This window comes from Xyrauchen texanus, chromosome 12 (genome assembly GCF_025860055.1).
Source record: "Xyrauchen texanus isolate HMW12.3.18 chromosome 12, RBS_HiC_50CHRs, whole genome shotgun sequence".
In the NCBI taxonomy this organism is placed as follows: domain Eukaryota; kingdom Metazoa; phylum Chordata; class Actinopteri; order Cypriniformes; family Catostomidae; genus Xyrauchen; species Xyrauchen texanus.
The window spans coordinates 19,487,763-19,609,658 of record NC_068287.1 but is presented as its reverse complement, the minus strand read 5'-3'; the positions used below and the strand labels follow the sequence as shown (position 1 = coordinate 19,609,658).

Sequence of the window (121,896 nt, the reverse complement as noted above, 5' to 3'; positions counted from 1 at the left end):
CAGCACAGGTGCCAAAGGACATTACGTCCTAAGCCATATATTAGACAAGCGACCTGTTCCTTTTGAATAAAGAAATAAAACCTGGAACAATGCATAGTTATGCTTATAATATCAAAGTAAGCAGTTGGTTTATTTTTGGTTCAAGAAATAAAAAAATAAAACCTTACTTTAAACTATCGGAACTATGTAACCCAAGACAAAAAAAGAAAGAGACAATTTGCAATTTAGTTTCTTTAATATAATCTTATTTACACTGATTTTTTTTCAGAAATGTTTAGTACATAGTAAGTTACATTACTCTTGCATCGAATAAACCATGACATTCAGGACCTAATAATTGTACAATGTGATGAGACTGGTCACATTACTTGGAAAACATTATTCTTAGAGAAATATGAAAACAATTGTAACTTCAGGCAAAGCCCATACTCATCTTCAAGCTCACTAACCATTCCCACAATTACACGACATTTAACATCACCTCTTGAGTTAAAACGGTTCACCACTCTAGGCATTCACAGTCTTTTTGGAAAACAAGTCAAAAAGACAAATTCTGACCAATCTGATCCAAGTGAGAAAAAGTGACGTTTTAAGACTGAACCAAGAATATAAAGGTGATGGATTTTATTGCATATATCACAAATATGAACATGACCACCAGGGCCCAGCCTACATCACTCGCTAACTCCATCCAGGTCAAAGGTCAGGTTTCCCATCCCCATAACCTCTTTAAGAATTAGCAGCAGGTTTAAATACTTTATTTCATACATATCATAAAAGAGATTAGTGTACAGCTTTCACAAGAACTCTGTCTTCTTTGAAAACTAGGGAATAATGGTAATAGCAGCAATAATTAAAAGGACATTACATGGTAATAAATAATTGGTAAAAAAAAAAAAAAAAAAAAAAAAGGATTAAGATAAAAAGTGGTTGAAGAAACACTGAGGTTGGCTCATTCTTTACGTTTACAAAGAATAATCTGATGCCATGCACATCAAGCACTACATAATGAAATCCGAAAAGCCTCCCTGTACTTTAACTAGAAAAACCCTGAACCTAACCTGGAATTAACCTGCCATACTTCAGAGTTTGAAGACAATCACAAAGGACAAGATGTAGTGGAGCCATCAGCACGTCTTTATGGGAAACAAACACCACATGGCTGTCTGTGGAATAGAAATGAGGGGTGATTGTACATGTGCCGGTGAAAGTGCTTGATTGTGTTACTCCAAGCAGTGGTTTCAACGGTTACAGAGATATGCGAATAACAGTCTAGAGGTGAATTTCATAAGAAACCATTGCGAGACAAGATAAAATAGTTAATGCTAAGTCACCGTCAGATAACGGCAATATTAATTTGGGGAAAATTAAGGACAAAAAGTCACTCGCCTTAAACAGTTCTCTTCGCATTTCTTCACTAGTATGACACAAAAACTAATATTATGAGTCCAGTTTAGGTCTATGAGATCCCAATGCAACAGAAAGTTGTTCAAGAAATTGTCAGAAAAGTTGCTTTAAAATCTGCATTTTAAAACACTATTCATTTAACATTTCTTTTAAAATGTAGTTCTTTTGTTGATAATGGAGGAATGCTCACGGGATAAAACAAAGTAAAAAAATGAAATATGGACAATCTCGGGATAATGCGGACACTGCTGACAGGGCTTTCTGACCTTCTCTACACTGCACATCATCTTTGAGCATCAGGTGAGGAACTCACAGGCACTGTTACATTCCCAGCTCCCAAAGTAGGTCTAAGTCTTGCCATTAAGCTAACAAACAAACATTTTACTACTACATTTCAAGCAATCAAGTTAAAAAACTGCAACATGGAGAATGATGATGGTACAAGAGCCACTTAATGCAACCACTGAAATGCAATCAAGAAAACAACAAAAATAAGTGGAGACACTGCGTACATACTGAGCATGACAATGAAGACCACCTGTCCTCCAGTTCCTTCAAGACACATTTGCTTTAGGTAAACTGGTTTAATGATCACAGGCTTTGTGTATGTTAAACAGATAGTGCACCCAAAAATGTTGCTCCAAAACATATGACTTTCTTCTGTGGAACACAAAAGGAGACGTTAGGAAGAATAACAACCTCAGTCACCATTCACTAACAGTCTAACATTCAGCCTTTCAACTCTGTTTGTGCCCCACAGAAGATGGAAAATCATACAGGTTTGCAACTGCATTAGGTTGGGTAAATGATGACAGAATTTTCATTTTTGTGTGATCCATCCCTTTAAATTATTCCTTATTTTAGCTCTACTTCATGTAGATCACAGGCTCCGTAAGGCTCTGCATACTGCAGCCGAGCAGCACAAACCTGTATTGAGACTCTAACTATCAACCCACCGTTTCAGTGACAAAGAAAATTGTCAATTTTGTTTTGCAAAAACAAACAAGGAGAAACGTTGATCAGAGTTCTCTGGAACTTTATAGTAATGAGAAAACAATTCCTGAATCACGCCATGAGGGATTAGTCTTTGAAGAGTTCCTGTCCTTGGGTGTTTGCTCCCCTCCATTACAGTCCAGGGTTTCAGGGTGGCGGGTGATGCTAAAGTCTGTCAGTAGACACCAGTCTATCTGTCCTGGAAAAGGGGAGGGGGTGAGGGGGATGTGTGGGGCTGTTTGGTGGGTTTGCTGCCATTGCTGGCTGGCTGGACAGGGCACTTGCTCACTCCACTGCAAAGCCACATGTCTCCTCCACAGCAGTCAAGAGCTTCTCATAGAGCTTCTCATATGACTCATAAGGCGGGATGTCAATCCGGTTGAAGCTGGGAAAATAAGAGGAAATCAGGGTTCAGTTTTTACACCACACCAACTTCTAAGGTATTACTTATAAGGGAAGGTTCTGGGTTAAATACACATCCAGCTCAATCAACAGAATCCATGGAATGCTGTTGATTACAACGGAAAAGATTTTTGACTCCTTCCCATGTTTTGTAAAAACAAACACTTATTAGAAGATATACTGGAGGGTGTAAAAGCAGAAATGTGCAGTATGTTTAAGTGTTTATATAATTTTTTCAAATGAATATTAATTATATAATTTCAAATTAAAGTTGTCAAAATCATCCTTTTGACAGCAAGAGTATTTGGTTTAACTTCTGGTTATATGTTGCTGTCATTTCTGTGAGCTGAACTATGTAAACAGTCCCTTCCTGATATCCTTGCACACATCATGTGAAAGTTACCCTATTTATTGGTATTTAGATATATATGGCTGTGGCAGGAGTTGAAAAATGTATAGAACATTGCAACGACAAGGTAAGTAAAGGATCATGTAAAGTCAGCCATTTGTAATTGCAGAATAAACCTCGACAGGGTGATAAGGACCCAACGCCAAGCGGAGGACTCCATCCCCCTGAACAGGTTTATTTTATGATAACAATCACCTGACTGTACATCCTCTCACTTATTACATGGCTACTAAATAAATAAATGGACATGAAATGCATTGAAATTCTGTTTATATGTGAAAGAAAAAAGAAATTGCTGAATAACTGATTTACACATCTGATTTGCGTTGCCGTTCTGTTGGTTTATTATGTGAAAATTACCATCTAATTGCTCATTATCCAGTTTATTATAAAACTAATACCAAATAAATAAATCAACATAAAATATTGATTTGCGTTGGAACTATGCTATTATGTGAGGAGGAAAAAACCTCTGGTTTGTGTCAGAGGTCTGACTGCTTATTATCCAGCTTATTACAAGACCAATTGGCAAATAAATAAGTAAATTAACATAAAATATTTATTTGCATTAGAATTATGCTATTATGCAAGAACAAAAAAAAAAAATTATTAGCTAAAAGCTGGTTTGTGTCAGTTCTGTTGGTATTTATTTTGTGAAAATGGTTCTCAGACTGCTCATTATACAGCTTATAACAAGACCACTTGGCAAAAAGTAAATGGAAATAAAATACTGATTTGCATTGAAATTATGCTATTAGAACAAGTGAGTTTATTTTGTGAAAATGGTAGTCTGACTGCTCATTATCCATCTTATTATAAGACTAATTGCCAAATAAACAACTAAATGCAGATGAAATCTTGAATTTATTTGAAATTATTTTCATTAGCTTACTTGGAAAGATCACAAAGTGATACAATAAGAAAAGATGACGTCTGTCTCAATCCCCAGATGTACAGTTGTTATAATAATTTGACTGCTAGATGGCGCCATTGCCCAATCATAATAGAGTATTCCAGAGGTCAGTGTAATAAGTGATTTCAACATGTTTCTCATGTTAAAACCAGTTAAAGCTCATGCCACCCCACCACAGGCCTGACGTCACTTTGCTTTCGTTCACATTTACTATACAGTCTACTGTCCAAAAAATTCAATAATGTTGACAAATTATACATCTGTATGATTTGTCAACATTAACATTTTTGGGCAGTAGACTATGAGCTTCAACAGGTTAACGCTAGAGGTCGGCTGATATTGGATTTTTGCAGATACCGATAACTAGGGTGTAGGAACAAAGCCAATAACTGATTAACCAGAGTTTTAAATGAACGTGCTAAAACATAATTCCTTAATGAGACTGGGCAGCAAAATCAAACAGAGACTAACATGAGCTAACAGGATTTAAAATTTTTAAATATTTTTTTATTGTGGTTTATTGGCACAGATTAAATCAGCAAAAACACTAACCCCTAGTAAACACACATCTTGTGGCTACACTTCTTTTTAAATATTTTATTGTTTATTCCAGTGCAATGCCTTGCCCAACTGAATTCCACTGTAAGAGCATCTCTGTAACAGAATATTTTAATTTTGATAAACAAGTCAAAATTATATTCTGTGGTAATTGTCAGCATGCTATAGATCTGTTGATGGTGCTTAATTTTTTAACCCAGAATTTGCTTTTAATAAATAAATAAATTTATATTAGGTAAGCGCAACACAACTTCAACACAATATCTAGTAGTTTTAAGTGTTAAAAAGCCACATCTTACCAAGTGTGGGCTTTGGGCAGGTTCTCTGTGTTGGCATCAATTAAATGAATAGTGAAGAGTCTTGGTCCTGCAGAACCTGTAGAACCTTACAAAGATACATTATAGTTATCACTGTTCTCCAAATCGCCATGCTGAAACAAAACCGAGCATTATTAATGCTACACAAATTTAGTAAATTTTACAAGGTACTCTAGGGAATTTATAACTTAATGTAAACAAAAAAATGGCAGACTAGGAAGTAAAGATTTCAACAAGTTCTATGCATCATATATCAAGTGTACTGAGAGTGCACATGGCTTATCCATTAGCCACCTTGCAGTGCTTTGAAGCCTTGTAGAGGAACACGTGTGGAGCCTGTGACGAACTGTAGCAGTCTGCCTCTCCTTTCCTCATCAAACGATTCAACTGCCTGCCAGAACCACTTCACTATGTTACTGTCAGCCACACAATGCTTCAGTCGTGTATTGGCTTTCCAGTCGTTCAGATCGATCTTCCCCAAACCACCGATGATCAGCTACAATGCATAGATGCACATAAAAACACTTTTATAAGCCAGTCATTTTCTTTTATTGATATTCAAAGTGGATGACAGAAGACGATGAGGAGAACAAGGGCGAACAGGATTGGGACACGACTTTGTGTCGGATTCAAACAATTTGAGCATAAGGATTCAATGAGTCAGTAGTGTGTGCGCTAAATGCTAAGTCGCATCTCTGACAAACACACATTTACAATCTAATATTATTTATATCAGGAAGAATCCAGATACTAGTGCAAACTCACTGTAGGCACAAAATAGAATTGGAACTTGTAGCCACTATGGGTCAGACATTTTGATGAAAAGCTTTGGCTCTAGAATTTCTAAATGACTAGAGCAACATTTGAGATGCTATGTGATCATATTAATCTACTGGTTAGTTCAGTTCTGAACAAATTATTCAGTAACATGACTTTGATGCACATCTAAGGTTTATTTGCTAAATGTGTTTCCATCAAAGTTTATGCAAGTGTCTTCTTACTGAACAATGTTATGCACATTTTGGAAATATTATTCACATTTTGATGTTGCAATATCCTGAAATTTGCATAAAAATATGTGGATGTTGTTGCGTGACATAACAAGATAAAAAAAAAAAGTTAAAGAAATGGGAAATTGGAAACAAATTTTAAAAATAAATTGAACTAAAATAATAATAAATATCCTGACTGGAGTACCTCAAGTTCCTTGTTGTCAAAAGGCTTGAGCAGATGCTGTGGGATGAGTTCAGTGAAGCCCTTCTGCAGGGCAAGGAACTGGGCCTCAATACCTCGCATGAATCTCCAGTTGACATACAACCTGAAAGAGACCCAATCAATCATTAGAGAACCGCAATGAAACCTGAAGAACACCATCGGTCAACTGTGCTCCTATGGTGCCAAGCTCCTGTAACCAGGATGACTGCTGCCCTCTGGTGGCAGATTTACTCTGAGACAGGGTTAAAAATTAGTTATGCCTTGTTAGTCCACAATGGTTGCATCTCATACCTGACATATTCTTTCTTGTTCTCCTCTGTGACTGGGATGTTCTTGCCATTTGGTTTTAGCTCATGTTGAAGGAATTTGCCGAAAGCATTATGTTCTACGCAGAATGTATGGTCCAGAACAGATGTGATGTCATTCTCTCTGCAAAGCATAGGTAAAATAAATAATTTTACCTATTTTAATAATTGTTTTACATCAACAGCACAGAACTTAGAAGTCACCTATGTAGACAGACAACAAGGAATATAGCTTGTCAGTCTAAGATAGCATACAATCCAAAATGGGACCTCATAAGTGACTGATTTGAAATGTTCTACTTTGGCAACAACTCCAATAACGCTCACTTAGGTGTGTCACACAAACATGAGAGACCCAACTATTTCTCATAGTTGATTCCAATAGAGTCTGACATTAACTGTTGCCAAGCTAATGACTCTATACTCCGATAACCACAAAAATAACCACTTGCTGCCAACGTAGGCGGCTCATTTGGTATTTGAACAGATATAGAATGTCTCTGACATTATTTAATATGGTTAAATAATCTGTGGACTCACAGGATCCAGACGAGGCTCTTGTGCAGCTCTGGGTCCACCGTCTCAAGGTCACAAAGCTGGATGGGCTTCCCCAGGAGTTGCTTATAGAAGGGCAGCGTGAAACCTCCATTTATGTAGTGCCCGTGGAAAACAGCCAGACCCATAATTCGCCCAACAAAGTGGAAGTAAGACAAGTGGTCCTAAAAAAAAAAAAAAAAAAAAAAAAAAAACACACAACAGCAGAGGGCACGTGAGAAGAAGCACAGGAACCCTTAGGACAACCTAAAAACACATGAAGGCCATTTGCAATCAGGGCTAGGAAGCAGACCACAGGGCTCAACAATAAGGATCGCTCGAGGCCAGTGCTGCACTGTCACTACATTTCATTTTCCGTCACATATTAAGCTGATTAAAATTTTAATAAGGTAACATTATTTAGCTCGCTAACATAGATGAGGTTTTGTTAAAATTGAAAGAATGACATGGTGCCATTCGTGCTATCAGAATTATCCTATGAGAATTTCACTCATGTTCAAGTGTTTTGTTGTCAGATAGAAAACATGGAGGACGGCACTGTCATTCTTGTACAATTCATGTGGATCTCTTGAAACCAACACAGAAAGCGTTTTCTCTTCCACCACGCCCTGAGCATGTTTGATTACCCTGTCTGTCACGACACACAGTGATAGGCAATAATGCTGAAGCTGTTATTTTAACTCATTTCTCAGGTATAGTTAAGGAATTATGGAGTGAGAGACAATTCTGGATGACTTCAAAGAAATTTGCGCTCTGAATGACAACACAGTTCAGCTGAACTTGTTCCTAGCACACACAACACAGTCTTTTGTCGCCACCTACTGGCTCAAATCTTTAATGTCACTGGGATGAATGAAAATTCACAAACACAAGCAGAGTGATACAAACAATAAAGCGTCCCAGTGCTGATGGTTGTGTAAGCTATCAGCACTCTTGGAATGCCTCTTGTCAAATCAGATCCGAGGGCCGGAAATAACTGTTGTATAATAAAAAATCTAAATGAATTTTTATTGACACATATAAAATATGTTGCGAAAAATAAAATTGTATACTTTGTGTGTGCAAGACAAGTACATATTTTAACGACTGGCCCAAAAATGCTAACAGAAAAATTATTTACAATTGAGACCTATAACCTTTTATTGTAATTTCTTCATCATCTAATGATTTCTAGAGAGGGTCTTGTTTAGGAGTGAAGTTGCTGCATGACTTACAGGGTTGATAGATGAGTCCGGATTGATCTGTAATGTGTAGATATTATCAGTGGAGTACTGAAACAGACCATAGTATGGATTCAGCATTTCATGGCAGAGGAGATATAACCATTCCCTAGAAAAAAAGATAGGAAAATCATACATAGAAGTCATATTTTTGATAAGATGCTCATATCTGGGCCACACTGGCTGTAGTTCAACGTAAAGGCAATATAATGAACATGACTCGGGTAAATTGTTGACATTTTAAAGTCACGTCTATTCTAGACGGGCAATTAATTAATGAGAACCTTTTGCATGAAACAGACATGTTACCTAGCAACTCCACCATAGTCCAGCCCCTCCTCTCCTCTGAACTTTACCATCAGACGTTTCTTCAGGTCTTTAGGTCTCATCTTCATGATCTGCCTATAAGACTCCTATATAACAGATATAAAGCCCTGCACTTAGAGCAGTGACACCAACTGTAAATAAATAGTATATTACATTGGACAAAGTATACAGTGTTGTGTATTTGATGCTGGTAAAAGTGGAATTAGATAATAAAGTCAACATGAAACCATATTCACAGCCCATTTAAAATCCATAGTTCCAAGTGAAACATGTAGGGTGGTACTTACTTTTATCCAATGGGAAATGATAGGACAGTGAAAAGATAGCTTTCCATACCAGAGTAAAGACCTGAATGCATGTTTGCAGTTGATAGTGGAAATACTCCCCTCTGAAACAAGGCTAGCTGACACTTTTAGGAGACTTCATGGTAAAGCTTCTTTTTCAAATCTATACTTATTTGCTATTATTTCTTTAACCTTTACATTAGCATTACCTGTTGGCAAGATATTATAAAAGCTCCATTGTTAACAACAGTAGCCTAAAACAATGCCTATATAGCTATTTGACTATTGGGGAAGGTTAACCAATGGCAAGTATGGCCGATGTGATGTCAGCCGAAAAGGAAAGTAATTTTAGTGAGTAAGTTATTACCCTTTAATGAAACATTATGAAGACTAAACTTTTATCCTTTGGAATAAGGTGCAACAATGAATCATGCACATTAAGAGCAAGAACGTGTATTATGAGAGTGTGGCAGGCCAGACGGGGCGGAGCGAGGATGGCGAGTAGCAAGTCCGAGGTGTGCACCTGGGGAGAATGATCTTGCCCAGCTGTGAGTGATGATGGTGTGAGTAGGTGGGGGAAAAAGCTGAGAGCAGAGCTGCAGTCGAGAAAGAGATGCTGAGAGAGACATCTTGAAGCTGCATCCGGCTCCAGTTTCCTCCTTTCTTGGGTTTCGGCACCAGTGTGAAAGATCTCTGTTCGGTCAGGAAAGGAGGAAGCTGGAGCCGGATGAACATTCAACAAACTTTAATCCAAACGCCACATCAAACGAAACACAGCAAAACAAACACACAGAGCTTCAAGATGTCTCTCTCTCTCTCGACTACAGCTCTGCTCCCGGCTTTATCCCGCCTACTCATGCCGTCATCTCTCACAGCTGGGCAAGATCATTCGCCCCAGATGCACACCTTGGCCTCACTCCTCTCCGTTATTGCTCCGCCCCGCCTGGCCTGCCACACTGAGCAAATAAGGTCAGTTTTGTTTTTCATGATGACTTTCTTGAAAATAATAAACACACTTACCTAAAGTGATACAGAAAATAAACATATATAAATTGACGGGTATTATCCAGATTTTTGACTGCAGTTACCTCAAAGATCTCCTCGCGGGACACTTCTATACGGCAGTGTCCCGCCTGAGGCTGCTGCAGGGAGAGCTCATGGCGGAGAACCTTGAGCTTCTGGACCAGATCTCTTTCATAACGCACCGGTAACTCCCCATCACCCTCCTCCACACCAACCTCCATCTGCAAGGGCAAAGCCTGGCTCGACTCCTTAACCTGAGAGTGTTGGCTGCTCACCATGAGCACACACAAACAACACACAATAAATCTCTGTCAAATATGACGTTTTAGTAAAAGGAATAATTCACTCAAAAATAAAAATTCTGTCATGATTTACTAACCCTCATTTCCTTCCAAACCATATGACTTTCCACAAAAGGAGATCGTAGGCAAAATGTTAGCCTTCGTCAACATTCACTTTTATGTGACTGTGGAAGCATTATGCCTTACATCTCCTTTTATGTTTCACAAAAGAAATAAAGTTGGAATAACATGAAGGTGAGTAAGCTATCGCTTTAAAGCACTGGACCATGAAATTTTCATGCATTATTTGGGTTACAATCTCATTAGGGACAATTAAGCATTAAATAAATGTTGAGAATTAAATTAATAAACACATATGAGCAAGCAATTACTCTTTAATTACAATAGCTGATTTAATTACTAGCAACTTTAATTACACAAGTCTGATTTGTTCATTGTGGTGAAAAAAATAACATGATCTAATGAAAGATAATTTAAGAGGGTGTGAGCTGGGGTGAGTAATCAGATGTCATGAGCGGAGCTGCAGTAAAGTGTGGGGTTTTACCTTATGATGTGGTGTAACCTGGGGTCAGTGAATTGCGTGGTTCGATTATTGTGATCGACAAAATAAATTCTTCCTGACACAGTGCTCCTGATCTCCCAACCGGGCGGCAAAGGGCCCAGCTCCTCACAGCTCACACTGTTCAGATCCCTGAAGGAGCAAGCGCACCCATCACCCTGCTGCTCAACACCATCACTGGTCACTAGGGGTGCAACGGTATAAGATTTTCACGGTATGATAACCGTCACAAAAAATACCACGGTATTACGGTATCACGATACTAAGGTGCATAGTTAATTATTTCGTTATTGCTAAATCTAGACTAAAAAAAAAGACGTTCCCTACTGCCATTTAATTTTATACCATACACCATTTCTTTTCTATTATTATTTTAAGATTTATGAAATTTAATTTAGCAAAAACAAAAACGAATAATTTGTAATGATTAATGGCCAGGTTAACAGTTCAGTTGCTGATTTGATTCAGTAATTGGTTGCTTTTGTAATTTAGTTTGATTCTAAAATATACCTATTGAAAATTATTCATTTGCGGTTATTGGTGTTTTTTTCCAGTGCAATCAATTGTTTGCTACAGTATCACAGTTTATTTACTGTATGCCTAAAGCATTCTGTAAACCTTATTTAGTACTGTATACATTTTTTTATTATTATTATTAGTAGCATTAAACATATTGGCCCACTGTTGTGCTGCAATTAAAGGGATAGTTCACCCAAAAATAAAACTCAGCTCTGTAGGTCCATAAGATACAAGTGTATGGTTAGTAAAACATTGAAGCTCAAAATATCACATAAAGGCCACATAAAAGTAATCCATAAAAAGCAGTTGTTTAATCCATGTCTTATGAAGCGATATGATATAGGTGTGGGTGAGAACCAGATCAATATTTCAAGTCCTTTTTTACCATAAATCTCAACTTTCAAAATATGAAAGAATGCAAAAGTGGAGATTTACAGTAAAAAGGACTTGTCACCGAAAAAATTAAACTGGAGTTTTATGGATTACTTTCATGCAGCCTTTATGTGCTTTTTGAGCTTGAAAGGTCTGGTCACCATTCACTTGCATTGTATGGACCTACAGAGTGGAGAAAATGTTCTTCTAAAAATCTTTGCGTTCTGCGGAAGAAAGAAAGTCATACACATTTGGGATGGCATGAAGGTGAGTAAATGATGAGAATATTTTTGGGGGAACTATAACCAAATATAGTTATGAAAAAACAGATGCCGCATCATAACGTTGCATTTATAAATGCTTAAATCCGTTTATATTACAAATAATGTAAAACTGTATTGTATCTGGTGTATTTTATGAAAGGGGGTCTATAATTTATTATCATATATACTGTATTTTCACTTACATTCATCTCCGTAAATTTCGTGGGATGATGCTTGCGGAGATGGTGCTTCAGGTTTGAAGTGTTTCCTGCCTGAGCCGACACATTTTGACAAACCTTACAAACTGGTAATTGAGAAACATAGGTGGTACCACCTGGGTCTTTAACATATTCAAAGTGTTCCCACACTATGGACTTTGGTGGGGGGAAATAAAGATTCAGGCTTCGACGTGTCTGTGTGCTACGCTGTGCAATGCTGCGTTACGCTACACTCACAAAACGTGTGTCATCTTAACAATGGAATGATGGTTGAATGTAAAGTGAGGAAGTCGCAAAATAGAGATTTATATTATCACGTCAAGTATATATGATGCGGTGTAAATGTAGCAAATTCTGTGTCATTTGAACTGATTTTGATTTTAGAAAAGTTCCGAAAAAATTAAAAGACTATATTAATGCAACACCGCGAATGAGATGTCATCAACGGTACGAAAACCGTCTGTTTTAAAACCGAGGTAAATCATGAAACCGTTACATCCCTACTGGTCACACATATTATGGAGCCCCAAATCACTGCCTCTTTACCCTCTTCCAGAATGGGAAATTCTTTTTTTTGCCCAATTTTACAAGCAACTTTTACTAACCACTTCTATTTATTACAATTGAAATATCAAATAACTCACTATAAAGTGGCCCCAAAAAGTTTTTGACACTTTTGAACACCTAAAGGCGGGTGCACACTGTACGATTTATAATAGTCCTTCACGATTGTTGCTTGTCAGACTGCACGATATGAACGCATTGATATCGCCATGGCACACTGAGCGACATTATGTCAGACTGAATGATATAAATCGTAGCCAACTGTGATCCCAATTGTCCCGATCAGTGAATGTGACTCACGTTATGGGAGTGTTTGCGGTGACTTGCGTTACGGGAGTGTTTACGGAATAGAAGCTAAACACAGAGGAGCATCTTTTCCTCTCTCTCTGAAAGTCGGGACATCAGCATTTTCATTGCTCCAATAGCACTCCATCATGAGGATAGGCTAACATTTATAAGAAAGATGGATTTTGTCAAATAGGCCTATAATAAGACGGATCACAAATACAGAAAATGACAGATGTTGAGAATGAACGCGAGTGCGGGAGGCAGCCTACAGTAATAATGAGCTACCACAAGCAAATATTCATTGTGGAAATAAAAAGACTTGTGGCACGAAAAATTACAAACTTCTCCGTTCACATTGGAGAAAACAAATAGGTGGGTTATAGCACATCTTTCTCCTCTTTTAGCTTAGTAAACTTTAGGCCACGCAAAAAAAAAAAATTATTCATAAAGGCTGATAATATATTGCCCTTGCAAATTTCCTATGGCTGATGCATAAACAAGACATAGATTTCTATAATTTTATCCAACTGTATTTGCTTTATTTTGATTAAAATGTCCCATAAATACTTACCAGTATAAATTGTTCAATCTATCTATTTTCTTTATTTATAAATAAAATTGGAGTGGTGTGAATCTTAACTAAAGGCGTTTAAAGTAAATTTATTAATATATTTCTTAAATAGTAATTAAAATAACCTTGTAATGAAAATGTATGATAAATGTAAAGAAATAAAATGCAATAATTTATTTCCATTTTGTAGCCTAAGCTCTGTATTTATTTAATTTGGAGAATAAATCTTTCATATTGCTGACGTGTTACACTTTTCTCCAAGTATTTTCTGCTTATTTATTTATTAAAACTTTTTATATAAAATGAAAACATCGAAAGTGAATGAGTAGAGTGATAACTGGGCAAAAATGTTGCTATGGTGCAAATGCGGGGAAGGTTTCTTTCGGGTGCGAGAGAGAAGCGGAATATCTCATGTGCTGTCGTAATGGCAGTCACACTATACGGCTGCGATGCTAAATTTCAGACACTGCCAGAACTTTGTCGGAGGCTGAAGATCATTGCAAAGGCTTTTTAATTGGCCATCTGTGAACATGTAACACTGAACGTTGTAAGATTGCCGATTTTGCCCTGCGACGAGATCAATTAAATTAGTCTCAGATGGCAGAATCGTGGCCAAAATCGTACAGTGTGCACCCGCCTTAAGCCACACTTAGATAACAACCAAAGAAAGTGAAATCTGTAAACAAATGATGCTAGAGCTTTTCTCAAAACTAACTGCCATTTTTGCAATGTCTTTTGAGCAACTGGTGACAAGTTCATTTTTAGTGGATGTATGATGTCAGTTCCCTTGAAGTTCACACAGGTGTCCTAGCAGATTAACCACAGGCGTAGTTCATCACATTAACTATCTCCAAATACACATTGGGGCCACAGTAAATTAATAAATCACACAAAGCATAACTGATATCTGAAATACTCTGAGTTCATTCGTACCATCTAACATATACGACAAAATTCCAGCGAAATTTTTTGGGACCCCAATAGTGAACCAAATATGAACAACATTCCCACTGTACTCAAAGCAGAATATCCAAAACAAATAGCCAATAAGATGTGACTCACCAGGTTTATTCTGTTCTTAAAGATTTACTCAAATGCATGTGTTGAAAAAACAAGCATGTAATTATTTTTGAGCATTTTGTCTAAGGCCAATCCAAGAAGTTTTTGTTCACCCACCACAGTTGCCGATAGGGTGTTAATTTCCCACCCTGCTCACCTCACAAACAGGCGGCTCCTCAAGTATCATTCCTCACTCTCATGAGGTCATTATTATGATGTGAAGCGAATTATTAATCTTCAAATGTCAACAGCAGCAGCTATTAAGTGAGTTTGTTTATAATCAAGTTAGCTGATTGTAGAAATTAAAGAGCTACGATTAGGGTGGCAACACAATAGCAGTGTGGAGGAATCAAATAAGGCTGATCATTATTTCAGCAAAGGCCAATGGTGATTGAACCTACCGGGGTATTCTGGGATCATGCCAGGTGCTCACGCCAGTCTGTGTGTGCAGAAAATAGACTTGGCCCTGTACGGTAGTCCTTTGCTCTGTATTAAAAAAAAGAGAAGAGAGAGATATCAAGAGTAGGGTTGTCATCATTCCAATTTTCAGTAATCGATACCAAAACTATTAATTTACACTGGTATTATTTACTCACCCTCATGTTGTTCCAAACCTGACTTTCTGTCTGTGGAACACAAAAGGAGATGTTAAGCAGAATATTAGGGACTGATAGCCTCAAATCACCATACACCTTTATTGCAATAATCATACATTCATTCAAAAGAAAGTGAATGGTGACTGAGACTGAAAATTCTGCCTAACATCTCATTTTGTGTTCCATGCAAGAAAGAAAGTCATACGACATGAGAGAGAGTACTTGATGACAGAACAATAATTTTTGAGTGAACCATCACTTTAAAAGGAGTAAGTAGTTCTCTCATTTTCTTGTCAATATTGTTGCATGTGTAGTATTAATAACAACAGGTCTATTAGGCTGAATTTTCACTGCAAGGTCTAATGTACAAATCCAATATTTTGAAACAAGTCAAGAGTGAATGCCAGGTCTACTACAAACGGAACGCTGAGCTTCCGGTTCTCAGGCTGCAAACGGCCAGAGTGGCATGTCTTTCCTGAGGTATAATTACATTGGTGTCATAGTCTGGTCACGTCAGAAGACTCTACTACAACACCAGTAGGGTCAGGCACAGTTCCACTGAAATGAGAAGCTTTACAGCCAATCCAACTGTACAATGCAGGCAGTAGAGCCAGAGTGAATAGACTCCTTTGAGAGATCAGCCTCTCCAGTTCACTGCACTTCAGTAGCCTCTACCCCTGAGCTCTAAGCTGTATTAATCTCAAGGGAAAGACTCTAGCAGTACCCGTGGGTAAGAGATCAGGCATGCGCACTAGGGAGGTGCAAAACTACATATTTTCAAAATCAATCAGTTGGTGTTTTGTCTTAAAGAAGCCCTGTACAATTAGGCTAGTTTGGGGTTAGCAAGTTTTTAGTGATATATGAACTCTGCACAGCCCTTCAATAGGATAACTGACAGACATTCAACAAATAAATAAGTTAATTAAGGGAAAATGAAAACCAGCTAGTCATTAATGCAAAACAGTCCCTGAGAGAGTGATCAGGACCATATCTTGGATCTTGTATAATCCCGAAGAGTGCTATTGAGTTTGAAAGGGATGATTCACATGAACCCTGTCGAGGAAATCCCCTGGTCATATTTAATCCCAAATTAATGCAAACAAATGACATTACATTTTGCATAAAGGAAATGAAGCACTAAGAATATTTTGCATTGTGACAATATTTTCAGGACACTAAAAGTTAATTTTACCCTCAATTTGCATTACAGTAATTTTACTTTTAATACATTTTCCAATGATCCTTTTCATTACCGTAATCGTAAAATTACTGTTGTGAAATAATTTTTTTTCTAATTAATAACAGCAAAAATGAAAGGCAGTAACAGATGAGTACTGAATATGCTGCATTCCAAATGCCTCGGAAGTCAGAGCTCAGGACTCAGATCGACGACATATCAGAGAAAAAGAAAAAAAGAAATCAGAGTTTGATGCGTTCCATTTACACAACACGACAAGTCGGGAAAAAAATATGGACACCTCCAGGAAAGTCATTGCACTAGCACTTTCGGATTACAGAGAGCTACAAAATAAGTATGCCCTTCACCTAAGAGACCTCGAGGAAGATGACAAAGCCGAGAAGGTATGATAATATTTCTGTGTATTTGATTGAATCAAATGATGTTAACCACATTTTAATCGAGCGGTCGATGCTCTTCACAGTCGATACTCTTCGCTGCCATCTTGCTTTCTGAACACGGGATCTTCCGAGTTCGTCAGAGTAGTAATTCTGACATTGGGGGTGTTACATTTGTCCGTTCCGGTCTCGGTACTCAGAAAATAACTAGGAGCTCCGACTTCCGAGACAAATGGAACGCATGACTACTATGGTGTATAAATACTTCACAATTTAGACAACATAAAAAAAATTCACATTGCGGTAAAGAGACTTTCATAATGAACATAGATGCATCCCCACATCACAGTACTCTACATCATTTTGTAGTAAAAGTAATTTGTTTACATCTAAAAAACAGTGTGGAATGTTGGACATTTCATGCACTCAACGGTTGCTGCCTGCCATACGAAGCAGAAGAGGCGGAGTTACCTGTAGTGATGCATCGATCATGATTTTTACAGCCGATAACGATCACCGATCTTCTTGTCAACTGATCGGCCGATACCCATCCCAATACCGATCATTTCACCTTTTATCAAGATCTGTCATAACTGACCATATGTAAGCTTTCTGCACACTGTCACTATTATTTTTTTTATTTTTATTAAAAAGCTTTTTTTTTAATAAGACTTAAACAAGTATAGGCCAACAAAAATGATCTATATTAAGATTTCATATAATTATTAATATTCCTTATCTTATTTCTATTTTATTTTTGCATTATATTTAATATATTATATTGTGGTATCTTAATATTGAATAAAGAATGATTATATTTATAAATACATTTTCATTTAGTTGGATGATTATAATAATAGTTAATTTTTCACTTGATGCTGCTTGAACTTTAATGAGGGGAATGTGCGCTCTCTCATGAGGGCAAGAGATGAAAGGAAAACGGAGAAAGAGCTTATGTTTCTGGATGGGTGCTACTATTGTTAATGCCATTTAATCAGGAGAAATTTAATAAAGATTTTTGAATTACACCACGTCTTGTAGCTCGCATTATTACGGAGATAAGAGGCAGATTTAGGCATGGGCGACATGGGCAGCCGCACCGGTCAGCATCTTGCTGGGGGTGGCACGGGGCGCTTTACCCCCATTAGTCAAGCTAGAACTGCTACTGACTGAGATGCCTATGACCGGCGGAGACCGAGAAGCTGCCGTCATGAACGATAATAGGGACAGTTTCATAGCTCGCGCTGTTTTCCCATTGCTTGTCACGTGTGAAATGCCAGGTTAACAGTACAGAGTGCATAATGTATAGTGTAAGCACACGGTGTATAGTGTCATTTGGGACACATCTCATCTTTTTCGCATTGTGATAATTGGGGGTACATACTCTCTTGGGACTGCCTTTCATTTATGCTGATATTAATACAAAACAAAAAAAATTGCACAACAGCATCATTTTACACTAATACAGTAAAAAAAAAAAATGACAATGTTACGGTCATGAAAATCATAATTGAAAACACTAGTAAAAGTAAAATGCCCAGACATGTTAAGGTAATGACAAATGGGGGGTAAAATGTGTACAAGTTTCATCAAAATATTTTTGTCACAATATTAAAAAATCTTAATGGCCCTAAAAAAGACTTCATATTCTATATGCAAAATGTATCGTCAAATGTTTTGCTTTGAGTAAAATAGGACCAGGACATTTTCTTGACAGATTTCGTGACAATCACCTAATGAGCCATTATCCCACTTAGCCATGGCTTCTTGTCACTTGGACATGAAATATTATGGATTTGCTTTGAGATTAAATAAATATCTAACCACAGAATGCCATTAATTACTTACAGTAGCAGTGCTTTAAAGGGGTCATGACATGCCTTGTTCCTTAAGGTTCACTTATAATATTAGTAAAGTCATATATTTGTGAAACAATCATTTTCCACCCTCATTCTGACCCTCTGTCAGAAACGCTGGGGGGTGGGGGGCAGGTATGGAAGTGATGAGATAAAGTAGGCGATGTGTTGTGGAGAAAGTTGAGAACAAGTTTTCAACAAATTCTCTTTTTGCAGAGAGGAGGAAGTTTTGAGTTATGAAAATTACAGTATGTATTTTTTAAACAATGATGTCTTATATGTGAAAAGAACAAGGAACATTTTATTCCTCATGTCATGACCTCTTTAAAAGGGGATGAATTTAGAGACGCCACTTCATGGAAAGGGTTAACTATTAGATTGTCAGCACATTAAAACTCCCACTAAGTCGTGTCACTAAAATCCTCCCCCTTTAAAGCTAAAAGATAACTAGTCAATTTCGATTATAAACTAGTCGTGTTAGATGACTAATTCACCATCCTGACCCATGCCTAATGTGGATACACTTACCATAGCCCTCAGGGAGGTCGGGGGACTGGGGTCCATGTGGTCGATTTTGGGGGGTGTGTGCATGCCCTCGGGAATCCTGGTTTCTGATTCGTTGTGCTTGAAGCCTCTGCTCCTGATTGGGTGACTCGAGTGCTTGGCAGTTGCCCCCTCCAGCTGCCCCTGTGGGATCTGTGTAGGGCATGGGCTCCTCCATGAAGCAGCTGAGAGGCCGTCCGGGCCCAGAGTCATCAAAGATGGGTCTGAAACATGCATACAGAGCATGTGTGAAAACAACATAGCCACATACCCAGCACACACAAACACTACTAAAGGGAACATTACATCAAATCTGACCCTATTTACCATCTTAATATATGTAATTTCTCCAATAAAAAGTCATAAATAAAAATAATTGAATACCCTTCACTGAAACAACTTGGGTGGGGGAAAAAAACCTACATTAACCTCTAATATCATAGTCCACTTGTGAAAATCATATAAAATATGATAGATTAAATAAAGTTCAGACCTCTATTGTTTCCTGCTGTTTCGATCAGAAATACGTAATATCACAGAAATGTGTTGCGAATGCCTTATTATTTCATGTTGTACAGACAGAGCCTAAACTCTAGTATTTAGAATCAAAACAGAAACTGAATCAGACCATCAGAAACTTTAAGGAAGCTGACAAAGTGTTATCTATTTTCATGTGACCTGAAGCCAGTTTGAGCCAGTACTAAACATGCAATCCAAGTACAGAGGTTGACTCACCCATCATTCTCTACCAGTCCTCTACAGTCAACCACTGGCCCTCCACTGCCAATTCTGTCTCTAGTCTGCAGACTCACTACAAATGAAGAAAAAATGTAAAGGAGAAACTTCACATTGTAACATTCTGCAGTTCAAATAATCTTCACAAAGCAGAAAATACATATTTACCAACTCATATTAAGTTTTATATTTAGGTTCTACCTCTACTTTTCAGTACATACCAACAATTTGTCCACGGACAGCATCACTGTCAGATGGGTTCAACTTGCATAAGTCTAAACGCTGGTCTGTTGGTGAGAATGGAGAGACCTTACATAAGTGTGATGTATGAGATGATCAAATCTTTATAGAGTACAGAGAAGCAGTCCTTCAAGTATTTAATGAAGACCATAATGATTGTGGTATGGTACAGTGAAGAGATTAGGGCAGCCATAAAGATCTTATACTCACAGCCTGTGTCTTTGAATCTGCTGATGGCATTGGAAAGGAGCCGCACACAGCCTAAGAAACCTGCACCTTGCTTTTTATGGATTTTCTTATGGTTCCAGATGCTAATGGTGATGGAATCTGTCTTCCCAATATATCTGCAGAGAAACTCTATTTAGCAAGTTTCACACTGTGAAATACTGTCTTAACCAGTGTCAGTAAGTAAGGCACAATATTTGTCCCCAGGAATTGATTTTCAATTGATTTCTATCTATAAGAACATATTTTCCTAATATGTTACACACAGAATGTTGTCCGTTACTATCAAATACTTAAATTTAATAAGTTAATTGAAATGGTCATTATGGTGTCTAAAACAGAATACTATGAAATATCTAAAATCTAAGAAAACAGGAAAAAAAAAAAACAGGAAGCATTTTTTGCCCCAACATTTAAATAACTGGTGCATTTTTGAGGCATTTTGTCCCGTGCGTTGATTTATTTCTGACCCTGGTTTTAACTAACCAACTCATATTGTTTCCTTATATAAAGATTAACCAAATAATTGAAACTGCACAACATTATGAATACCACGGAGAACATAAAGGAAATAAGTCATTAGTAACTCCAAAGAGGGACAAAACATTGCAGGAATTTGCTCACAGGTCATAATGCTGATTCCACTTGGGGTCCAATGTGTTTTTGACTGTGTCTGTAGAATGGCATTGACCCGAGCCGTCCACCACCACTTTGGCGAAAGGATCAGGCAACCCTGAAGTAGAAAGACAAAGTGTCTAAATAAACAATAGAGGAAGAAACTCAGCTGTCACAGCAAACAAAGATGGACACTGTCCTCACATTGCCCTCTAAAAGACTGGGTACTATCTGAACAGCTAAGCAGCTTCCACAATGACTGCTCCAAAAATTTAGATAGACAGAAAATATTTGGCAATGCATTTTGCTCAATGTTATTGAAAGGACAGATTCATGCCCTGTGGACTGTTTACTCAGTTGTGAAAAGCTGTGATAAACTGTGGGGGGTGCATACAGTATTGTGGCTGTGTGATATATTGTATATTTGTGAATTTTTTTATATTTTTTTGGTGACATTATACATGGATTAAACTTAAATGTATCAACATCAAGAACACTGCAGTGATAACATGCTTTTCAATTGGCTTTCAAGTTCCTTAAGACAATGACAGTAAACTACTTTCATGCCCAAGAGTCAGATATGGTCTCTGATTTAAACCTCCGTAGCAGAAATGCTGAAAGCAGGGAATTTAAATTCATTTTCTTTTAAACTGTCCACTTCAATAAACCAGATCAAAACAGTCTGTTTCATCTCTCAAAATTGTTCATGGAAGTCCCCACGTGGCATTTCACAAGCTTTAAACTGTTTTAGCAAAAAAATATGTAGGTTAATATCAGTTTTTTTAATGGTTTATTACTCAAGAGTAAAAATAATCTGTATTGTTATAGTGGTGTAAATAAAGGAAATTAATTGCATTACGCCTTGATTTTATTTAGGGGAAAACTTACCTTAAAATTTTAACTAAAGTTTTACAGCATTATACTTCTTGCTCTAAACATTTTAATTTGCGATATAATTGCTAAGCTAGGCCATATCACCCAGCCATATTCTGTAACAATGGAAATATGTTGTGGCTCATAAGTATTGATAATTTACAGTATAATTATCAGGGACAATTGGTCTTGTTTTGCCTGTATTTGAAACAAATTCTCATTTAGCCTTTTGTTATGTGGGAGGCATTATGGTCATGACACAGAAAAAGGATCTATGAATGACGCACATCAGTCATTTGAATAATATGTGGGCCATGCACTGATGAGGCTAGCAGGTCAAACAAGCCTGTCAGTCAGAGCAGCTGGGATAGAAAGCCCAAACGTATACGGATTTCACAACAGTATAGTGTACTCTCAGCGTTGTTGGTGGAATCTGATTTGGAGTCACTGAATGAGGATGTGAATTCCCCCACTGATAAATGCAGCAAGCAGTGGGAGACTATTAAGAACACAAGGGGAGAGGCTCTAATGTTCCACAGCTAATGAATCAACTAACTGTTTCATTAAATGTTCCAATGTATAAATTACTGAAAATTTTAAGGACTATATTAAAGAATGGTTCACCCAAAAATTACAATTCTGTAACAATTTATTCACCGTCATTCCAACCCCACGTTTTTCTTTCTTCAGTGGGATGCAAAAGACTTGATGTGTAGAGGCACTTTGTGTAAGGCTTGATGCCAATGGTTCCTACGCATGTTGTTAGTCAATATAATATGCCAAGTTTATATGTAAACAATAGGGCTGATCAGTGTGATTATTAAGTGATAATCATGCCCCCATACCTTAATAAGGAACATTCCTACTACTGTAGCAATTCAAGCTCAAAGTACCGCTTGTTTTCAGGAGGTGGAAGTAAGCAAAACTCCAGCTGTATAGGCAACACACAGCTGTAAAGACAACAATTTACATTCAGGCTTGCTGACACTAGTGACTGCTCAAGATGAGAATGCGTTCTTGCATTCAAACACAGCTGGACAGAGTGCAATTCCAATGCAGGGACCTCTGGTATGTTTTATTAGTTTCAATCTACGCATTACTTGACACAGCGATGCAATGCAACCAAAGTGAGATGCTCCAAAAGCATAAATCTGATTCATGTGTACAATGAAGCATCCTTAGAAATGTCCTTATAATAAATCTATCTCGGACAGATTGATAATTTAACTGCAAAATGGATTGCTGTGGACTGTATGCCAATGAAAGGCTTATGTTTATTCATATGTAAATAAACAATATATTGCAGTCTAAAGACACTTTTTGTATTGTGTGTGTGTGTGTGTGTGTATATATATATATATATATATATATATATATATATATATATATATATACATACAGTGGATATGAAAGTATTCAGACCACCTTAAATTTTTCACTCTTTGTTAAATTTCAGCCATTTGCTAAAATCATTTAAGTTAATTTTTTTCCTCATTATTGTACACACAGCACCCCATATTGACAGAAAATCACATGGACAATTCTGTGTTTTTCTGTCAATATGGGGTGCTGTGTGTACAATAATGAGGAAAAAAATGAACTTAAATGATTTTAGCAAATGGCTGCAATATAACAAAGAGTGAAAAATTTAAGGGGTCTGAATACTTCCGCACTCCACTGTGTATGTGTGTGTGTGTGTGTGTATGTATATATATAGTACAGTTTATGTGTTTTTATATTTAATTATTGTTATTTGGGGAGCTTTCTCATCAATTATATATATATATATATATATATATATATATATATATATATATATATATATATATATATATATATATATATATATATATATATATATATATATATATATATATATTAATTAGTGCTGTGAGCCGATTAAATTTTTTAAATCGCGTTTAATCACTTTTTTTGTGATCGTAGATTTTAAAAGTTATTTTATTGTCAAAATTAATTTATTTCCATCTTAGGAAAGAACAAAACAATATGTAGCAAAATAATGCTTCATTAACACTTTCCAAACAAAGCCTTCCAAATAAAAGATAGAATATAGAATGCACAAAAATATATAAACATTAAACGCAGGGCCTGAAATAAATCTGAAAATGGGGGGAATTCCCCCCTTACATGGCTCATATGGGGGGGACTCGTAACACTAAAATGTCAAAATTTTTACAACAAACTGTCCTAAATCTCATTGGGGGCTACTTTTCTCAATTCCTGTATAGGTCAGATGAAACCTGCAGAAATAAACCTTTCTATTTTAGGGAAATATTTGATTTCCAGAATCTAATTCTCTGAAAGCAAGTCTAAAAGCAAGTCTAAATATCTTACGATGCTTCTGGTAAATGTATCTTGTTTAAAGGATTTTTAGATATTTTTAATATCATATTCAACATTCTCAGATAACTATTTTTTCTTCTGCAGTATAGCTGCTAAAGAAAATGTGCGTTGTTTTAAAATGAATTTTATATACTTATTTTGGAAAACAAGCCAAAAAAAATAAAACAAATCAAAACCTTATTCTGTTGCACTATATTATGGGTGAAGACAACCCTCTCTTTTCTTCACTTCGATCAATATAAAAAAAAATATTATGATTCAATAAATTACGACCGATTTCCTTCATAATAAGATACACACCGCAACACATATATATTTTGATTCGAAGGACAAGCGTCACCCGTGACAGCGTGTGCATCAGCCAGGTGGATTTTCAGTCTCTCCTCATTAGATCGGGTCACTTCACGCGACTCATAGAAGAGGCTCTAACTGCACAGAGAAAAGCCAGTTTCTGAGTTTGTACTTATTTACATGACCTGCTTCCTTATTATTTGAACTTTAATAAAGGATACACTAAAGATATAACGCTAAGGTGTTTCCTTTTAAGAAAGCACTCTTTAGAGAGTTTTGTACTTTTGTATAATTCCTCATATTTTGCAATCAAAATCACCTCAAGCTGTTTGGAAAGTTTGGAGTGCATCTGTGAGCTGTTTTCTTCCTCTCCTCAATCAGATGCAAGCTGCAGTGCTCCTCTCACACACCATCATTAGAGATAAATGTGATCTCATTTTATGTTAAATAAGTTCAAAAGACTATTCGAAAATGAAAATGTTTGTAGACAATTTTTTATTGTTGACTAATCGTTTCAGCCCAAATTAGGAGCTTAAAGGGATAGTTCACCCAAAAATGTAAATTGTCTTTATCATTTACTCACCCTCATGCCATCCCAGATGTGTAACACAAATTACAATTTTTAGAATAATATCTCAGCTTTGTAGTGATCAGACATTTGTAGCTCCAAAAATCTAATAAAGGAAACATAAACGTAATCCATATGAATCCAGTTGTTAAATCTATATCTTAAGCAATATAATATGTGTGGGGGAGACAGACAAAATGTAAGTGCTTTTTCACTTCTGGAAGTGAAAGTGGTGATTTAGAGTAACAAATTACTCAAATATTGATTATATTGCTTCTGATGATATGAATTTAACCACTGTAGACTTATGGATTACTTTTATTCTTCCTTCATGTGATGTTTGGAGCTACAAATGTTTGATCACCATTCACTTTCATAGTTTGGACCGGCAAAGCTGAGATTTTCTGTGTGTTCTGCTTGAGGGTGAGAAAATGAGATAATTTGCATTTTTGGGTCAGCTATCCTTTTAAAAAGGATAAAACTTAGCAACTCCTTCATGCTAACTGAATAAAACAATGTAAAAATAAACATTTCACAATGAAGATTAGTCAGAGATTTGATTCATACACTAAAAGTGATTAATGTACAATTATTACTGTATCATTAATAAAGATTAATTTCTCAACAAGGCTATTTATCCAGATATTAATTGTGTTAATATTATTATTAACTACATTGTGGCATTTGGTTACAATAGATTTTGTGTTCTCTTAGACCTGAGTAAATTAATAAATATATAACATCCTGCACATTCTGCTACTAGCTGGTGAGGCTTTTCAAACAGACAGATCTGTGAGATGAGCTTATGGCAGGGAAGTAGCACAGGGAGCGACACGGTCACATATTTTAGCGCGTGAGCACGACACTGAACTGCTGCAGAGCATGAGAAGCGGAGTGCTCGCTGTGCTCATTTATAGTGCAAGTATCCACCACTAACTTGGCAACATCTGCACACTGGACGTCACTAAACAAATCATTTTCAGCGAAAGTTCAAATTAAGATCACGATGTGTGTATTTGGATTAGGCCTATTATCAGATGTTATTAATACAACAACAGGAACAACAACTCTTTGTGGGTGCATTATTTGCCCCCATATTTTGAATTTAGGGAACATTTTTGTCCAGAGCCTCAATATATTTCTGATCCTGGATGGAACACTAGAAAGATGGAGATGAATCATTTAATAGGTGATTAAGTGTCTCTCTTCACCATGCAGCTGGCATACAAAGCCTTTTCAATATTCCTGTCTTTCTTGTCAAATGTGCTGCATTATGACTAATGATGGAGCGGCAAAATATGAAAGACGTCAAAACTATAGATCACTCCAACATCACGTGCTTGCAATGTTAACAGCTTTGTTGATTATGAACAGGAGCAAAAGTTTTATCTCGTCGTTCGCTAACGGAGACGCAGTATAATACCATTTGAGCATTGAATTAACAGATTAAGAAATGTTTCTACATGTCTGTAACATCTTAAATTCAGTAACTATGCGCATTAAACTCAAGCGTTCAATGTGCTGCTTCGAGCTGCACGAGGGAAAGAGCAGATTTACTTGCTTCTTCTGGAAATGCAACTTAATACAATAACAAGTTTATTGATTTGATCATCTGTATCTATTGGTTTAATAATTCACAGCTGCACTGTAAAGTGAATAAAAGTGTGCAGGAATTTCCCACGCTATGTACGTGGAGCTTGTGGGAATTATTAAAATTGTGCGCAATACCTGCAATCCCATGCCGAATTTCAGGCCCTGAAACATTTCCCAAAGTCTAAATGTGAGGAAGACTAATTGAAAAAACTAGTCCTCACATATGTTGAATATTCATTACAATGGGCATTAAATCCCTTAAACTGTCATCCTCCACAATATTAATTTGCCAGTAGGCTGCAGCTATCTGCTTTGATACAGCAATCGTGAAGCTGCATTCATGATTCACATCAGGTTGGCAACACCAATGTCGTGTGCCGCTTTGAACACACCAAGAAAAGCGAACAAAATGTCTCATTCTGCATTTTGGTGATAGCTAAGATTTGGTGTGTTTCTGTGGTAAACAAAACGTGCCTTACATAGGCTGAAAAATACCTGATTTCTATCACAAGTCCCATCTGGTCTTTTTTTTTTTGTACATGAAACAGTGTTATGAGGTTCTTTTCTCCAACATTTTATAGCTGACAGGGAAGTACTGTCAGAGATTTTTTTATTTATTAAGAACAACCGCCGTGGCACTATCATAGGAGAGATTGTCAGTTTGAAACAGTCTGGCCTTTCTCTGTTGACCTCTCATCAACAAGACATTTCCATCTGCAGAACTGCTGTTTTGTTTTTGGCACCATTTGGAGAAAAGTCTAGAGACACCTAACGAGTTGTGTGTGAAAATTCCAAGAGATCAGCAGTTACAGAAATACTCAAACCAGCCCATCTGGTGCCAACAATCATCCATGCAATTATCTAATCATGTGGCAGTGGTGCAGTGCATAAAATCATGCAGATATGGTTCAGGAGCTTCAGTTAATGTTCACAATCATCAGAATAGGGAAACATTTTGATCTCTGTGATTTGGACCGTGGCATGATTCTTGGTGCCAGACTGTCATGCCACAATCGAAATCATTGAGATAATTCTGATGGTTGATGGGACCATTAACGGAAACATTATCGGAAACTCCTGACCCATATCTGCTTGATTTTATGCATTGCACTGCTGCCACATGATTGGGTCTTTAGATAATTGCATGAATAAATAGGTGTACAGGTGTTCCTAATAAAGTGCTCAGTGAGTCTATATGCATTTATTGTTTGAAAAAGATAATCATGAACATCCTCCAAATATCTCCTTCTGTGTTCCATGGAAGAAAGAAGGTTTTGAACAACATATGGGTGAGTTAACGACAGTTTTTTTTTGTTGTTGTTTTTTTGGATGAACTATTCCTTTAAGGTACACAAAAAAAGGAAAAAGACAGTTAAGAGGTAAAAACAACAAATACTTACTGAAGAAGTCTTTCTTTGCCAGATTCTTGGCACATAATACTGAAAGAAAAGAAACAAAAAAATCCATCATTATCATCACAAATCAGTTCAACACAAGTGCCACTCATGTTGGAAATGATGAATATGTAAAACTAATAGGGCCCTTGCATTTTATGCATTTGCAGTGATGCATCTGAAATGTACACCAGGGTTGCTGCTGAAGTGTGTGAAATAAAAGCAGCATTTATCTGCAGAGACAGGTCTAAAGAGAGGGCTGAGCTTCATTCCACTAACTGACTAAAATAATCAAGATCCCCTTTCCTCAAGTCCCTCCTAAGAGGGGCCTCTAGGGCCGTCCCAGCACAGCCTGTACAAAATAAATCAGACATGCTTCCTCTCAACGCTGTTAGCCAGCACCTCAAATCCACAGCTTTCCCCTGGATATTTAAGGCATAAACAGTCTACCTGAATGTCTTGTTTTCTTTACTAGCCTTCACCTAATGTGAAAATATCAAAGGTCATTCTGTGTTAGGCTGCAATGTAATTGTATGCTTTTCAATGGGATTTGGCACTCTTAAAATAAGCAGCATTTGTGAAGGTTGATGTCATCTTGTGTTTGGCATGCTGTGGTGTGAGACGGAGCAGGTGTGGTCAGCAATATTCAGCTTTTAAAAAATTCACCACATGTTCCACTATAAACCCCCCTGACTCCAATGTCCCAAGAGATCAGCAAGTATTTTTTTGCTTTATTGATTTTGATTTAAATATTACATTTTATTGATAAATGAAAAAAAAAAAAATATATATATATATATTTTTACATTTAAATTGCAATTTTATCGAAAAGAAAAAGCAATTAAAATACCAAAGTGGTCAAAAAATCATTTATTACCACCTCCCAAAAACTAAACATTTACAGTCTCATATTTCGGCCCCATTTGCCATCACGCAAGCATCCGTCTACGAGAACCGGTGGAAAATTTCCAATACAAATGAAGATCTAAAGACAATTATAAATGTAAACAGTATATTAATACTAATAATAATAATAATAATAATATTAATTTAAATATAACCTCTAGAATGTTTAACACAATCCATATAATTTCTACTCATAAAACGGCTACAACAGTTTGTTAACTTCACTTAGTCTTTGCTTAAACAAATAAAAAAACAGCAGTTTTCAATTAATGCTGCCTAATAAATTCCAGTGTTCTTTTTGCATTTTTATTGTGTTTTGTTATTACAGTTAATCGCTGCGAAAAGAAAACGAAATAGAACTAAATTTTAGGTTCAAGGAGCATGTCTTTTTGTATTATTTTACAATTTAATTACCTTCACCTTTTCTTCTTAAACAGCGCTTTATAAGAAAACGTAAAGGTCGTTTAACTCTGGTCGTGCTGACTCTTATAAGCCATGTCTTTTGAATCTACTGCGCAACCAGTATACATCTGAGACTTAAATCTCAAAAAGGCAGTGCAGTTACTGACTGGTTGTTCATATGACAATGTGTAATATAGGATTACAAAAGATATGCCAACACATTGAGTTTTTTAATAAATGTAATTTAAATTTGTTTTAAATAAAAACCGATGAAATATGTTCTTCCGAACCGATTCGGATATCAGAAATCTCAGTATTGGCCAATACCGATCCAATATCAGTGATGATTTTGCATAATCAGTTTAGAATATCTTTACATTATTGTGTGGAACTAATTGGGTGTGCTCTTTAATATGTAAAGAAACACAAACCTCTAACACATTTCATATAAATGTATAGCTTATTAAGAAAAACTTTGATTAACTAGTATACTGGATAACGTAGCAGCAAAATTAACAGTAATTCCAGTATAAGTCATCAGTAGAAAAGAAGCCATTTTTTTTGGCAAAAAAAAAAAAAAAATCGGTGCATCCCTAATGAAAATTATTTACAAAGAATTTCATTATTGTTTAGTTATTAAGGGTGTGACGAGATCTCGTGTTACGGGATCTCAGGAGATTAAAACGCGACGAGATGTCTCGTCGAGGTGAAAAGTTGTCTCGAGAGTTGTTGTGATGGCAGCGTGATGAAGCGTGAGGGTGAACTTAGTATTGAAGATGCCCCTGCCACTTTTAAATCATTTGTGTGGCAACATTTCGGTTTTCCTGCGGAAATAAGAAACGGCGAAAGAGTGACAGACAAGACGAACACAATATGTAAACATTGTAAGAAAATAATGCCGTACACATGGCTAACATGAGCACTATGCAAAATCACATACAGAACCACCACAGCTCTCTACTAAAACTAGCTGACCATATCTTAGGCTGTTCTGTGTAGTTAATTTATCTCTTTTTCATGCTTGAAGAAAAAATTGTTTCTGTTTGCACTTGTAGTTTTGAAAGAGCAGTACTTTGATTATGGATACACTTACTGTTTGCATTTAAAGTGTTATTTCTGTTATTTATATATTTATTTTATTTATACTGTTATATTTTTTTTATGTTCGATTTGTGGAAAGGAGTTAGATTTCTCATGTGAAATCGTACAGGGAGAAGCCAGTCGGTAGAGTTTATAGCAAAACATTTTGCATGTCCTTTACTGCATAGAATTCATTAAAATAGAAGTAAAATAACATTCATTACAAGTTGATTTCAAAATGCACCTAAATTGTTTTGCATTTTGTGATTTTCAGTTGAATAAAAGACTATTTTCCATTCATATATTTCATCATTGAGGATTTCTTAAAAATTGTGTAAAAATCCTCGTCTTGTCTCGTTCTCGTGAACCCAATCTCGTGTCGTGTCTCGTCTCGTCTCGTGGAGTAAGCGTCTCGTCACACCCCTATTAGTTATGTAGGATATGTGTGGTGTAAATGGAGAAGCTTCGTCAGTGACATCACTTCACATTAGTGAAAGAGGAGTTAACTTGAAAACAGGTTTGAAAAATGACAGACAAGTTAAAGCAGAAAAAACATGACCCAAGCGCACAGGAGCACTTTATAAACACTTCACAGAAAATCATGAGCATACAGTTTAATGTGGACCGGTTGCTGCATCAGGTGGGTTGACAGAGAAGTTATGCTGTGTGAAGAGCTTGAGTGGTTTCTATCCAGTGCATCTCTAACATTTTACTGTCATTTTCTAAGTAATCATACAACATCATTCTGTGATTTCAGTTTCAATGCAGGAGCAAATATTAGATAGTATATATGCCACTAAAAAGTCTTTGAAGTCATAAAATATTTTTTATTTGTTTATTAAGATGTTATATGTGCTCTGTTGAAACTGAAATTATCTCATCATTTTGCAACAGACTGTTGAGGGCTATAAATGCAATAAAAATTGCATTTGTAAATTTCTAAATATTTCTTCCTCAAAAGCACTGAAAGAAAAAAATGGAAGCGTTAATGGAATCAGAATTGTCTAAAAAGTAATTAGAAACCAGAATGGTTACATTCCTTTTGATTCTCATCCCAAATCTAAAGGCATTACACCCTGCTCATTATATATTGCATCAATCATTAAAGAAAACAAAAAGCAAAACACATAACTACTAAAACAGATGCGTACAAAGGTATAATTCCAATGTTGAAAATGAGACTCCAGAATAATAAAAGGCCATGGCATGTTGTTCATACATTTAAATCCACCTGATTATCCATCAAATCATGTCAGTGAAGATAATGGAAGCACAAAGTAAAAAATAAGGGAAGCCAGCTTGTGTGTTTCAGTGTATCATGAATCATGCAACAACAGCCTGTGCTAATTAGTTTTTGCAGAGGTTTCATGCTACCTCTAAGCTTGGTATGGTTTATGCCCTAATAATGAGCTGCAAGGACAAGATCTTCAAAAAGGTCAGGGCGCTGGAAATTTAGCGCTGTGGTCAGAAGACCCAAAAGGCATACCTCTGTTGCCACCCACTCACAGCTCCATACCTCAAGGAGAGCACTGCCTCATTAGCCCTGAGATTCAACTCCTTTTCAAGGAAGAGACTTAGAGCGGGGGTGGGGTGGTTCCCTAGACCATCACCTTCTCTAGCCTCCAGGCTGTCCATCACTTCCCAATAACGGTTACTGTGACAACAATAACCCTAGAGGTTTTTTGCAATAGTGACGTGATGCATAAGAGCCTCAGATCAAAGTCTGCAGGTATGACGATGTCGAGGCAGATCCCTCAGGAGTAGCTGAGCTTCAGCTACAGCAGTCACAGAGTAATCAAATATACATGCAGCCAATATTTCAAATCTTTACCACCGTTGCTTCGCTTTAGGAGCTTTCCACCTCTGTAGCCATGGAAACAAAGGAGGCAGGAACTTTGCTGTCAGACAGAACTTTCATCACAGGCAGTAAGGCTGCAAGGTTCCCATTATTTTAAGTACCAATTAATGTATATGAGGGGAAGGTTTGTTATTTTTCAATGACAGGTGGATATTTTCCCATTAGTGAAGTGCAACCAATGGACCTTAGTCAGGGTTAGGGGTGAACGATTTATTGATCTGGATCAATGCATCAATCAAATCATCAACAATGCGATGTCAATGATTCAGCGTGTAAATACTAATATATATTTTTTTATTTTGACATACTTATGCCAGCCACATCCATACGCATTTTCGTCAAGCATAGCAGCAACCATATGACATTAATTTCGCTTTATAACCGCTAAATATGCCTCTCATGTGGGACACGAATGAGCGTGGACTGATTAATTTGTTTGAAGTTGCACTCTGCTCTATCAGTGATTGGGCATCAACAGGGCTGCGAGCTCCGGTGACAGAATAGCGCAGAATGGCTCAAATGCGCGATTAAATCAGGTATCCCTTTATACAGTGGCCACATGCAACCCATTTGAATTCTTCATGAGAAATTTTTATTTTAAAGCACTAATGCATAATGACAATTAAATCAATTCAAACGGCTAAATAACCGTGATATTCTGAAGTGTGCTGACAAGAGAAAGAGAAACCCCTGCCCTACACTATCAATTACAAGACTTTTCCCATCTTCACATCAACCCCCTTACTAACATTTATCACAGTAAACTGTAACAGTATTCTTCAATACAACTGTGGAAGTAGCGAAGAAAAAACACATTCAAGAAAGCACATACTCTCCTGTCGGAAAAGAGTTGTGTGTATGTTTACTAGGGATGTGCAGAATGACTAATTTCACTAACATTTAAAAGAAAACTTTAGTTGACTAGTCTAAAAAGAAGCCCTCAGAAAACAATCAAAAAAACATTGTGTTTATGCAACCCATTTAAAATACTCCCAACAGCCAAATCCAATGCTAAATTCTGATGAAAAATGGGCCTTTATCTGTGACGTGCTTGACTTGCATTATCATTATTGTAGGCTACATTAAATTTAGAACATGACACACATTCACTAAATCAACGTTAGCGAATGCAGGCATAATTATTGTAAATAACTGAATTAATAGTGCAGGACCAATAGACCAACCCTAATAGCCTGTTCTAAACGTAAATCACCAAGAAACTTAACATATTAAAACAGTCAGGACATTGCTGAAAATAAATCACAGGTAAGCCAAATCTAAAAGAGAAAAAATGTGCTGAAAAGTTGTGTATTTCACGACGTCACGACGTTGCAACTGGGCTTTCTGATGAGCTGCACAGATATGAAAGTAAAGTGTACACCGCTTATCCAGTACATATAAACAGGAACCCAGCTTTCTCACAGTAAGCCACATTCTCACAATAAACCTCTTTTCTAGTGTCCATCTGAACGTACTGACAGAAACGTTCGCTCAACAAATGTGATCAACTTGTCCACGTACAACAGCGCCACCCAGTGCATTCTGTAATAACTGCCAGTTTTAGTTTATGTGTTCAGGATTTAACATGCATCTTACTGTATATATGGCCAGCAAAGCAAAACTTTGCGAAATTCAAATAGTATTTTTACTATTCTAATAATTATTGCAAACAAATATTCAACTACTCGTGCACATCCCTAGTCTTCACCATTTCATTGCAGAGAATTAGGTGTCCGATATATTCATGGTGGTCTCTGTCACTTTAACTTTGTATAAGAAAATACGATGTTCTAAAGTTTTACTACATTTCCTTAAGCTTTCTACAGCTTTGCATCTGCAGTACGAGGGTATGTTTGTATTAGTGCTGCTATGTATTGCCAACAACCTCAAGACAGGATACACATATACAATAAGTCAGTGTTTCCTAAACTAGAATACGCATACCCATGGGTGTACGTGAGGAGAAGATACTTGAATAGAATCCGGAAATATACCGTTCTTTTAATTTCAGAGTTTAAGTATTTCTAATGTAATATTGTGTACCCTCTTCTATCTGTCCTAAAGGTCAAATAAATAACATACAATGAAATAACCCTATATTTTGCAGTTAAAAAAAATGCATCTATAGGTGCACAATACTAGAAGCCGGCCGGCATTGCAGTACCTGCAATGATGCGAAATTATGACACGGTACCGGCAGCTATTCTTGCATACTGGAAAATTCTATTAAGTGCCATCTTGTGCAGTTTGTTTCACTTTCGTTCCTTTCTTTCAAATTGCTGCCTTATAAGCAGCTCTGACCTCTCTCAGTACGTTAATATGCACTTTCAAAGTTTGATTTCAGTCAGACTTAAACAATATTTCCTCTTATTTAAAAATAAATACTTTAGTCTGACATTGCAAAAATTGGACTTGTACAATTTCAGTCAAACTAAGTGTTTAACAGACCTAGATTATGCAACTGCTGCTTGTCTTCATCCAGCATGTATACACGCTAATTGGACAACAACTGGCTTTGCTGTTGTGCACATTCATGCTCTGAAAGACAAGCTGATGTCCTTCAAATATTCAATTATGCATTGTCATGTATACTAGGACAGACAAATGAAAACTGTTACTCTTCTACACAAAAACATACTGAAGCTCAATTATAAATTTGCATGTCAACATACTGAATGAGAAGTGCCATTTTCAGAGTTTGTGACAGGCTTCTTCATTAATTGCACTTCAGAAAACAAAATTATTGCATACAAACCAATATTACTGATCCAAGGACAAAGTATTGATGCAATATCGCAATAAAAAGAAATGTGATATGATAGTATCGGCACATTCCTTATTTTTATGTTGTATTATATTATAATTTTTGCATTACAATAAAAATATCACTGAATAAAATGTTGACAAATTGTAAGAGTAAAAAACAATCCAAAACTGTGCCCTAAAACCTGGCAGAACATCATCTTTGCTAGTGAGTGCACAGTGTCTTCAGTACTTTGTATCAGGACAGTTGGTATGGTGACTGATGAGGGTGGGTGCAAGAGAGACTCTTGGTTTCCCACCCACTTATTCCCTGACTTTAATATAAAGCAGATCTTCATCTGAGGAAACGGCGGAGGGCTGATCCATACGCAGAGACAGTTCACAAACAATATTAACAATATAACATGTGTAACCAAAAGGAACTTTTCTCAGTAGGCCTGTCACATTTATTAAATAATTGAAGGATTGTGATTACTTGAGATAACTGTGATTATTGTGCACTTTAAATTGCATTCACATTTAACAGTCCAAATTAGGGAATTTTAAGCATGTATATAAATGGCATAAAAATGTGTTTCATTTTCCAGCGTTATTGCATTACGTGACCACTCCATATCATTGGCTGGGTTCCAAAAACAACAGTGTAAATGAAAATGGACCAAGACTAAAGTTGACCACAAGAGACAGACATATTTTTAGTATTTGAAAATATTTTAATATTTATTAAGTCTTTGTAGAAAGAGTGGTGGTGGCGTAGTGGCTAAAGCACAGGGCTGTTAATCAGAGGGTCCCTGGTTCAAACCCCACTGCCACCACCATTGTGTCCTTGAGCAAGGCACTTAACTCCAGGTTGCTCCGGGGGGATTGTCCCTGTAATAATTGCACTGTAAGTCGCTTTGGATAAAAGCGTCTGCCAAATGCATAAATGTAAATGTAGCCTTAAATGAAATCATTTATTCCTATTTTACTAAATGACTCCAAGTTTAATATAAGTAAATTAGTTCTTCAGATGTATGAAGCACACATACACATTAAGTATGACAATTTGTGTGACAATCTTCATAATTTGTGAAAGCCCTAATACAGACAATTAATCGTCAAATTTCATAAATCGCGAGATCCCAATTACTTAGTATTTCACAGCAATGGGTCTCTGGTGAGTTCTGTAGCTTTTTACAAGGCAAGTAGATTGCTAATATATGAGGTTAAAGCTTGAGGGCACTGTAAAGCTGACACACAACAGTGTAACTCACTAGGGTATGAGCCAACAATTATTTACTTCTGTACTTTATCAATAAGAGCCAATTATTCGATGAGGAGAGCCTTAGCAGGGTTGGAGGATATAAAGCAGGTGTACAGTGTGGAAAGCAGGAGTGTTTTCTCCCTGACTGTGTAACACTGTGTCCCAACCAGGCGTGATGCTATAACAGGGGTGCCCAATACGTCGATCGCGATCTACCAGTCGATTGCAAAGGCAATGCTGGTAGATCGCACAAAATTGAAATGTACTTTCGTAAAATTTTTATAAAAATAAATATAATGTCTTTCCTTCTTTTAATTTCTGTTTGACTTGCACTTGACGAGTAAATATTGACCAAGCGAAGTTTTGTTTATTCAGTTGCCATGACAAATAGGTTTGCGCATACGCGCCTGCCAAGGACTTCTGATTATATATTTTTTTTATTAATTAGAAGATGAATTCCATGTAGTGATACATGCAGTAGTCCCAACAAGCATTTTCTTATTTTAAATGAAACCGTGTTTTTTTATTTGGTAGATCTCATTGAGTTGATCATTTAAAAGTAGATCATCACACAAAAAAGTGTGGGCACCCCTGTGCTACAAGATTCCAGCGACAAGGAATTTTTCTGTCCACACAAAACGTGATAATGCTGGATGATGCAACATATCACAGCCAATCAGAACAATGTGTCAATGAGTTCTCCCTGTTTGCTGCATAGTGTTTCAATGTTTCTCAACTTTGACAATAGAGATGTGCCGGAATTCAGTAATACAGTATACCTTAATAGTTAAAATGCTTAATGCTTCTATCATGGGCACGTCCAAATAATGTGATATATTCTAAATAACCTTTTAGCCAAATTGTTTAGATTTTTCTGAATGCCCCATAGCATAATTTCCAACAATGAATCAAGATTCCCAACCCCTTTAATGCAGGGATCGGCCACCATTAGCATGTGGACGGGTAATCACTGGCACACAAGCAATAGCGAGTAAATTCTAGAGACTGCTGCGTCTCTAGAAAATCACAGGAGATCAGCAGTTACAGAAATACTCAAACCAGCCCATCTGGCAAAATCATGGAGATATGGGTCAGGAACTTCTGTTAATGTTCACATCAACCATCAGAACGGGGAAAGAATGTGATAATTTGGACCATGGCAATGACTGAGGTGATGATTGAGATGTTTGAGTATTTCTGTAACTGCTGATCTCCTGTGATTATCTAGAGACGCAGCAGTCTCTAGAATTTACTCGGAATGGTGCCAAAAACAAAAAACCTCCATTGAGCAGCAGTTCTGCAGATGAAAACGCCTTGTTGATGAGCGAGGTGAACAGAGAATGGCCAGACTAGTTTGAACTGACAAAGTCTAAAGTAACTCTGTACAATTGTGGTGAGAAGAATAACATCTCAGAATACTAGGCAGGTGGTTTTAATGTTGTGGCTGATAAGTATGTATATAGAGTTTTTTTCTCCCAAAATGTCGAAGACCCTCGCACCTGCAAATTGATCTTTCATTTGATGAAATCCTTCCTCATATTCAAGCAGTCTGTTTCATATATAGATACGAGTTGAATGGGAAGCTTAACACTATTAAAGGGTGATAAAACTACATTAGTCAACAGGAAAAAACTTTTAACGCAACCACGACCCACAGAATCTGATTCTTGTATTTTCAACATTCTCTGAAAAAGATTTGGATACCTGAATGAATAGTTTCCAAACAATAAAAAAATAAATAAAATAAAAGTCAACCTAGCCTCTGAATAAAACAAATGATGGATCATCACAGTACAATCCTTTGGACTTCACAGAGATGCAGTTCTTTACAAAGATAATTCAGACATGATATGAACAGGGCTTCATTCGAATTGACGGATGAACTAGACTTATCAACTGATTAACAGATAAAGTACTAGCCAAAGGCTAGAAAACGTAGCCTATTCGACTAGGTCTTGGCTACTCCACTCATTTCCTGCCAAAGTCAGAGACTCTTAAAGTCACTCCTCCCATTCACAGCTTTGGTTCGAGTTACAGCAGTGTGAGCAATGGAGGGATATAAGAAAGGCTGTATTGCACACACTCGTGCTAATCCCCATCATACACAGGGCTGAAACACAAGACGCCAGTCCGCCAGAACAAATTAAATATCCATGAGCTTTTCTGGAGTTATCCTCATCGCTCCTTCCTGGCTCTTTGTTTCTACTTTTCCCACTCACCATGGCCAAATCCTTGCACAGAGCTGAAGATTTTTTTTAAATACATCCCTATCCAACCTTGTTACCTTGCAAGTCAGGAGGGTATGGAGGAATGCCAAACATCCCTGTGTGCATGAAAAGACATTTCCTTGAGCAGAAATACAGTAGGTCAGCCAGTCCCACTTCCATGTGGGATCTGCTAAGCTCCCCTAGGAAGAAAAACAAAGACATGGAGACAGACTTCCTATCACTAAGTCATGGATGTGAAAATTAAGGGAAACCTGAGCCATAACTTGGGGACGAGTGATTAAAAGCACAATATGGAGGAAATGAGAATCTGTTCCATTTCAGAACTGATATAATAAATATAAATAAAATTGCTATTCAGGGGTAAAGCTACTGTAGGGATGCACGGATACCACTTTTTCTCTTCCGATTGGATTCTGATATCGGAAATTTTAGTATAGGCAGATACAGATCCCGATTCGATACTTTTTTTGCATAATCAGTTTAGAATATCTTTACATTATTGTGTGGAACTAATTGGGTGGGCTCTTTAATATGTAAAGATACACAAACCTCTAACACATTATTTCATATACACTCACCTAAAGGATTATTAGGAACACCTGTTCAATTTCTCATTAATGCAATTATCTAATCAACCAATCACATGGCAGTTGCTTTAATGCATTTAGGTGTGTGGTCCTGGTCAAGACAATCTCCTGAACTCCAAACTGAATGTCAGAATGGGAAAGAAAGGTGACTTAAGCCATTCTGAGCGTGGCATGCTTGTTGGTGCCAGACGGGCCGGTCTGAGTATTTCACAATCTGCTCAGTTACTGGGATTTTCACGCACAACCATTTCTAGGGTTTACAAAGAATGGTTTGAAAAGGGAAAAACATCCAGTATGTGGCAGTCCTGTGGGCGAAAATGCCTTGTTGATGCTAGAGGTCAGAGGAGAATGGGCCAACTGATTCAAGCTGATAGAAGAGCAACTTTGCCTGAAATAACCACTCGTTACAACCGAGGTATGCAGCAAAGCATTTGTGAAGCCACAACACGCACAACCTTGAGGCGGATGGGCTACAACAGCAGAAGACCCCACCGGGTACCACTCATCTCCACTACAAATAGGAAAAAGAGGCTACAATTTGCAAGAGCTCACCAAAATTGGACAGTTGAAGACTGGAAAAATGTTGCCTGGTCTGATGAGTCTCGATTTCTGTTGAGACATTCAGATGGTAGAGTCAGAATTTGGCGTAAACCGAATGAGAACATGGATCCATCATGCCTTGTTACCACTGTGCAGGCTGGTGGTGGTGGTGTAATGGTGTGGGGGATGTTTTCTTGGTACACTTTAGGCCACTTAGTGCCAATTGGGCATCGTTTAAATGCCACGGCCTACCTGAGCATTGTTTCTGACCATGTCCATCCCTTTATGGCCACCATGTACCCATCCTCTAATGGCTACTTCCAGCAGGATAATGCACCATGTCACAAAGCTCGAATCATTTCAAATTGGTTTCTTGAACATGACAATGAGTTCACTGTACTAAAATGGCCCCCACAGTCACCAGATCTCAACCCAGTAGAGCATCTTTGGGATGTGGTGGAACTGGAGCTTCGTGCCCTGGATGTGCATCCCACAAATCTCCATCAACTGCAAGATGCTATCCTATGAATATGGGCCAACATTTCTAAAGAATGCTTTCAGCACCTTGTTGAATCAATGCCACGTAGAATTAAGGCAGTTCTGAAGGCGAAAGGGGGTCAAACACAGTATTAGTATGGTGTTCCTAATAATCCTTTAGGTGAGTGTAAATGCTATTAAGAAAAACTTTAATATTAAATAGTATAATGGATAACGTAGCAGCAAAATGAACAGTAATTCCAGTATAAGTCATCAGTAGAAAAGAAACAATTTTCAACTTGTCTCTGGACTTTAAGTATTCAGATCTCTTCTTTTGTTCAATTTAGTTATAAGATATCAGCTCACTTTTCATTCACACATTTATTTTTTGGAACCCATTCAACATAAATATTATTATAATTTGTAAACAAATAATAATATAGTATAATAGTAAAATATAGTAATATATCTCAATCGTGCACCTTTAACTTTCTAAACCCTCTATGCTTTTATTTTGACATTCTGAACTCTCCAAGAAGTCCTGTATGTGTCTATTTGTAGGCAAGTTCACAGTAGTTTAATTTGCTTCTTATTCAAATTCAGGTAAAAAAGCACCTCAAGTGCCGTTCTAAATGCATATTATAAGTGAACCAAAGAATTGAGTATCTACATCTGAGATGTTGTTCGTTAGTAGCGCTCAAATATTGCGCACGATGTGAAGGCTAAAAATAGCCGCGATTGTGTGTGTGTAAATAGAGCAGCTGAACCATTAGAACCATTCACTGACACAAATGCATTTTTTAAATTTACTTATAAAACAGCCTTTTATGATTCACAGAGCTATTGCACATTTTCAAGTGGCTTTGAATTAGGGCTGTCAAAATTGCTCAAAAATGACATTCGAATATTCCCTCTAAAAAAAACACATATATTCGAACTATTCGAATATCTGGTTGCGCATTTGGTCAATGACGCGCATTACGTCAATAACAGGACAAATTAATACAAAGAGACATAACTATTTGTATAGGTAGTTTATTTAAGTTTAAACATATTTGACAACGTATTACCTACACAAAAACAAGTAAATCAACTAATGGCCAAGACCTCACTCTCGCTCGCACGCGCAGGCACTCTTTCTCTCTCTCTCGCCCTCACGCTCTCTGCGCATAACGGTTTAAAAGAACAACAACAATAAACAAATGTTGAGTGCTGATCAAGAGTTTTGTGCAAGCAATATAAGGTCGCGACTCTTGTCCCAAATATAGCAGGCTTCATTCAGTGATTAAAACAAATTATTAACATTAATTGAAGTTTTACAGTATATAGAACCGACATTGAACGCTCCGAGCGAGCAGTGCTGTGGTAAACATGGAACTTTTCCTTGACATGAAACGGTAAATAATCAAACCAGTGGAAGCCTGCAGTGCATGAAACTGCTGTATCTAACCTACCTTATTCATGCAACATCTATTCAGTCAGTACAGTAGCCTTACATTTTAGTCATGTTTCTGTTTAACGTTAAATAAAATGAGGCACACAATTCGAGAAATGTGACAACAAAGACCCCTCAGGCAGCACGCCCACTCGCAAAGCAGACAGCCGCACATCTGCTACAGCGAGCGGCGTTTTTTTCCACATTCGAATATTAATTTTCACCTTCGAATTTCTGTTTTTTAAAACTATTCGAATATATATTCGAATTTAGAATATTCGTTGACAGCCCTACTTTGAATAAAATGCACAAGTCATATGAACTGCTTTTATTGTGTTTTAATGGCTCATTATTAATTTTTTTTAGCTTGACAGTAACGAACATGAATAACACACAGTATCGGATTTGGATCGGGCTCTTTGGACCGATACCAAATCCATCTAAAAGCTTCAGTATCGGATCGGTGCATCTCTACTTGATTCCAGAAGTCTTTTTTTCCCCCTTTAATTTTTTTCCATAGGGTTTCATAAAATCCATCATGAAGAGTTCTAATCCATTAAACATAATACCGTTCTGAGGTGAATCACAAAATTACAAACATTCATTTGAAGGAAAAAATTTGATTTCGGTTTCTAAATAATACAATTCTTTGCAAAACATATGCAAATGTAGGCTAAGTAGTTTAAGAGTGACTCTTCTTGCATCTTACTCCTGCATCATTCACAGTATGCCATGGAGGTGGGCTATTGCTGCAGAGCTTGTTTGGTGCACTTTGTTGCTGCAATTCTCTAATTGGTGGATCATTTACCCGCAGAATTATGGGTAAATAATTCTGCTATTAAACACAATTTGAAATAAAGCAGACTGATGGCAGAAGCACATTCCATTAATTAACTTCTCTGTTTATGATAGGTCTTTCTTGAAGGTTTATAAGTTAACTGAATAAATCTACTCACCTATGGAGAAAATAAGATTTTTTACTTCCAGAACCTGACTGTTACTACTACTACTGGAACAAGAATCACAATTTCTTACAATTCCCATTCCAGCAATGGAAGCAGGCTGTAAACATTTGCCACTGCAATACCTTCATTTGGGCAGTGACATGAGGAAGACATCCTGAATCACATCCTGATGTGTGGTGCATTAATCATAGCAATGAACCAACTCCAAAGAGCCTTGAACCTTATGGCGACAATGACGACAGATGTCTGCCTGTCTGTGCTCTTGACAGCTTGTCTGACACCATCAAAATATGTTCTATCACTAGTACTACTCATACACAACATGCAGTCTGGTCTGTTGAGTGCTCTGAGAAAACTAATTGGTTGCAGAATGCACACTGCTCACACAAAGAAAACATGCAGGAACTAGCCAAAAACAATCTTGAAAAGAAACAGGCCATTTATGTTGGTCAGTTCAGAGAATGCCTTTTGGTCAATTGTCATCCCTGCAAAGACATGAGCAATGCTTATTACGGCATGTGCTGCCTGCCATGGACAACTCTGATGAGTGTCTCCTGCAGAGACGAGAGCTGAGAGGATTGCTCACACAAAAGAGAAATCCTAATATCACACTGGCCTACTTCAGTGCGTGGGAAACATTATGATAAAAAGTACAGTCTCAAAGCCTGATGGGCTGAAATAATCCATGTGTTTAGCATTTTTTTATTTTTTGCAACAGCTGAAGAAACGTGTCTTACAGCAGTATCTGTATCTAGCAGTGACCTGGGGGGTGGCTGTGTGACCCCTGGGTGCAGTGCAGTAAAGTAAATCCAGATGAGGTGTGTGGGAGCCGGCCGGGCTGCTGAGAGACTAAAACCACCACATGAGCTCTTAATTTCATCAGGAGGCCCCACAGACTTACAGCACTGTACAACACAATACTGTCTGCAGCTGACCAAAATGCAGTTTCATTCACACTAACAAATGCTTAACATGTCAAAAATTTTAATTAGGGCTACAGATTGCATGACATCAAATCTTTTTAATATTTGTGGGAATTAAGTGAATTTGTCTGGAAACTAAAGAAAAGAGGAAAGTAGCAGATCTGCTTTCAGATTCGCATCACTTGCAAAAATTATGCATGCCTTTCCTCTGCTATACTACTAGCTGTAATCAAAAATATACTGGGATTTCATAGAGCACTTTGTGAGTGAGTAATTGCCAGCCTAAGGCGACTGAGTGTGAAGCGTGAGATTTATAGACTGATGCAGGCTCTAGGTAACTGGCTGGTTTGGGTATGATGGTATGAATATATTAATAAACACTGAATGTGGCTATCCAATAACACGATAGAGCTAAAACATCAATACATGGTTCAGAATAGGTAGGGAAGTTGAACTAACAATTGTTTAATCAAAGAAGGCAACTTCTCATCCCAGAAGATATTCTTAGAGCAAGGTCGGAAATTTACGTGGGGCTAGGAGCAAATATGCCAGTGAAGTTGACAAAAGTGCCAGCAAAATTCAAAACGCTGGTGCAAAAAATGCCCCCACACAAGTTTCCGTTTTTTTATTAATAACATCTGATATAGTTACAAGTACATACATAGCAATCTTGATTTGAATTTTGCTTAACATTCCTTGAAGCACTGTCCTTCATGCAGATGCTGACGAGTCATCGAATAAATTGCCACCCAAATAATGGCCATCCGCTTCTCTCGCTCTGCACCAGTTATGTCAAGTCAAGTCAATTTTATTTGAATAGCGCCTTTCACAACACACATCGTTTCAAAGCAGCTTTACAAAATATCAGGCATTAACAGACTATAAAACTAATGTCTATAATGTCGATGAAACATCATTGTGTAATTAGATAAAATACAATTGTTTATCGTGTTTAAAAATAAGTAATTAAATAGTAATTGTATTAATAACCCCAGTGAGGAAGCTGAAAGCGACTGTGGCAAGGAACACAAAACTCCATAAGATGTTGATTAATGGAGGAAAAATAACCTTGGAAGAAACCAGACTCACTGTGGAGGCCAGTTCCTACCAGTTATGTGACATGCTACCTCGCTAAATTCCATGACCGTTCGCTCCTCTCGTTAGTAAACTGTCCTAGTGAGTAACACTATCGCTTCCTGTACTGTACTTCCCTGTCCATCCTCCAATCTCCCTTTTCTGACTGTCTGAAAAGCCTCTTCAGCCTCTTGCTATAGGCCAAAAGTGCAGAAGGAATGGATATAATATATTTAGTAAAATATTCAGTTATGAGAAATGAAATATTTTTGTATGATTTTAAATAAAACTGAATAATAATACTTTTACTGTGTGAATCATATCTGTGTGAAATGTTTACCTTGTTTTATTTAATTGGCATGAAGGACAGTTTTGTTTAACAAGCTCCTCATTCCGAATCTGGAGAAATGCTGTCATCTTCTGTGTCGTTGAATCATATTTATTTTGTAGGCTATTTTAATTTAATAGCCAAAATATATAGAAATGCGTTGTGCAGTGTAGAGATCAGGCAATATGTCATTTCTGAAACATGCCTGTTGACATTGTAACTCCCAAATGAATTAATATTGAATAGAATCTATATTGGAATCTAACCTAATCAATTTAAATTGGGAAATCAGTGCTAGTGTCAGTGCAGCCATACAAATATTAGTTGATGTTGATTTAATTTTATTGGTAATAGGCTACAGTATCTCATTATTAAAATGTAATTAATAGAGTCATTTGATCCACCTTTTTGCTGAACGCAAAATTCGCCTGTTTTCAATTTCCAGTGTTTTTTTTTTCCTTCCCTTTTCTCCCCAATTTGGAATGCCCAAATCCCAATGCGCTCTAAGTCCTCGTGGGACACCGCAATCTGGGTGGCGGAGGACGAATTTCAGATGCCTCTGCGTCTGAGACCATCAATACACACATCTTTTCACGTGGCTTGTTGATTGCATTACCGCGGAGATAAAGCACGTATGGAGGCTTCACGCTATTCCCGGCGGCATCCACCATTCTCACCACGCGCCCCACCGAGAGCGAGAACTACGAGGAGGTTACACTACCCTCCCTAGCAACCGGGCCAATTTGGTTGCTTAGGAGACCTGGCTGTTAGATAAATTTCATTATGGAATAAGCAGAGCCGGAGATGCCAGTCTGCTTAAGAAAAACTTGCATGTCGAGCGTCTTTAAAGGAAACACCCTGGCTTGACATCATTAATGAAGTTATATTTAATGCATTATAGCTTCATTAAAGTTCAAATAATAAGGAAGCAGGTCATATAAATAACTACAAACAGAACAGAAACTGGCATTTCTCTGTGCAGTCAGCACCTCTTCTATGAGTTTAAGGGGGAGAGGGTTGATGCACAATCTGTCGTGGGGACGCTCGTCCCTCGAGAGTGCACTTGCTGCAGCTAGATTAAAACGTGATGGTTTGTGACGTATTGACTTATATATGTGTCACTGTGCATTTCTTATCATGAAGAAAATTGGCAATTAGGGCTGAAGCTAACTGTTATTTTGATAATTTACTAAATCTAATGATTATTAGGACGCTTATTTGACTATACAGCTTGTGCCTTGACATAAAAGATTGTATTAAATGTGCTTTCTAACAATAAAGAGGAAACAACGAATCTTATAAAAAATACCTCTAAATGGCATTCACTGAATTGAAGGGGAAAAATTTTTTTTTTTATTGTTTAATTCAGTAAAAAAAATATTTTGTCTTGTTTTCTTTTTAAAATTTTCAAAAAATCCTTAAAACAAGACGCATTTACTTGAGAAGCAACATAAAAGATATTTAGGCTTGCTTTAAGAGAATGTATCTTAAATGTGTATTTTATATACAGTGAGGAAAATAAGTATTTGAACACCCTGCTATTTTGCAAGTTCTCCCACTTAGAAATCATGGAGGGGTCTGAAATTGTCATCGTAGGTGCATGTCCAGAAATCACAATGTATGATTTTTTAACTAATTATTTGTATGATACAGCTGCAAATAAGTATTTGAACACCTGAGAAAATCAATGTTAATATTTGGTACAGTAGCCTTTGTTTGCAATTACCTGAGGTCAAACGTTTCCTGTAGTTTTTCACCAGGTTTGCACACACTGCAGGAGGGATTTTGGCCCACTCCTCCACACAGATCTTCTCTAGATCAGTCAGGTTTCTGGGCTGTCGCTGAGAAACACGGAGTTTGAGCTCCCTCCAAAGATTCTCTATTGGGTTTAGGTCTGGAGACTGGCTAGGCCACGCCAGAACCTTGATATGCTACTTACAGAGCCACTCCTTGGTTATCCTGGCTGTGTGCTTCGGGTCATTGTCATGTTGGAAGACCCAGCCTCGACCCATCTTCAATGCTCTAACTGAGGGTAGGAGGTTGTTCCCCAAAATCTCGCAATACATGGCCCCGGTCATCCTCTCCTTAATGCAGTGCAGTCGCCCTGTCCCATGTGCAGAAAAACACCCCCAAAGCATGATGCTACCACCCCCATGCTTCACAGTAGGGATGGTGTTCTTGGGATAGTACTCATCATTCTTCTTCCTCCAAACACGGTTAGTGGAATTATGACCAAAAAGTTCTATTTTGGTCTCATCTGACCACGTGACTTTCTCCCATGACTCCTCTGGATCATCCAAATGGTCATTGGCAAACTTAAGACGGGCCTTGACATGTGCTGGTTTAAGCAGGGGAACCTTCCGTGCCATGCATGATTTCAAACCATGACGTCTTAGTGTATTACCAACAGTAACCTTGGAAACGGTGGTCCCAGCTCTTTTCAGGTCATTGACCATCTCCTCCCATGTAGTTCTGGGCTGATTTCTCACCTTTCTTAGGATCATTGAGACCCCAACGAGGTGAGATCTTGCATGGAGCCCCAGTCCGAGGGAGATTGACAGTCATGTTTAGCTTCTTCCATTTTCTAACGATTGCTCCAACAATGGACCTTTTTTCACCAAGCTGCTTGGCAATTTCCCCGTAGAGGTGTACAATTTTGTCTCTAGTGTCTTTGGACAGCTCTTTGGTCTTGGCCATGTTAGTAGTTGGATTCTTACTGATTGTATGGGGTGGACAGGTGTCTTTATGCAGCTAACGACCTCAAACAGGTGCATCTAATTTAGGATAATAAATGGAGTGGAGGTGGACATTTTAAAGGCAGACTAACAGGTCTTTGAGGGTCAGAATTCTACCTGATAGACAGGTGTTCAAATACTTATTTGCAGCTGTATCATACAAATAAATAGTTAAAAAGTCACACATTGTGATTTCTGGATTAATTTTTTTAGATTATGTCTCTCACAGTGGACATGCACCTACGATGACAATTTCAGACCCCTCCATGATTTCTAAGTGGGAAAACTTGCAAAATAGCAGGGTGTTCAAATACTTATTTTCCTCACTGTAAGTGTATTTTTTTTCACTTCTCATTTTGTCATATTATTCTTCTGCGAGTGCAGTAAAGACTAAATATACATATATTTAAGATATATTCTCTAAAAGCAAGTCTAAATATCTTTTATGTTGCTTCTCATGTGAATGCATCTTTTTTAAAAGATTTTTAGGTATTTTAAAATATTTATAAAATATATAAAATATATATAAAAAAAAATATTATATTAAACATTCTCAGATAAAAAAAAAATGTATTCTGCAGTATAGCTGCTAAAGAAAATGTAAGTTATTTTAAAAGGAGTTTTACATATTTATATTGGAAAACAAGCTAAAACAAAAACAAATTAAAAAAGTATTTTGATGCAGTGTATAACAGCACTACCTCTCTCACCTTTCTATTCACTTCAATCCATCTTTAACTCACAAAAAAATTACTGCACTTGCAGAATAACCACCAAGTGAAAAATACATAAATACAAAATACACTTATACAGTATTTAAGATAAATTCTCCTAAAGCAAGTCTAATAATCTAACATGTTTCTTCTCAAGTAAATGTATCTTGTACATTTAGAGGTATTTTTAAAAAATGATTTTATCCTCTCTATTGTAGTAAGCATGTTTAATACAACCTAATACAAGTCAGGGCACAAGCTGAATAGTCTGTAAAGAGCGAATGATTGTTGCAATAATCACCCAAATAGTCGAATAATCGTTCTAATAATTGTTAGATTAGTCGATTATCAAAATAATCGCGAGTTGCAGCCCTAGTTCGGACCAAGCAATCGAACTAACAATTTATTTTGAGGCTCTGCAAGTTTTTGTGTTCAGTTGTTTTTGCACAGTCTATTTTTTTAACAGCTGCAGATGGAAACTTTGAAATCCATGTTATGACATCATGGGAAGTTTGAAAACACATCTCAAGACCACGGCGTTCTGCTCCATTTCGCTGCTCTCAGTCAAGCTATTATTTTTTTTTTTAGCCCCTTTTTTCCCATTTTGGAATGCCTAAATTCCACTACTTAGTAGGTCCTCGTGGTGTCGCAGTTACTCGCCTCAATCTGGGTGGCGGAGGACAAGTCTCAGATTCCTCCACTTCTGAGACCATCAATCCGTGCATCTTATCACGTGGCTTGCTGTGTATGACACTGCGGAGACTCGCAGCATGTGGAGGCTCATGCTACTCTCCGCGATGCACGCACAATTTACCACGCGCCCCATAGAGAGCGACGGGCCAATTTGGTTGAGACCTGGCTGTAGTCACTCAGCACACCCTGGATTTGAACTTACAACTCCAGGGGTGGTAGTCAGCATCAATACTTGCTGAGTTACCCAGGCCCCAGTCAAGCTGTTTATGAACATATCCTGTGTGAACACTCTCTTAGATATGTGTCTGATCAATGTATGGCAGACATAAACCAGCCTAATTAAATAGAACTGAATAGTCATTCAAACAACCCACAGACCAGTCAGTTTTGAAGAAACATGGTTTTGCATATCCCTGGTCTTGAACAGGGTGAGCCACAAATAAGTTCACTGTCCTACATTTGAAACATGCAAGTCACAGCTATGGTTTATATTTAACCCAGTAATAAAGATCACATAATAGAGGTTAACGGATACAGTCACGGTTGATACGGAGTAACTTCAAATACAAAGTCTCAACTAATTAGCCTCAGCTATGCAGAACTTTCAGTTTAAGGTATAGTGTTTGAGTCACATATGCAGTATGGACAGTATTTCCATGAAAAAGCACTCCGACATTGCAACTGAGTATGCACCGATGTATCGGCTGCTAATATTTATCAGCCAATTATTGACAAAATTAAAACCACTGGCATTTTGATTAAAAGCATGAAGGCTAATTTAATTATTAACAAACTAGTAAAAACTAAGGGTGTTACGAGATCTCGCGAGATTAAAACGCGACGACATTTCTCGTCAAGGTGAAAAGTTGTCTCGAGAGTTGTTGTGATGGCAGCGTGATGAAGCGTGAGGGTGAACTTAGTATTGAAGATGCCCCTGCCACTTTTAAATCATTTGTGTGGCAACATTTCGGTTTTCCTGCGGAAATAAGAAACGGCGAAAGAGTGACAGACAAGACGAACACAATATGTAAACATTGTCAGAAAATAATGCCGTACACCGCGGCTAACATGAGCACTATGCAAAATCACATACAGAACCACCACAGCTCTCTACTAAAACTAGCTGACCATATCTTAGGCTGTTCTGTGTAGTTAATTTATCTCTTTTTCATGCTTGAAGAAAAAAATTGTTTCTGTTTGCACTTGTAGTTTTGAAAGAGCAGTACTTTGATTATGGATACACTTACTGTTTGCATTTAAAGTGTTATTTCTGTTATTTATATATTTATTTTATTTATACTGTTATATTTTTTTTATGTTCGATTTGTGGAAAGGAGTTAGATTTCTCATGTGAAATCGTACAGGGGAGAAGCCAGTCGGTAGAGTTTATAGCAAAACATTTTGCATGTCCTTTACTGCATAGAATTCATTAAAATAGAAGTAAAATAACATTCATTACAAGTTGATTTCAAAATGCACCTAAATTGTTTTGCATTTTGTGATTTTCAGTTGAATAAAAGACTATTTTCCATTCATATATTTCATCATTGAGGATTTCTTAAAAATTGTGTAAAAATCCTCGTCTTGTCTCGTTCGCGTGAACCCAATCTCGTGTCGTGGAGTAAGCATCTCGTCACACCCCTAGTAAAAACTCTGTCAATTCAAATGCACAATCCAGAAATAATAATAGCCAAATTATGTATTAATAGCACTCCTAAGAACGTGTAATATTTCAATTGTATTCTCTCTCTTGCTTACGTTAATGCTGAAAAATCACCATAAATGGACATGACAGTTGTGAAAGAGGCACTTGCCTATAGGCAATATGTTGAGGGAAACATCCAAAATGCTTAAAAAGAGTTTGACTTGGGAGACATAGGCATGACATACAATTTCCACAGTTTCAACCGAACTCATTGTAAAAATACCTGTGGCTGATAGTGTCCAGTTGCATTGCCCCTTGTGTGCAATGAAGTGATTACCATCTGTTTGGCAGTGTTACATAGGATTGGAATGTCGGGCTTATTGGACAGAAAAGACACTAAAATTAAATATAATTAATTAATTAATTATAATTATTATAATTATGAAAAACATAACCCATCTCCATGATGTGCATCATCACATCTTTTGTAAATGTTTTTAGTTGCTGTGACTGGTCACCTTTCTTTCCATTTTTTAAAATGTTAAAATCACCTTTTTGATTGCTTTTCAATTTAAATAGTCCAATGGTGGGACTAATGCATTTAAAAAGAGCAAAAATCACACAAAGTCTCTCAATTAAAAGAAACATTCTGGATTCAATACAAGTTCAAACTCGTTTCACTAAAACGTCCAAAAGTTTACAAAAAACACCCCTAAATCTCACAGGAGGCTACTTTTTCAATTCCTGTATAGGTTAGATGGAACCAGGTTCAGAAATCAACTTTTTCATTTATGTTAGAATTCAAACAATTAATTCAATTTGAAAAATGGCATGTTTCAATAACTACAAAACTGCATGAACTACATTGCATAATATGAATGCATATGAATCTACACATTCTTTATGTTTATCCTGCCTTTTGGCTGTAGTTTGTTTTATAGATTTTCTTCTGTTATGTAATTCTGTCTCGCACATTTTTTTTTATAGAAACACCAGACTTGAGCAATCCAACAGCAAAGTTGTTGCGGGGGCTCTTGCAGGCGTACATGGATTGTTTGAGTTTAGAGGGATGGACGCCGGTTGGCGCTGTAGTGCACAGGGTTATCTTTTTTCTGTTTGTTTGGTTCTGGGGGAAGTTCGGGGTTTGATTGCTGCACTAATGTTGGAATGTGTTTAACACACAACCTATTTTTTCTAATATGTCAAAAGGTCAAATGCTAATACGAGTGGATTGTCTCTCTCCATGTGGAATGTGAATGGGTTGGGGCACCCTATAAAAAAAAGAAAGTATTTTTCAACCATTCCCTAAGTGAAATCTGTTGGTGGTGAAATGCTTTTAAATAATTCTATCTTTGTCTACTGATGAAGTAATTGTAAACTTTGTGGAACCATTAGAACTCCCTAAAATGACAACGGAGAAAAAAAAAATTATCTTATTTCTGAGATAATCTTGGAGGAGCTTGGTGAGGTAATTAAGGCCTTGCCTACAGGCAAGGCTCTGGGGCCAGACGGCTTTGCCACTGAGTTTTTTTTTAGATCTAATGTTACAGAACTGGCTCCACTTTTGCTAGAAGTTTATACGGAATCATTAAAGAATGGAAAGCTTCCACCAACCATGACGCAAGCCTGAATCAGTCTGATTCTTAAAAAGGGGCGCGAGTAGGCTACGATGGAAGGGGAAAAAAACTGGAAAAAAAAAGTTTGGGGCACATTTTTTTTTTAATCACTAAACTACTGTCATAAAAAGTTATAGTTTTGCATATACATAACTCCTGAATAAAAATTAAAATGTGTTTGGACTGATTTAAAAAAAAAAGTTTTGAACAAATTTGATTGGTTTGTCGATAGTGAGCGCAAATGCAGGTGATAAGGATAAGCGGTTTCATTAAGAGAGTCATTGAGTCGTTCATTCAAACGATTCGTTCAAACAGCCGATTCATCAAGAATGAGACAGATGTTTGTGAATGGGTCATTGAATCATTGACTCAACCGATTCGTTCACAACACTGAATCATTCAAAACACGATTGAGTATTGCAGTGAGATGCGCTATGGCTATGCTGTGATCTTTGTTTGGATTCATCGGATCTAATTTCGCTGCTAAAATAGACCAAAACAGTCATTATTTCGTCTAAAACGTAAGTGACTTAATATTATTAACTTGTTTGTTGAACTGTCATATGAAATCAGTGTCACATTTTCAATCGTGAGGTGATGGTAAATTAAGTGATGGTCAATTGTCAGCTCTCTTGGTCGTCAGGTCGTGTGATGTATGTTACTGAACTGTATTCAAATGTTATAAATATAAAAACACCACATTTTGAAATTTAACTGCAGTATGTCAATTTAGTTTATTTGTGTGTGCTGCGCTCATAGACTTTAGAAAACGGCGCTCATTTGTTTGATTTCAACCTGTCTTTGCAAGGCCGCGAAACTCATATTATCACTCTTCTGCGTGGGTTCGAGATCCGTTTGTGTGCACAGCAAACGAGCTATCAATTGATATGCAGGAACAGCTTATTGAGCTGAAGAGTGACAGTAGACTGAAGGAACTCTTTAGCTCCTGCCCTCTTTCGTCATTCTGGGCAGCATTGATGCAGGAATACCCTGAACTCTGTGACGTCGCCTTGAAGATTCTCCTTCCTTTCGCGTCGACATATTTGTGTGAGGCAGGATTCTCAAAAATGACTGCACTCATAACGAAATACCGCAATCGTGCACAAATCGAGGATGATTTGAGACTATGTTTATCAAACATTGAGCCAAGAATTGAGGATCTTTGCAAGGCAAAGCAGGCTCAGGTCTCACATTAACATCACCTACCAGCAAGCTTCTGTAAAAAATGCAGATGATGCCTACTATTAGGCCTAGTAATAATAACAATAATAAAGCATAAATTAATATCAGAGGTCTGGTGCCAATTCCTAATTATAGCAATAGCCTAGTAATGATAATAGGCCTACTACTACTAATAATAATAATAATGCCTGCAAGCTCACATTAGATGTCTGGTGCTACTGCCAATTACAACAATAATAATAATAATAATAATAACAACAATAAAGCATGGGGCGGGGCGGGGGGCACTGGGGCCCCAACTGCAATGAACCAGCTTTGGGGGGGCCCAGATTGCAAAAGGTTGAGAACCCCTGCTCTATAGAATGTACAGAGTTAATTGGTCTAAAGCTTTGTCTCTGACAGCATACTGCACGATAAGGGCTTTTCAGCCAGGCGCCTTTCAGTGGTCCAAAAAGGGCATTAAGTATTTGGGTATTTTATTCCCAGCAAATCTGTGTTAAGTTAATTTTGTCTCTTTAAAAAAAAAAGTTTGAGCGATGTGAGCAGGTGGGCTTCATTACATTTATCAATGAATGGGAAGATTAATGTTATTAAAATGAATTGTATTCCAAGATTTCACTACCTGCTACAGCCTCTCCCTATAGATGTCTCGGTCTCTAATTTCAAGCAATTTGATAGCATAGTGAATTCTTACATTTGGAATGGGGAAATGTCCCAGATTACATTTCAGTAAGCTGCATAGGCCGATTGACAAAGGTGGGCTAGGCCTACCCAAGATTTTGTTATATTATTATGCACTCGGTCTCAGACATCTGGCTCATTGGTCGCTTCCAACTGAGAGAGACACTCCTTGGTTTTGTATTGAACAGGAAGTTCTTGCCACTATTTTGCTATTGCAAAGTCTTTCTATCAGACTAACCGGAAAAGTTAAATTACACCCAGTTATCTCACATTTGCACTCGGTTTGGACAAAAGTGTCCAGAGTGTTTAATTCAGACATTTATATAAATGTTGCCTTGAACTTATGGCTGAACCCCAAATTATGTATCAAGTCCCTTTTCTGCTGGTCAGAGTGGATTATGAGGGGGGTTACTACACTCTGAGACATATATGAGAGTGGAGTATTGAGATCCTTTGAAAATTTGGTTCAGCATTGTGGGATACCCAGATCTCAGTTCTTTAGGTATACACAGCTGTGCCACCTGCTCTGTACTATTTTTGGGAGTAGCATTTGGAAAAGGTCATGAGGCATCAGTGTATTTATTCAAGAGATTATGGGAGAAAGATTTAAACTTGGTATTAGAGGAGGGAGAGTGGGCTAGGATAAAAAAAAAAAAAAAAGTCAAGTCTGCATCTAGAGACGCAAGGGTGCGCCTTATGCGGTTCAAGATTTTACATCGATTATATTGGACCCCCTCTAGATTGTATAGGCTTGGTCTTAAAGACAACCCCCCCCCCCCCGGCTGGCAATGCCAATCAGAGTATGGAGACATAACCCATGTCTTTTGGGTTATTGGGGGGTGTTAAGATCTAGGAGTTTTAGTTGAAGGTTCCGAGTTTTGTGTGTGATTTATTGGTAACTCAGGTTTAATTTTGCCCCAGGAGCGTGAGAACCATTGACTCTGACTGCACCATCTGCACAACAGACTACACAAAACAAATAATATTCTGAAAAACTTCCAATGAAGATCGCGATGTAGGTATTTGGAAGTAGGCCTATAGGCTATCTAATCTCTTTTCGGGGGCCTTTTTTGCCCCCATATTTTGAATTTAGGGGCATTTTTGTCCAGAGCCCTAGTTAATTTCCGACCCTGAATGGAACACTAAAAAGATGGAGATGAGAGATGTAATAGATGATTAAGTGTCTCTCTTCACCATGCAGCTGGTACATAAATGTTTTTTGCTATTTCTGCCTTACTTGTCAAATGTGCTGCATTACGACTAATGATGGAGGGCCAAGATATGAAAGGCGTCAAAACTATAGATCGCTCCAATGTCATGCTTGCAATGTTAACAGCTTTGTTAATTATTAACAGGAGCGAAATTTTTATCGAGTCACTCGCTAATGCAGTCGCAGTATAATACATTTGCATGTCGAACAGGTTTAAAAATGTTTATACTTCTGTAATATCTTAAGTTCATTAACTATCCGACAGAGCGCTCCCTCACTGCTCATGAACACACTAAACCCAAAGCGGTCCGGAACAGTGTCCGTCACATCCGATTCCGGAAAATAAATAAAATAGACTAGTCGGTGACACATCAGAACCGGTTCTGCTATATTTGCCTAGAACAGCAGTTTTAAATACTGCCCGTTTAAAGCAGTTCAGACAGTGGGAATTAATGTGTGAACCACGAAGTAATTGTGTTCGCATAATCTGCAAAGAGCCTGATTCTGCGGTTGCCTTCTCCCCTCTAACATTCAATTTTTACTCCATCGATGGTTAGGTTAAGGTTTAGGGTTTGGGTTGGTACAGTTTATAAATATGCATTCCTCTTAACTGTATTACAACCTGTACAGCTGAAACCAACTTGCTTCACAACTCGATTTTGCCACTCCTCTGTATACACCCAGAAAATGGAGCAAATATGTGGCCATATGTCCAAAAACACCTACCACTTTGGCCACTGAGGGCAGTGTTTCAAACTTTGGTAAGCACAGACCAATTTTAGTAAAAGATAAGTCAACCTACTTTTTCCAATTTCACGAAAATCTCTCTTCCATAGAGAGATTTACTTACACAGGACAGGTAATGGTCTGGCTCTGACCAATAGTGTCAGTTTACAGTGTTGTAGATGGTCAAAATAAACAAATCCCCAGCTTGACTCCACATCAACATCATGCACATGAATGTCTGAGAGGCCACAAGCTCCACATACCTATAAAGCCATGAAACACTCATGTGTGAGTGTGCAGGAGGAGGGTGAAAAAAGATAAAGACCGGGGAAGAAGAAAGAGGGAGAGGAAACAAGCAAGCAGGCTGCACATGACACAGTAAGAATAACAACAGCGGAGCAAGTGCTCCTTAATGAATAAGCAGGATTCCTCAGTGCCCAACCCTCTGGCTTTAGCACAGGCTCACAGGAGCAGGAGCATAAGCCTCTTTCAGCAGTACATCTCATGCCGGACACCTGGCACATTATCTGATCATGCCATTCTACAGCTTCTTACACAGAAGCACAATGCAAGCTTGAACTAGACTGCAGCCCAACAAAAAAATCTGCGGGAGAAAAAGCACAAAAATACAAGAATGTGGAGTCGTGCTTTTGGGCATTCAATAATGGTGAGCCCTGTGCACTCAGAGGTTGCATGTGCAGGGTAGGGATGTCCCGATACCACTTTTTCCACTTCCAATCCGATTCCGATATCGGAAATCTCAGTATTGGCCGATACGATCCCGATCCGATACAGTGTTGTTTTTTTTACATAATCAGTTTATAATAACTTTACAGTATTGTGTGGAAATAATTGGGTGTACTCTTTAATAGGCTATGTAAAGAAAAACAAACTGTTAACTACACATTATTTCAATATAAATGTATAGCTTAAGAAACACTTTATTATTAACTAGCATACTGGCACTCCCTGAGTTCTGATTACACGCACCTGCATATCATTAGTGGCTAATCAATGACTGCATAAATAAATACCCCGCTTTCGCTTTCGCTTTCTCTCTCTCTCTCTCTCTCTCACACACACACACACACACTTTCTCACTCTGTGCCTGTTCTCATCGATAGTATTTCTGAGACTCCAGAACTTTCTACTATGTCAATCATGTGTCTTCATTATTGCCTGCATGTATCATAAAATTGTTTTGAGTTATCTCTTTCATCATATCTATACACTGTCTGGATATTACTTACCTGATGTTTGCCACTCTGCTTAACTGAATTTACTCACAATATTTACATCACTGTTTCAATCCTCTGCTCAATAAACCCTGCTACTGAGTTCATATCTCTGCCTCTCCGTGAGTCTCCCGTGACAGCTTTAACTTTTAAACCCTCACCCTTTTTATTCACAGTTTAATTCGCTTCTTAATTAAATTCTGGTTAAATGCACCTCCAGTGCCTTTCTAAGTCCATATTATAAGTGAACCGAACTGCTGAGCATCTACATCTGAGATGTTCGTTTGTAGCGCACAAATATTGTGCACGGGTGAAGGCTATAAATAGTCGTGCGCGTGTGTGTAAAAGCACCATTCACTACCGCGCTGAAGCTGCGCGTGCAAGAACATATATGTTTACTTATTAAACACAGCCTATTGCAAATCACAGAGCTATCACGTGGCTTCAAGTGGCTTTGAATAAAATGCACTAGTCATATAAACCGCTTTAAATGGTGTTTTAACAGTTCTTTTATGTCATTTTTTAAGCTTGACAGTAACGAACATGACTAACACAGAGTATCGGATTTGGGTCGGGCTCGTCGGACCGATACCCGATCCGTCTAAAAACATCAGTATCGATGCGATACCGATCTAGGTATCGGATCGGGACATCCCTAGTGCAGGGAATATGGGATGTTACATAAATCATTCATAGCATCTCCTCAGAATTCATACCTGCATGTCAACAGGTAAAAATGTGAACACAAGGTCTGAAAGATATATCGAAAATTCATGACATGGCCTCATGATGTTTTCTGCTATCTCAGAGTGGTTTACATGTATAGCGACAGCAAAGTACTGTAGGTTTACACATTCATGCAATTCCAAATATTTGAAACTGCTTTAAGATATAATACAAATGTTAAAATGCCACACAGTACACAGAAACGTAGTCAGTGACAGCGTTCTGCCAGAATTTGTAATAAGGAACACTGTAAACGGTCAAATACACTCAGACACTGTGGTGCACTTAATATTTTCCACCAAAATAAAAGCTCCAGGTGAAGGTGAAGCAAATACAACAGAAATATCTGCACCGGGTCTCCATTATTTGTTTCAATAATTCAATGGGCCAGAGTCAATTATTGTACTTATACCACAGTTACTAGACATTTTTCATGTTTTCGGTTTAAAGACATTTTTAGGTTTTTGTCCCGCAAAAATTGTTGTGAGTAGAACTACCTTCTAAAGATGTGAAAAACTAACAATTTTCATAAACGACTAGTTGATTAGTAGTTTGAATGACTAGTCAGTGTTAAGATAATAATGCTTGACCCAGAACAGACGCCTTTTAGAGAGACATTAATTGCAGCATTTCAACATGGTGACTAACGCATATTCAACAAATAAACAGGCTAAATAACTAACATCTTACTGCACAAAACTATCAAAGTAAATAATAAGAAAAGCTCCAATACAGAGCAGCACAAAACCGCTTATGTGCATTCTGAATGCAGAATGACTCGCTTCAAATGTAACCGGAGTGCTACAGGGCAAATACGGGAATATTACTCACAGCAAAGGATTTAATCTCCAACAGGGATCATCTTGAATAGTATTGTTGAAGCAGTGTTTTGCTGTAACGACAGCGCATAAAAAGACTAAAATCTAAAGCATTGAAGAGATCAAAATTTTTTCCAAGATTTTATACTGACTGTTATTCACTGTAATCTATCAGAATCCAAAAACATTCTCCAAGAAGTCTCAATTAATTTGAGAATTGCATCTCCCATTAAAACCACCACAAATCAAAAATATTAATGTTAGTAGTTAAAACCACTATTTGACTAGTCAGTAATTAGACGACTAGTCGACCACCCTGGCTCACTTTCTTATGCCACAGATTCAGCATCTTGCTTTGATACAGCCCAAGCATTCATTGCTAGTTCAAAAGCATTTCTTTAGAACTAGTAACAGAGGCTTGGGCTGCTTTTGAGATTTTTGAGAGTAACAGGGTAGTGTGTGCATGTTTGTGTGAGAGAGAGAGAAAGAGAGAGAGAGCTCAGGGTGTGTGAGGTTACCGGTGTCCACTGAAGCTTCAGCTGTGTTTGTCTGTAAAATATCTTCAAATCGCAAAGCTGTTAGTTTAACTACACTTCTCAGTAGCAGGGTGGTAGCGTCACCATTCTTGTATGTAGCTTTTGAGTTACTAAACCGCTTAATTAAGACTCAGGGGTGCAATAACATCAAGGCAATAAAATGTGTATGCAATAAAAACCTAGATCTAGATTGTAGATAAATTAGCCTATACAAGATGTATAATAAAATGTCTATGCTAGAAGAAAGCAAAAAAAAAATCAAACACCATGCTTATTTCTGAGCAAGAAATTAACTTTTAGGCTGAACAACTTGTCAAAAACTAAATGGTAAAATCCGTTAAAAACTTAAACGGGCCTTAACAAAAGAAATGATTTGATCAGGAGTAATAATTTAATTACACGTGTTTAGATTGTTTTCACAATAGCACACCTGGAGCTAGTTAAATAAATGCAAATTGTGAATACACAAACACATTATTAACTCACTATTCTCAGTTTTTGATGTCAAAACATACAGTCATGAACTTACAAGTTGTCAGCTTATTAAGCATAGGCAAAATGGCTTAAAGTGCAGGTAAACACTGTCAATGACCTTATTGAGATCCGGGACTTTTCCCAAGTTATGCGAATGGGCTGCAACTGGCTGAAGAGGGCCACAAAACGGCATTGCGATATGCTGAAGGAGACAGCGATATGTAGTAAAGGACCCTGCCTTTCACTGATAAGGTCACATGAAGCAATGCCATAATGGCCTCCCACACCAAATCTACACCAAACGTGAAGGTGTTGATTGTAAACACTTATCGTATGGAATAAAGTCATAACACAGCAAAATTAACTACCAGGAATCAGAGAGTAAAAAAATAAATAAAAAAAAGATACCGGTTGACTAAAAACAGCAGTCACAACAGGGATGGCATGTCAAAATACTATTACATTTCTTAACCATCATTAACAAAAGAGTATGTCTTATATAGGTTTCGATAGATTCTTGCTATGAACAAGATCAAATGCTGTGCTGTTATTGCTTTAATTTGGGCTAGCAAAAAGCTGCCTTCCTGACTAGTTTAGGCAAATTAATTTGGGGACACACTTCAACACCTATTAAAAAGTTTGGATAACATGACATTAGTTTGAAACTGGACATAAATTGTGTAAACAAAAAGTGGATACTGTCCAACAAGGTAAATGCCAAAAAGGACCACTGCTGTATCTACCATAACAGATAAAATATGTTTGGAAGCTCCTGAAAATGTTTGAGAGCACACGCGCATGCTCCTGAACACAAAATTTTTCTCTTATTTTTGATCTCCCCCATTCATTTTCAATGGCTGGTCATTTTTGACCGGGAACAGCACAAGTGAGACTTCATGCCACTTTGTACAAAATAAAAGCATTTCAAAACAAACTTCCTGGTTAAACATTAAAGCACACTAGTGTGATAAATAGTACAGAATGTTTTCATATTTTATTAAACATTGCCAAAATTATCCACAAATAATGCTTTTTTTCACTCAAAAACGGAGGTGCATAAGCTCAGGTCAATGAGGCCTATGATCAATAAGTTCAAAAAATAAAACAAGTTGGCAAGTTGGAGGGGGGTTTACAGCTACCTTTGTGAGCGAAGTCAGTAAGTTTTAGTCCAATAGGATAACATTAACTAGCATTTTCAGGCAAAAGAAAATCCTCTTTGGGTCAAAATGACCAGAACACAACATGAGGGTTAAACAATATCTGAGACTCAACACTCAATTGTTTCATGTACAGACATTCCTTGTCCAATTACAATTCCTTTCATGGGCCTAGGGGGAGAAGAGCAGCACAGCTGGAGACACAGGGATTGTCTATATGCCTGAGAGCTTTCCACCTCTGTTGTGGACATCTCTTCCACAAACAAACTATCAATTGGCCACAGACAACAGGAGATGATGTGAGACACAAGACACAATCTCATTTAAACCGCTCTTTTTTGTGTGTGAGAACAGAGAACATAATGTCTTTATAAGGTGCTGTCATTGCCTCCATCAAAACAATTCAGAGTACAGTGCCTTGTTGGACAGCAAAATAATTATGTAACACAAAAAGGGGGGTGAGGGTGTGGTGTAAAAGCCATTATATTCAACAAAAAGCATGTCACTATCTCACCCACAAAAAGAGAGATCTTCCTTGTTCTAGACGCACACATCTCATTAAACGTTTTCAGTAAATTGGGAATAAACCATATTATTCTGGAAACACTGACCCCATGTTAAGTCTATGATATACAACAAATAATATTTCAGCATTTGGAGATCTTTACACTATTCCATTAAAACTTTAAAAGGGCACTATAAATGGCATTAACCCTGTTTATTGTCAATCATTGTAAAGATAGTAAATCCTGTCCTCCAATATACAGTCTATGTCAGAGATTATTTAATTGAGATCAGTATGCATCAGTCACATCCTGTTAATTTCCAAGTAAGGAAAGATTTCAAAAGGGAAGGAAAAAAAATATTCCACCCAGCAAACCCAATCACACAACACAGTGGATTGTGAAAACCAAAACCACTCTAATCCTGTTAACTTGTTTCATTCATATTTTAGTGACTAAATAGGCTACCACAAACATTACTGAATAGCTTTGCAATTAATCAGCCATACATGGCAGTCTTGGTATCTTAATACATTACGGAGTGTACACACTCATCCAGATGAGAAATGGAGAAAAAAACACAGCTGCCTCGGTTTCATCCGGTTATACTCATTTAATTTATGACTAATCCAGCACAACAAACCATGTGTGGAGAGCAGCTATCGGCTACTAGTATTTAGATATGTGAAAATAAAGCAATTCAACAGAACAATGTACTGTCTCTAAACACGTTGAACGAATTAAAGACTGTTTTGTGTTTGAGTGTATTCGGGTTTAGCATGAAGAACAGAGCTGCTGCAACTCGCCTCATCAGAAGCTAGCCGGATATTTAGCTTACCAGACACACATTAGCGACAAATACACACCGATATAAATGTAATTACAGATATAAAATAATCTTAAACTGCATCATGTTTATATTGGAGCGATAAAAGGTTTTATTTGCTGGTCTTTTTACCTGTCAGTCGGATTTTAATGCTTGACCCGTTCCTTCGAGTCCCAGGATTCGACATCACTCCCACAAAATAACCAACGAACTTTCTCTCAGGATAAACCCAAGACGCTCGATTCAAGCGGATATAAAAACGTAAAAAAGCACGCTACGATAATATGTGGCTCGTGCATGTGTTTCCTGTCGATAAAACGGTATTATTTCCGTCTAACAAATCCCCTGTATCTTCCAGACCCGACAACACAGGCTAACATTTTTTTTTCTTAGCTCAACGGCGTTCTGACGTCAGGTTAGTACAGCTGTACGTGCACGTACTCGCGACGGTTCTGCGCGCTTCAACCTGGCATTTGTGACTAGTGGCAGTGTAGTATCAGAATCAGCTTTATTGCAATTTGCCAGGTATGCTTTCACATACAAGCTGGGTTGGGAGGGTTACTTTTGAAATGTATTCCACTACAGATTACAGAATACATGCTGAAAAATGTCATTTGTAACGTATTCCGTTAGATTACTCAAGGTCAGTAATGTAATGTATTCTAAATACTTTGGATTACTTCTTCAGCACTGGTAGATTTTTTCACTTGTTTTGACTGTAAACAATCTGCCAGTACAGTAAGAAAAAATACACATGCTAAAAATACATTCTCTGAAAAACCAAAATATCTTATGCAGTGTTATTTCTAAAACAACATAAATTAAATTGATCTTGTTTTAAGGATTTTTAGATATTTCTACAGGAAAACAATACAAAAATTATTATCAAGAATAATTTATGCACTAATATCAAAGATCTTACTAGATAAAAATAAATTATGATCCAACGTGAATTTTCTTGTTAGAAAAATACAATTGTGTCTGGTAACAAGTGCATGTACTGTAAAATGGCTAGAAATAACTTTTTAACTTAGCATAAAAATGACAATATACACAAGGTTTATTTATATATATATATATATATATATATATATATATATATATATATATATATATATATATATATATATATATATAAATACACACACACACATACAGTACTGAGCAAAAGTTGTAGGCACACAAAATGTTGCATAGTGAGTATGTCATTCATTTATTACTTAAATGTCATACACAATCCAGTAAACATAAAAAACCTCAATTAATATTCTGTGTCACCACCTTTGCCTTCAAAACAGCACCAATTCTCCTAGGTACACCTGGACAGTTTTTCTTGGTTGTTGGCAGATAGGATGTTCCAAGTTTCTTGGAGAATTCACCAGAGTTCTTCTATTAAAATCTATTTAGGCTGTCTCAATTGCTTCTGTCTCTTTATGTAATCTCAGACAGACACGATGTTCAGTGGGGGGGCTTTGTGGGGGCCATGACATCTGTTGCAGGGCTCCCTGTTCTTCTATTCTAATCTTTTCTATTTGCAAATTCATATTTGGGAGTCTAACATTCATATTTCCTATTGACACACTAAAGCTGAAGATATAAATAACCATCTACATTTGTGATGTTAAAGGATGTTAGTCATCAAGGTTTTGAAAATGGCCAAAGCTAGTTTACTCTATGGGAAAATTGTATGTAGGCTGCTATTTCTTGTCATATGTATTTAGCCTAATTTTTAAATCAACAAACATACAAAAAAATAAAAAAAATCAATACAGTTATTCAGTTTTACACATTAGGCATGCAAATTACAGTGGTGTCTAAGCAACATGAACTGAACAAAAACAAAGAGTAATCTTGACATTTGGCAGTACCTTTGTAAGTGAACAAATTGACTTTTGGTAGAAGCTTTTATTTTGGACTGTTATAAATAAGCAAATTAAGTCATTGATGGATGCAGATGATTGAAATTAAATTTGTATTGATTCTGATTGCATTAATTGTGGCTCTGGAATTGTGTGGCAGGAACAAAAAACCTCTTAGCAAGAGGGGAAGGGTTTGGATTTTAAAACTTTAGCAACTGGAAACAATAGAGCCTTTAATAGTGTTGTGCAGAGAAAAGCCAATCCACATAAACAGCAGGCTAATGAGGGAGGCAGGCAAAGCATTGGCCTTTTTCAAACCATCACCGCTTTAATGAGAACAAAAGCATTGTTCTATTGGCATTATAATGAAATGTATTTGATCTTAATAGTCATTAAAATGGAAACCAATGCAATTCATTAAATCATTTTATTGTATGGGATTAAAATCAGTTTATTGAATGGAGCTTAAATTGATCAATTTAATAAATTAAAACATGGGGGCCTGGGTAACTCAGGGAGAATTGATGCTGACTACCACCCCTGGAGTCGCAAGTTCGAATCCGGGACGTCCTGAATGACTCCAGGTCTCCCAAGCAACCAAATTGTCCCGGTTGCTAGGGAGGGCAGAGTCACATGGGGTAACATCCTCGTGGTCATGATTAGGGGTTCTTGCTCTCAGTGTGGTGCATGGTAAACTGAGTCTCCACATGTTGTGAGTCTCCGCAGTGTCATGCACAGCGAGCCACATGATAAAATGCACAGATTGACGGTCTCATAAGTAGAGGCAACTGAGACTTGTCCTCCGCCACCTGGATTGGGGTGAGTAACCATGCCACCACGAGGACCTACTAAGTAGGGGAGAAAAGGGAATTAAAAAATAAATAAATAATAAAAAAATAAAAACTTTCCAGTGTTTTGATTGATTATTGATTTGAACATACAGTATGTACTTATCCTATGCATGGATAAATTAGAAAACATGCAGATATTGATCATATCAGATATTGTTCAATATGAAAATTCAGTTTGACAACAGGCCAATTAAAACTAAAGCTTTAAATATACTTACTGCATCAAAGTGTTTTTCAATAATTCTATTTTAAAGTTACAGAAACACATTTGTTTTCACCTGAGTACATTTACAACATTTAGATTTATGAATTGAAAACAGTCATTGAAGCTTTTTACTTTCTTGGCTATAGTACATTCACAACAAATGACACGTATGAATGATTTCTGTTATTTGTAGTTATTTTAGTGAAGTCACACACATACACACACATACTTTTCTTTCACCTAACATATTGCATAAGCATAACATATGCGTTGAAGGAAAACAATGGCAGTACCTCTTCACAACAATGTATATGAAGGAAATTACATATTATGTTATTCAGCATGGATAATGCACTCAATAGTGATAAAGTTTATAAATATTTATAAAATATTTGGGATTTTTGTCATTAGAAAAGAACCCTGTCTCATCATTTTTAGGACTTATACAGTATAAACAGGCCTTATTTGAAATCTTAAAAATAAAGATTATGTACTTACCATATAATGTTACAATGTACTTTGTGAACAACATAATTAATGTACTATGTGATGCTCATTTAATGGAGAAGGTAATCGTATTGAGCATTCTTAATAAACTGTTATATAATGTGGTTAATAAAAGGTGTACACCAAATAGCAATTTATTACATCATTTATATAGGTAAACAGATTATAGACATTTTTATTACTCAATATATGTTTTTACTTATATGCAGGTGAAACTCGTAAAATTAGAATATCGTGCAAAAGTTCATTAATTTCAGTAATTCAACTTAAAAGGTGAAACTAATATATTATATAGACTCATTACAAGCAAAGTAAGATATTTCAAGCCTTTATTTGATATAATTTTGATGATTATGGCTTACAGCTTATGAAAACCCCAAATTCAGAATCTCAGAAAATTAGAATATTGTGAAAAGGTTCAGTATTGTAGGCTCAAAGTGTCACACTCTAATCAGCTAATTAATCCAAAACATCTGCAAAGGGTTCCTGAGCCTTTAAATAGTCTCTCAGTCTGGTTCAGTTGAATTCACAATCATGGGGAAGACTGCTGACCAGACAGTTGTGCAGAAAACCATCATTGACACCCTCCACAAGGAGGGAAAGCCTCAAAAGGTAATTGCAAAAGAAGTTGGATGTTCTCAAAGTGCTGTATCAAAGCACATTAATAGAAAGTTAAGTGGAAGGGAAAAGTGTGGAAGAAAAAGGTGCACAAGCAGCAGGGATGACCGTAGCCTGGAGAGGATTGTCAGGAAAAGGCCATTCAAATGTGTGGGGGAGCTTCACAAGGAGTGGACTGAGGCTGGAGTTACTGCATCAAGAGCCACCACGCACAGACGGGTCCTGGACATGGGCTTCAAATGTCAAACGTCTTACCTGGGCTAAAGAAAAAAAGAACTGGTCTGTTGCTCAGTGGTCCAAAGTCCTCTTTTCTGATGAGAGCAAATTTTGCATCTCATTTGGAAACCAAGGTCCCAGAGTCTGGAGGAAGAATGTAGAGGCACACAATCCAAGATGCTTGAAGTCCAGTGTGAAGTTTCCACAGTCTGTGTTGGTTTGGGGAGCCATGTCATCGGCTGGTGTTGGTCCACTGTGCTTTATTAAGTCCAGAGTCAACGCAGCCGTCTACCGGGACATTTTAGAGCACTTCATGCTTCCTTCAGCAGACAAGCTTTATGGAGATGCTGACTTCATTTTCCAGCAGGACTTGGCACCTGCCCACACTGCCAAAAGTACCAAAACCTGGTTCAGTGACCATGGTATTACTGTGCTTGATTGGCCAGCAAACTCGCCTGACCTGAACCCCATAGAGAATCTATGGGGCATTGCCAAGAGAAAGATGAGAGACATGAGACCAAACAATGCAGAAGAGCTGAAGGCCGCTATTGAAGCATCTTGGTCTTCCATAACACCTCAGCAGTGCCACAGGCTGATAGCATCCATGCCACGTCGCACTGAGGCAGTAATTAATGCAAAAGGGGCCCAAACCAAGTACTGAGTACATATTCATGATTATACTTTTCAGAGGGCCTACATTTCTGTATTTAAAATCCTTTTTTTTTATTGATTTCATGTAATATTCTAATTTTCTGAGATGCTGAATTTGGGGTTTTCATAAGCTGTAAGCCATAATCATCAAAATTATATCAAATAAAGGCTTGAAATATCTTACTTTGCTTGTAATGAGTCTATATAATATATTAGTTTCACCTTTTAAGTTGAATTACTGAAATTAATGAACTTTTGCACGATATTCTAATTTTTCGAGTTTCACCTGTAGACAGGATTAATTCAGATTGTTGAAATCTTGATGTTGCTCACTTCTGCCATCTTTTGGTCATAAAATGGTCATGCTATCTAGTATTTGATTACTATTGATTGCATTGCAACAGACAGAGCCCTGATAGTAAAATGATAGGTCCAAATAACTGACAGGATAAATGGATGAAATAAAAATGTAACTGAATAAAAGTGAGTTGAAGAATCCTTTATCATCACATGGCTAATACAAAATGTTAAGATACTCCCCCAAACGAGGGGGCCTGGGTAGCTCAGCAAGTAAAGACTTTGACTACCACAGCTGGAGTTGCAAGTTCGAATCCAGGGTGTGCTGAGTGACTCCAGTCACGCTTCCTAAGCAACTAAATTGGCCCGGATGCTAGGGTGGGTAGAATCACATTGGGTTTACATCGTGGTCGCTAAAATGTGGTTCTAGCCCTTGGTGGGATAGTGAGTTGTGCGTGGATGTCGCAGTGAATAGCGTGAGCCTCCACATGCACTAGTTCTCCGTGGTAACACCCTAAACAAGCCATGTGATAAGATGTGCAGACTGACAGTCTCAGATGCAGAGGCAACAGAGATTCATCCTCCGCCACTCGGATTGAGGCAAGTCACTACACCACCACGAGGAATTTGGCAGGCCAAAATTGAGGAGAAAAGGTGAACCCCCACCCAAATATGGAAACTCCCAATATGTTTTGGCATAGGCCTTCCTAAGGGTCTGACTCTCTATCCCCTTGGTCTATCACTCACAGTCTCATTTTGATTCCTGTCAAAGATTAAATATGGCTCTACTCTGATTAAGGTTCATCTCTTTTATCTTTGGCATGCCAAATTGGACAGAAAAGGGGAGAGAGAAAAAAAAGTGGAAACAGGATGTGAAAAATTGGGACAAAAGGCAGATTGGAACCCAGGTCATCTGCACACAAAAAAAAGCACACCCATACTGTTGTTACCCACTGCATTATAACAACACAAGTGTGCATGTGCAGTTTGTGTTTAAGTTCTGAATTTCTACCAACCTTTGGAGTGCAAAAACTGGAGCTCTGTGGCAGGTGCTATTTACATCTGAAATAAAATTAAATACAGTCGTGTTTTCTGTCTGGTCAATTTTTTGGTCAAACCGACAAGTTAGCCTTTTAACATAATGTATACCTAAAATTCTCATATAACCAATGTATCCATAACTGTCCCCTAACTCATTCTGACTTGAATATAAGTTATGCAATGAATATGTGTAATGTATATAATTCATTTGTACAATGAATTGTATTTGTACCATCAGTTGTTCTTTAATAAAGGATTATACCACTAAAACTGGTGTGCTGAAACTGGTAATAACATTTTCTTGAGTGTATCTCGGAGTTGTTGAATAACATGTTTGAACAGGTTAAATCAGTAGAGCTGGGTATAGCAAAATACTTCCAAATGTACATCACCAGACACTAAAGTGCATAAATAATGATTTGGGAGCTTGAGGGTGGATGGAATGATCATATTAAAATGTTTTATGGTATTTAACTATAAATTGTGAATTAAATTCTCATTACAGCAACTTGTTTATCATTTCCAAAACATGCAACAATACCTTAGAGATTTACAGAGCCAAGAAACTGTAAAAAATTATTTAATGCCAATTATCCCAAGACCAACCATTAGACATAAACCTTTTTAAAACGGTGTGGGTACATCTGAGGAAAAGAAAAGAAAACAAGGTGAGAAATGCATTTACGTAATGAGATAAACTGATGATTTTTCAATTACATTTGGTGAATAAGGAATATTTGTTGAGCGCATCTTTTAAATGTTGACATAAAGTTCAAATAAATGTGCATTCTTTTTCAAACAAATCAACTTCTTTGATTTGTTTCTTCAAGTTTTGTGTTACGAATCTGGAAATGCTCCAGAAAATGTCGTAATTTTTTTTTAAATATTTTGAAATGTGTATGAATTTTTATGTTTAGTATTATTTCAAACTTCAGAAACAAAGGTAAGAGAAGAGCAGGCAGATCATTGGATGTTGAATGAGTAGCTAATAAAGTTGCTCATCTCATGTATGTGTACCAGAGGTCAGGACCAAAAAGCCGTTTATGACAGAATGTTTAAGTGGGTTTGCTGCATAAAGAAAACACTGTACACAAAGATGTATTGCCACTTTTTTTATTTGTGTGCTGGGCATTACTGGATTTGAAACTTTTGAGGTAAAATGTCACAGTGCTTGGTTGAATTCATAAGAATTTGGCATTTTTGTAGAGTTTTTCAAACACCTTGGAATGAGAAGGGATAGAAAGAGTCTTTACAGACTTTGAAATAGACTTTGTACTGAGCTTCTGGAAAAGGTTAGCAAACTCCAAGGAAAATGGTAACAAAACTGCTACAAGATATTTGTTTACAATGCAGTTTAGTATTATCATATTCAAGTCAAGTCATTTTTATTTGTATAGCGCTTCTCACAACACATATATTCCATCCTTGAAGAACAATGTGTGCAATTTCCAATGTGGGCATTTTCACATTCTCAGGAACAATATATGGTTACAAATGTTGAGAAACGCTGTAATCAGCTGAAACAGAAGATCAGCATGGAAGAACATATTTAGAATATCAAAGGGGGCTTAGTGGAGGAGGAAAGTGCAACCAGTGCTTTATGGTGCTTTGCAGGATAGATACAGAGCTTATGAACCCGAGAAGAGACTTGGAATAACTGTAGTCTACACTGGCAAAGTCGGAGATGGAAAACAGGTGAAAGCAATTCACTAAAATATGGTGGTAAATTCCCTGGACATCTGTTATCATGTGTGAATTCAAGCAAACACATTATGATTTACACATTAAAAATAAAAGTATAATGATCTGAAATAATTCTGTCTATTAGCTCTAAAATTCCTGCTGTGGATCTTTAGGGCCTGGAAGTCAAAGTGCACAATCTGACAGGAGACCTTGGCTAAAGGGATGAAAGCATCGCCAAGCCCCAAAAGGAAAAGAAAGCCCTTGAGGACCTTGAGCAGGCAAAGTAGGGACAGTCTGCCAAAGTACTATCCATTAGTAATCTATCATTGCAACAGTTATTGCTATCTAAAACATTCTATAAAACATTATCCAAGACAAGCTCATAGCTCAATTGCTCGAGGTGTGTTTTGGAGCTACGAATTGGGCTGTTTATTGTTATAAGAGGTATAAATGGCTGCTTAGGGCCCCTCAGCCACCAGGGGGCCCCTAGTTTAGGAACCCAGTATTTTTCACTTTTCTGTCTCTGAGTAAAAAAAAAGAAAGATACTGTCTCTGATAATCTGCTTATCTTCAGACAAAGAGAAAACATGTCAGCTCACTTATACCAGTGTCTCTGAATCAGTGGACTGCAGAGCGGTCTGTGGCATAACTGCAAGGCACATCCATTTTTTTTAATGTTTGAAATATCTGATAATTATATTATAAGTATAATACATACTTAAGTATTTTGTCATATGTTTTACATAAAAGTAGAGAGCTACAAACATAATAGCAAACAATTATTCAGATAGTTTGGTCTTTGGAAGTATTTGATTAGAAATGTTTGAGTTCATTCAGGAATCTCAGACTTTTGATTGTGAGCTTTTGTATCTCTGCAAATCTGAGTATTGTTTGTAACATTTATTTCAAATAGGACACATGGGAGATTACTAGGGTCTTTTATTCTCAGGAACAAAATCTGAGAAGCAGGTGACCCTCATACCATCCCAGATGTGTATGACTTTCTTCTGCTGAACACAAACAAAGATTTTTAGAAGAATATTTCAGCTATACAATGCAAGTAAAAAATGGTGACCAGAACTTTGAAGTTCTGAAAAGCATATAAAAGGCAGCATAAAATGTATCCATACAACTCCAGTGGTTTAATCCATGTCTTCAGAAGTGATATGGGAGGTGTGATTGAGAAACAGATTAATATTTAAGTCCTTTTTTACTATAAAGCTCCACTTTCACTTTCTTCTTTTGTTTTTGGTGATTTACATTATTCGTGCATAACAACACCTACTTACATCTTAGAGCTGGAGTTGGCACAGAAGATATTTCTTTAAAGGGAATAAACTGTTACTTTTAGAATTTAAATTGTGTCAAATTACATCGTGTTGTTAAAAAAGTGAAAAAGAGCAACCTGCACCTCACAGTGAGACACCACCAGAAAGGGAGAAATTATCTTGTGAACAAGAACTAGTTATTTTTTTGTTTGTTTGTTTTTGCTAAGATACCTAAAGATTAGTGGTATTCGAAGACAAAAAAAAAAAAAAAAAAAGACTGAATCAATAAACAGAATTAACCTCGATATGACTAATATGTAATTGACCTCCTCTTGTCTAAACGTTTCTACTGAATGACTTCGCATTGTGCACACGGTCACGCCCACAGTTCTGCCGTGCGTACGCATGCGCGCTGTGCAGTGTGCCATTTCCTGGATTCTTTGACAGGACGAAATCAGAAAGCAAGAGAGCGCGAGCGAGCAGCCGGAGTGGATTCGTGTCGACTGTCCAGAGTCCGCGAATTCAAGTCCGTCCACCAGGTGAAAGCCCGAGAGAGAACATCCTTCACCAACATTTCCACGAGAAGCGGAGCATCAGTTCAGGTAAACGAGGCCTCTGTCATGCCCTTTTCCAACAGCAGGGAGCGGAGTAAACCGGCATCTTGGACAAGGCCTTCCTGATCATGAAATGCAGAAAACCACGAGAATTTATGTAACTTTACTCGCAGGAAAAAGGTGTTTGTGGTCTTACAAGGTGCTGCAGTTATCTATTGTTTGGCCTGCAGTTTATTTTTCTGATTTCGAAATCATTTTATCTGAACTGGTACTGTTTTACGGATTAGCTGTAGGCTAATGTAGCAGGCATACAGCTCGCTAGCCAGAGATCAGATATTGATCTACTGCCTCATCCACGCCCTGAAACCGGCAAACTGACAGCCATGATCTGGTTTTGCCAGTTGAACGAGCCGTGTTGACTTCATTAAATGGTCCCGAATATAGCTCTTCTAATACCAGATCTAGTCGCAGGAATAGACTGATGTTTGAGATTTAGCCCCGGGTTGCCAGTTTGTCATTGGTGTCTTATAATGTCATTTATATCTGTAAGGAGAGGGCAGATGCTTGGTTCATCGTTATCTTGTTATTCTAAACATATTTATGAGTTTCTTGCTGTAACGAGAGTCTGGTGAACTTGTTTAGACGCAAAAGTGGCTTTGCAATCACATGAGTGTGTTTCTTTTCAGACAGAGTTGAAAATTACTTGAAGATAATGTCACTCCACCAGTTTCTGTTGGAACCCATCACATGCCACGCATGGAACCGGGACAGGACTCGTAAGAAAGCTTTTGACTGACTTTTTCTTCGTTGTTATCTATATCAGTCTCAATGCCTTCAATGTATCTTTAAACTATTGTTCTAACTAGTTTTGTTTTTTCCAATGACAGAAATTGCTATCAGTCCAAACAATCACGAAGTTCACATATACAAGAAAAGTGGAAACCAGTGGGTTAAAGCTCACGAATTAAAAGAACACAATGGACACATCACAGGTGTGAATTTGTTGTATTTTAATTTATCAGTTTATAATTGGTTAAATGTGACATAATTAGTGCTGTCAGTCGATTGAACTCTTTTAATTGTGATTAAACTCTGATTTTCAAATTCATGATTCACATCAGTGTGTCCGCATCAAGCGCCACTTTGAACTTCACATGAAAACGCTTGCAGACAAAACGTCTCATTCTGCGTTTTTGTGATAGTTAAGATTTCACATGCTTCTGTTGTAATTAAAATGCGCCTTACAGAGGCTGAAAAGTAGATGCTTTCTGTCACAAGTCCCATCTGGGCTTGTTTTGTACATCAAATAGCATTAAGAGATCCTTTTTTCACTGACAGGGAAGTGGTATTGTGTGTGTTTGTGGTGTGCACATCAGTGTAATGACTCCGGGCGGACACATCACAAACTGCCCTTACAATTAGTGTTTATGTTGGTTTGTGCTGTATTAAGAGTAAATGTGTTCATTGCAAAAAATTAACACATTAAACTTTTTTTAATTAATCACATGCATTGATGCATTCATTTTGACAGCTCTAGACATAATACATTAAATTAAACACAAGACATCTAATATATGCCCTGATGTTTTAACTTCTCTAAAGGCATTGACTGGGCACCTAAAAGTGATCGTATTGTGACCTGTGGAGCGGACCGGAATGCGTATGTGTGGAGTCAGAAGGATGGTGTGTGGAAACCCACCCTTGTTATTCTCAGGATCAACCGTGCTGCCACATTTGTGAAATGGTCTCCACTGGAGAACAAGTTTGCAGTGGGGAGTGGGGCACGGCTCATATCCGTTTGTTACTTTGAGTCTGAAAATGATTGGTAGGTAACAGTTGTGGTTATGGATTCTTCACATATTTGACCATGTTGGATTTTTGTAATATAGGTCATGTGGACATTTTAATTGTAATTCTTGTGGTGCTTAGGTGGGTTAGTAAACACATCAAGAAGCCCATCCGTTCGACTGTCCTCAGTTTAGACTGGCATCCAAACAATGTGCTTTTGGCAGCTGGGTCATGTGACTTCAAATGCAGGTAAGGCTTTGTAAATATTAATTTAGTAAATTGTAAATCTGTGTAAAATATTAGGGTTGGGAGATGCATTGCAATTCTTTCTCCAATGATTCTGAATTGATTCTCAAGAATTCAAAATCGATTCTGAGTTCGGTTTAAACCACGGCAGTGGCAGTGTACAGAACTGATTGCAGACTGGATGTATCAACTACTCGACCATCATCCCCGACTGAAACTACAATCCTGAAATTAATTCACAAACTCTAGCACACCGCAATTGGAGAGTTTATTTGTGATAACACGTCAACAAACAGCATGAAGGGGGCCTGGTAGCTCTGTGAGAAAAGACACTGACTACCACCCCTGGAGTTCGCAAGTTTGAATCTCAGGGCTTGCTGAGTGACTCCAGTCAGGTCTCCTAAGCAACCAAATTGGCCCGGTTGCTAGGGTGGGTAGAGTCACATGGGGTAACCTCCTCATGGTCACTATAATGTGGTTTGCTCTCGGTGGAGCGAGTGGTGAGTTTTGCATGGATGCCGCGATGGATGCTGTGAAGCCTCCACATGTGCTATGTCGCCGCAGTAATGCGCTCAGCAAGCCACGTGATAAGATGCGTGGGTTGATGGCCTCAGATGTGGAGGCAACTGAGATTTGTCCTCCGCCACCCTAATTGAGGCGAATCACTACGCCACCACAAGGACTTAGAGCAAATTGGGAATTGTGCATTCCAAAATGAGGGAGAAAAGTGGGTGGGTGACCAGCATGAAAGGCGGTCTCGCAACAATTATTGTACTGATTTGTTCAGAAAGGGAAAAGCAGCTCTTGCACTCTCTTTCTTTGGCTGTTGCTCATTGTCGGTCCCTTGCTTGTGCACCTACAAGATGCTTTATTGTGTCACTTTTCTATCACCTGTGGTGTGCAAAGGAGAAGCTGACATCTCTCACAGAAGCAGATATCTCAAGCAGCCATCCTGGACCAGCAACCGATTATTAATAATTAATAGTTTAATACTGATAGTGTGTATTGATTAAAATAATTGGAGGACAAGATGCATATAGAATCATTCTGTAAACCCTTTTGAATCATAATCAAATCATCAGGCCAGTGAAGATTCACACCTCTATTACAAATACACTTTTGTATTACCTTTCTTGATGGATCCGAATGTATTGCACTCTAAGTGAATCATATTTTTGTTTGCATTCCTTAGGGTATTTTCTGCATACATCAAGGAGGTGGATGAGAAACCAGCTCCAACCCCATGGGGGTCCAAGATGCCCTTCGGGCAGGTGATGGCAGAGTTCGGTGGGGCAGGAAGTGGAGGGTGGGTTCACAGTGTGTGTTTCTCATCCAGTGGGAACCGACTGGCTTGGGTCAGCCATGACAGCACTGTCACTGTTGTGGACCCCACAAAAAGCTCAACGTGAGTATCAATCACGACTGGTTGACCTGTTTTCTATTTGCTTTGGGAGACCTTTTAAACCTTTTGTCGTCTATGTTCTGTAGCAAGACTAATAGCATTCCTCTGTGTTTTGCAGGCCAAGTCAGTTGAAGACAGAATTTCTTGCCCTTCTGAGTGTGACTTTTGTTTCGGAGAACAACATTGTGGCAGCAGTAAGAACTTTTTGGATTTTATTTATTGGTTGTAAAATTTCAGTTGATGTACATTAGAGGTGACTGCCTCCTTCAAGATGTAATGTAAATTATTTTCTATTAGGGTCACGACTGCTGCCCTATGCTGTTCAGTTTTGATGATGGTGGAACCTTGACCTTCATATCCAAGTTGGACATTCCAAAGCAGAGCATCCAGCGCAACATTTCTGCCATGGAGCGCTTCCGCAACATGGACAAGAGGGCCACCACTGAGGACCGCAATAGCACCCTAGAAACCCTGCATCAGAACAGCATCACGTAAGTCTTATTTTCTGATTTCTTTGTGCATAAATAACAAAAATATAAACATTTTAAGATTTTGACAATGTCATTTCCCTTTAGCCAAGTGTCTATATATGAAGGAGACAAAAGAGATTGTCGCAAATTCTGCACTACAGGAATTGACGGAGCAATGACCATATGGGACTTCAAGGTTTATATTAGTCATTTTGAAATCATGCTAAACATACTTGTTTAACTATCATATACTTTTATGGCAATAATTTGCATAGAGTTTGAATCTTTCAGTGGCAGTTAAACAGACCTCTAACTTTTTTTATTCCCCACAGACTTTAGAGTCTTCAATCCAAGGCCTACGGATCATGTAAAACTCAAGCTGAACTAGCATGACGCAGCACAAGCAATGTGGCTTGAAGACTAACAAGGAGATTTCCGATAACACTTCTGAAAGTTTTTAAATGAAAATAAAAAAAAAGCACTGAGCAGTGGCGTTAACTGATGTGTGACACTCTTAAAATGGAAAAACACTAATGGGATAAAGGGTTTAGGATTTTTAGGAAGGGTTTGTTTGTTTTGTTTTTTTTATGAAAAAAAATGTATGCCAAAGCTGGGACCCCAGCAGTGTGCGACGGTTGATCAAGATGTTCTGGCTCTCCAGAGAAACCGGAGAGGAATTAAATAATGAGAATTTTATGTAAACGGTCTGCTAGAAATAAATGACATATACTACACACCATTTGGGTATGCAGTCTCATTCTGTTTGAAATCATGTCTGTGTGATTGTTTGATTGCCTTTTAAGCATGTTGGCTTCCAAGTTCTCTGCCAAATGAATTAGTGCTACTAAAAATAAACAGCTTTACACTCAATTGTAGACTGTATAACTGTCTTAAAGTTAGGCTGTACCATTATTTTTAGTGTTTTCTCCATTAAATTGCAGAAATGTTCAAAAGAGGTTCCACAAAGCTTCAATGACCACTGACCCAGCTGCACAGATGTAGGATTTTAAAAAGGACATATGTTAAACATGCCGCAGATGAGAATGTGAAGTTGAGCTGAGCTGAAAACCCTCCTCACCAGTAGACAGCCGCCCACACAAGGAAGTGGTTATATGTTTCTTGCAGAGAAGGGGAAGTAGTGCATTTTTTGAGAGAAAAACGACTTGTTAAATACTTAAGTTCATTCAGAGCAAAGCAAGCGTTTGTGTTGACTGCTCAGAGTCCACGAACTCAGGCTTCTGTTGCAGGCTTCGTCAAGGTTTCTTGGGTAAGTAGAAGAATGTATGGTTTTGTTTATCTGAATTTGGAAACATTTTTCGTAAGCTTTGGAACAGGCTTGTGTATTGGAATGCTGGTGTTGGTGCAACCCATAACATGCACTAACATGAACGCATGCAGAATGACATCTAGAAAGTATTTTCTGTGTATCTGAAGAGTTTTGGCTGAATGTTTAAAAAGTCTTTCACACTCTTTATGAGACATACTTTCCAATATACTTGCTCCAATGTCTCTCTGCTGAGATGACCGTTTAATGGAAAGTATGAGATGAGAGAAGTGTTTCATGTGTTTTTCTTGTAAAGTGGTCTGCAGAACATCTGGCTTTGTCACATACTTTCTTGTCTGGTCTGGTTTTAATTTTCTACAAACAATGTGAAAATAAACAGATAGTTTGCCATTGCTTATGAATGTACTGTATATTATTGGCTTTAATGTGATATAGCCAAAAATGTGAAAGAATATGATCAAGAATTAGGAAGTTCTAAAACTTCTCCTTTTTGATACATCTCTGCGGAAGTGAATAAGCAGCATGACTTCATATTGCAGTAGTTTTAGGTTGATGTTTAGCATAACATTTGCAATTTCATAAACCTCATATTTCTTTTCAGAATTCTATGTTATAGAAGAAACACCCATGGCTTATCACAGTTTCTTGCTTGAACCTATCAGCTGCCATTCCTGGAACAATGACCGAACTCGTAAGTTCTCGTAGTTACAATGTAACTTGGTCTTTGGATCAGTTCCTAGTCTGTGGGGCTAAAGATATCCCTCACCATCTGAACTGTGTGATTACGTGAGCATAATTTCTGAATATACAAAAGATAACAGAAAACTATTCTTTCACAAAACTAACTGGATCATGAGTCCTCTAAGGAATTTTCTGAAAAGAGCCTGTTGAGTTGTGAAGTGTTAACTGATTTTGCATTAAACATCAGTATTGAAAAAATCTATTAAAATGATTGTTAGATTTTGACAGAGATGATGGCATGGATTTATTACTTCCAGCAATAACAGGATACATTATGCAATAGCCTATATCCAATACTCTGAACATAGTTTCTCACAAAGATTGTGTTAGGCAGTGTCTTATCAGCCATTCACCTTGAACTGAAACTTGTAAAACTTGTCATTGTTTTAGATTTTTTTTTTAATTTAATTTTTTTTTTTTATCATCATTATAATTTACGAACCACCATTTTACCCCTGAGAGCCAGTCAGGCCACTGCTGACTATTTAGATTACTCTGCTGAACTTTTGAAGAAATTTCAAAACCTACCCATTTAGACATAAATAAATACATGGACATGCATACAGCATGCACAACTTTTGACAGAGTTAGAAACCAGCATCAAAGTGAGCAAAACTGCTCTGGAAAATCAAAATCAGTTTAGGAACAGAGATGCTTTTGTTTAAAGTATATTTTCAAAACAGTTTTAATAGCAGAAGAAAATAAAGGTCAAAGCTGTATCTTTACTCGGCTACCACCCTGCTTTTCTTTCCATGCTGATGAGTGAAGCAGTAATGACTAATTCCCCCCAGACTTCCTGTTTTACCATGAATGGTGCTTTGTTGCTGATTTCATACATCTTCTGCAAACCGCAGAGGAACAGAGGGGAAGCGAGACGGCTGAGAGTAACTTTTAGGTTTAACTGCCGCTATAAAAAAAATGTAAACGTTTTTTAGCTCATTTAAAAAGCTCACACAAAAAGTATAGGAGCACATCTGTGGTAGCAGAAAGTCGGTGGTGTGTCAGAATTAAGTCAGACATTTTTTTTATTGCTATTCTTCAGAAACTTACTGAAAACGATTCTAAGATTTTGACAGGCCCTTTGAATATTGCAAAAGCAATTTGCCTTCATTTCATTTGCAACTATATTTTTACACGTTCTGAAGATAATAAGAGTGGTGCTTGCCCTTGCAACACTTGCCGCTACAATATTAGGGCGTTGTAAGTGGTTTTTAGCTCTTTGCTCTGCGGTTACAAGGATGATCTTGGTAGTTGCTAGCATGCTAGGTGGTTGCTTACTTGGGCCCATTTTAAATGTAGGTCTATGGGATTTTTTGCAAATAAAAAAAAAAATTAAGTCTCATTGCTTCGTAAAGTAATAGCACATTTCTCCCCAACAACTGAGGACATACGCTCACCGAACACTTTATTAGATACACATGTACACCTACTTATTCATGCGATTATCTAATCAGCCAATTGTGTGGCAGCAGTGCAATGCATAAAATCATGCAGATATGGGTCAGGAGCTTCAGTTAATCATCATTTCATCAACCATCAGAATGGGGAAAAAAGAGGGCACAGGGCTGGGAAAGAATGTAATCAGTAACATTGATAACACAGTTCTACATTACAGAGAAATACTAAACCATAATAATATACATTTTACAAGCGCACGCATTAAGCGAGCCGCAGCGACACCGGGAAAAGTGGTAATGATTCTGAATGTGTCGGAAAAAACAGCAAGAGACTGTCTGAACATTTTGTTAATTTATAGAGAAATGCACATTAGGGTTGTGCCGACAGATGATGATCTCGGGGATCGATGATGGTCAGAGTGATCACAAATAGCTGATGCCTTTGACCATGTCATGACAATATTTGGCTCGTTTTCCCATTAATCTATTAAATTATTATTAGTATAATTATTATTAGGCTGTTATTATTATCAAATTTATATTGCAAATAATTTGCCCGTAGACATAAAGACACTTGTTTGAAGAAACAATCTTTATTATATTATTAAGTACAGATGACAGAAAAGCTGTATATGGGCATATATGACGCGCTGATACAGAGTCGTGCAGTCTCGTGGAACACGCGCATCTAAGGATCTCACACTTTGTTTCTGCCTTCCGATTTTTATTTTTATGAGTACTGCAAATGACCTCAGACATCTCAGCTCAGGAGGTGCTTTGAGTTCAGTTCGCTTTATTTCCACTGAGCAGTTTATTGTGAACGCAACTCTGCAGCCTGTAAAATAATACAAACTATATAAAATAATACAAAATGTATAAAATAATACAAAAACACGTTTACCTCGAACCATGATTTATATTTCAGTGATTATTATCATCATTATAATTATTATTTTTACATTTATAATTGTTTTTATGTCTTCATTTGTGAAAGTAATTTTCCACCTGCATGTTTAGACGGATTCTTGCCTGACGGTAAATGGAAAGGTGGTTACTTATATATATATATATATATATATATATATTATTTTTATCATTTTATTAATTATTTATTAGCTTTTTCATTTCGTTTGGAGTGCAATTTAAAGTTTTTCGTTTTTTAAATAAATTATTCAGTTTTTGATGCAAAATCAATAAAGCAAGAATATTCACTAATCCCTCAGCCCAGAGATTTCCGATGTACAGTGAGGAAAATAAGTATTTGAACACCCTGCTATTTTGCAAGTTCTCCCACTTAGAAATCATGGAGGGTCTGAAATTGTCATCGTAGGTGCATGTCCACTGTGAGAGACATAATCTAAAAAAAAATCCAGAAATCACAATGTATGATTTTTTAACTATTTATTTGTATGATACAGCTGCAAATAAGTATTTGAACACCTGTCTATCAGCTAGAATTCTGACCCTCAAAGACCTGTTAGTCTGCCTTTAAAATGTCCACCTCCACTCCATTTATTATCCTAAATTAGATGCACCTGTTTGAGGTCGTTAGCTGCATAAAGACACCTGTCCACCCCATACAATCAGTAAGAATCCAACTACTAACATGGCCAAGACCAAAGAGCTGTCCAAAGACACTAGAGACAAAATTGTACACCTCCACAAGGCTGGAAAGGGCTCACGGGAAATTGCCAAGCAGCTTGGTAAAAAAGGTCCACTGTTGGAGCAATCATTAGAAAATGGAAGACGCTAAACATGACTGTCAATCTCCCTCAGACTGGGGCTCCATGCAAGATCTCACCTCGTGGGGTCTCAATGATCCTAAGAAAGGTGAGAAATCAGCCCAGAACTACACGGGAGGAGCTGGTCAATGACCTGAAAAGAGCTGGGACCACCGTTTCCAAGGTTACTGTTGGTATTACACCAAGGCGTCATGGTTTGAAATCATGCATGGCACGGAAGGTTCCCCTGCGTAAACCAGCACATGTCAAGGCCCGTCTTAAGTTTGCCAATGACCATTTGGATGATCCAGAGGAGTCATGGGAGAAAGTCATGTGGTCAGATGAGACCAAAATAGAACTTTTTGGTCATAATTCCACTAACCGTGTTTGGAGGAAGAAGAATGATGAGTACCATCCCAAGAACACCATCCCTACTGTGAAGCATGGGGGTGGTAGCATCATGCTTTGGGGGTGTTTTTCTGCACATGGGACAGGGCTGACTGCACTGTATTAAGGAGAGGATGACGGGGCCATGTATTGCGAGATTTTGGGGAACAACCTCCTTCCCTCAGTTAGAGCATTGAAGATGGGTCGAGGCTGGGTCTTCCAACATGACAATGACCGAAGCACACAGCCAGGATAACCAAGGAGTGGCTCTGTAAGAAGCATATCAAGGTTCTGGCGTGGCCTAGCCATTCTCCAGACCTAAACCCAATAGAGAATCTTTGGAGGGAGCTCAAACTCCGTGTTTCTCAGCGACAGCCCAGAAACCTGACTGATCTAGAGAAGATCTGTGTGGAGGAGTGGGCCAAAATCCCTCCTGCAGTGTGTGGAAACCTGGTGAAAAACTACAGGAAACGTTTGACCTCTGTAATTGCAATATTAACATTGATTTTCTCAGGTGTTCAAATACTTATTTGCAGCTGTATCATACCAATAAATATTTAAAAAATCATACATTGTGATTTCTGGATTAATTTTTTTAGATTATGTCTCTCACAGTGGACATGCACCTACGATGACAATTTCAGACCCCTCCATGATTTCTAAGTGGGAGAACTTGCAAAATAGCAGGGTGTTCAAATACTTATTTTCCTCACTGTAATTGGATATATATATCGTGAACGAGGGAACAAAACAAATTTTTTCACACACATGAAATATTTTCCTGGATAACTAAATACCCGACAGGTAGAGAATGCACGGATGAAGCTTCTTTGCCAGAGAGATGTTCTCAACTGTTGTAAAGACATCTTTCAAAAAGTTGAACAACATATTTTAAATGCACTTATTTTTTTTGCTTTCATTTGAACTTTTAATTAAATTAAATAAAAAAAGTTTGAAATTTTGAAATCAAGGTGTCTTGCTTTATTGCGTAAGCTTAACCCTAACCACATTTACCGAAAAGTATCCAATAGTGCCACCTAGCTTCCAACCAGCGGTAATATCGTAATTATCCTGCAGAGTTTATTTTTATATTTGTTTCGACCAAAGTATCTGTATTGATATTGAACATTTTTGAACAATACCCAGCCCTAATTCTGAGTAAACTAGAGACTGTTGTGTGTGAAAATCCCAGGAGATCAGCAGTTACAGATATACTCAAACCAGCCCGTCTGGCACCAACAATCATGCCACGGTCCAAATCACTGAGATCAGTTTTTCACCATTCTGATGGTTGATGTGAACATTTACTGAAGGTCCTGACCCCTATCTTAATTATTTTATGCACTGCACTGCCGCACGATTGGCTGATTGTATAATCGCTTGAATAAGTAGGTGTACATGTGTACCTAATAAAGTGCTCAGTAAGTGTAATTCATTCTGAAGTGCAAACGCAATACTAATAGAGAAGCTTGGCCATATGCTTGTGTTGAATATTTTATACTCTGGCTTCTTGTCTCCTTTAGAAATTGCACTGTGTCCAAATAACCATGAAGTCCATATCTATAAAAAAGATGGAAACAACTGGAACAAAATCCACGTGCTAAAGGAGCACAATGGGCAGGTAACAGGTACGTTTAGTTGGTTAATCTGACCTGCACAGTCACAGAGCATTAATATGCACAACACCATCTTATCCAAGCCATTTCCTCATCAAACAGGCATCGACTGGGCCCCAGAGAGCAATCGCATCGTCACCTGTGGCACAGACCGTAACGCCTATGTCTGGACTTTAAAGGGAGACGTATGGAAGCCTACCCTGGTCATTCTCAGGATCAACCGTGCCGCCCGCTGTGTGAAGTGGTCTCCCAAGGAAAACAAGTTTGCTGTGGGCAGCGGCTCACGTTTGATCTCCGTGTGCTATTTTGAGCAGGAAAATGACTGGTGAGTTTCAAGCAGGATAAATGGTTATTGAGGTTCTTCTGGCAGAGCAGGGCTGATGTTGGTTAATCTACTTAAATGGCAGATGGGCTCTCTCTAAATTTTAAATGACACAGTTTAAAGCAGTGTTTTGGATGATAGGGCTTTAACAGTGCATAATATAGGATGCTGTCTGTGATCATGGGGGACATGCTCACCAACATGTATCTACTAACCCAAACACATTCATCATGTTCATAAACACCAGTGTGTTAGGATGCAGGATTACAGATTACACATGAAATTATATGATGTGATGTCACTGCATCAGTAGTTCTCAATTGATGGGCCACGGCCTGCAAATAGTGCTTATTGCAACTTGTAAAATGCTATAAACCATATTAACATGTATTGTTCGGATAAAAAAATAAATCGTCTTATCAACTTTTAAAAGGAAAGAAAAACTGCATCCCAAATCTCATATATTTAACTCTTGATGGTCACAGGTCTTGCTTCCAATCACACTTTACAGTATTTTGGCACAAATTAAACCTGTTATTTGCTAGCTAAATTAGGCCTAGTAAACCATGAACAAAATTAGGAAAATTAGCCAGATAAATAAAAAATATGATCCAGACTTCATTAAAGGGATAGTTCACCCAAAAAGGAACACTCTCTCATCGTTTACTCACAATCATGCCATCACAGATTTCCTTTCTTCTGCTGATCGCGAACAAAGATTTTTAGAAGAATATCTCAGTTCTGTAGGCCCATTCAATATATGTGAATGATGATCAGGCCTTTGAAGTTCCAAAAGCAGATAAAGGCAGAAAAAAGTAATCTATATGACTCCAGTGATTAAGTGAATTTCTTCAGAAGCAATCCAGTTGATTTGGGGTGAGAACAGACCAAAATGTAACTACTTTTTCACTGTACATCTTGTCATTGCAGTCTCTAGTCACAATCAGGATTTCAAGCTCGATTACGCTTCCTAGTGCTTGAAGCATGCAAAGAGCGCTAGATGGCGCTAGGAATTGTAATCAAACTTGAAATCATGATCACCAAGGAGACTGCTTTCAAGATTTACATTGAAAAGGGAGTTACAATTTGGTCTGTTCTCACCTAAAACCAACTGTATCTCTTCAGAAGGCATTTATTTAACAACTGGAGGGTAATGAATTACTTTTATGTTGACTTTATCTCCTTATTGGAGCTTCAAAGGCCTGATGAGGGTATGTAAATGGTTAAAGAATGGTAATTTTAGGTAAACTAACCCTTTAAATATGGGTTAACTTGCAAAAAGGATATACATGGTTTATGCCGACCATAAGGTGTTTTTTGTTCTTAATTATTGGCTGACAAAAGCATGAAACCATTGAAATTCAAGTAAAATTTAGAAACCAAACACTCAAACTATAAAGACAAGCCTGTGTTATGTTAGTTATTTTACAAATTGTTGGGTTTGCGCAGTTTATGTTTGATTTCAAGGGCGTTTTGGTTTACTGTCTGTTTGATAAACTATTGTGGTACTGAGTTATGTCACCACTTGATGTCTAATGTAGTCCTCAAGTAAAACCATTTGAGAAACACTAACGGCACATACATAAAATTAATTTGAATATATCATGTTGTATTCTCTAATGTGGTATAATGATTACAAAAGACATTATCTCTTCCGTTGGCTGGACGGATCGTAATTTAAACACAGACTAATCGATTATTTCTGAGACAAAGATTTCTGTGTATCTAAGATGCTTAAGACTCATCTGTTTCACGTTCCCATAGGTGGGTGTGCAAGCATATCAAGAAGCCCATCCGCTCCACCATTCTTTGCTTGGACTGGCACCCCAATAACGTCCTGCTGGCAGCGGGATCATGTGACTTTAAATGCAGGTTAGGCTGAATCTGAACACATTTTATTGTACATTTTGTGATTTTGGACATTCTGTAAAGATCCTTTCTGCTCAAATCCCTACAGGATATTTTCTGCTTATATAAAGGAGGTAGAGGAGAAGCCTGCTCCAACTGCATGGGGCTCTAAAATGCCATTTGGAGAGGTCATGTTTGAATCGACTGGAAGTTCTGGCTGGGTACATGGGGTCTGTTTCTCGGACAGCGGGAATCGTGTTGCCTGGGCTAGCCATGACAGCACTGTATCTGTGGCCCAAGGCGGAAAGACTGCTGTGTGAGTTGTGCAGTCACGCACAGCATAATCACGTTTTCAAATCATAAGCAATTTTTTTATGAAATGACAAGCAGAAAATGTCCCTATTACCTGAAAAATATAAATTAAACTGTTCAATAAAATATTACACCTGTCTCTGTGACAGCACTAGTCTCTGTACATTGGCAGCAGTCAGTTTGACAGTTGTCAGTACAGGTACCCGCTAAGTTTGAGAACACTATTTTGTTACCGTTGCTTTTTGCTACGTGAAGTTCTAGAACTGTTAAAATCGCTTACAGCAACTTTAAGGCACTTTTCCACCATATAGTTTTTTGTGGAACCATTCTACACTGATCCACTGGTGCACCAAAATCAGGGTACGAATGGACTGAGAGGAAGTGACCACTCATGAATCATCACGTCCCTACACCACCAGAACTGAGTCCTAAGTTTATGGCTGGTGGTTTGTAATCAACCCGTACCAAACCATGTTCAGCCATCTGGCCCGATGGTGGAAAAGCACTGTTAGAGTGTGCTAGAGTAACATAATAACATAACCTAAAATAAAAATGTAAACATCAAGATTTTTGGTATACTGATATAACTGGAGTCTTCATTTTAATGTGATTTTTTATGATTTCCTACATATATTGCAAAATTACAATTCATGTCTTTAGGAGTTACACTTTTTAATGAGGAAAAAATTAATGAGTGCACCTTTAAAGGAATATTCCGGATTCAGTACATGTTAAGCTCAATCGACAGCATTTGTGACATAAGGTTGATTACTACAAAAAATTATTTAGATTCACCCATCCTTTTCTTTCGAGGTTACAGTGAAGCACTTACAATGGAAGTGAATGGGGCAATTGAGGGTTTAAAGGCACAAATGTGAAGCTTATAATTTTATAAAAGCACTTACATAAATTCTTCTATTAAAATTCATATATTATTTGAGCTGTAAAGTTGTTTAAGTCATTTTAGGGTTTGTTGACATTACATCGTCATGGCAATTAAGTTGTAAAATTGGCTAACTTTGCACAGAAAATGTTACTAAGCAAATGTATAACACTGAAATCATATTACACACATATTGTTTATGTCTTGTGGCTATACTTTTGAAATAGATCATGGATCATCCAAAAAAGGACAAGTCAACATTTATTTTTGTGGTAATCAGTATTACGCCACAAATGCTGGCGATTGAGCTTAAGTTGACTTAAATCGTTCTACGATGTAACACATGAATGTTTTTAAAGCGAAATATTAAGTTAATTGCTGCTGTTTATCACTATAAGTCAACTAAAATGTTGTTTTCTGGTTTTATTGGTTTATTTTCATTTTAAATTTAAATGTTCAATTTGATGTTATCAGTTGTCACCTAATTATCATCCTAATGAAATAAGGTCTTCAGAACTTTGATTGCAGAGTGAATTAATGTCATCTGATTGTTTAGTATACACCAATCTGCCACAACATTAAAACCACCTCCCGAAAATCCCAGGAGATCAGCAGTTATAGAAATAAACAAACAAGCCCATCTGGCACCAACAATTATGCCACGGTCCAAATCACTGAGATACATTTTTTTCCACATTCTGATGGTTGATGTGAACATTAACTGAAGTTCCTGACCCATATCTACATGATTTTATGCACAGCTGCCACATGATAGACTGATTAGATAATTGCATGGATGATTGTTGGTACCAGATGGGCTGGTTTGAGTATTTCTGTAACTGCTGATCTCCTGGGATTTTCACACACAACAGTCTCTAGAAGTTAATCAGAATGGTGCCAGAAACAAAAACATCCAGTGAGTGGCAGTTCTGTAGATGGAAACACCTTGCTGATGAGAGAGGTCATCAGAGAATAGCCAGCCTGATTTGAACAGACAAAGTCTACGGTAACTCAGATAACCGCTCTGTACAATTGTGGTGAGAAGAATATCATTTGAGAATGCTATTCTGAGATGCGGGTTGGTGCTGGTTTGGTGGCACAAGGGGGACCTACACGATATTAGGCAGGTGATTTTAATGTTGTGGCTGATCGGTGTATTGCAGGCACATGCCTGCACAATTGATACAAATGACAAATAATTTGTAAATATATTTTTATTAATTTATTCTCTCATCATTCCAGCTGTGCCAGTGTCACTTCGGAAACCTTGCCTCTTTTGTGTGTTACTTTCATTACTGAGAACAGCCTAGTGGCAGCTGTAAGTATCATTAGATGCTATATTTTGCATTCATACTAAAAACATTAACATTGTCACTGTGTCCCGTTTTTCTCAAATCTGATACTCTCACATCTTTTTCAGGGCCACGACTGCTACCCTGTGCTGTTTGTCTATGATTCAAATAAAGCAGCCCTGGCATTTGGAGGGAAATTGGATGTGCCCAAGCAGAGTGCTCAGAAGGGTTTGACAGCCAGAGAGCGCTTTCAAAACCTAGACAAGAAAGCCTCAGTTGACAGCAAGGAAGCAGTCCTGGAATCTGTGCACAAGAACAGCATCAGGTATGGTTGTTCTCATTGTCTGTTATCTAGCCTTATTCATCAAATGAGCATACAGATGTATTAATGCCTTTGTTTGTACTCCTTTTAGTCAAATCTCAATTCTTGGTGGGGGAAAAGCCAAGTGTACCAAATTCTGCACAACTGGTATGGATGGAGGCATGGCTATTTGGGATGTAAAGGTAAAACTTGTCGAACAGTTGTTTTTCCCTTAATTATTAAGTTCATTTGCAGTTGTCACAAAATGTAAATTAAAAAGTGTTGCAGTGCATAAAGATGATACTTTCTGTTTCAGACCCTCGAATCTGCAATGAAGGACCTCAAGATTGTTTAGTGCAAGACATCACAGTGTATCCAGAACCAAAAATCTGTGCAGACTGCTTGCTTTTTAATAATCTTTTCTTTTTTTTTTTTTTTTAAATCAATTGTCTATACATTTCTATAAGAATGTATGTTTTAAGTGATATAAGGATGCTGATAAGGGTTTGGAAGCAGGTTCTGGATGAACCAAGAGCTGTTTTATGCATTTTCTGAATGTATATGCTGGTCATAGAATGCTTTTCTTCTTTAATAACTGTAGGTACCTTGCCTTAAAGTTTAATACTGCAAATTGAAATGAATAAATATGATTACCTAATGAGGTGCAGCTTTCTGAATGTGTTTCTGTTTTATATATTTATGAGATCCAGGATATAACAATGAAGATTCTCTACCTGTTAAATTAAAGGAATATTCTGGGTTCAATACAAGTTTAGCTTAATCAACAGTATTTGTGCCATTATCTTGATAATCACAAACATTTATTTTCACTCATCCCTCCTTCTTTAAAAGAAAAAGCAAAAGTTACAAGATTACAGTGAGGCACTTCCAATGCAAGTGAATGGGGTCCAATCAGTAAACATTAAAATACCGACTGTTTCATAAGTATAACCACTAAACAAAATGCATGTTAACATGATTCTAATGTGATAAAATCACTTACTAACCGTTTCTGTGTAAAGTTAGACAATTTAGCAACATTTTGCATAACGTCGTATTGTCAACGAACCTTAAAACAAAATTATAATTTAAACAACAGCTTAAATAATGCATATGTTTTAACAGAAGTAGTAATGTGTTTTTATAAAATAATAAGCTTCACATTTCTGCCTTTAAACCCTCCAAAAATTTGCCCCATTCACTTTCATTATAAGTGCCTCACTGTAAACTCAAATTTTGCATTATTCAAAGAAAATGAGGGATGAGTTGATATTTGTGGTAATCAGCATAATGCAACAAACTGAGCTTCACGTACTGAACCAAGAACATTCCTTTAACATGAAAGATCAAGTACATCACACTACATAAAAATAAATACTTGCTCTGTTACGCAAAATGATTTATATGCAAAGGCGATTAAACGTGTCCAACAGAGGATTTATTTAATCTTTATATATGGAACAATTTGCATTTTATACAAAAATCATTAGAAAACATTAAAGAGGCCTTGGGGCATTAGAGTTCATCGGCTGATGAAAACACAAGTCGATTGAGTAATGATGCTGACAAGCAACATCAAAACGTGCTGAAGAAACAATCATGCTTAAAAAAAAAAAAAAAAAGTGTGCTTAGTTGGGCACGCTGGCTAGCGGTACTGTGAATAATTGGTAATCACGTTCTTAAGCCCTGGTCCTCTATTTTCTCACAAGAACTCAGGAACCCTGGATATCACACTTTATATTTGACCTGTTCTGATTAAACAGCCAGACCATGTGACCTGGGCTCCAGCCATGTTTGTTTAACAGACTGTGGTCCACAGGGATGTCTGTGGGAACATATGCCTTTTGTAAGCTCACGCCATCTTGCTTACAACATTTTACATTTCACTGTCACAAGACAGAGAATGCAGATGTCTTTTAGAAATATATATTGTGGTTTTCCCTTTTTCAAAACATTAGACTTTCAATGTTTTTTTGACCTCAAGATAGAACTCACCTAAAACGATGCCCCGTTATTTCATGAGCTATCATCGCTGTTGGTTTAGAGAGCAAAAGCGAAGAGACAGGACATGACTTGAGCTAAATAAAATGTATCTAGAAACAAGATGGCAACTGATTGCCCATTGAAACCTCAGACTAATTATTTTCCAAATCAGTACATTAATTGCCTTCTTTAAGCCATTCCTTCTGCTGAGGTTACAGAAGTGTTTGGAACTTGAAATAATAAAATTATCCAATTATCAACTCAGGCCACAGGAAGACACTGAGGGTAATTCAAAAGCCAAAAATGTGCGCTAAATAGGTCAACCAAATAGTCCAGAACGTGGCTTGGGATTCTTTAAAAGAGAGTATTCTAAAGCATCTGTGCTTACAGATGCACTAACTCAGGAAAAACTAAAAACAAACATCCAGGTAATGTTATAAGCCTCTTATAAACACTGTTTATGCCATTAATGTCATTTTAAACAGTAATTATAACCAGGCTGCCATATAAACATGTCATATACATTGTTATTACAGGACACAATTCACAGCTTGGTGTCACGGCACAGCCACAAATGTTGATTATTTAAATGGGACTCCACAATGCAGACATTGCAGTCATGTGATGTAGCAGGCAACGCAAGCCAGCTAGCTTTCAATCACATTGGAAAAAGAGAAATGGCCAGCAAACACTTCAGAACCAACAACACGAAAGCAAAGGTTTTCTAGAATGTCTATTCTTGGCACATGTACATGCAAAGCTAAAAGACGTGACACCTGCAGCTCGGATATTTTGGTCTGATTAAGGACATGTCTGGGCATTAAAAAAAAATTCACCAGATTCTATAAAGCCACAAGGGTGGGTGGGGGTAGGAAAACATCTATACGCAACAAGACAGAGTAAGGCTACAGCTAGGCTTGCTTTAAAATTCTCTCTCTTTTAATCCCTTCTGTATCAGGTCACACATGTCCATAGCAGCGCTCAAGAGGAGGATAGCCCCCCCTTGGCAATGTCACTCAGTCGACTCCATCTTCTGGCCAGGGCGTGACTAGCAGAGGCTCATTCTGTTTCCAGGATTAAGGGAGGCTGCTCATTCTCGTCGTCCAGGTGCAGAGTGTTCATGTCATCCTCCACGCCAGCACCCCCTACCGCCCCCTGATCCTCACTGTAACCTGTGCCAAGGAAAACCATGGAATCATTTAGAAGAAGGCCTTGAGCTACATCTGAGAATTCTTGATTTTAGGTTATTTTTGCCTTCCAACATTTCATATATATATATATATATATATATATATATATATAATATAATAATGTGAACCTGACAACTTACCTTTGGCAACACCAGCACTGTGGGTCTGTGCCACAAATGGCCGGTCATGTGCTGTCTGTTCAAGTATTTCATTTGCTGGCTCTGTACTTCCATCTAACCTAAAGTAGGGAGCATGTTAATTTTATCAAAATAAAAATCATACATAGTGACAAAGGAATAAAGCTAGAAAATATAACAGATTTTATTTATTATGTCTTTTTAAGTCACAAAACCTTGTCCTAACAAGATACGTTTTGAGTGTCATAATTTTCTGTCCTCATGCAAAGCGATAAAACCAGACTATATTTCATGTTTCAGGGTTCCCACCCTTTTTGACCAGTGAACATTCCATGACCTTTTCAGGCATTTTGGAATTACTGGATATAGATTTTTAAAAATAATGTTGATTCAGACTGAACTGCACATGAATACTTTTGACCGATTTGTAAACTGTTGCGATTACTGCATTGATAAAACGGTCCTTTGGAGGTTGGAAATCATTATGGCTTGCTTGAGAGTAGAGCAGAGAATAACTAGAAAAATATTTATTCACTATAGATTTTTCCATGAATTTTCTGATTTTGTTCGTTTCCAGGCACGGAAATCACAATCTAAAAATCACCTGATATTGACCGTGGGACACCTGATGTTTAAAATACATATTTATGGAGTAGAATTTTTGACCAAAATATTTCACAGTAGGTGGGACTGACCAGCATGAAGCACCAAGATTAGAAACCAAGTCACTGTTGACATTTGCGTCAGGTAAGGCAAAAACATGATGCTTTATCGTGTTGTGCCAAGTTTGGACACAGTATGCAAATCTTGAACTTTGGTTCTTTCTGATAAATTTTTTTTATTGATTCATAGAGATAACAAAGACAAGAAAAACATATAAACACACAGAATCAACATTTAACCCCCACTATTACCCCACCCCTCAACAAACATCCCTGTGGTCATTTGGGTATAAAGTATTCACACACACACAATTATTTATTTTTTTTATAATAAATCACACACATTTAAAACTATGCTTCTCTCTCCACTGCCCCTCACCAAGAGCCTTCCAAAAATGGCAAATAGCTGCCCCATTTCCCATCAAACGAATCCCAGATCCCCAGCCTTATACAAGACTCTTCCTCGAAAGCCGCCACCCTCCAAATCTCAATGCACCACTCTTGAAATGAGGGCGCTCCAGCCAACTTCCATCCCCTTAAAACAATTTGTCTGCTGATCCGAACACTGGTTAGAATCCAATTTTTTAATGTGTTAATCCACTATATATTGATGACCAAACCATCGCCTAAAATACAGAGTTTGGGGCGAAATGAAATTTGAGTGCCCAATACATCACACATAAAACTCTTCAACCAAAATTCTTGGATCTTAACACACCACAAAAAGACATGGGTTGTGTCCCCATCTTCTGATTGGCATCACCAGTAGGTGGGTGTGTCTTTAAGACCAAGCCTATACAATCTACAGGTCATCCAATAGAATCTATGTGAAATCTTGAATTGCATAAGGCGCACCCTTTCATCTCTAGGTGTACACTTGATGTTTTTTAGAATCCTAACCCACACTCCCTCCTCCAATACCAAGTTTAAATCTTTCTCCCATAATCTCTTGAGAAGTTAAAGCTCCATCCCCCAGACTCTGAATTAGCAGGGAGTAATACACTGATGCCTAATGACCTCCTCCAAAAGCAGTAATCACACCTCCCAGACTATCTGCCTCTTTAGAGCTGCGCACGTCCTCACGTAGTCTGAGATCAACTGGTCAGAGATTTTTAATTGTTCCCCATACACATTTTAAAACTAGAGGGGACCGTTCTTTTCAATCAGTGGCACCTAGACTGTGGAATGCTTTGCCTCCTTCCTTGCGCTCCCCTTGGATTCGGTGGAAAATTTTAAAACACAGTTGAAAACTCTTATTTAAAGAGGCTTTTAGCTAGACCGTAGGGTGGTTAGGCCTGTCTGATGTGTATTTCTGTTTGTTTATGTTTTTGATTCAGTTATTTATTTGGATCATATAGTGTCATGTATTTATTAATGTTGTGCATTCCTCTTTTCTTGTGAAGCACTTTGTGATTTTTATCTGAGAAATGTGCTATATAAATACATTTTACTTACTTACTAGAGGGGTGTATGTATAGAATATTTTTCAATATTCTAGTATGTTTTTATATTAAAGTACTTATATGAGTTCCCTGGCCTTTGTGTGACCCAGGAGAAAGCATATGAGGCTACTAAAAGTGTTGATGCTGCAGAGGCCACAAAGAGCACCCAGATGTAACAAAATAATGAGGCTATGAACCTCGAAAACACAGTTGAAGATAATGAGTAAAAACAACCAGTGGCATGTATTTATTTTAATTAGTATATAATGACGTATATCTTTGATGTATTTCTTTTAATCAGTTATATGCTGAATATATATGGTGTGTTTCATTAAAATACATGATGTATTTCTTACAAAAATACCTTTAATAAGTTAGGTATCTCTTATATGATATATTTTTGACATGGTGTCTTGCTTTAATGAGCTGGATGTATGATGAATATCTTTAGAGCGTGTATTTTCTTTCATTAATCAAATGATATTGTGTATGAGCAAACAAAGCCGCCTCATTATGAGGGTACACTGGAATGTAGGTAAAAGGTATGTGATGAGGAAAGGCCGTTTGTCTCTTACACAGGTGATTCTAACTGAATGTGCTCTTTGCACAAACTGCCCAATATCTAATTAACCAAGGTCATAAAACATATTGGTGGCGAAGGAAAATGACAAGGGCAGTGACCCCATTGGTCAGAGATAATGGCTAAAAAGATAACAAAAAAGTATATAACTGAGAACTTAGGATGATGTAGTCGGAACAGACAGCTGACTGGTCTCAAGTTTGTTGGTGTTCAATAAACTACAACTTTGCCGTTTGGAAGACTCCGAGAGTTTTCTTGCATCTTAGAGAAGATCTTTGCGATTTTCCACGATATATGCTACTCCCAAAAATAGCACAGAACAGGTGGCACAGCTGTAAATACCTAAAGAACTGAGATCTGGGAATCTCAAAGTGTTGAACCAAATTTTCAAAGGATCTCAACACTCCGCTCTCATATAGGTCACAGAATGAAGCAACCCACCTCACAATCCACAGCAGAAAGGGGACTTATTAATAGGGATTCACCGACGAGCCCGATCCAAATTCAAAACTGTGTTTTAGTCACGTTCGTTACGGTCAAGCACAAAATATGACATAAAAGAACCATTAAAACACAATTAAAGTAGTCCATATGACTCGTGCATTTTATTAAAAGCCACTTGAAGACGTGCAATAGCTCTGTGACTCACCACAGGCTGTGTTTAATAAGTAAATATATAAAATGCACACGCAGCTCCGGCGCGTCAGTCAAGGTGCTACTCTGACACACGTGCACCTATTTTTAGCCTTCACAGTGGTGCGCAATATTTGAGCACTACTCACGAACATCATCTCAGATGTAGATGCTCAATAGTTCGGTTCACTTATAACATGCATTTAGAATGGCACTGGAGGTTTTTTTTTTTATACCAAAATTTGAATAAGAAGCTAATTAAACTACTGTGATCTTGCCTACAAACGGACACACAAAGGACTTCCTGGGGAGTTCACGTGCCCCTCCCCGCTCGGCAGTCTCAGACCCCGCTGCGTTTCAGTGGCTGGTAGGGGAATCCTCCTCCCCTGGCAGCGGCCCTGACCACTCCAGGTGGTCGGTTAGGAGCCCCTTCTCCCCTCGCGGTCGGCGGCCATTCCTCCGCTTCCAGGCGTCCTACTACATCGTATCCCTCCTCCTTCCCTGGTCTTCGGCACCAGTGTAAAGAGATTTCAATGGAAAGGAGGCGGCGAGAACCGTCTTGACAATATAAATAATAAACAAACACACACACGACAGTCAGCTGACCGTAAATGATCTCTCTCTCAGTCGCACCACCATTCGCAGTCGGCCTTTATCCCTCTTAGATGCTTAATTAGCCTGATAAGGGACCGGGTGTGTATAATCACGACCGGACCCCGCCCTCCGCCCTGTCACACGGATGATCTTACAAATTTGGGCAGAATTGATTGGGGCCTGTCTCCCTCAGTGGATCACCAAGCTGGATCCCTGTGAGCTCGCTCAATTTCCAGCTTATGGCCCGTTAAGTCTAGCAGATTCGGAAAGAGCCCGTCCAGGAATTTCACCATATACTGACCATCTTCGACTTCAGGAATTCCAACGATTCGGACGTTATTCTGCCGGCCACGGTTCTCCATGTCCTCCAATTTCACCCAAACATGCTCCAAATCCACCTTGGTCACTAGCTGATTAGCAGCTAATTCCCTCTCCGATGACTACAGATAATTGATCCGTTTCTTGACACCCCCCGCTCTTGTAACCACCTCAGAGAACTTTGTCTCCATGGCTGTGATTGATCGAAGCATTACAGCTTCGTCAGCATTGCCGACATGTTCAGAATTTCCCTCAATTCTCCAACCACATCGGCTCCCGGGCCTTCTCAGGGGTATCAGATTGAGCACAAATCTTTTAATGTCTTCAGAGCCTGAGGTTTTTTAATGCTTTGACATATTGTCCTCCTAGAACAGTTATGGAACAGGGTGCATAGAATCTCACTGGTTTATGTCATTAATAGTGTTAAAACAAGCAAAGTACACAGTGCTCGCCGTTCACACATCTGAACCTTGCATGGCATCACATGACTCCTTGAACTTTGGTTCTTAATGAACTGTTCAGGGCAAACAGTAACTAACTCACATTATTTGACACATTAATTTCCACTGACTTTTCCTGTTATTCGTGATTACTGGATAAGGATTTTAAAAATAGTAATTTTTAAAAGATTCCGCTACTAATAGTATACATGGAACACTATGATCCTAAAAAAGAGCCCGATGTGGCCTTCTGCTGTTGTAGCCCATGTGCCTCAAGGTTTGATATGTTGTACATTCTGATGCTATTTTGCTCTCTTCCAAATGTACAGAGTGTTCATCTGAGTTACCGTAGCCTTTCTGTCAGCTCGAACCAGTCTGGCCATTCTCTGTTGACCTCTCTCATCAACAAGGCGTTTCCGTCCGCAGAACTGCCTCTCACTGGATGTTTTCTGTTTTTGGCACCATTCTGAGTAAACTCTACAGACTGTTGTGCATGAAAATCCCAGGAGATCAGCAGATACAGAAATACTCAAACCAGCCTGTCTGGCACGAACAATCATGCCACGATCAAAATCACTGAGATCACAGTTTTTCACCATTCTGATGGCTGATGTGAACATTATCTGAAGCTCCTGACCAGTATCTGCATGATTTTATGCATTGCACTTCTGCCACACAATTGACTGATTAGATAATCATATAAATAAGTAGATGCACAGGTGTTCCTTTTAAAGTGCTCAGTGAGTGTATTTTTAACACATTAAATATTTAAGATGTATATTCACATTGTGTATTTTATGAAGAAAGAGGCTCAGGCAAACAGCAAAATGGATTTCAACATAGCAACAATGGATCTCACTTATGTTGTTTCATTAGCGTGCACTCTCCTCCTTCCTGTGGGTCCAGATTGTACAGGTAAAGATAACCATCTGCTGCAGCCACAAGAAGGCGTGGGATCTTTTGGATTCTAGAAACCAAAGAGCAATCACAAGCAAGATAATCAGACATACATCTACTCTGAAAGAAACTCTAGGACACAGAAACCATATCTAGCTTTGAAAAAACATGCAGTGTGATCATTCAGAATGGTTTGCTCACACAGCCAAAGAGCAGATGTTCTTGTGACCTGAAAAGGGCAATCGGACTGTGGCGAATGCCCTTCCTTGAGTGAACATCTCCGTCACATGAGCAGGCAGATATGTTGTGGAGGCCATCAATACTTTCCCAAAGTATCCCGTCCAAGTAGTGGGTTCCTCTTGAGGCCTATGATGGAAAAGGTGAATTTAAAATCCTGATAAGATTCCAAAAAATAAATACAAAAAAGAAAGTTGTGCCCAGAATGTTTTGGCTTGTTAGTGTAGCTTAAAGGTGTTGTAAGCGATTTCAGCTGTTCTACTTCCACGAAACTGAACCATTGGATTAGCCATGCCCCCTCTTTAAAAGAAAATCCAAAGACACCAAATTAGCTTCACTGAGAGCAGAAACAGTTGTTTAAAAATAAGTTGCAAAATAGCATTATGAACAACATGGCATAAAAATGCATTATGCCTCAATTTGCTGCAACTATACTATGAAAACGTGCAAAGTGATTGACAGATGAAAAGAGTCATCATCCTCGAACTGCAGACACATTTTTATTTGCTGTTTACAGAGTCTAGAGCTTTCACAGAGACTGGTGAGATATCTCAGAAACATTTATTTCATTAATATCTTCCAGGGAGCAGGTAAATGTTTTTGCATACCTTCCATGAATAAAATCGCTTACAGCATCTTTAAAGATCTCTTATCAGAAGAGGCATTGTTGAAAAAAAAAAACCTTATCATGAAAAAGTAAAATGCATGAGTCCAAAATAATTAGGCAAACAAAGTTTGAGATCTTGATCATGTTTTGATGGAGACTCATTACACTGACTTCTCTCGCTGCGTCTCCAGCTTAAAAATATGAACCGTCTCAGTGTTGCTTGAGGCAGAAAGATAGAGTCCCTCCATACTGAAGGCGAGGGAACAGATGCTTACACATCTGTTAAGTAAAAAAAGAAAGCAGTATTGTTTACATTCTGTCTGATTATTAATGCACATTTATAATTCTGATTATTTTAATCAACACAAAACAGACAGAATCTATTGTAATATAATTAACTACCTTTTTACTCCCCTCCTAAACTCAAACAGCTTTTGGCCCTCTGGAATAGAGAACACCCGGATTACAGTGCCCTAAATAATAGCAAGAAAACATGGTTTCAAATTGTTTTCCTAAATCAATAATTAACCCATAATTCAGCACCTTAAAATCACAAAAATGCACAAGGTCTTGTTTATATAGACAGTGAAACATTTAAATCTCAATATTTAAGGTTAAAGTGTGTAATTTTTGCACCATTAGCGACAAACAGAATTGCAAAAATAAGTACTGTTTTCAAAGAAGCTTTATATATGGACTAAATTCATTATTTTCCTAAAAATTCTACAAATACCCCATAATGACAACATGACAGAAGTTTGTTTGAAATCTTTGCAAATGTATTAAAATGAATACAAATGGAATACATAGACTATCAATTACCAACAAAACCCTTCATCAGTCAATTAACAAGGACAATTGCATCTATGTGAACTTCTGCAGTTAACATAGGATGGACTTCAAAGACATTAGTCATTAATCTTACAGTTCATACAAAATCTATGTTTAAACACTGACCCTTAACACTTAGTTTAATTATTTTAAACCATGACTTTAACTATGCATAAGTAATATTTCCATTATATTCATGCTGTTAGCCAGAGGGGAACTGCCCCCACAGTGAGTCTGGTTTCTCCTAAGGTTATTTTTCTCCATTAACCTACATCTTATGGAGTTTTGTTTTCCTTGCCACAGACACCTTCAGCTTGCTCACTGGGGTTATAAATACAATTATTAATTTTTAAACACAATTCAAAATCGTATTTTATCTAATTACACAATGGTGACTCATCAACATTAGGGTTAGGTTTTAGGTTTTATCTTCTGTTAATGCCAGATGAAAAATGTTGCATAGTGAGGATGTCTTCAAAATAATGACATGAATAGTTTTCATTTATCACTTAAATGTCATACACAATCCAGTAAACATAAAAAGCTAAATCAATATTTGGTGCGACCACCTTTGCCTTTAAAACAGCACCAATTCCCCTAGAACACCAGTTTTTCTTGGTTGTTGGCAGATAGGATGTTCCAAGTTTCTTGGAGAATTCACCAGAGTTCTTCTATTTAAATCTATTTAGGCTGTCTCAATTGCTTCTGTCTCTTTATGTCAAGTCAAGTCAAGTCAAGTGGTTTTTATTGTCGTTTCAACCATATACAGTTAGTACAGTACACAGCAAAACGAGACAACGTTCCTCCAGGACCATGGTGCTACATAAAAACAACAAAGGACCAACATAGGACCACATGAGACTACACAACGAAATAAAATACCTATATAAAAAAACCTATATATATCTATATAAAGTGCACGTGCAAACATGTGCAAAAAGTACAGGACAGTACAACAAATTACTGACAATGAACAGGACAATAGACAGTGCAGCGCCGACCAGTAATCAGTAGTGCAAAAAGATGACAGTTTCTAAAATGTAAACATAACATACTATGAGATAATGTTCTATGCACATAGCAGTTATTGAGGTAGCAGACAGTTAGCAGACAGTTATAAAGTGACAGTTATTAAAGTGCAACTCAGGACACGTGTGTGTGTCAAACCAGTCTCTGAGTATTGAGAAGCCTGATGGCTTGGGGAAGAAGTTAGTTACACAGTCTGGCCGTGAGGGCCCGAATGCTTCGGTACCTCTTGCCAGACGGGAGGAGGGTAAAGAGTTTGTGTGAGGGGTGTGGGGTCAGCCCACAATGCTGGTTGCTTTATGGATACAGTGTTTTTTGAAAATGTCTTTGATGGAGGGAAGAGAGACCCCAATGATCTTCTCAGCTGTCCTCACTATCCTCTGCAGGGCTTTGCGGTCCGAAACGGTGCAAGTCCCAAACCAGGCAGTGATGCAGCTGCTCAGGATGCTCTCAATAGTCCCTCTATAGAATGTAGTGAGGATGGGGGTTGGGAGATGTGCTTTCCTCAGCCTTCGAAGAAAGTAGAGACGCTGCTGGGCTTTCTTGGTGATAGAGCTGGTGTTGAGGGACCAGGTGAGGTTCTCCGCCAGGTGAACACCAAGAAATTTGGTGCTCTTGACGATCTCCACAGAGGAGCCGCCGATGTTCAGCTGGAGTGTGTTCACCTTGTGCTCTCCTAAAGTCAACAACCATCTCTTTTGTTTTGTCGACATTCAGGGACAGGTTGTTGGCTCTACACCAGTTCGTTAGCCGCTGCACCTCCTCTCTGTATGCTGACTCGTTGTTCTTGCTGATGAGACCCACCACGGTCGTGGTCATCGGGCGAACTTGATGATGTGATTCGAGCTGTGCATTGCTGCACAGTCGCGGAGTCAGCAGAGTGAACAGCAGTGGACTGAGCACACAGCCCTGGGGGCCCCAGTGCTCAGTGTGGTGGTGGTGGAGATGCTGTTCCCGATCCGACTGACTGAGGTCTCCCAGTCAGGAAGTCCAGGATCCAGTTGCAGAGGGAGGTGTCCAGGCCCAGCAGGTTCAGCTTTCCAATCAGGTGCTGGGGAATGATTGTGTTGAATGCTGAGCTGAAATCTATGAACAGCATTCGAACGTATGAGTCCTTATTGTCTAGGTGGGTGAGGGCCAGATGGAGGGTTGTGGTGATGGCATCGTCCGTTGAACGGTTTGAACGATACGCAAACTGCAGTGGGTCTAGTGAGGGGGCAGCTGGGTCTTAATCTGCCTCATGACCGAGCCTCTCGAAGCACTTCATGATGATGGGTGTAAGTCGCGACGGGACGGTAGTCGTTGAGGCAGGACACTGAAGACTTCTTTGGCATGGGGATGATGGTGGTGGCCTTGAAGCACGTTGGAACAACGGCGCTGCTCAGAGAGATGTTGAAGATGTCGGTAAGAACATCTGCTAGCTGGTCTGCACATCCTCTGAGCACTCTGCCAGGAATGTTGTCTGGTCCAGCAGCCTTCCGTGGGTTGACTCTACGTAGAGTTTTCCTCACATCTGCCGTGGTAAGACAGAGCACCTGGTCGTTGGGAGGAGGGGTGGACTTCCTCGCCATCACGTCGTTCTGCACTTCAAACCGAGCGTAGAAGTCGTTATCTCAGACAGACACGATGTTCAGTGGGGGGTTTGTGGGGGGCATGACATCTGTTTGCAAGGCTTCCTGTTCTTCTGTTCTAACCTTTTCTATTTGCAAAAGTAATTTTTGGGAGTCTAACATTTATATTTCCTATTGACACACTAAAGCTGAAGATATAAATAACCATCTTAAGACAAAAGCTTTGTGAAACACCTTATGTGCCTAAGATTTTGCACAGTAATGTATATAAATATATATATTGTGTGGCAGAACGACCCGGCCCTTCCTCTCATTGTTGTAGCCCCGCCTCTTAGGGTCGTCCTTCAGCCAGGTTCACAATGGGAGTTGGGCAGCAGAGCGAGAAGAGGTGCATAATTAATAAGCCTCATTCTGACAGTGGTGGGTGAAGCAAACCGGATGTGAATAATGCTTTATCACCTTTGGCTTTAAAACGCAGAGCACACCTCTTCTCAGGGAGCTGGTGTTATGCACCAACTGGGGATCATGTTAACTGGGGATGTGCGTGCGTGCATGTGAATAATTGTACTTGCCTTTTCAGCAGATTCGTTCAATGTGAATTGTCAATGAATAAAGAAAAGATGTTTTGCACATTATAAAAAAAGTTGTATCATTATTGAACAGAGTTGTTTCATTGATGTCTGTTCTAATAACTTTTACAGTTTAAGAGCGATTTTAATGGTTTCACCGGGTAACATCTGGTTTACAATGTTAACGAGGGACATTGGTTTGAATGGGAACTAGCAATTACACTGGTCATGAGCAGTAAATTGCAAGTGGAATTCTTTTATATACAACACTAAAGCATCACGGGCTGATGTGTGTCAATAATAGGCATATACACTCAAATTACTTCATTTATTAAAAAATAAGTTACGAAAATTATTGTTTGTGCATAATAGAAAGCCGGTTGGTCTAGTGCAGGGGTGGCAACTATTTTGGCAAAGGGGCCACATCGGGCTTTAAATAGAACATGGGGAGGCCACATTGTATTCCTTTTGAGATACAATTTTCTGCATTGATTTAGTTTTTGTAACTTTTAAGCCCAGAAATAGTTGTGTACTCAATTTTCTGAAATGTATCTGTGACTAGTGAGACTATTCTGCAATTGCCTAAAGTATTATATTGCTATACAAAAGGTAGATACTTTTCTAACAGGCATTTTTTAAACATTACCCGTTTACATGCTAAAAGGGTCATTATGCGGGTCTCCTCGATGGTTTGACTTTCAGCACACAACAGACTAACACCGGCTGCATGACTATGATAAATGATTACTGCAAGAGTTAGATTAACATACAGGTGTGAAGGGACTTCAACATTTCTAAATTGCACAAATAAAAAATACATAAACATATTCGTCTCTGGCTTGCTTTTGCTCACATGTCAATGATGCCGAGATCTACTTTTATATTTAATTGAATCACTGAGAAGGTTTACCTGCAAAGTAGCACCAAACATCACAAGCAGCCTGACGAATGGACACAGAGTAGCCGTATAACACTTTTCCTTGAGTATTGCACTACAGATCGCTAAATTTGTTCAAAGGGGAAAGCGAGAGACAGAAAAAGCGCACTCGCGTGCATAGTTGCCAGATTTCACAAAATAAGTATAACATTAGGCAGAATATTTCCAATTTGCACAAGTATAACTCTCCAACTGGGGTGTTGTGTCTCTTATCTGGCAACCCTGAGCATGTTAAACGATTATGGAGACGCGTTAGGTCCCAATGCAAGAAAAATTAAATGCCGTTACGATAAATGACCCGCGGGCCACATTAAACCATGTGGAGGGCCTGATATGGCCCGTGGGCCATAGATTGCCCATGTCTGGTCTAGCGGTAGTGTGATCGTAACCATACAAACAGACCTGGGTTCAATTCCTCAGCAAAAATTTAATTAAATTGATATAATAATATCCTTTAACTTTCAAAGGTTCTGTGCATGACAATGTCATATACTTATGATTACTCAAGACACTGCCTAAAGATTAACTTTCTGAAGAGCAATTTTGTTTTTGTGTGGAGACTGGAGAGCATGTACAAATGCCAAACTGACCAAAGATAAATGATACTCTGAGGGAGTTCTTCAGAATCAATGATTGTCTTTGTTTACCAAATCTTAAGATTTTAACCTTAAATAAATTTTGACAATTTAAAAAAGCCTGTAATCTATAGACAGCATAGTTGAACATTTTCTTCACAGTAATTCAACCATTCTCAGAAAATTCAGAAGGTTATGCTGTGATTACTGGCATTTCAGATGCAGTTGAAATTTTGATAGAATTGTTTAAAACAATATAATAAATTGTGTCTGTGTTTTACAATATAATTTCCAATAGACCTATTAAAAGTACATAATAACCTGTAGCAAAGACACAATTGCACTTGATGAACCAGGATTTGAACTCGGGGGCTGAGTGATGACTCAGTGTGACTTACCACTGATCTTAAGATCTAGTTCTAACTAGCAGGTCACTTTGTTCATTTTCAGTTATAGGAGAAAGTTACACAAACTATCATGGTTAATTAAGCCATTATTCATTAGAAAGCAAGTGAAAGTATATTATTGACACACATCAGCCCGTGATGCTTTAGTGTTGTGTATATAAGAATTCCACTTGCAATTTACTGCTCTTGACAAGTGTAATTGCCAGTTCCCATTCAAACCAATGTTCCTCATTAACACGGTAAACCAGATGTTACCCCGTGAAAACGTTAAAGTCGCTTTACTCACTGACAATTCACATTGAACGAATCTGCTGAAAAGGCAAGTAAAATTATTCACATGCACATCCCCAGTTAAGATTATCCCCAGTTGATCCATAACACCAGCTTAAAATCTCCATGTGCACACACTGGCATCCTTGCACACCCAGGACCAGAGCGGGGAGTGTTCGGCCAAATTAGACGCGTCGCCGTACCTGCTCCTCGGACCTTCTGCGCGAGTTAGATGTGTCACTGAGGATAACAGCACACGTCGGAGGTGAACAGCACAAGTCGGAGTTGTGCACTCTTTGGCCGCCCACACGGGAATGCTACTTCCTCAACCAGGCCCTACGTTCAAAGTGGGCATATGTGGATACCTCTCCGGCAGGGGCGTTTCAAGAGGGGGACAGAAGCCTGGCCCCTCCATGTGCAATTCTAATTGGATGCATTAAAAACACACACACACACACACACACACCCACCCACCCAAACACACCCACACACACACACACACACCCACCCAAACGCACCCACACAGACCCATACACACACAGCTCTACCTTCTCAGAGGCGGTTGCCAATTTAGTTCCACTTGCATCAAATGCCAGAGCTGCTAGTGGACTATCGTGGGCAGGGATCATGTTTGCTGCCCTCTGGGGAGGAATATTACACACACACATTAACTCCCTTTAACATAATTCCTTAAAACCATAATTATGGCAAAAAAGTAAAGTTAAACAGCACCTACCAGGTTGACCGTGTCAAAAACTTGTACCTCCCCAATTGTTGCACTTCCTGGATAGGCCAAGTAGCAGTTATCATTACTGATTGACAGGGCACAGAGTCCTATAAAAGTTATATGACATATTAATGATCAAAAATAAAACATCTGCATGTATCTGTGAGACCAGTTACATGCCCCGTTAGTAATAATAACAGGGTCATTACTAATGAGTTGCCACATCACTTCTAAAACTATGCTTTCAGTTCTCAAAACATAAATAAACCACTACAACAGTTGAAAATAGAAACTATGGCATCTCTACATTCTACATGGAAAGTCTGGCAAGAAAACCAACCTGAAGGATTAGGAGGAGTCTCCCGAATGGTATGTAGTACTTTCATATCCCTAATATTGTGGATATAGAGTGACTCTTCTAAACACACTATCAATCTCTGTGAAAATAAAATTGTTGATTGTTTGATTATGCTTAATAAATAATAAGTACAACAAAGTAACCAGAAGTCACAGGTCACACACTCACCGCTCACATGAACACACACACATATATCACTGACTCACCTGTCTGTTTAGTTTCACAGCCAGTATAGTGTTTGAGTAACTGTAGTTGCATATCTCTGTCCCCTTCTTGAAATGACAGACCTTCAGCTTCCTAGGTGCCTTAAGGCTGACAATTGCGACAAGGCTGCTGGAGAACAGTCTCTCCACGATGCACACATCTTCTGTGTCAGCTGAAACGGAATGCATGGAGAAAATGTTTTTACATTCTAGAAAGATAAAGGTACCAACTTGTGTCATGCAAGCATTTAAAATGGATTCCATGGACATTGCAAATGACAGAACGAACAAATTCCACAACAATTTCTTCACCTGTTCCACCAACCTTTTTGTGCCTTCCTCTGGGCCAAAGGACAAGCACCTTTGGCCTGCCGATTACCCTTGGGCCAAAGAAGCCCAAATGGGGAATGATGCAGGGTCAATGTCAAAGGCAGAGTTTCACCGAGTTAGGTCTTGCTTTCCACCAATGTTTATTTAGAGGTTTCCCTCTTGCCTGTGAAATGGGTGGGGCATGTGACATTTGGTGTTGGCACCAGGGCGGCGAATTAAAGGAATATTCCGGGTTCAATACAAGTTAGACGCAATCGACAGAATGCGTGTCATTATGTTTACCACCAAAATTTATTTTGACTCGTCCCTCATTTTCAAAGCAAAAATCGAGGTAACAGTGAGGCACTTACAATGGAAATGAATGGAGACTAATTTTGGAGGGTTTAAATGCAGAAATGCTTTGTATTTTATAAAAGCACTTACATAAATTCTTCTGTTAAAATTAATGTATTATTTGAGCTGTAAAGTTGTTTAAATCATTTTTAGTCGCTTTAGTGTTTCTTGACATTACATCGTCATGGCAACAAAATTTTAAAATTGGCTATAACTTTACACAGAAAAGGTTAGCAAGTGATTTTATCATACTAAAATCATGTTAACATGCATATTATTTACGTATTTTGCCTATAATTTTGAAATGGTCAGTATTTCAATGTTTACAGATGAGCCTCCATTCACTTCCATTGTAAGTGCCTCACTGTAACCCGGATTTTTACTGATAGCCCTGGCCCAATAGTGGAATAGCTGCTAATGTGCCTGCAACTCCTTGATTAGTTACTATACTGACAATAAACAGAAGCAATATACTGTTTACAAAGCAAATTCATACAAAGCCAAATGCATAAATGAAGTGCCATCTTTTCGCTATAGTCCCTCACGTGTAAACAATACGGTTTAGAACGTGTGTTATCTGTGGATGCAGGGCAGTGATATACAAAATAGCTGGCTAAATAGGTGTTTTCCATCATATCTGTTACTATATTGTGTATTTTAACATGGCTGGAAAGCTGCATAGCCCAATTAGCATCCAAGAAATAGTCAGCACACCATAGCTCCAAAAATAGAAATGTAATATATTCCTACCTTGGGTGAAATTTCGAGCCACCCGGCTCTCCGTCAGACCATTAGCATCCAAAGAAAATAACTTAAACACTTAGTTTGCACCTCCCCCAAAGCCCCCACTCTTTTCAAATCATTCCTATGCCCCGATTATCTCTGTGTTCCAGAGAGAGCAGAAGAAATTATCAACCCCTTCCATGAACTGAAACCAGACCAAATTTGCATGTACTCACATTAGATGTGAAGTGCATGATTACATATGGTTTAGAATAGTTTTTAAGATGGTTCAACATTAATACAAAAATAATAACTTACTACATTCATATATCTGTTCCAATTTGTCCACGGATGACAAGGAGAAAAACTTGTACCCAGACTTCGTACCAACTGCCAAGGATCTGTGAGGAAAAGAGATCAAAATAATTTAAAGCTTAAATCTGCTGCTTTTTGGTCTACTGGTATGCATAGTTACCCCAATGGGTTGTTGACGTGATGGTGAATTGTGTTAAAGGGGTATTTTACAATCCTACTGGTGTAATGTGTCATGCTTAAATTTGTAAGGCCAGATGAACAGGAGACATCAAACTATTGAGAATGAACTATATTCAAACTGTCTGCAGAGTTTAAATGTAGCAGCTGTTATTGCTTACACACTGGCAGTTTTGTCAGTGTGGCATCAGAAATGCTTGCAATGGAGTCCAAACAATATACTCTTGCTAACTCGACATGTCGCTGGTTACTAGAAAATAAAACATTGACTTTTGAAAATTGCCTTAAACAGCCTGTATCATATAAACAGATAAATTACACAAGTTTAAATCTCAATTTGAAGTCAGTCTACTTCGGTGTTTGGCTAGCAATTGAGGTACTTTTTTGTGTTGAGCTACTTCAACAATTTAGTAGACACACGGTTAACAAACCCATTTAACACCTGTTAACGCAGATATCCAACCGAATGTGCTAAACATTGAAGTTTTTCAAATTCACTACAGATAGATATGAAAAAAGTGGAAATAAATTAACATGGGTGCTAGTGCTAATTGGCTCGTGTGCTTGTTGTTGTTTCACATGGTCAGAATTAGGACTGATTTAAATAAGACAACAACTGTTTTAAAACAGAGCAGTAAAAACTTACAATGACTTGTCTGAAATGCGAATGCCGAATACATAAAACAGTATAAACAATGAGTGAGTGTATTAGCTGGTTAGCACGTTTTAACATCCCACCACACTGAAACTGAAAAACGCAGCCATTCTAGAGCGACTCCACTATAATCCGCGAAGCGCAAGACTGCAGTGTACAACACAGATGTGTTAATTATTATGGGAGCGCACTGTGGCGCATTTACAGCGCAGGTGGGTTGTTAGGTCAGCAGCAGAGGTATGATTGTTCCCGCGGCGCTCTCTTACGTGTTATCCTGATTAAAGTTGGCGAAGAGCAGCTGGCTACAGCCGGCCTCTCCGCTATGACTGGCCAGGTTCATGGGCTCGACACCATTTACAGATCAAGCGGAATTGAATAAAGGCTCAGAAGTGAACTAAATCAGTCAGATCTGGGGTCGCCTCGCGCTGCCATAAGTTCCACCCTTCTTCCAATGAATGTTGTTGCTTTCCTCCTGCCACTGTTGCACCTTTTTCTGCGCATGCCCAGTGGCAGCGGCACGCACCAGTTTCGTACTAATTAAAGGGAAAGGAACACCTTTTGCCCACTTCAATGGAAGAGTTTAATATGGCTTTGTATTACGTATATCAATAATCGATAAGATAATACTTAGGGGTCTTAGATCACATAACATTTTTGCAACTCATGTTTCCTGGAGTTTAAAAAAAAATATTTGTATTTAAATGTCGCAGTGTGCGAGTGAGGGGAGACGCTACTGTTTGCCAATAAAGCTCATTCAGATTATAAAAACTGTTTTATTGTACATGGCATCTCATGACAAGCTGAATTATCTCGCTTAATTTCAGCAAACCGCTTTGTTATTTTATACTCTCTCTCATGATTAAATGAATCACGCTATGGCATCTGTGACTGAAAACCATTGTGTTTGAATGATGCTGCATCCACACCGCTGGGGGTCAGTGTAAATCCAAGCTGACATAATTTACTCACCCTCATGCCATCCCAGATGTGTGTGAATTTCTTTTCTGCTGAAGACAAATTAAGATTTGTAGAATATTGTTAAGAAGAATATCTCAGTTCTGTTGGTTTATACAATGCAAGTGAATGGTGGCCCGAACTTTGAAGCTCAAAAAAGCACATAAAGGCAGCATAAAAGTAATCCCTAAGACTCCAGTGTTTTAGTCCATCTTTTGAAGCAATATGATCAGTGTAGGTGAAAAACAGATCTATATTTAAGCTAAAAATTACAAATTTCTCATTCATAGAATTTTGTTTAGTTCTCACTGGCTTAAGAAATATTTTTTATTGGTATCAGCCCATGAGGGTTATGCTATTGTGTAAACACTTCAGTTTCCCCAGTACCCTGCTGCTTGTTCTGACTGCTTCATTTTCCACATGGGACTTTGTAGACAGTGTACATGAACTGACTTGCCATTGATCAGAAGTCTCCTCTTCTTTAAACACTGAGACGCAGATTGCCATGTAGTGAATTTGTTTAACCAACAGAGGGCTTCGCATACTTTCTCTCTGGCATAACAATATTATTCTGCCGTGCACTCGCTCACTATTAATGCAAACCTTGATTATTAAGTACTGAAATATGCCGGCCAGGTCAAAAATGTGTCTGCGTTACTGCGTTTTTTTTTTTTTGTTACACAAATAATTATCAGTTTTAACGTGGAACAAAAGGGAGTTTATGAGTTCAAGAGTTCCATCCCCCAGATTCTAGAAGTTGAGACCGTTCACTTATAATAACATTATACATTTAAGCAAACTAAACATGATCGTACAAGAGAGAGAGAGAGAGAGAGAGAGAGAGAGAGAGAGAGAGAGAGAGAGAGAGAGAGAGAGAGAGAGAGAGAGAGAGAGAGACTGTCTTATGTGCTTCTAAATGTTAGCAAAACAATGTCCGCTAAAAAAACAAATGATGGGAAAATGCTTAAAAGTTTACTCGTTCCGAAAGGGGCGGGATGAAATTCAGCGCACAGCGTTATGTACTAACACACACACACACACACACACACACGCACACACACGCACACACACGCACACACACACACACACACACACACACACACACACACACACACACACACACACACACACACACACACACACACACACACACACACACACACACACACACACACAGAGAGAGAGAGAGAGAGAGAGAGAGAGAGAGAGAGAGAGGTCGCGACTCGCGAGACGGTGAATACGATATTTCCAAAAATCCAATTTCACTGTGTCTCAGCGAAAGTCTTCACGTGCACACTGAAACATCCGGAGTTTGTTATTCGTGGGTGTCGTGAGTAGTCGATATACTCAGGAGCAAGTTCCGAAGCGAACATGTACAAATATGTACAGTATGGATTTTAGGAGTACGAAGTTTGGCAGGTAAATTACATCGCATGCATGGACAAGTTTTGTCAATGTCAGATTGCATATCTGGCAAACAGTAAGTGCATTATATGTCTTTTGATAACTTTCCTCCCAGTGCAAGGGATATTTACTAGGTGGGGTGACATGCACTCATTTTATTTTTGTCTTTAAAACTATGTTTCCTCTTCATTCCATGTTAGCATTTTCACCTATATTGTTTTGTTATGTAATACTGTATATGTTCCTCTTTTATACTTCCACTTGTAACTTTATGTAAAAGTTATAGACTTCTTTGTTTGCATAAGGAAATATACACATACAACCAAAGAACATTAGTTAAAAATGTATTTAGTTGAGAGGGGTTAAACTTCAGATGTTTGGTTTTTAGCTGTACTACTACTACTGCAGTAGATCCTGTGTTTCATCTCAGTTTTATATAACTCTCAGTCATATTCCCAACCAGTCATCACCTGATCACTTTCATTTAATCTTCAGCGTCTTCTCAGAATGGCCAAGCAGAGGGTGCCCTTTAATCTTCTCTTATACAATATACTACAATGATTAGCACAATCAACAGTAAATCACTCAATTAATTGTCCCTGCTTATCGAAAGACTGAGATCGAATTTGAAGGGATTTTGGACATATTTCTATCTGAAGCCCATGTGCTCATTTTTGTCTAGCCAGTTATATTGTAATAGCTGCATCAGTTATTACAGTGTAATGCCTTTTAATTAACTTACCTGCAAACGACTTAATCAGACTGAGAATGATGAAATTAAAGATTTGACTGCTTGACTGAATCATTTTTGAGAAGACAGTTGGATCAAACTCAAGCCCAGCGCTGTGTGTTATCTTTCTGTAGAGGCAGTCTGAAGTGCAAACATCCAGATCAGTGAATCCTGTCACTGGTGAAGGGCCATTGGATGAGTCTCACAGCTGGGCATTTTCTAATTCTCACATATAGGCGTATCAGCCTGGCAGTGACATACTCAGAATCAATGTATCACATCATATATAAAAATGTATTTTATTTGTATGCCCATTACACTTTAATATCTTTAGTTTCTCCTACACTGAAAGCCCTAATCATTTCATTGTATCAAGTAGAGTGAACTTACCGATTTAAGTTGAGTTAACTAGATGCAAGTATAGAATGAACTCAGATTGTCTATAATATTGTTGTTTATACTTTTGTTAATAATTTATTTAAATTGATTCAATTTTAGATCAACCAATAGCACAGCTCAAATAAAGATGATAACTGATTCTAGGTCTGTCATTATATAAACCTAATTCTCCACAGAAATGCAAATATACCTGCACTTTAGCTGCACATGCAATGAGACTAAATGGATATCAAATAGATACTTTTTAGTGTCTCCAGCCTGTCAGAGTTTTCCCCTGAGAAAAAAAGACCCAAGTAATTTAACAACTTTCTCTACTATCAGACAAGATCTCAAATATATGCCTAGATATGTGTGCAATCAAAGGTCAGAGATTTCAATATAAATGCAAACATAAAATGTTATTTTAGATTCTCTCAAAATAACATTCTCTAGAGTCTAGTCTATGCTATCCTCGTTAATTTTAAAGCTCTATATTTTTACTGTACGCCAGTTTGAACTATTGTCTAACTTGTTTCTGCTTTTGAGAAACATATGCTAAAATGTTGTTTCTTAAATGATGATTGAGAGTCTGTATTGAATTATCAGAGAGTGTAGAGTCTAATCAGTCTAATTGTACAGTTCCATAAGAAGCAGGAATCTATTTTTTTTAAGATAAAGTAAACCCATGAATTGAAGTTGATTGTTCGGACCCATGAATTGAAGTTGATTGTTTGGATTTTATTAATTGTATTGAGTATAAAGACAGTAGGCCTATTATAAAAAAATTATTGATAAATGGATCTGCCTTTGATAAAATGGAAATATATGTGATTAAAAGCATTGTTATAATGATGTTCAGCTACACAGGTCTGGCCCAGATAATGCCATATACAGTATGAAAGTAATTTTTTTATGAAGGCCAACCAGAGACACAGTGGGTGCTAAACCCTGGAGAAATGCCAAACATTTATTTAATGAACTCATCCATGTTAATGAACAGAAAACCCTGCAGTGCTCTGACATCTAAGTACATATTTTCTCTCAGTATAGTAAAAGAAGATTATGGTACTTCAAGGCAAATTTCTGCATGAACTAGCATCTCAGGTTCATTCGGGTATTATAATTAAATTATGTGTACATAGTTCACACATCACACCTGAATCACACTTTTTATAGTCTCATTAAATTACATATGAAAGTGAAAGAACATTTTCTTCTACCTACATTAAACATTTACATTAAACAATGTGAAGAAAAAGGAAACATTTTATGGAAAAGAAAAGACATGACAACATTCTTTGATAAGGCTGCAGCTGAAGACAAACAATCTGGTAACAGCTAGTATAATCAAGCAATATAATCAAGAGGCATAGTAAGATGGTTTGCAGAGCTTTGCTGTGGCTCATTTATTCTGGTTAGCAGTCTACCCCACTTCCCTGTGTCCTCATGCACATTAATTAAATCACACAGATAAAGAGTGTTTGGGGGAAAATAACAAATAAAATCCCAAGCCTTAGGTTGGCATGGAGACAATGACATAATCACTCAATACATTAGCGGCTCAATGTAAGTGGCATAAAAGACCTCATTCCGAACAGGATTAGCTTTTTTCAAGAGGTACTGAGTTACTGATGCTAGGCAACCACTTAATGCAAGAAAATTCAAAAAAGGTTATCTGAATGCATATTATGCCCTTCTGATGCCTCAAAAAGAGGGTTACCTAACACTCTTGAACCAGAGTATTGCATGGTCTTTATGCGTTTCCTCAGCAGGAAACCGATGGAGTGCGTACTCCAGGTAGGGAATGAGGTTTTGCCCCAAGTGAAGGAGTTCAAGTACCTCGGGGTCTTGTTCACGAGTGAGGGGACAATGGAGCGGGAGGTTGGCCGGAGAATCGGGGCAGCGGGGGCAGTATTGCACTCGCTCTATCGCACCGTTGTCACGAAAAGAGAGCTTAGCCGAAAGGCAAAGCTCTCGATCTACCGGTCAATCTTTGTTCCTACCCCCACCTATGGTCATGAAGGCTGGGTCATGACCGAAAGAACTAGGTCACGAGTACAAGCGGCCGAAATGGGCTTCCTCAGAAGGGTGGCGGGCTTCTCCCTTAGAGATAGGGTGAGGAGCTCAGTCATCCGTGAGGAGCTCGAGTAGAGCCGCTGCTCCTTTAGCGTCGAAAGGAGTCAGTTGAGGTGGTTTGGGCATCTGGTAAGGATGCCCCTGGCCGCCTCCCTAGGGAGGTGTTTCAGGCACGTCCAGCTGGGAGGAGGCCTCGGGGAAGACCCAGGACTAGGTGGAGAGATTACATCTCCACACTGGCCTGGGAACGCCTCGGGGTCCCCCAGTCAGAGCTGGTTAATGTGGCTCGGGATAGGGAAGTTTGGGGCCCCCTGCTGGAGCAGCTGCCCCCGCGACCCGACTTTGGATAAGCGGTTGAAGATGGATAGATGGATGGGTTTCCTCTAGTCTGAATGAACCTCTTACATAGGAAAGGACTTTAACTCTTAAGATTGCATTGCTTTCTTTGACATCAGTTCTGGCAATTAAATAAGACTTTTGAGGAACAGAACTGATGACAGTGGGATACATGGTCAAGCATGGGTCCATTTATAAGAGTCACAGCCACATTGAGTTGATGGATTCACATTTGCATTGGGAAAGATATTTCATTTTGTGAATGTAAAACTATACCTACTGCTATTGCCATTTTTTCAGATTATAATCTTATTTTTGGATTTTTACATAACTGAGGATTTTACCTTCTTTACCATTGTAAATAGCTACAAGAGTAACTGTCAATGAGATGGTGTAAAACTTACCATTAAATGGGTCATGAAATGGAGAATAAAATGTCCTTGATATTTAGACATATAAGAGGTAACTGTACTATATAAACATAGTGTACATTTCAGAACTCAAAAACCTCCTCTCCAGTCTAAAAAGAGCATTTATAGTTGCCACCCTGCTGAAATGTCTCATTTTGAAATCTGCCTGCTCATGACATCATGACACATTGCTCATTTGTTTTTACACATCCCATAACATGCGTCATTGCACCCTTGGCCCCGCCGACTGGCGTGCAATTCAAGTCAAGAGAGCAGGCCTTGTGTTGATAACTATTCCTAACATAACACCTAAGGGGACTCATCTGGACTATTTTAGATTATTTCTGAATATATTCATGCACTAGACAGACATCTTTGACTGCTTGATACATATCTCATGCTGCTTTTAAAAGACGCAATGTCAAGTTACAACTCTGAAAGGGAGAAGCAATTCTTTAATTCAGCTGCTGCCTGTGTTGCTTTGAGCACAAACACGTCATGGTCACGCTTCTTTCGGCCCATCTGCACTATTTTATATTTGTTGGTGTATGTAAACATAGGACGTCTTTGACGATGGATATCTTCGACCATTTCGGTGTGTTTCCGCATCAGTACGCCTTCGTTATATATGTGCGGAATTTCACAGTTTTTTGGACTATGTATATGCATTTCTTTTCAGCTCATGTCAGCATGGACTGCTTATGAACAGACAAAATATGATTCAAGCTTTGCAAAGGAACTGCTATTGAAGGAGGGGGCAGTTAAACACTTCAAAATCATAAGTAAATTGTTTCATTCATGAATACTTCAAAGGTCATGACTTTTTGATAGTTTATGGTGCAGAGTGTTAAAAGCTGTGCTTGAGATGAACAGTTTAATATATTCAGATGCAATGTGTTGGATGTGTGTAATGTGCAAAACCAGCTATTTTGTTTTATGATGTTCTTCTGTTTGAGTTTGCTGAATTTGAGAGAGTGCATGATGTTAGCCAATCAGAACAGTGGGCGTTTACGTTGAAGTTTTAAGGAGGCGCTTAGGCCAAAACCATGCATTTCAGTCAGTTGGCTAAAAATAGGGTGGAAAATGTGACTTATTTTGTGCAAAACACTTTCATAACATTATCAGTTTTCCTCAGGGAACATAATAAAATGATAAAAAAAAATATCACTTCATGACCCCTTTAAAACAATCAACTGAGAAACTTAAAGCTGTAGTGTGTTCTTTTTTTTTTAAATTCTCCTCATATCCAAGTTCAATATGCAGAGCCAACTATTGGTAAGCCATTTGTAGGGTGATTTCACCTACAAGTCTAACAGTGTGGCTCTGTGGTGCTATTCTTCTGTTTGTATGAGTCACCCATCCAGCCCGACACAGCAACATTCGCTTAAACAAAAGTATGAGTTTGGGGCGGTACTATCTGTTTGTACAACCAATATAAGACAGGGGGAGTTTTCTTGAAACTGTTAGAAAATAGTAATCCATCCATCCATCCATCCATCGTCAACCGCTTATCCTGTGTACAGGGTCGCGGGGGGCTGGAGCCTATCCCAGCTAACATTGGGCGAAAGGCGGGGGACACCCTGGACAGGGAAAATAGTAATATTTTTAGCAATTCTGTTTGGTGACGATAGTGACGCAGATATTTCACACTTCAGCTTAGTAGTTTAAAGCTAGAATATGAGATAACCATCGTTTTTAAGACGCTTACAAATATGCATCACTTCTTCAAAACACTTTTGAATAGTTTGATACATGTGAAATAAAACTTTTGCGAGCTGTCCTCTTTTCCTAGATGTATACATAATACAGTTTATATATGATTTAAAGAAGGCTTTCCTTGGAAGTCATCAGATATTTACATTTACTCATTCTGCAGTCACTTTAATGCAAAGCTGTTTCTAGCGTATTGAAGGTAGGCCTATACATTTTATCAGTATGTGTTTTTCCTGAGAATCGAAACCATGACCTTGTCATTATGGGTCACTATGCTTTAAGAAATTGTAAAATGAATGCTTTGGATTTTAAAATAAGCTTGAGAAAGCACTACAAATTCATCAAACTTTCTTATTTAGGTTCATGAACAACCGGGTGCCATCTAGCAAGAGATATCAGCCAACTGAGTACGAGCATGCGGCCAACTGTGCCACTCATGGAGTAAGACTATCTTCTTATTATCTCACACAAATTCATACATAATGAGTTCTCATTATGTAACACTGTTAAAAGTGGTAACCTGCAATTGTGACCTCAAGGGTCCATAAAAATGACATTTTGTTGGTGTAACCTAATTTGTCAGGTTGATTTAGTCACATTAAACAATATGACTTAATAAAACAGTGAATTGAGATGTTACCACATGAAGCACATTTAATAGGTAACCTGACAAAACATTTTTATGAGGTACACTTACAAAATGTGGACCCACTTATTATTATGTGGTTTTAACTACTATGTTTTTAAGCATTTGCTATAATGTACTTATTATGTACGTAAATATATGTGTTGTTACATTGTACTTACATTTAAATTACCTGCATTTAATTACATTTGTAGTTAACCTCACCCCTAACCCTACCCTAAACTAAATCCTAATCTCTACCCCTAACCATTCTAAACCTACCCATACCTCAACTTCAGTAGCAGTAAAAGTGAATATTGTGAGAAGTTTTCAGAACAACATGTAGTTATACAATAAATACACATTTTACTGTACATATTTTAACTTTAGTACATAGTAGTTAAATACACCTTTTATAAAGTGGGACCAAAAATGTTAGTCTAAAAATGTGCTTCATGAGGAAACATCTAGATTAACTGATTTACTGAGTCAGAACATTAGCTGCTTTAGGTAAAAATGCAGGTGACCACTTTTTAGTGTAGAATCAAGAAATAATCTGAATTGAAGCCTCAATGAAAATAAAGTGATTTGCATCAAAATAGAAACTGGATGGGTTGGCCTGTATTGAACATAAAAGTGTAATCTGAGGTTTGGGGGATTATATTGGTAGATGGATAGGGTGTAGTCAAGAGAGAAGGTTTTCATGGCATTTTACTTAGACATAAAAGGATCAGAAAGGTAACAAAGACATGACAGATTGTGTGACGTAATACTCCTTAACATACATCAAAAAATAAGAGAATGTCAGTGCCAAATAATAAATAATATCTGGTATACACAAAATTAAGATCACAGTCATCATGTAGTCATTGTCTTTTATACATTTTTGTATACGTGAGTCAGTTCTCTGTTTTTGATCTTCCTTTTTGTTCACCATGAGCTTTTTTATGGACATGTTGGGTATGGCCTTGATGGAGTGATGTTGTTTGGATAACATTCTACTCTCTAATCCCCGCCTCTCAGAGCCACACATCTGGCATGCCCAGTTCACGAGCTACTGCACGAGACTTTCAGTACACACCAAATCCTCTTTGATCCTGCCATCTACTGCACTGGGGCTTTGGTTCATATGGCTGTGGGATAAATGCTCAACAACATTCATTTATACTTCATTAGTATTCACGTCAAGTGAACTAACTGAAGTCTATAGCATGTATACGGTTTGAGATGTTTTAAAAATGTAAATGCTATGCAAATTACCTTTGTATGTTTGTTCGAATAGTGGTAACTGTTGTTGTGTCAAAGATGCATAGATGTATGTCATAGATGCCTTGAACTCCTGGTTTTCTGTATTTTCTTCTGTAAACTAGAGGACTCGCAGTGTTAATTTGGCAACAGCCCATAGAATGTTCTGCTGTTGAAATCATGTCTGTATTTACCTAAAAACCAAATCACAACCCCCAGTGTGAGCTCCAATTTCTGGGTGAAAGGTCCAAAGTGGCTTAAAAAGCTTTTTTTTTTTTTTATTGTAGTAAATAATGTAATACAGTCAACAACAGGAATGCATATTTTATTAATCATAAACCCTAATAAAAACCCCAACCCTAAACCTAACTGTCAGTCGTAATGTAATTTTAGAAAGAAATTGCAACCTCTGAATCGCACTCACCATTGTTTATGTGAATGCGAATACTTCCTGGTTTCCATGGTGTTCAAGGGGATGGCGCTTGTCAATAAATTTGGCAGGATGGAGTCGATTTCAATGTACATTTGAAAGCAACATGTTGATTTTGAATGTGATTATGTTGGAGGACTACAATAGAAAATCAGTAAGGCTTGTGGGATATGTTCAAGACCCCATGGAATGGCTTGATGAGCACAGTTGTCTTTCATGTGTTGACGTATTAAAACAGGAAGTTGGGGACTGATATATTGAAAGGGTTGTCACTTTTATTTTTTTTACGGGCCAATAGCCTTTTGTTTATGTCACAATCGTGAACATTATTTACTACTTGCTCTTGCTTGTCTGAAATAGTTGATATTACGGGGTGAGACATTTTTATTTTAGAAAGCGTTTTATTGGACAAAATGAGTGAGTGCAAGATGAGTCATCATTATTTCTGGTTCGTTTTTCCAGAAGAGAAAGACTGTAAATGTTAAATGTGTATATCTGCTAAAAGTTAATTTGGTTAAAATTGACAAGTAAAGTAGATTAGATGGCCTCAAAACAAACAGACATGGACTAAAACTTCAATTTTGATTTCATGGGACTTTATGAAGTTTGATCAGACACACATTGTGACAAATGCAAGGATGGTCAGTCAGAGCTACATGTAATAGAATCGTCAGTTTCCTCTTTCTCTGATACAATTTCAGTAATCCAATTTGCAAACTGGACATACATTATGTAGGACTTGGTGTTGGCATAGTTTTTCCAACAAATGCAAGTGGATCAACATATTGTAAATCATATACATTTTGGTTACAGACATTAAACTAATATCCCTCAGCCGTGCGTGCGAAACATAATGATGGTTGTCTTCTGTTTAGTTCTGGATAATTCCCAGCATCCTGGGGAGTTCGGTGTTGTACTTCCTATCTGATGAACAGTGGGAGACCATCTCTGCATGGATGTATGGTACAGGTCTGTCTGGGCTCTTCATCATGTCCACCATGTTCCATACTGTGTCCTGGAAGAAAAGTCACCTCAGGTCAGTAATCTGAGAGCTGAGACTTTCTGTTCATAGGGTTGCAATCATAAATGCAGTTCTAAATGAACTTGTCAAATAATGTTTTTGTGTGCAGAATAGATTGGCATGCTAAGTTTTTGAAATGCTTATGAAAGCAAAACAAGGCATCAGGTCTATTGTTTGACTTAATCCATCACACATATTGTTCCAAACCCAAATGACTTTCTTTCTTTGGTAGAGCACAAAAGGAAATGTTAGGCAGAATATTAGACTCAAGTCACATTTCTTTCATTTTATGAAAAAAGATGCAATGAAAGTGAATGGTGACTGAGGCTAAGTTTCGGTCTAACTATCTCCTTTTTTGTTTTAGTTTTTGACAGATAAACATAGTCAGTGGGTTTGGAACAACATGAGGGTGAATAAATGAGAGAATGTAAAATTTGTAATATATGGTGACCATACCTTCAAGTCTTTAGCTGTCACTCTAGGGTTCTTTTTTTTACCTCATTGAGCATTCTGAATGTGTGCCCCTTGAGTCATCTTGGCTGGACGGCCACTTCTAGGGAGAGTAGCCACAGTACTAAATCATCTCCATTTATAGACAATTTGTCTAACTGTGGACAGATGAATGTCTAAGGTCTTAGCGATAACTTTGTAACCCTCTCCAGCTTTATGCAAAGCAACAATTCTTGTTCAATTTTGCAAGGCCATGTCAGCAGATGCTTCTTGTGAATAGCAAACTCACAAACACAAAGTAGCTCTAACCCACACCTCCAATCTCATTTAATTAATTGAATGCCAGGTGTGCCAACTCCTGACTCTAATTAGATTTTGTCGATGTCTTTAGCCTAGGGGTTCACATACTTTTTCCAACCAACACTGTGAATGTTTGAATAATGTATTCAATATGTTCAAGAACAATTCAATAATTTGTGTGTTATTAGTAAAAACAGTTTGTGTATGTTCATTATTGTAACTTAGATGAAGCTCAAACCAGATTTTATTTATACATACTGTAAATGCAGGTAATTCCAAAGGGTTCCCATACTTTTTCTTGCCACTGTAAATCTTGATGTTGACATAAATGTTAATTATGTACTAGTTATTTTTAGAATACCCTAGTATCTGGAGAGGATCAGAAGGAACATTTCCTTAATTAATTAGCAGTGTTGTGTGTATTTCACACTGAGCATTTAAAAAAGAATTTATTTCATTTATGTTATTGCTGTGTAATTTTTTACAGTAATCTCAGGAGTATAAGAGCACATGCCATTCGAAATTACATATGTCCACACAACGTTAACTACTTAAGCCCTGAATTTATTGAAAACAAAGAGTAGTCGAATCTACCGGCATACAGATGTCCGATTACTTAATTTCATTGCTTATGATGGCTCTTTATAGATAAAGACTGGTTCCATGCTCGTAGTTTTCGACACAATATAAACAGCGTAGAGGACTTTCTTTGAGCAGTGATATTGTAATAATTACCTTGTTATATAAAATATTGTTTATTTTGTAGATATGGTGTATTTGCATATTCTGTGTTAAGAGTAGCAAAATCACAACTGTCAGTTGTAAATGCAGATTTACTGAAAACATTCAACGGACTTTGGATTTCAGCTATCAGACTACTGAACAGTCACACAAGACAGTTCTGATGAATTCACATCTACACTGCAGATGTAATCACATGGGCCTGTCAGTTCATGTTCAGTTTTCTCATGCAGGTCATCAGCCTCTCCTTTGATGATTTAATCATGACCCTGCCAGTTCCAAATTACCCATAAGAAAGAAAGTACAAAATGAGTCTTAATTAAGCTAGAACAGAACTCCAATGTGGTCTGTATTTTTGGGTTGCAACACGCACCTTTTTTTTATTTTTTTAAACTTGCATTTACTTGGATTTAGAAGGTGACTTTAATCATAAGAAGTTAAAGGAATAGTTCAATTATGTTGTAATTTACAGTACAGTTACATTTCTTTGCAAACATGTATGACTTTAAGTATTCAGTGGAACACAAAAGCAGATGTTTGGTAGAATGTTAGCCCCAGTCACTATTCACTTTCACTGTATGAAAGTAAAAAATACAATGAAAGCGAATGGTGACTGAAACTGATAATCTCCTTTTATGTTTCACAAAAGAAATTCAAATGGGTTTAAAACAACAGGGTGAGTAAATGATGACAGAGTTTTCATTTTTGGACGAACTGGACCCTTTAAAAATGTCAGAAATGCTACAATACAAAGTTGTGATGTAGCTAGGCTTGACAGGTACAAACTGTTTTTACAGCTGGAGTTGCTATACTACAAACAGTATACAAAAGAGAATAGAGTGTCATTTTTATTTAGGGATAATAGTACAATTGAGATCTTTTTTTGAGTTTAGGGCCATGACCTTGCTTTGTGTCTTGTAACAGGAAGGTGGAGGAGCGATTCCACATGTGTGATAGGATGGTGATCTATTTCTTCATAGCTGCATCATATGCGCCCTGGTGAGTAGATAATGGTTGTGGATGTCAGTAACATCACCATCAGCATTCTGTCTCAGGGATCTCATAGGGTTGAGTGTGTGTTTGTGTTGTGTGCAGGCTGAACCTGAGGGAGCTAGGACCCTGGGCTGTTCACATGCGCTGGTTGGTGTGGATTATGGCCTGCGCTGGTTCCGGCTATGTCTTCTTCTTTCATGAAAAGT

The 121,896-nt window shown here is 37.9% G+C and overlaps 5 protein-coding genes across 11 annotated transcripts in view; 3 read left to right on the top strand and 2 right to left on the bottom strand.

Annotated features, from left to right (window-relative positions):
• Positions 1-223: 223 nt before the first annotated feature.
• LOC127653097 (E3 ubiquitin-protein ligase SMURF1) lies at positions 224-62,798 on the bottom strand. Of its 6 annotated transcripts, none has more exons than XM_052139608.1 (19): positions 62,529-62,798; positions 28,118-28,156; positions 21,038-21,146; positions 20,399-20,532; positions 20,170-20,235; positions 19,949-20,024; positions 19,199-19,437; positions 15,240-15,269; positions 15,045-15,129; positions 10,775-10,921; positions 9,994-10,195; positions 8,604-8,707; positions 8,289-8,403; positions 7,060-7,238; positions 6,506-6,643; positions 6,197-6,317; positions 5,294-5,495; positions 4,982-5,066; positions 224-2,785 (listed from the first exon to the last, which is right to left on the bottom strand). In XM_052139608.1, exons 1-19 carry the CDS (start codon positions 62,581-62,583, stop codon positions 2,686-2,688), a joined length of 2,226 nt encoding a protein of 741 aa, XP_051995568.1. In that variant the 5' UTR covers positions 62,584-62,798; the 3' UTR covers positions 224-2,685. The 6 variants fall into 6 exon arrangements, with proteins under 6 accessions (XP_051995568.1, XP_051995569.1, XP_051995573.1 ...); XM_052139609.1 differs by having other exon boundaries at positions 4,982-5,057; XM_052139613.1 differs by lacking the exon at positions 10,775-10,921.
• Positions 62,799-72,001: 9,203 nt separating this feature from the next.
• On the top strand, positions 72,002-76,791 carry LOC127652840 (actin-related protein 2/3 complex subunit 1A-like). 2 transcript variants are annotated; one of them, XM_052139246.1, is made up of 10 exons: positions 72,002-72,194; positions 72,837-72,922; positions 73,034-73,138; positions 73,749-73,971; positions 74,076-74,183; positions 75,373-75,585; positions 75,701-75,776; positions 75,880-76,073; positions 76,158-76,248; positions 76,385-76,791. In XM_052139246.1, the coding sequence occupies exons 2-10, from the start codon at positions 72,859-72,861 to the stop codon at positions 76,421-76,423; spliced, it is 1,113 nt and encodes a 370-aa protein (XP_051995206.1). In that variant the 5' UTR covers positions 72,002-72,194; positions 72,837-72,858; the 3' UTR covers positions 76,424-76,791. The 2 variants fall into 2 exon arrangements, with proteins under 2 accessions (XP_051995206.1, XP_051995205.1); XM_052139245.1 differs by having other exon boundaries at positions 72,003-72,194; positions 72,833-72,922.
• A 362-nt stretch (positions 76,792-77,153) lies between these two features.
• arpc1b (actin related protein 2/3 complex, subunit 1B) lies at positions 77,154-88,815 on the top strand. Its single transcript, XM_052138961.1, has 10 exons — positions 77,154-77,319; positions 77,939-78,028; positions 83,107-83,211; positions 83,302-83,524; positions 85,286-85,393; positions 85,479-85,685; positions 87,807-87,882; positions 87,985-88,181; positions 88,270-88,360; positions 88,474-88,815. The coding sequence occupies exons 2-10, from the start codon at positions 77,965-77,967 to the stop codon at positions 88,510-88,512; spliced, it is 1,110 nt and encodes a 369-aa protein (XP_051994921.1). The 5' UTR covers positions 77,154-77,319; positions 77,939-77,964; the 3' UTR covers positions 88,513-88,815.
• A 769-nt stretch (positions 88,816-89,584) lies between these two features.
• LOC127652672 (WD repeat domain phosphoinositide-interacting protein 2-like) lies at positions 89,585-108,395 on the bottom strand. Its single transcript, XM_052138960.1, has 12 exons — positions 108,151-108,395; positions 107,056-107,138; positions 105,355-105,524; positions 105,131-105,227; positions 104,800-104,897; positions 104,612-104,704; positions 98,280-98,350; positions 98,049-98,156; positions 97,235-97,399; positions 96,996-97,103; positions 91,471-91,568; positions 89,585-91,312 (listed from the first exon to the last, which is right to left on the bottom strand). The coding sequence occupies exons 1-12, from the start codon at positions 108,222-108,224 to the stop codon at positions 91,200-91,202; spliced, it is 1,278 nt and encodes a 425-aa protein (XP_051994920.1). The 5' UTR covers positions 108,225-108,395; the 3' UTR covers positions 89,585-91,199.
• A 1,471-nt stretch (positions 108,396-109,866) lies between these two features.
• Positions 109,867-121,896, top strand: part of LOC127652388 (monocyte to macrophage differentiation factor 2-like) — a 12,826-nt gene continuing 796 nt past the window's right edge. Inside the window, exons 1-5 of the mRNA XM_052138496.1 lie at positions 109,867-110,257; positions 116,245-116,326; positions 119,061-119,221; positions 121,622-121,696; positions 121,793-121,894. Of these exons, the coding sequence (XP_051994456.1) occupies positions 110,220-110,257; positions 116,245-116,326; positions 119,061-119,221; positions 121,622-121,696; positions 121,793-121,894 (458 nt within the window). The 5' untranslated portion in view covers positions 109,867-110,219. The remainder of the gene's footprint in view (positions 110,258-116,244; positions 116,327-119,060; positions 119,222-121,621; positions 121,697-121,792; positions 121,895-121,896) is intronic.

What these genes read in the sequence shown, in the direction of transcription:
- LOC127652672 (XM_052138960.1), bottom strand. Translation starts at nt 108,224, where the DNA reads ATGAACCTGGCCAGTCATAGCGGAGAGGCCGGCTGTAGCCAGCTGCTC. An exon ending in TTTTTGACACGGTCAACCTG is followed by an intron (nt 104,705 to 104,799) that starts GTAGGTGCTGTT and finishes ATTCCTCCCCAG; the next exon opens with AGGGCAGCAAACATGATCCC. An exon ending in ACGCTAATGAAACAACATAA is followed by an intron (nt 91,569 to 96,995) that starts GTGAGATCCATT and finishes TCCCTACTTTAG; the next exon opens with GTTAGATGGAAGTACAGAGC.
- LOC127653097 (XM_052139608.1), bottom strand. Translation starts at nt 62,583, where the DNA reads ATGTCGAATCCTGGGACTCGAAGGAACGGGTCAAGCATTAAAATCCGA. An exon ending in TGTCCGTGGACAAATTGTTG is followed by an intron (nt 20,025 to 20,169) that starts GTATGTACTGAA and finishes CTTCATTTGTAG; the next exon opens with TGAGTCTGCAGACTAGAGAC. An exon ending in TTGACAACAAGGAACTTGAG is followed by an intron (nt 5,496 to 6,196) that starts GTACTCCAGTCA and finishes TATGCATTGTAG; the next exon opens with CTGATCATCGGTGGTTTGGG.
- arpc1b (XM_052138961.1), top strand. Translation starts at nt 77,965, where the DNA reads ATGGCTTATCACAGTTTCTTGCTTGAACCTATCAGCTGCCATTCCTGG. An exon ending in CTGGAACAATGACCGAACTC is followed by an intron (nt 78,029 to 83,106) that starts GTAAGTTCTCGT and finishes TGTCTCCTTTAG; the next exon opens with AAATTGCACTGTGTCCAAAT. An exon ending in TCATGTGACTTTAAATGCAG is followed by an intron (nt 85,394 to 85,478) that starts GTTAGGCTGAAT and finishes AAATCCCTACAG; the next exon opens with GATATTTTCTGCTTATATAA.
- LOC127652840 (XM_052139246.1), top strand. Translation starts at nt 72,859, where the DNA reads ATGTCACTCCACCAGTTTCTGTTGGAACCCATCACATGCCACGCATGG. An exon ending in ATGGAACCGGGACAGGACTC is followed by an intron (nt 72,923 to 73,033) that starts GTAAGAAAGCTT and finishes TTCCAATGACAG; the next exon opens with AAATTGCTATCAGTCCAAAC. An exon ending in ACACAATGGACACATCACAG is followed by an intron (nt 73,139 to 73,748) that starts GTGTGAATTTGT and finishes ACTTCTCTAAAG; the next exon opens with GCATTGACTGGGCACCTAAA.